Here is a 144,179-nt window from a genome sequence, read left to right on the forward strand (position 1 = left end):
TCCTTCAAGTCTTTCTATGGTGCACTCATCGTCACCATAAAGAGTCTGTCCACCTTGCTACTGACAATCCTCTCTCTTTCCACCTTTCCCAGCATTAGGCCCTTTTTCCAGAAAGCTGGGTCTTCACTTAAAGCAGCGGTTCTCAACCTTTGTGTGACGGCGACCCCCGTCACACGGACGCGCCGCCCCCTGAGGGGAAAAAATGGTGGATCGCGTTGTTTGACGACCCCCGTAAAATGGTCGTTCGACCCCAAATGGGGTCGCGACCCATAGGTTGAGAACTGCTGACTTAAAGTATCCAAAGTAGGATAATTTGAGTCTGGACATTTGTGCCTTGAGAGAGAACCACTGGTGGGTACTTTAGTCTGTGAAATTGTCTTGGTATAGTTACCTATGAATAATAATAATTTATTAAATATATATGAAACCCAACCCCCAGCAACTCTGGGTGATTTACAGTTCTTGAACAACATTTCAAAACAAAGAGCTATACAAAAACACAACAATAGTATAAAACAAAACAACAAGGGCAAAGAAAATAAATCCAGAGGGGAATAGAAAAGAAGAAAGGAGGGTCAATGATCCTCTCTAAAAGTCTGGGGGAATTCAGGGATCAAATGAAATTGATTAAGTCATGTATTTTGAATATACAGATAGTTCTCGACTTATGATCACAATTGGGCCAAAATTTCCGTGGCTAAGAAAGAAAGATATTAAAGAGTTTTGCCCCATTTTAAACATTTCTTGTTAAGTTAGTAGCATGGTTGTTAAGAGAATCTGGCTTCCCTGTTGACTTTGCTTGTCAGAAGATCACAAAAGGTGATCACGTGACTCTGAGATATTGCAACCCTCATGCATGCCAGTTGGTAAGGCTCCTGTCCTCACCCCAACTCCTGCCAACCTAAAAGCATGCAAATAAAGAGGTACCACTTCTGTGGGAAACTAACAGCCCTCTGTGATGTCATGCTAGTCACATGACCACGAAAATGTCTTCAGACAGTGCTGGCTCAATGGCCTTTAAATGGACATGAAACACCGACCCCTATATCAACAATGACTAGCAGAGTAAAATCCTGGGGGACTTCTTGTTCCCAACTTATGACTGAGTCAGCCTTAAGTCATCCTTATCTATATCAGTATTAAAATAGTATTTCCCCCTTTTTCTTACACCATCCAAGTCAGCCTCAAAGCGTATAAAATCTGTTGGGCTTTGTCACCTGTTACCTTGGAGAGCAGTTAGATAACTTCAATGACTCCAAACAAAGATAGCAGCGATAGGAATCAGTGAGGGAAGCAAGAGATGTCATGCTTGTGTAGTTTTCTCTTGACTTAAAGATAGGCAGATAGCATTCCAGCTGAGCAGAGTGAAGACCCAGATAAATTTTGTTTCATAACTGAAAGCACATACAGGCTTCTGGGACCAACGGAAGGGGAACAGAAATTGTAGAACCTTGTAGAAGTTTGAGCCTTGTGCAATTTGTTCTTATGCAAGTTTGCTAAGAGATTATTTCATTGCTGTGGTTGCAAGGGAGTGCAACTTAGGCATATTTGGAAAAAGTAAAAATGGGGACTGAACTTTAGCTTTCTTATATTGGGAGGTATTCTCAAATGGCAAGACCGTATCCAAACCTATTTTTTTTTCTATCTGCGTGCTCTTTGTAGCTCATAATTCCCTTTTTATGAATTTGTTGCATCCTATATACTATATGTATTATTCCTTCTGATCACCTAACCTCTGCTAGTAAGATAGATAGATACACAAATACACATAACTTACATGAAATACAGATTTTAAAGTTCTGGATTTAATTCCTATTGCATTTGGAGAATGCACTAGGAAGAACGTTCAATATAAACAGTCAATGGGTTCTCCTTTCCACCTTCCAAAAAGGCAATGCATACATAATAGGCGTCATCTGGCCATTTTCCTCTTCATTCAGTTCTAGCTGGAATTTTGGTTGTAAATCATTGCAGTTGTAAGTTGAGTCACCATGTGACTGGACTCAATTTTACAACAATTTTTTCCAATGGTCATTAAGTGAGATAACAAGTGATTCATGCAGTCATAAGTCCGAATCCAGCTTGTCTAATGTGTTTTTTGCCAAAAAGTGGCAAAAAAATAACAAAAGGTGATATGACTGCAGGATTCTGCACCTGATTGAAAATGAGTGCCAGTTGACAAGCCCCTAAAATGCAGAGGTGATACAGTAGCCTTAACTTTGGGGACTGAGTTTTTTGAGTCTGTCCTAACTCCAAATGGTTGTTAAGTTACTGGTTGTAAGTTGAAAACTAGCTGGTACCTCATTTCTTCTTAGTTCTTTGTTGTATACTCTGAGAATGTTACTGAAGGATGAAATGAATGCTGTTTAAATAATTAACATTTAATGTTAAATTTTTGAACATTATATGGGTAGTCCTTGACTTATGAACATAATGGAGGCTGCCCATCATGTAAGTCATATGATCAACTCAATTTTAGGATTTTTTTGGGGGGGTAGTCATTAAGTGAATGCTACAGCCATTGAGCAAACCAATGGTTCACAATGGGCATGGTTTTGCTGAAAACTGGAAGTAAACTAACCCCAATTGTATTTCTTTGGTCATGTAATTGCGGAGGGCAATCATTGAAACTCCAAATCTGGTCATAAGTAGCCTGCACATAGGCACATCCTAACTTCAGGTGACCAGTCCTTAACTTGAGGTTTACCCTGTTCTTGGATTTAAGGAAAATAATAAATCTAGATTCCTATAGATTTCACTCTTAATTGTGCCACGATAGGGGTGGCTTCATATTACTTTTTAAAATTTGTCTGCTTAAAAAGCCTTTTTGATGGCAGCTTATGTAGTTATATGTTCCTGGCATTGGAGTAATTTACGTTGAGCCACCCACATAGTTAAACATTGGGACATGGTGGTTTTCCTTTCATTATATCAAATCATGTAAAGAAATTAGGAATCAAGGCTGCTGAAGTCATGCCGGGGTCTGCACAAGTAGTGATTTCCCGCTATTATTTAGAGGTCATGAGTTATACAAAAAGACTATGCCAACTGATGTACCAAGTAACAATTAAAACAAATGCTATAGAAACTGACAAGACTTTAGGCATTGCTAAAGCATAAAACAACAATTCTTACTGAGGGGCATTGTGTTACTTTTTTAAGTTAAGACTTTGCTAGCTGTACCACTAGATGGCAGACTGACCCAGATTCAGGATACTTCTTTCTTCTATAGAGGAGCATATGGTAAGAAATCAACTTCTTTTATCTATTATTCTCAGTTTTCTAATATTGCAATCTGCATTTTTATTTAAATAAACTGTAATCCTAAGGGGCTTTTTTCATCCCACCTGTGTGAACCACTCCTGAACACAAGGGTTTGCTCCATGCCTGCCAGTACTAGTTTAAGTAGGCAGAGTCATTACTGGGCACTTAAAAGATTCCAAGCAAAGCCCCCATATTAGCATGTAGTTATATAAGTGTATATAGTAAAAAAAAATGTGCAAAAACTGTTAGAGGACTTCTGGGAATATGTAATTTGATTTCTTGTCATCACTGAAAAATGTGTGGTTTTCATCCTCGGTGTGCATTTATAAAGCCATAGGATAACAACTGTATAATTTAATTAGTTTAGGTAGCTTAATTTTTAGATGTCACTGATCCAATTTTTCATTTATCTTGTACAACAAATAAAACAATCATCTCTACTTCTACAGATAATACCATGCAAGTTTGGTCAACAGTAAATTCTGCTTTTTCACAGTGTTTGTTTCAAGGGTAAAGGCACACATAACAATTGCAGACAAGAAGCCCTCATTCCAAAATGAAAAGATATGGGACAAAACAGAAACCATGGAGTTGGTATGTATACTTTGTAATTTAGCATACTTGGGGGTAACGTACATGTGGCTTCAGAGCCACCTTTGTTGGGCTGAAAAGGATGCTTCAGTGACAGTCTTGACATGGTCAGAGATATGGTCAGAGCTGTCTATGCTGCTGCTTCTGGCACAGCTGATGTAGTTTTCAAATAAGGTATTGATAGCTATTTACTATATTTCATTCATATCCAGGGGTCTTCAAACTTGGCCTGGCTGAGGAATTCTGGGAGTTGAAGTCCACAAGTCATAAAAGGGCCAAGTTTGAAGACTCCTGGATATATCCTCCATGAACTAGAGAAGTGATAGACAATTTTTGCTATCCGTTTGTTCTGGCTTCAACTCCCAAAAACCCAGACCTCAGTCAGTGGAAAGGAATGATAGCAGTTGTAATTTAAAACATCTGAATGATACCAATTGCCAATCCTTGGTTCAAGTCAAGTGATTCAATCATTGGATGTGCCTTGGTTGTTGTTTTTTTAAAATGTTTCGAGCTATTGAAACTTTTATAAGTGCCTTGAGTTGATTCTTAAAGATGTCCACTTACATTTATATAAAAACAACTGCTATTTAAACCTTAGCAGCTGAATTTCTTTCATTCTTTTTTTATAGTTAGGCACTTTTCAGAAATGCTATATATTGTAGTGTGAGCCGTGAAATATAGAAGGGTGTGTCTCCTTATTTTTGGAAGGCTTGTGTGGTATGTTTGTGAAAATATAAAAGTCTGGCTCTGTATCTGAGCTTTACTTATCAAAAACCAATCTGTTTTTAAAATGTCATCTTATTTTTATTAGTAGAGTCTGATTATCCAAAATATCTAATCACATAAGCCTGGCCTTTTAAGTGCTTTGAATAATTCCAGAAGTTTCTTTTCATTCTTGAAAGGAATTTTAGTCTGCATGTGTTCAGTAAAGTACTCTAAATTTGTAGTCTAAAAGGAGCCAATGCTTGTATGGAAAGATGACTCATTGATGTAACCCAAGCTGCCACAAAATGCTCCACTAACTCCTGACCACTCCAAATTATCCATGGCTAGAAATATAACTGAAAACAGTTCAAAAGAGTCATTTCAATTTCTGACTATTCCAGAAGTATTTCAAACTCAAAGCAATGTATTCTGAACTTGTATTGTTTTGCACAACCTAACATCCAGTCTCCTGCGGACCATGGATTCCACACTCCTTACAGTATCGCATTTGTGCGTGCTTTTTGCATTTTGAGTTGGCCTTAGTTGGGACAATTTTTCTATTAAAAATCTATATAACTGTCTGAAAAATAAAGGAGTAGGGTTGCTGTCCAAGGAACAGAGTCATCCTTTTCTCTCCCTTTCTATCAGCTTTTTTTTTCTGTTTTTCCCTCTTGACATCATAAATACCAAGATTGCTATTGGCAGTAGCTCAGCCAATGTGTGTTCCAGAAGGTTTTTGAAGTCAGGGGGAACAAAGCATGCCAGCTGTGGGTCAGCAAGTTTGCCCACTCTTATATTACATTGAAAGATATAATATTCCTTTGTCATGGCATGTATCCTTACTTAAGTGGCTTTGGCTGATTTGAAAGAAAAGAAATGTAGACCCTGATAAATATGTAGAGGAGAGAGCAGGAAATAACCTATCAAATAGATTGAGAAATTGAAAAGAATATTCTGGAACCAGGCAGTGGCAAGCCACTTCCATGTAATTGCCAAGAAAATAACAGGAATTGATCTTGACCCCTAAGATGCTTTACCTTGAAAGGTATGAGCAGACTGACTTAGTTCAACATCTAATGGGAAGTCAGTATGTTAGTTTCCCAGACAAGGATTTAAAGGAACTTCATCCTTCCCAGAAACTGTCTTGGAAAAAAAATAAAAATATATTTTCCCCACAAGCTTAATCAGATAGTAGAAATATAATGAACTGTCTGTCAATTCCGATTGTTGACATATAGTATGAAATATAATTGACCTTTCTTGAATGATGAAAATGGACATCCCAGTCCCTCTGGCTGGAGTCTTGTGCTTTTTTATTTTTAAATCTGAACATGTACACAGGTGTCTTTCTTTGCTGCTGAAATGAGACAGGATATTCTTTGTAACCTCGTCTAAAATTACTATTTACGGTGAAGTGCCTAAGATTCCTTTTGTCCTACTTATAGTATTTTCAAATGAGTCATTGGAGCTAACACTCATGTTGGAAGACTAATTCAAAAATATGTCTTTGCTAATTTTATAACGAGTACTATCTGGAAAAAAGATTAATAAGGTACTGGATTGAGAAGCTACCAGTTTAATAAGTAGCTTAATAGGCAACTAATGGCAGGTATTCATATGCTGTACATGGAAGATTTGTCTAAGTAGCAACTTTGGAAGCAACTGCAAACTCTGAAAGCCTTATTTGCTTGCATCTTTCTTCTACTTCAAAGAAACACACACAAGAGAGAGACACACAGAGAGACAAAAATAATGACTATGGGAAATACCATGGTATAATAGCTGTTTGCTTGGTAAGTATGAAAAAGTTTCTTTGAGCCTGTGTGCCCATTACATGTGATTTTGAATTTTTTCTTTCTTTAATGCAAAACTTTACACACTCATTGGACCATGAACAAATGATATTTGTTGAGCCTGCAAAACATGCTAGGCTAAAATGTAGTTGGCTAGAATATTTAATAGCCAATCGAACATGTCTAAAGGTAATTTGGGAAAATTTGAAAAAAAATAATGAGAAGAAGAGCTACATTTTACATTTAATTTCTCTCTTCTTGCTCTCTTTTTCGATGGTCTTAGAGCAAAAACAAAATACATGTTTGCAATCTGAGGAACACACATTGGATAGGTAAGCATGACTTACAATAGATCAGGAAGGAAATGTTAATACACTTCAGAAATAACCTTCAAGCTAAAAAAATGCTACCTTAGGTATTACTTTGACCTTCGGCTACAGCTTTTAAGATTTCCAGGTGAGAGCAGTGATTTTCTATCAAGCTATATTCATAGATTTTCCAGCTTCATATATTGTGCACATTCATTTTAGATACTCAGGCAAGAACTATGGTTTTATTCTATAAGTTGTATATTTACATTATTGGTAAGAAATATATGTTATAGTTAATAATCTTCGCTCCTGGTAGCTGTAGGGATATATCTGAGGGAAAGATACATGCTTAGATTTTTGTGTGTGATCTGCTAAACAAATTTGCTTTTAACAGGGTATAACAGTATCTCAGCGAACTCATTGCTTGCAGGCATTATAATATTGTTTTGTGTTAATTGGTTTTCCAAAATGGCAATTAATATAACTGAAGATCAGGGTTGTTCTATTTCAAAGAAATAGAGGTGGTAAGGTGAGGCTGTAGAGGCACCAAGGTAAGGAGTATGGTGTTCAAGCACCATCAATGTACTTTGCTCTTTATCTGTATGCTGTGCTTTACAAATAACAGGCTTGATAGATCCTTCTTCAAGAGGCTTGCAGTCTAAAAATAGACGCAAGGAAAGCTGAAGAAAAGGAGGGGAACAGAAGCAGGAGTAAATGGAAAAATGTGTAATTACTTTAGATAGCACCATCTTAAATCTACTTAGGGTCTAGCGCGAAGAGGCTGCTCCAAATACTTTTTTAGGAAAAAAAAAAAATGAGCTCAGGTTTTAATGTTTAACATGCGATTACCTTGTAGAGAGCAGATGTGTGTTGGCAATGCTGGAATAGGCCCACATTGAGATGGCTGTGGTACAGAAAAATGAAGGAACTGCTCCCACTGAAAGACATGATTAGGCTGTGATTTTTGTGGAACTGCCAGAACAAGGAAAACTCTTTCAGGTAAATGTGCTTGTTTTTACTTGTGGGGAATCTAAACTTGAGCTGTACTACTCACGTTTGCTTGCGTGTGAGCACAGCTCTGCACACAGTCGGGGCTCTGTCACGTTAGGGCCTTGGATCAGGTGGAGAGGGTGCTGATACGAGGGCATTTCAGAAATAAACCTCCATTTGGTTATCAATGACAGACACTCACAGACATTGAAAGTTTTATACATTAGAAAACTACAGCATTACATTACTTTTTGACATAATCGCCATTCAAATTAAGGCACTTGTTATAACGTCTTGCAAGGTTTGAAATTCCTTAGTGGGCCATGGGGGGGGAGGGTGATCAAAAACATCCCAACTGAATTGCTTCAAAAGTTCTTGAGTGCGTCTAGCAGTGTGCGGGTGAGCATTATCGTGAACCAACACCACACTGGAAATGGTGCCATAGAAAATCCCGCCAAATGTGAAGATGCCAAAGGAGTACCTCTAATGAAGTTCATGGAGTGTGGTTCAACCATCAATTCAGAAGTCTACTGTGAAACGTTACGAAAACTCAGATGAGCCATCCCTAACAAGCGTCAGGGCATGCTGACAGATGGGACCTGCAGCATGCCTCTTCTGCCAGATCTGATTTGAGGGGCAGATATAATAGGGAAGAGGCTGTCTCTCAGATAACCTGGCCCCAGGCCATGAAGGGCTTTAAAGGTCAAAACCAGCACCTTGAATTGGTCCTGGAATGCAAACAGGCAACTAATTCATCTTGTGGAGCAGAGAAGTAACATGCTGTGCTAGAGGCACACATAACTCACTGCGCCACTGCATTCTGCACCAGCTGAAGCTTCTGGATACTGTACTCTTCAAGGGTAACCCTATGTACAGCACATTACAGTAATCCAACTGGATGGTGATTAGGGAATGACTGACTGAATAGAGCCCCCAAATCTAGAAATGGATGCAACTGGTGCACAAGATAAAGCTGTGCAAAGGTCCTCCTTTGTAGCTTTTACGAAAATACTGTTAATTTAACTATGGTTTCTTTGGCACATTTTTTTTGTGTTTATGTAACATATTTGAACCATAAACTAATCATATGAATTGGGTTTGCATAATATGTTAGTTTAAAATATGAGTGCATACTTCCTGATTCAGTGGCTATGTTAACTCATTATGGTTATTCATCATTAACTGAAGTATGATTTACTGAATTAACTCACCTGGCTTGAAGAATAAATTGAGCCACAAATTTGTATGTTATATAACAGGGCTTTTCAACCTTTTCACCCATTGTACCACTTTTAGGATATGGCAATATCCGAGTACCACCAGTCGCCTAGCAAGGTGTCAAAAACTTGATGACCAAAAAAAAAAAAAAAGGAAAAAAGTGATAAAGTACACGTAGTCCTCGACTTACAACAGTTTGCTTAGTGACTGTTCGAAGTTACAATAGCACTGAAAAAGTGCCCCCCAAGCCACAGCCGAGCAAGACACCTGCCAGCCCGCCCAGTGGGCTCTTCCTCCTGTCCGAGGTTTTCATTGTTGTGAGCATTTCTGTTGAGGATTGGCAGCGGGAGTGGAGTGGGGGGTGTTTGGTTTTTATTCCCCCCCTCTGCTGGGTGGTTGCAGCAGGTTTTGGTCACTTCACATAACCCTGGGACACTGACCGTCATAAATATGAATCAGTTGCCAAGCATCTGAATGTAAATCACAAGACCCTGGAGATGCTGCAACATTCCAGCTGATCGGCGCTTCTTCTGGGCTCAGCAGAAGCGCCAGGATCAGTGCAGAGCTCCAGCTGGAGCCTGGCTCTGATCCTGGCGCTTTCACTGAGCCCTGACAGCCCTGCAGCCCCAGCCATCTCTCGCTCAGGCTTGTGCAATGCTGCCACGGGTTCAGCTCATTCCCCTCCCCCACTACCATTTTTCTAGGGTGCTCACGTACTACCTGCAAGGTGCCAATGTACCACAGGTGGTACCCATACCACTGGTTGAAAAGCCCTGTTATATAAGATAGATAATAAATTTTAGAAATTGATGAATACATAAGCTTGCTTTTTAAAAATTTGCATATTAAAGTTCCTTTCAGAGACCAAGCTGGGGAGGCAATAATTCTATGAGATGATAGTTGCTTGTTTTAATAACAAGGTTCATCAAATCAGGATTCCCAGAAAAAAATATTACTGCATCTTTTTCCAAATCCCATTGGCTCTTTAGCACTTAGGAATGTCAGAGATGAAAAGGAAAGAGGATGATAATGTAAATGAAGTTTCAAAAGATAGTCCAGGGGGAAAATAGTAGAAATCACACTTAATTTTATTTATCTGTCATTGTGGCTTTTCTTATCAGAGTTCTGTGAAGGATCACTGTGGGATGCCTAAACAGATAGTCAGTCAGTCAGTCAGTCAGTCAGATATAGCTAGATAGAAAGACAGACAGACAGAAAAACAGAATAGTCATAGAATCTTCTGAATGGCCTGAAACCAGGGATGTGTTCCCAATTTGTTAATAAGGGGGTCTCTAATAATAGATGGAAGAGGAAAGAGTAAAAATAGTATTTACTTGATATTCTAGGAAAACAAACACATACTTTTTCTTATTTTTTCTGGAATCAAATTAGTGGAGAGAAATGATAGTGATTAATAATGCTACATAAAGAATGTGTATCTGCTTTGGGTCTTCTTCATGTACCCTCCTATCTGGTATACGTTACATATGTAGAATCAAGCTGCAGTTTCATTTATTAATTCAATTTCAATGGGTGCCATTCAAGATGCAGCTCAGCAGAGTGTATACAATTAAAAGCAACAAATGATAACCAATAAAATAAGTTATGCTAAAACATGTTGCACTGGAGGCAGTTCAAAGTAGCAGCATAATCAGAACGGGTTCACAAAAATCTTCCAGTTCCTGGAAGAAGAGCCAAATTTTCATAACTTTTCAGAAAGTAGGCAGACTTGGGGTCATCAGGATTTTTGGGGGATGGTAATGATGGATTTCATACAGCAAGTATGGCAACAGAGAAGACACACCTCCTGGATCCAGTTGATACCATTTGAGAGTTGGTACCTGGAACATGCCAACCCCACAACAAGATTTTATCTTGTTTAATCACTGAGAGTTCTTTGGGATCAGAGTGCTCTACAAATGTAATTAATAAATAAACAAATTGCACTGATGACTTTTTCAAAGAAAAGCTATTTTAATATTGCACCAATTTTCCAGAGGAAGATGTTTGGTTTCAGTTTATATGTTCTCTTGTCCAGCTTTCCCGATCATCTTTTCCCTTCCTAACCGTAAAAAAAATAGCAATGAAAACAATTATTTATTTTTAAATATACATCCTTTCCTGTTCAGTATAGTGCCAGTGTTGGTGCCTCTGGCCTACTTGTTTCCTGCTGCCAAAAATGGCCCACATTCTTTGGGTTTCAAATTCAGCACTCAAATAACTTTTATGCCTCTGTTCAGAATCCTCAAACCCGAGCCTCGGTTTTTGTAAACAAGCCTGCGAAACTGCATCACTGATCTTGGATTCTTTCCAGGTTACACTTTGTACTCTAATAATTCATTCCTGCAGCACCTAGATCTGTGAGAGCTCACATTTTCTGTGAGCGCTTGGAGAAGGGTTTCCGAATAATAAAGCCAGAAGACATGGCTTTTAGCAAAGATTATGAAATGTATAACATGAAGGGTCTAATGGAAAAATGAGGCCAACCTCATACTAAATAGAATTCGTTCCCAATAGCCCCAGAATAGAATTAGTCTAATGCCTACAAGTGTGTATTATATGTTATCTTGCTACTGACCTTGCTTTTCTGTAGTAGGTCATCCATTGCCAAAGTCATATTTATTCAGTTGCTTGAAAAATCTGAGATAGGGCAGAGGTAAATTATGCAATTGGCAGAGCTGCAGCTTTGTGATGAAACATATTGTACTAAATTGGTCTAGGGCAATGTGAAAGTCTTGGTCATATCTTTCGCTCCTCATTGCTATCAAGTGCAGTAGACTTTCTCCTTCTCTTATCTCATGTCAATTGGAAAACAAATTGGTTGATTACTGGATGTAAAATCCTTCTATTGATGAAGTTGATTAACTACCGTGTTTCCCCAAAATTAAAACCTTATATTTTTTTTGCCTCCAAAAGAGGCACTAGGCCTTAATTTCGGAGAATGTCATAACTTAGGACCACCACAGCCAGGCGTTCCACACCCCAACACCTGTTGTGCCACTGCTTGACTTCTTCTACGGTCACTTGATGCCACTTGCAGCCGGACGCCATGTTGTGCATTGCGCTGTTGCCGTTCTTTCCGGCAGGACACCGCATGGTGCTTTGTGCCATTTCTGCTGCTCACGGCAGGATGCTGCATGGCTCTTTGGGCCGTTTCCGCAGCAGAAATGGCCCAAAGTACCACACGGCCTCTTGCCGCAAGTAACAGGAGTGGCTCGAAGCGCATGAGCAACAGAAGTGGCCTGAAGCGAGCGAGCAAGGGAAGTAGCCTGAAGCACTGCGCAAGCAATGGAAGCTGTTCGAAGCACTGCACAAGCAGTGGAAGTGGCCCGAAGTGCCATGCAGTATCCTACTAGAAGGAGCGGCAATGGCACAATGCACCACATGGTGACCAGCCACAAGTGGCGGCAAGCAGCCACAGAAGTAGTGGCGCGATAGGTGCTGGGGTGTGGGAGGCCTGGCAGTGGTAGTCCTACCAGTAGGGTAAGCGGGTGTAGGGTGTATGGGGCAGCTTCACCCCCTCTGCTCCCGCCCTTGAGGTTTAGGGGTGTGCCTCGCCCCAAAACTAGGCATAGTTTTAGAGTATTAGGCCCACCCCCAAAAATCAAACTAGGGCTTACTATTGGGCTCAGTCTAACTTTCGGAGAAACATGGTATGTAGGTGTAGTTGTCAGGACTGGTAAAGCAGAAGCTGGACAGTCTAAAGTATTTCTTAAGCAGAAAATTCCTGAATTTGAACAGAAATAAAAGTATAGTTTATAGCAGAGGTCTCCAGCCTTTCCAGGCTTGGGGCCCAGAGAGAAGGAGAGCATCTTCTAAATTGGTCTGCGCATGTGCACATCCAAATGGGGCCACGCACACCAGCATGGCACTAGCGGCCTCATTCGTGCATGCACAAATTGGTCACGCGCACCTGCCCAGCCCTAGCAGCCCCATTTGCGCATGTGCAAATGGGCTGCGCACATCTGCCCAGCGCTAGCCCCATTCGCGCCCACATACATGCACAAACGGGGCCAAGGGTGCTAGCATGAATGTGGAGGAATATGCACGTACGCGTCAGTGCACCGGCCAGCCATTGCCGCAGCATGCTAGCCAAGGGGCCACAGCCCATAGATTGGGGACCCCTGGTTTATAGTACAATAGGTCAACAGACCACCTCTGTGATACAGGATAGACCCAAATATCATAGCTCCCACCAGAGTAAATCATGTCTTAGAAAGAATAGCAGGTATAAGTCTGGATATTATTAGACAATAACATTTTCCAGCAGTTGAAATTGATTTCTCAGTTTTCCGTACCTGGGGAAGTGGGAATGAAGCTTTTCATCTGTGAATTGGACCAAGTTGCTGTCAATAATGAAGCTTAGAGAGACCAAAGGATCAGATTGGAAAAAATATTGAAGTTTTATCAGTAATCTAAAGTAAAACATGATGTTGCATATCCATTCAAATAGGGCGTTCAGGGAAACTATATGTATAAAAAGAAAATAGAAGAGAACCATATCAGAGAGAAAAATTCAGAGCTTATTGCAATTGTCCAGGTATTTCCAATTAAAATTCATTCAAGGAGCTAAAAGGATTAGGATTTAAGCCTCAGTGATAAAAAAAAAGAGGCTTTACTCTGTGCATGGATTTTGGTCTTCAAACTCTAAGATACAGTTCTGTTGTTAACTACAAGAGTCTGGAACTAAGCCCTAGAGTAGATCAAGTTTTAATTGCATACTGTACTATTCTGCCAATTTTATAAGATAGTCTATTTGAAAATCTTCATTATTTGTAAAAAAATAAAGAGTATAATTGTGTCAGAATTCACATACAGGCTTGGTAATGAATTACAGGTCTCCATACATTGACTCCATAGTTCAGCTCTCAGCCTGCTACAGTGCAAATTAGGATTCTAGGCTGCTTCTCCTACCCTTCAGATTTAATAAATAATTGGAAAGGTCATATGGTGACATTTGGCAATTGAGACACACTATAAACCTCTCTCTTCCCACATAGCAAAGTGGTCCAAAAATGTTACCATCCAGTTCTACAAAGTGGAGAAATCTAGTAGGGAGCCATACGTGAACGCCAACACTATGAGCATGGTCAGCAGTGTCCTTGTAGGAGAGCTGGTACAGTCCTGTTGATCCTTCAGGGGAGACTATGTAATATCTTGGAATATTTGGAGGTCCCTAGAACAGGGAAAAGCTGGAAAGCATTTGGCAGCAGGCATGAGTGGTGGTGATGAACAGCCTGAAATGATGATACCTGACCTGAGACATTAACTTATTATAAGCAACTTCAGAAATCAGATTATGTGTCTGGCCGGCAGCTCATATAGCAATGAAAGAATTGCTTTATGGTGACATTTCTCCTGTTTGTTTCCCTATCTGACTGTGGAAAGTAAGCAGATGATAGATGGAGGGTTATATCCTATAGATGAAACTGAGCTTGCCCAAAATATGCTATGAACTGTCGGCCTCTGTCAGAAATAAAATAAGCTGTTCTGGGGCAGAAAAGAGCCGCACAAGAACAAATGAAAAGGCCCATTTTAGAGAAGAAATCAACTTTCAAAGGATAGCATTCAAGTCTTTGATATACTGTAGGTCACTTCTGTTTAAAGCTAAGGAAACTGTATCCTAAAGCCTCTTTGGGTACTAGAGAGGATGGAACAGATGGTTGGTGGTCTGAAGGCTTGGCACAGTGACAAATGTTGCCAGGAAAAAAACTTAGTTTTGACATCTGCTCTTATGAAAACCCACCCAAACTAGTTTGGGTGGACAATCATGTCCAGCTGACTGCTGTTATGGCAGAGCTGCCACACTTTTTCCCATAAACAAGAAAGGACATATAACTGGTGGCTGTGGAGGGCAAAAGGAAGGGAAAAAGTTTCTTGAGGGTCATTCATCCAAGCCCAGATATATGGGTTCTGCTGTTGCTGAACATGGATTCCTTTCTGGCCCCTAGGGCTGTCAGTTATGAAAGGCGGGATTTATTTATTTTATTTAAAACATTTTTGTAGCTGCCCACCTTTTAACCAACTCTGGGTGGCTCCCAAAGACCTAAAAAGGTGTAAATTCACATTAAAACTATAAAACCAAACCAATTAAAACAAGAAAAAACTGGTGCCAAATCAAAGTTCTAAAGTGCTGGTCTTCTCCCAGTGCTTGGGGGGGAAAGACCAGATCTTCAAAGCTTTATGGAAAGCCAATAGGGTAGAGGCCTGCCGAACAACGAGGCAGAATGTTTTATAGTGTAGGGGTTTTCACGGAAAAGGCATACATCAGATGGCAATATTTAGAGGCAGGGACTAGGACTAAAGGCAAAGATTTCCTAGTACAGAATGATGATTGGAGCAAGGACATTGAAAGTATTTTGACTTACAATGTAAAACATCAATATCCTTATTCTGTGATTTACCAAGGTAAATGACAGCCCCACTAGGCAGACCAGATCAGGAAATCAACCTCACGAAGGCTAAAACTACTTTCATTGAAATTTGGTATAATAATAGACTCTTGCAGATCTGATCGTGTTCTACCCCATCCTCCTTATAGTTCAGTGAATTAGGGAAGTATTTGCCTGAGCTGCTTCAGAATGCTATCTTACTGAGGACCTTAAAAAGCTCACCTCTTTTGCCTCAGTAAATGTTTCTGATTATCTTCAGTGTTATCTTTCTTACTCTCTACATTAAGAGAAGAGAGGAGATAGTGCCAATCCTAAAAAAAATCTTTGCTGATCAAAAGCTCTTTATAAAAAAATAACTTTGGTTGTTTCAATAGGGAGGAGTTGCCCAGAAAGAAAATAAGAGGCTGTCTTCAAATTATAGAAGCACAGTTATAAGAGCTGGTTGTCACACTGACAAGGAGGCTAATAGTTATTTGTAAACAATCCCCAGATACAAACAAGTTAATCTTATCAAAAAAGATAAGACTCTTCATTTATAGACAAAGTCTTTACTCTCTCTCTCTCTCTCTCTCTCTCTCTCTCTCTCTCTCTCTCTCTCTCTCTCTCTCTCTCCCCCCTTCCCTCCCTCCCTCCCCCCCTCTCTCTTATTTGAAAATAGAATTGGCATCAGAACTTTTTTGTTGCTGCTTTAATTTAATAATCAGTGAACAGTTGTCCTTGGGATTAGCCGCTTCTAATCCAGGCAGTTAATGAGAAATTTCATGACAGTATGTAGTCAGAGAAAAAGAGAAGGGGAAAAACAGAGGGAAGATGCAAAGAACAGTATTTAGATTATAGAAGGCATTTTTTTGCATGCTCATATTTTTTTAGATTTTTTAAAATTCTGCCTTTATTATATTTGTAAATAAATCAAGGTGGTGAACATACTCAATACTCCTTCTTCCTACTTTTATCCCACAACAATTACAACCCTGTGAGGTGAGTTGGGCTGAGAGTAACTGGCCCAAAGTCACCCAGTCAGTTTTCATGCCTAAACTGGGACTAGAACTCACAGTCTCCTAGTCTCTAGCCTGGTGTTTTAGTAATCTGGGATTTGGATTTGTTCCTTGCTGATTTGAGAATGTGTCAGTTGTATTTTCCTTCTCATTCAATTCATGGGACCCTAGCTGGGATTATGAGTTACAGGAAGGCACCAAGCTGGAAAAGGCTGTCATCAATGTCTAGATTAAAGAACCATTATGAGGCAGCACCTGTTTGTATCCTAACTGAATTCAGTCCTTCTTTCAGTATTCCAGTTGGGGCTGGCAGTTGCTCTAGGGATTAAATTATTTAAAGCCTTCAGCTGGCCAACATAGGCAAGCAATAGCTTGTAAAATACTTAATCTATTTTTTTTTAAAACTCTTTGCAGGTTGGCTTTACATAGACTGTAAAACTATATGCAACTGTCAGCTGCTGCTGCTTTTCTTTGTGGATACTTGAAATGTAGATTCCTTAAACAATTCTCTTTGCCTCTTTTTAGAATAAAAATAAAATAGAGTAATTGCTTCTTAGAAGCCATCTAAATATATTTTTACAAAGCAAAATCTTGGGAATGTTTTCCCAGTGCATTGCTTTCATCACTGTTCCACTTACAGGTGCTGACATTTGGTAGTGTTGCTGAAAAAGAGCAAAGAATACAAAAATAAATATCTCTTACACTGTATAGTCTGGATGTGCTTATGGAAAACTTTATTTTAATATTGTAACATATTGCACTAGCAATATAGGCTCTACTATATAGGCAAACAGAATACGTTTAATTAATACGTTTAATTAAAGTTTGACTTTGTATAAAATACAGTATATCTATTTCTGGGATTGGGGATAGAGAAAGGCTAATTCACTACATTAAACAGGGCAAATGCATGTGCTAATGTTGCACATGCTTTGAACATTATTCAGAACATGTATTTTAGAGCGCAGAAGAATGCAAACAGCATCACTCTAAACCCAGATTGAGAAAAAATAGCTGTTTTGATGAACTGCATTAACACATGACTGCTTTAACAAGTTGCTTTAAATTAAAATACATTTCTTTTTACATTTTTAAACATTTGACTCCTTATAAACAAATAATCATTTTAGGCTGGCAGACACTTGTAGACACAGTATAAATTAGACAATTTGCAATCTGTACTCTTTGAGAAACAGGAAAAAATAGATGTCAATAGATGGGCAGCTTATTGTATTTTTAAATTATGGAAAAACCATTGCCATTGGAAAAAAGATAAATAGTAATTTTAAAGAAAGAACTCTAGGCATATTTATAATGATCAGAATAAACTAAACATGACTAAGTAAAAAAATAATTAACAGAAAAAAGATTCACATAATAATGCTGTATAATTGATGATATAAACTCAGTCCTTAATGCTATAATGAACTCTAGACTGTCTAGTTTCATCTTATCATTTCTAGAACACAACTACTTTTGAAAAATAAGAGAACAAACTCTAATACTGGAGTCATTTCTTAAAATAAGAAATATTTGAACTTGTTCCCTTATAAAAAAATATTGTTTCAATATTTTCTTGTAAAAGAACTAGGTAAAATACCTAGCATATATCCATGTTATATATCAAAGTGACATATTGTTTGAAATGTTGGATGATGTGAAATGGGAGCTGCAACTCAAGTCTCCCTTCAACCAATCTTCTACTTTTAGCCCAATCTGCTTCTATCAGCCCTCTCAGGTAAATAAGACAAGAAATAGGAGTAGATGAACTAATTCCACTTTAGTGTAAGGCTACATTAACAAAATCTTGCAAGTCTGAAGGCCCAACCTTCCTGCTACCACTTTTAAGTGCTTTATCCATTACCGTGAGTCCTTCCTAGGTTTCTTTCTCTGCCTGCTAAGCCACTGGGGGCTCGGGCCTCTCTTGTCTGATTGTTTCCTAGGCCGCATCTCTTCCACTTTTTCCCCAAGGTCATCTATGCATTCCATTAGAATGTCACAGGGAGCTTTTGTTAAAAAAAAATGGAAGAGGGACTACTATGTTCACAGTTCTTTACTGGTTCATAAAAATGTAAACTTAAGAAATAATAATCACATCTGGACTAAGAACAGGCAAACCTTTGGGTTGAATGGCCACACTGGGTATAGTGAGGGAACACACTGCAGGCGCTGCCTCAAAATGGCTGTCATGTGGGGGGTTTTCTGGTTCTCAAAATAACTGCCCTGATGAGCAATGCCAGTCACAAAATACCCGTTAATCAAATGGCAAACCAGGTTTCTTACTTTCTCTTCCATATTTTCCTTCCTTCCTTCTTAGCAAGGCACCGAGTTACAGAAACTAGCCCGTATATCTGTGGACTTCCAGAAGTATTCTTGTAATTAAACATGGTATTAGAAGCTGGTTCTTTGCTTTGCAGCAGACTAGGTGCCCAGTAAAGAAAAAAAAATGAGGAAGATCAGGAAGCCAGGCAGTTGCTGAGAAAGACATTAGTAGGCACATTGACATGCACTGATGCTGTGACAGAAAAGTATCCATTTAGCTGTAATTCAACTACACCCTGAAAATAAAGTCAATATTGAATAAACCAAAATAGTAGATCCATACAATTATTTAAAAGCTTGCTTATAAAAACAACACACCAGAAATATAGGATGGAAACCTAAGATGCAAGAGACAGTCTACATTCCACTGTTTATTTACAACGATAACTTGCTCCATTTGTTAGAAGTCTGCGTCCCTCAAAACTGAGGGCTCCTCTGTGTTGTTATAGGAAGTCCTCATTTAGGAACTACTCATTTAGTGACAGTTTTGCAGTGACAGAAAATAAATTTACAACCAATCCTTGCATTTATGACCTTTATGACAGGAAAGCTGAAATAAGATTATAAGCAAAGTCGCAGTTTCACTTAGCGGTCAATTTGCTTAAGTTGCTGGTTCTAATTGTGGTTGCTAAATGAGGACTACCTATATACATAAACAGTATCAGGTCATCTGGTACAGAGAGGTAGAATCTATTTACTAGATCTTTTTTATATAAGAAATTTGATATGCATTATTTATAGCTAGAGTTAATGATGCATTTTTCAAATTTGCCAAGCTATTCTGTAACAGCATTTTAAACTATATTTTTTGTTGTGTGTTAAATAGTTAAAGGAAATATTATATAATAATTTGCATACATGACAGACTTGTTAAGAACGATATAGGCATTGTGCTTAAAACCATGTTAAATTCTCCTGACTCAGCTGCTTAAATATGTGAATATATAGTAATATGTCTGATGGCTCATTAGCCAGGAATCCTCATTTTTTCTTAATTCCCATGCTCAATTGCTTCATTTTCAAACTTCCTATGATTCTAATCTATGTCTCTTTTCCTTCTCCTTCTTCCTTGCATTGTTTTTTGTTTAAGTCACAAATATTTGTGATAATCGATAAGTTTGTAACTTTCTTTTTAGCCTATTGTTTCTTAAATGGAAGGAGATTTGCTGACATATTCTCTTACTGTATGCTTAGGAAGATAGGGAGCCATTTTGGAAAAGAGCACCATAATCTATAGCATTCCTCTATACAAATACAGCTTTCTTATCTTCAAGGATTGAGGAGAACATAATGATTTAGTGTCATATAGATAGGTTGGACTTTGGTTCATCTGCTCTAGTGTGACAGTATACTGGAGTTCAACAGCATATACTATACAAAGCTAGTCTTATAAACCATAAGTATAGATTATTATAACAACCTAGAAAAAAGCTTTGCTGCTTGGGGAATTCTGGGGGTTGAAGTCCATACCTCTTCAAATTGCCAAGATTGAGAGAAACAGATCTAAAATAGTACTAGTTACTAATTGTCTCCTAGGATTCAGGCAAGATTTTTTTTTTTAAAAAAAAAAAATCTGTTTGGAGTTGCTAGGAATTGAATCTGGAGCCTTGTGCATGTACATTACCCTTGAGTTCTGATGCTCCCTCTGTCTTATTTCCAGCTTACTTAAGTGGGACGTTATCAGAGGTTCTCAATTATATCTCAAAGAAACTCAAAACATATCTATGGGAATTCAGTTTATTTTATATAGTGACTTTCCTGTAATATATTAATGGAAACTACTATAACAATGCTCATCTTTGATTTTGGTATAGCTGTTTCCTATTCATGGGAAAAATCTTTTGTATTTTCTTAACTATTTATAGGACTCCTTCATATTTTCTGCTTGTTATAAGAAGCATTTGAAATAAATGTTCACCTCTTAAAGCAGCAAAGCTTATCTATACTTGAGCTAAGCTCCTAGACATGAACACTATTTATGGATCAGCAACTGAGTTTACAAACTGGGTGTAGATGTGTGTCAGTTTGAAATACATACTTAGATTCAAGATACTAAAAGCAGCAATTTCTACTATTGAAAGTTATTATTTATAAGCATTTATACCCAGTTCTTCAGCCTGGAAGATTTCTTGACATGTTTATAGAAAATTAAAAACTAAACAATCTCTACTTTCAGGCCTGCAATCCAAATAATGCAATCTGAAAAGAAAGTGGATGGGAAAAAGAAACGAAAACAAAGTAAGTGTGTCCATGTACCCATTCTTAATGTTTTATGCCTCTTATAATGGAAAGCAATAATGGTAAGCAATAAAATGTGAACTATGCACGGTAATCATTAATACTGTCAACCCAGCACCATCATCTTAGCAACTGAACTTTTGCTTTAACTCAAAAAAGCACTTGATCTTAGTATAACCTTGATGATAATAAATAGAGTTGTTTGTTATCTATCTCTTAGGTAAAGGAAAGCAAATTAAATTTGGTAATGACTGCAGAGTATTTTTTTTTCTCACTGTGCTTTTGATGTACATTTTAAACTGTTATCTGAGCCTGTTTATATGACACAAGCAGTCTAGTGATTGTTCCTTTCAGAGCATTTAATCCTTCCAGTCACCAAAAAGAAGATTAAAAAGCTGTCATTTTTCTTCCTAATATTATTGTGCCTGAAAGGGTAAAAATTCATAGTGACATTGTTGGGGTCAGCACTGCTATGGACATGGCTGAGGATGCTGAACCCATTCCCATCTGTTCCTACTTCTTTACATCCTCTCATGTAATCACGGGGAAGAAATGAAAACAGAAAAGGTCAGAGTGGTTGGATGACATAAGAAGAGTTTTATATATATATATATTTATTTTGTGGTCACAGACCAAAATGCAAGTGCAACAAAAGAAAACACAAGAAAAATATGATCACAAACAATTAACGCCAGAAGCCTTGGCTAAAGGGAATTACAACGTTCTCCTCTAATAGTTACAGCTCTTAAAAGAAATTTAGAAACCTGAGAAGAAATATAGGAGGAGCCATCCCCTAGACAATATAAAACCAAATTACTAACATTAGAACCAGAGGGATCAATTCCAAGGAGAAGCAATAATTTAATTCTGGCTGTATTATACATAGGGCAGTATAATAAGACATGCTCCACAGTTTCAATTTCAGCCCTATCACAGGGACATAAGAAGAGTTAATTGATTAGGGAGAATCAATTTAGGTCAAATAAGACTGGGTCCGTGATTAAATATAAAACCCTATATTAATTGGCTGGATTTGGATATTGTCTCACCATTCTTGTCAACCCCCCCTCCCACCATGATGCAACTGTGTTGTAAAAACAGGACCTTTTCATGTACCCAATAGATCGCATAATGCATTTAAAGTACATGGATCAGTTGAATTGCTCCTAAACTTATTTTATATCTTTGTGAAGGATCATGTGCTGGCAAACACGTCTGCATGAGGACAAAATCTGGACAGAGATGCTTCTTTTGCCTCTATACGGCCCCTGAGGGAGTAGGTGAGTAGCCAGAGCATGTATCAGTGACAGGGTTATATAACATAACGTCACAACTCTCACACATATTCTCTAAACATGTAAAAGGATCATTTGAATTTCCTCATTCCTGGACTGAAGTATGCTTGGATTTCTTGGAGAATTTTGGTCAATAAAATATTAGACGAATGAAATCTCTTATTCAATTGCCAAACTAAGATCTAGCTATACCTATTCTCTTGGGAACTGTTTGAAGAACATTCATTTAAAAGCATACTTAATACATTAATTTCTCAGTTGTGTTGCCTAATTTGGTCTAGGTGATTACTTCTTGTTTCCATCTTTTTTAAAAAAGAACTGTGGCACAGTTTTATAGTGAAAATAGTTGTTTCAGAAGGGTCACATTCTTTCTGTGGTAGCTCATGTTATTTCAGCATGTTATGGAAAATTTTGCTATGAGAGAAAATTACAGTCATTCTAACATTTTAAATATGTAGTATGAAATGTTAAGATGGTTATGAAATCTGTCAAACTTTGTTTTTCCATTCTCCCTACATACACACCTTTGTACAGACATCAGTTTAAAACCATCTCTCTTTAATATTCATTTTTCTGTTCCTCATTCTATATCAATGATTCCGAAAGAAATGGCAACAATGTAGGCTTAGTTTAGATTAAAATATCTTTGGAAGCAAAAACAATTTTTGTTATGTCTGGCATTATAACATTGTTGGCCATGATGAAAACCACATGATACTTAAGCACTGAATTCTATTATTGTTAGAATATTAATCTTCTGATAAAGGCCTACGTAGCCAGGACATGTTCTCAGTATGTATTTATTTCTGCCCAGGCTGCTCTGCTTTTCATTCTCCTCCTCTATTTCAGTCTTTACTTACAAAATATTTGTATTGCATAAGTCTGCAATAAAGTGCAAAACATTTTTTCCTGTGCAATAGCAGGGAGGAGAGTTTGCAGGATGTATTAGACATATTCTCTGCATAATTTCCACTTTTCAGCCCAGCTCTAACTCTTGGTACTTAAATGCCATGATTTTAGGAACTTGAGGTAGATAAATGAGAGTTCTATCAGGGACCTGTTTGGATTGTTGGCTTTGATTCCAATATTTTATATGCATCATCATGACAGTGGATCTCAGTATACTTTTAGGTGTTGCAGTCTTGGGGCCAAGCGGAATAGCAGCCAGAATTTCAGATTCAGAAATTAATTTCTATTTATACTTAGTGTTATCAAAATGAGAAAACTAAGTTAGAAAAGTAATTTAGGAATATTTATAACCACCAGTAAGATCTTGAAATTGATGAAGATCAATTTCTATTAATGAAAATGCATGAACTTTTTTGTAAGCAATGGAAGCTTTTTATGTTACTATGTTTTGGGTAATGCAATAAAAGATAAATATTACTATGAATATTTTGAAACAAAATCTTGAAGTTAACAGAGATAAATTAAATCATATTTTAATACCATATTTGCATTTTAGTTACCTTTGGGAGTATTGGGAATTTTATTTAAGATGGTTTTCTTATTATTTTGTAAAAATGCTCTGGACTGTTTTGAATAATAATCAGTCTATGCTACAACCATGGGCTTCCTGTTGGTCTCACATCCAAGTTCTACCCAAGTCAGATTCTGATTCATTTTCCCAAATAAGTTAAGGTTGGCTAAGCAATGCCCCTTGTTAGTGAATGAATAATTGGATCAAAAAAGCAATTTTTATACATGCCACAATACTGAATCATCTTCCAATTAATTGACATCTGCTGCATTTCACCTGTGATAATTTATTTTTAAAGTCCAACCGATGTATTAAAAGTTCAACCTTTTTTTTTTTTTTTTAAAAAAAGAGTGGATATTACGTGAAAGTTTGCATTTTAACACTATTTGGTTTGGTGCTCAATTTGACTTGACCCAGATTTTCAGTAGATGACAAAATACTTCTGAAAAGTGCAATTCTTCCAAAACAAGCATATTGATTACAATAAGAAGAATTACTGTACTACTTGGAGTTGCTGATTTTATATATATATATATATAAATATATATATTTGAAATTACAAATATTTTAATAACCTACTGTATTAAGGGATAAATAAAATAATTGTATCTCAAATTAATTATATGAATTTATTTTTATTCTAAAAGTGGTCTTAATAGACTATACACACTCTTATACTGTATACAAACACAATCTACACAAACATTTAAATTAGCTAAAAATATGTGTATCAAAATCTCTAATATTCAATAGAAGACTGCATACAGGTTATCAAGCACTTGTATACCATTTTACGGATGTACTGCTATTAGTTTTGTGATTATATTTTTTCTAGTAAGATCACTATTAACAGTGGAGATAGTGTTTCTTTATTTTATGAAAAATATTAATCTGCTGACAGTTTTGCTTACCCATGGAATAATATTTAGATAATTTAGGTTTAGAATATAGGTATAATGGCTAGTGAACATAATGAAATTCATAAGATGGGGATTATCTCATAATATTTTATTTAAAAATACTTAGAGTAAAAACTACAGCGAGATATTTATCATGTTTATAAATAGCAATGTTTTTCTTTGAGGTATTTACTAAGTATTTTTCCTTGTTACTAAACACATGATTAAGACATGCTATGCATACTTATTTGAGACCACAATGAGCATAATAACATTTACTTCTAAATAGACATACATAATTGGGCTGTAGTAACTATAATTTTAAACAGGCTTATTATCCCAAACTTGTTAGAGGTAGTCCTCAGGTTACAACAACTGATTCAGTGATTATTCAGAATTACAATAGCTCTAAACAAGGAGGACTTATGACCAATCCTTGGAGTTCTGGTTGTTACAGTATCCCTGCAGTTACCTGATTGTGACTTGGGCACTTGGGTGACAATTTCTGTTGTTCCCTGCCAGCTTCCCACCAGCAAAGTCAATGAGGAATCTGGCAGGAAGTTGGAAGATACTCCTGCTCCAACTTCGCCCACCTAGTCTGCATAGTATCTGTGTACAGCACTCCCACCATCCACAGCATCCACGGACATCCATGTACTTAGAGTGCCTGCCTGTGGCACTCTCAACTTCATGACATCTGCATATTTGCCCATGCTCTGGAGCACCTGCCCACAGTGCACCCCCACCCTCACAGCACCCAGGAACACTCTGGAGCACCTGCCCATAGCATCCCCTGCATCATCTGAACACCCACCTGCACTTCAGAGTGCCTGCCTGCAGCACACCCTGCTTCACCATGGTAGCACAGTAGTTGGAATACAGTATTGCAGACTAATTCTGCCGACTACCAGCGGTTCGATTTTCACCAGCTCAAGGTTGACTCAGCCTTCTATCCTTCCGAGGTCGGTAAAATGCGGACCCAGATTGTTGGGGGCAAAATGCTGACTCTGTAAATTGCTTAGAGAGAGCTGTAAAGCAGTATATAAGTCTAAGTGCTATTGTTATTGCTATCACCTAGGTACCCACATGCACTCTGGACTGCCTGTCCATGTTCCTCCCTACAGCACCTATGCACCCACCCTGGCTGACCTGCTTCCCTGGGATTGCTGCCTCTTCCAGCTTAACAACGTGGATGCTCTGCATGTTATGATGGCAAATCTATGGAATGTAAACTTTGGAAGATGCAAACAATTCTTTTGAACTTTTTTTGCAAACATGCCAGTGTTAAGTTATCACAAGGTCATTCCAAATACGTCAGTGTGGTCTGTCACCAGTTCTGTAAACTGCATATTTAACCTCTGGCAAAAGGAGGAGATCCAGAGATTGACAAGACTTCTCTCAAGCAGTCTCTTTATGCAGATTAGTCACTTTACTGAAGAGCTCCAGGAATTGAAGAAGCAGAAATGACACCTAAAGCATTGGTGGAAGAAGTAAAGAAAAAAGAACATTTTCAAATGAGAGGTGTGTAGAGATGGTGAGGGAGAAAGAGGCAAAAAAGATAAATTAGGGGGAAAATGCATCATGACACTGTGATACATACTTGTTCCTTTTTGTACATGTGTGGTGAGTCACTCACAAGTACGTATTATACATAATTTCCATCACAACATCACAGTGTATTTTTCATTACTCTGTTGAAGACTTTGGAATCTGCAGATGTCTTTGGACTGCATACATACAAGTACAAGCTCGTGTTTGAGCTGACATTATAGCAATAAGGGAGGCAAAGTATCAGTGAACTGTCAGCAGTCTTATTGAGGATGGCAAATTCCCTGTTAGGAAGGGATGAACAGATAATTCTCCTACCTGGTTGGTTTTTTTTTTTTTGCATTGTACTGGTCAGGTCATTCAGGTTTGAGAAGGTCTTGGCTCTTCCTGGGCAGATTCTGATGTAGTGGCTGGACCAAAGTCTAGTTATGTTATCTGCAGCTCCTTTCAGCTAGTATGTTTTGAGGAAGTGAACAGGGTGCTACTCTGTCTCAAGACTTCTGCCATTTGTCGGCTTGATCTAAACCTCTCTTGATATTTTGTGGGTCAAGGTATGTGTGATGAATCTAGAAGGTTTTCACTTGGGTAGAGGGATGCTGGCAGTCTTATTTATTTATTTATTTATTTTTAAAATTTATATGCTGCCCAATCCCTAGGGACTCAGGGTGGCATACAAAATTAAAACAATAAATATAACAATAAAACAGTAAAATAAGTGCATTCATACAGCATGTCCCAATCGTATCCCAGCCCCCCTGGGGACATCAACCCCAGGCCTGCCGGAACAGGAGAGTTTTAATGGCTTTCTTAAAGGCCGGCAAGGTGGGAGCAGTTTGAATCTCGGGGGAAAGTTGACTCCACCAGGTTGGAGCCACCACAGAAAAGGCCCTTCCCCGAGGGCCCGCCAGCCGACATTGTCTGACCGACGGGACCTGAAGGAGGCCCAATCTGTGGGACCTCACTGGTCTCTGGGAACTATGCGGCAGTATGCGGTCCTGTAAGTAACCTGGTCCTAAGCCATGAAGGGCTTTAAAGGTGATAACCAACACCTTGAATTGCGTCCAGAAACCCACAGGAAGCCAGTGCAGCTCGCGGAGGATAGTCTGCAAAATCTCTTGAAGGAGATTTTGCAGACTACCTCCTTAAGAGGCTCTAGACGTAGCCCTTTTTGAGAACTATTATCCAGTTTCAATCTTTCTTTGTGGGAAAGGGTGTTGAGGCATAAACAGTGATTCAGATGCAGAATACCCTAGAGGAAGCAGATTATAGCAATAGGAATATCATTTAGGCTTATATTAAATAGAAATGGCCATCCAGGAAATTTTCCACTGTCAAAAGAGGATAAAAAATTGGGAAAGCTAGTGGATATGGAAGTCAAGGTGAGTAGCTACATACTGCCCCGTGGCTCTTTTCAGCACTTCCTAGGTGGTTTACAATACAGAAGTATCATTTGCACATTGCCCCCAACAATCTGATTCCTCGTTTTACCAACCTCCGAAGAATGGAACGCTAAGTCAACCTTGAGCCTTGCCAGGATCGAACTCCAGGCTGTGGGCAGAATTTGCCAGCAACAGTGCACTTAAGCACTGTGCCATTGGGGTTCTTTTTATGTGGACCATTTTATTTGTACCTTCTGGATTCAGTTCTAGTCATAGGACAGAGAGCACTGGCATCAACTAACTCAGTTTGTGTCAATTCAGCAACAAGGCAGGGTGTCCTGTTACCTGAATTAGAAGAGCTCATGTCTCCTGATTTCCCATGTACGGCACTGGTGAGTCCTGCCATGACATAGGCAATCTCTTGGCTTCTTCTCTCTCTTTGGACCAGTGTTAAACCTCTGTAAACAATGATTAGGTTTACTATGAACTAGAGTTTTTACCATATAGACAGAACATGGTGAAACAAACTGTTTTTACTCTTTTTATATTGTTTTTTTTTAATGTTTGTAAGCTGCCTAGACTCACTGAAAGTGAGTGGGTAGCCATATAAATTCTATGGGCAGCCATATAAATTCTGTAACAATCAAACAAACAAACTGGCTTCAGGTTGGCAAAGGAATGTGACAAGGCTGCATACGCTCTTATTTATTCAACCTATATGTGGAATATATATTAAGAAAAGCTGCATCGGAAGAAACAGGAGGAAGAAACACCTGTGGTATGCTAATAACACTATTCTAATAACTGAAAATGCAAAAGATCCGAAAGCCCTGATACTAAAAGTCAAAGAGCACAGTAAAAATATCAGACTAAAATTAAATAGAAGGAAGACCAAACTAATGACAACAGGTAGAACAACCAGCCCTAGAGCTGGCAATGAAAATAGAAAAGTCAATGGTTTCTGCCTTTTAGGATCAACTAAAAGGATCAAACAATCAAGAAACACAGATAGTCACAGATAGCACTTGGTAGAGCAGCCATGAAGGCCTTAGAGGAGACATTCAGATGCTATGATGTCTCTATACTTACAAAGGTCAGAATCGTGGAAGCTATGATATTCCTTGTGACAAAAGAAGCAAAAGTTAGACTACAAAGAAGCAAGATAGTACATCCTTGGGAGACTTGAAAGAACAGGTTAGGGATAGGTTGTCATAGAGAAAATCTTATGTAGTTGCTGGGAGTCAAAAATGACTTGGTGGCTCACCATAAACGAACTTTGGTTCCTTCATCCATGTAACAAACAACACAGAGAAGATTAAGAGTGCAGTTCTAAATACACTTACTACAAAGTAAACTCTATTATTGAAATGTACTAATGGGTGGCCATACAGTATGTAGGAGTGTATTGTAGTAGATCTACAATACTGTGCATATTTACCTGCTGAACACAGTGAGACATTCTATCAACTGAACACTAAAAGAGGCAGATTTTTTTTTCCACTTTTCTCTATTCAATTAACTCCAGTATATGTACTGAGACTTGAAAAAGATAAGCAGGTGGGGAAAGAAGGGGGCAGGTCAGGAGACAACAAATGTGGGATACTTTTTACATTGAGAAGAATCTTCCATCTGTTCTTGCCATATCCGATTACTAGACACAGTGGTTAGATTCTGAATTTTGATAGGATAAAAATTAAAATGCAAAACAAAGACCGCCTGTTAGTTCAGGTGTTTTGTGTTCTTATTATAGAATGTTCAGGGGGGGGGGGAATACAGAAGGAGAGCAAAAAGCACTTTCTTCATTTCCACATATTAATTGCTGTTTCCACACTTTTCCATCTTGGCTGTCATACTTTCTACACCGACAATTAGCACTTTGGAGGGAGTCTAAGTGGGAAATAATAGCGTTTAAGCTTCACTAATTTCCCCTTTGCAGTTGGCTGTTAATTTATTTACTTCTATAATTATGGCCCCATTACGCCAGAGTCAAGATTAAAGAACTTTCCCTGTGAAAAACAACAACAGCCCTACTTCAATTCGCTGCTCTTCTAACTCTGTCTTACCACACCGAGATTACCAGTGCTTTCTTCTAAAAGGACTAATAACTTATTCTGACATGTGAAATTAGTGACACATCTATACTGGAAATCTGCAAATTGCATATTGGTGGTGTGCTAATGAATTGTGTTATGCTAGTTTTTAAAGCAAACTAGCACTTCTGCGTATCAATGCTTGTTACTCTCTAAAAGTCTGCAATGGTAAGTCACCTCCACTGAAACTGTATGGGTCCTTTTTGGTAATAGTTATTCAGTTTGCGTCATAAATTAATATTATTTGGCAGACTGCATTTCTGTTTTTATTCCAAAATTATTCTTGTGACTTGATATTTTTAAAAGCAATTTAATGTGTTATAAGAATCGTTCTATGAGGCAAGCCTTCAACTTATTTTAAGTTACACCACTATTTATTCAGTATTTTCAGCAATGGATTCTGGTCCTATGTAAATTCTAGCTAAGTTTTATTGTTAAATTTAACAATAGCTCAAAAGAACAAGTTGATACAGTTCCACTGTGTGAACAGTTGTCTGTTTCTGCTCCTACTTGCTAACAGTGAAATGTAATAATGAAGATGATAATAATAATTGCTGGAAAACACATGGTTCTGGAGGACTCTTTTCTCCTTTCCCAAGGGGCCGAGTAATCCTCCAGTCTGAATTTCATATATTAATCTTTAAGCACCCCTACCATATGCTTATATATTAGCATAAAAGTATCCAATACAGGCGGTCCTTGAGTTACAACCATTCTTTTAGTGACCATTTGAGAAATGAAAAGTGAAAAAAGTGACCTACAGCAAGTCCTCACATGACTGTTGCAACAGCCCCATAGCTTTAGCAATAGCACTTAGACTTATATACCGCTTCAAAGCAGTGGTCAACTTTCCCGTCTCTGTGGACCGGTGGCAATGAGGGAGAGGGGATAGTTTCACATGTGCATACAACGCTTGTGCAAATATAGCTTTGTGCATTCACCTGCCACTTGTGTGGCCTGGTTTTCAACGGGCTGTGGCATAGCACTGGGCAGTGGATCGGGGATCGGGGATTCTTGTTTTAAAAGACTCTCTGGGGGGGGGGTTATATATTGTCCCCAACAATCTGGGTCCTCATTTTACTGACCTCAGAAGAATGACAAGCTGTGTCAACCTTGAGAATCATCAGGATCAAACTCCAGGTTGTGGGCAGAGTTTGCCTGCAATACTGCACTTTAAATACTGAGCCACCAAGGCTCCCACAGTCACATGATCAAAATTTGAGCGTTTTGCAACTGGCATGTATTTATGAGCATATAAATAATAAATCCTGGGATCATTTGATTGCCATTTGTGACCTCCTCAACTGGCTTCTGACAAGCAAAGGCAATGGGGACACCAGATTCACTTAATGACCACATGATTCACTTAACAACTGCAGCGATTTGCTTAAAAATCATGGCAAAAAAGCTTGTAGAATCAGGTGGCAAGTCCTTTAACAACCACCCTGCTTAGCAATGGAAATTCTGGTGCCAGTCATGGTTGTAAGTCCAGGACTACCTCTATATAAGATTATTGGACACTCGCATGCCAATATATTAAAATATGACATGTGATATTGTTTTAAGACCAGTGGAACAATAAAAATAGTAGCTTTCCCAGCTGTGGAAGCATCCCAAAGATGTGTTAAAGCAAAACAGTGATAGAAATGAGCAGGTGTTTATCACTTTGCTTTATGTCCATAAAGTTGTGCAGTTACAGTCATTTATCTTTCGTTGTACTTTACAAACTAACCTATAGGAAAAATCTGTAGCCTTTGAACTGTTTTGATTCTGTAAAAGGCATACTGTGCTGGTGAAAAGCAGGATTACATTATAATGGATGGGGTGGGGTGGGGTGGGGGAAGACGGCACCAGTTTTACATTTCAAGGAAATATTCTATGTTACTATCCAATGAATGTAAATAATGTGACCCCGCTCAGAAGGAATGCTAAGCTACAAGGTGGTCTCTTTGTGTTTGACTTAATGTGAATTTCACCCATTATGATTTAGCATTATGTACTAGTAGGGTTTGCATATTTTCCTTCTGTCTGGAGGAGTTACAGCATAAATGGGGAATGACGTTATGTCATTTCATTATTAATTTTTCAGTCTTACCCTCTCAAAAAGGGAGTCATTAACAATGGTATTTGTAAGCTCTGGCTGGCTTATATTACAGAGGCCTGGCTATAACAATATCAACAGTGTAAGACTGTGGTATAGCATCCACTCAACTTTTGTTTTCCTATCTGAAAAGAAACAAATTTTTAAAAAGTTAATTCAAGGAATTTGAAATTTCTTGTGAAGCAGTAAATGTTACACTATGACTGTTCGTTTTTTCCCCATTGTTTTTGTTTTAAAAATAAAGAAACAAATTGCTTCCAGTGGCTTATTTTCAGTTCTAATGGATGAAAAACATACCTCAAGAGCTATTTTCTGACTTAGTGAATATTTACCAAGCTTCCTGCCAGCCTATAAATGTACAAACATGAACTTGGTTACTCATTAGCTTTCTTGAGAAAGTAAAGCATAATAATCATGTAGAAAACTGGTTACGTATGTAGTTTTAACTGAATGTGGACAACAAAGGGATCTTTATAGATTAAAACTGTTTCTTCAGAACTGCCTAAGTTGATGTGAATTTTTATAGTGGCTAACTTGTTTACTGGAGTATCTCTCTCTCTCTCTGGGCAACAGCTTAGCAAGATTAAGGTCCATTGAATAAAAATGTATGCCTGCTTTTTAAGAAGATGTAGTTGTCCTAGGAAGTGGTTATGGATAACAGAAGCAGATTGATGCAATGCCATGCTTTCAGCAGCAGTTAATGGACTCTTCTCTCCAAGAAGGATTCATGCTTCTGGAGTACTATGCAATTTAAAAGAGTGCAGATGGCACAATCCTTTCTGGTATGCTTAAAGATGATCTACCTTCTCTGTTTTATACTTTCTCCACTTGGGGCCTGTAAAAAGCTTAGTAAGTCTACTATTCTGGAATAGACAGCATGATTAGCAAATTGTCCTCACATACTTTTAGCAGGAAAGATGTCACATATTTTTGGTGTTGTTATTATAGCTAATGTACCATATAGTCTCTTATTTTTAAGGATGCATTGAATGAATGGAGAAGTAACTATTTACTTTAAACTCTCATCAGTGAGTATTATTCAATAGCACAGAAGGGGAGGTTTAAAACAGAAAATATGAGGCAATATGCATGCATATATGACTGTCATAAACAATATAACTTAGAGGAATTTCAACGCAGAAATGGAGTGAGTGCTCCAAATTTGGTAAAGTAAGAAGCCTTGACTGACAGAATGGGTGTGTGAATTCTTTTGTAAATTGTAATATTTGCATATGACTGAGGAACATTAATGGTGGCAGTTAGGGTACTTATGTTAGCCCCAATGAAAAGAAAATAATACTGTACTATAAGGTTTTTATTCTTATCCAGGAAAACTTTGTATGTTATTTTCTTAACCTGACTTCAGTAGAATCAATCCAAATCCAATTTTTAAATGCTCTCTTGTGTACATATTTTGTAGTTTCTTAGGTATAAGACTTTGATTGATATTTATCTATTAAATCTAGAATCTTGAGAGTCTGAATGTGTAATATATGAATTCTTGTGCCTTTTTACTGCATAGGAATCCTCAAACTGGATGAAATGGAATCTTTTGTTTGGTAATATGTATGGTGGTTGATATATAGTGATTGATATATGGGCATTTAGAGTCTTTATTCTTATTGGCAGAGTCTGTAGTAATTATTTATTCACTGTAGTGCAAAGACAACTGAGTACTCATATACTGACATCTATGAAAATTACTTTGCTCTTTACTGTACAATTGAACTCTCCTATAGTGGAAGTAAGTAAGATGAGATGATTCTTAATTGCGGCCATATTTTTCAGGCCACTACTTGAAATATGGCTACATTTGCTAATACAATCTTGAACCTAGAATGAATTAGTTTGGCCATGGAAATCTGAATATGAAGTTGTATTAATTTATCTTAAGATATAAAAAGGTCCATATATGAGGACAAGGACCGAAGTTTCTATTACTTCAGCTCTAGATTAGAGGGCAGGGCTTTAGTTTGTAAGGCTGCCTTCTAGGATGGCTAAAGATAAACATCAAAATGAGAGCATAAAGGCTTGTAGAATTTAGAAATCTGAAGTTGATCTAAACACAGAAACTGGCTGTTTTTAAAGCATTTGTTAATATTCCTAGTGAAATAAGAGTAAAAAAGCTGTTGTATTTGGTTTGATGCTCCATGTTTATCATCCTTGATCTGAATTCTGGCCTGGATCTGAATTCTGGCCTGGAGAAGAGAATCCATACTAATAGTTTAATTTCTATGTTCTTTACCTAAGATTGTCTAATTGTTCAATTGAAGAGCCAAATCTTGTGACTGGAAGCTTATTGTACTTAATAGTAAAAGATAATAATCCAGGTTCTAGTCTTCACTTTGTTTTCAAAAGCTTCAGTGCAAAGTGCCAAGCTTAGGACAATCAGGCTGCCTCAGACAATTACCTTATAAATTTAGACTGGACAGTTTGTCCTTTGATATTCTAAGAACATTTCTTGAGGTTTTTTTTTGGAGAGAGGGTTATAAAATTTATAATTTCAGTTTTTTAAAAAGTTAATTTCTAACAATGAGTTCTCGCTAAAAGTCCTGTTGCACTGAATGTTCTTTTTAATCCTACTGAGATCTCCAATGGAATCAATATACTATACTATAATTTCTATTTTATCATTTATTAAATTGGGAGATATTCCTTTTTATTTAAATCATCCACTATATAATTAATATCGAAATTACACCTTAGAGGAATAGGATGTAGCCTATTGATTAGAACAGTTGACAGAATAGCTGATTAACACTGATTGGATTTTCTATCTTATTCATTTATTTTATGATTCTTTCTATGTTGTTTTATTATAAAGATGGAGTCAGATGGTGGCAAAATTGAATAAAATAAATATTATGCTGCATTAAATTTCATTTGCAGACTGGCATTTACATAAAATTGTGAAAGTGAACAAGCGTTGATTGATGAAGAAGACCTTTAACTTCTGACATAGTATTTGCCAGGAACTGGAGTTAAAAGTTTGCAAATACTACAAATACTGTATAAACTTCTTGGGACATGGCACAAACTAGGCCCCAATATGAAGTCAGCCTGTTTGTCTGATAAATGTTGTTCCTAGCCATTTTTACAATGTCAAAGTACACTTTTGGCATAGATTTTGTCCATTATAATTAGGAAGCTTAGGAGTTGATCATTTGCTGGGAGAAATTTGTTATGTTACTTGTTGATGAAAATAATAATAGCCCTAAATCAATATTTAGGAATTTCAGTTGACTCATCAATGTAAATAAACAATGAATCAGGACTCCAAACAGCATGATTTTTGAACAAATAAAGAAGTATGCCATGCCCTCTTGGGACATTCTCCAGTTAAAGTTGATGGATGAATTTAGCTTGTACCAAATTGCCCATGCCCTCATCATTCATCCATAGATAACTCAGGTAAATAGGCCTCCTAAGAGGCTGCTGGGAAGTGTCATTCATTACTAGGCAGCTCAGTGTTCAAAGGTTGTACAACAGATCTCCAGAAAATAGCTAAATATTTTGCTTTTCCCTTAGTTTTTCAGTTACTGCCAAGCTTCTTTGGCAGTGTCTGTTTTTTACTAATAGGAGGGGCTTAATTTTTCCCCCTGGAGGTTTATTGTCATGTAGGAAGTGTGAAGGAGATTTTATTTGTGAATAAAATAAATGATATGTAGCAAGTATGGCTTTCCTAGCTTGTATGGCTTCATGATGAAACTAGAGTTCAGAATATATAAAATTAAAAGGCTGCTTCTAGGGAGATCTGTAGTATACATTCCTAAGGGTCATGTTTAGCTTAAAATGTCATAATCTCTGAAAACATTTTTTCATTATTCGGCAGAAAGAAGAAACATCTTATGAATCCGAGTCCTTTGTGGCTACGGTAACCTTGGGAAGAGGCCTTTACATTTGCATCTCATTAACCATCTTTTGTATCTATATTTCATAAATATAAATCTGCATGTAACATAGGTCTATGAGGAATTAACAAATCGAGTGATGAGTCTTGGTTCCAAACTCTAGTTCCAAACTGGACTCAAGTGATCGTTATCTAGGCAACTATTGATGGTGGCTTTCTGGAGAAATAAAAGTGGTAGCTATTAAACCATGCTTCTTTTTTGTTTGTGCCCAATGTGGATAATGATTATTAATGGAAGCATTTAAGATGTAAATAGTTAATTTAGTGATGGTCTCTGAAAGGCAAAGCTAGAAAAATTGCAGTAAATGTACTTGAAAGAACCCCCCCACACACACCCTTTTGGGCTTAGTTTTTTAGTTTGATATATTGTGCACATACAACCTATGAAAAGAACAGGTGGCACCATGATTGTACTTGTTTTTGGACCATCATTATCCAGTACTTTTAGTCAGTTGGTCATCATGGCCAGAAATAGACAAAGGCTTCATTTTCATGTGGATACTCCGTGCAAAGGAGAGGAAATTCTAGTTGCGAAACAAATTGCTTATTAAAGTTTAATTATTAAAAATGTTTCTCAAGCAAATGAGAAGCAGGCTACTTATTACAAGCAGATTGAAGTGAAAACAGCTTTGAGCTCTTTCAGAGATCTACTTGCAAATCCGCCTAGCGGTTAAGTGGACTTGGCTTTTGGCTGCAATCCTAAATCCCCTTTAAAGGCAGCAGGGCCCTTTGCTCGTCCCGCCTGAAGGTCGGTCTCGGTGCTTGGGAAGGAAGGGCGATTTCTTTCTTCCTCTTTCCCTCCCTCGACACCAGTTTATTGGGCTCTTCTGCCAGAGTCGTACGGCACAAGCGAGGGCAAAAGATGCTCACCCAGAGAAGTAGGCGGGTTTCGGATGGCGAAATCCAGATAGCAGACGGCCGGTAACCAGCCGGGGGCGCTACAGCTGCGGAAAAGGGCGGGCCGCTTGCGCTCGCCGGGAGATCCCCGCAGGCTGGAAACGGAACTGAGACATGTCGGAGCGGCGTTGAAGAAGCTGCCTCGGCTTCGCAGCCCCGGGAGTAGAGTGGGCGGCTCAGGGCTACGACGGAGGAGCCAGCTGCGCTCGTTCCCGCAGGCCCCGCCGCCAAAGAAGCGGGAAGAGAACAGCCGCCGAAGTGGGCGGTGGCAGCAAAGGAAGTGGCGGCGGCGGCAGGCTGGATCCCTCCCCGGGAAGATGAGGCAGAGGCCCGGGGAGCTGAGCGGGCTGAGGTGGGGCGCTTTCCTCACAGCCGCCAGGACAAGATGGCAGCGGCTGAGGAGGCGGCGGCAGCAGCAGCAGCACCAGAAGCAACAGCAGCCCGGGGTTGAGTCGGGCCTGGGAGGCGCCTCCTTGTAGTAGCTCTCTGGTCATGCCGAGGGCTGAGGTGGCGGCGGCGGTGGCGGCGGCGGTGGCTGCGGAGAGTCCAGCGCTGCCTGATCTGTGAAGGTAAGAGCCGGGGAAAGCGAGAGAGCGAGCGAGTCGGGCTGTTTGTTTTTTTTTTCTTCCCTGGGGGGGGGGCGGGAAGGGCGAAGCCTCTGGGGCTCATCCTACCCACCGCTGATCTTCGGGGTCGAAAGTGGTGGGTATGGGAACGCGGCTGAGGCAATTCTCCTCCTGCCCTTAACTTTTAGCTCTTCCTGGGGTTTTTGCTTTGCTCCTTTTCGCGGCCCAGCGCGCTCGAAATGAAGCTGTCCCTGTAGAGGGGATTTGGTTCGAGCAAAGTCGGGGATCGGGCTTGGCGTTTCCCAGAAAGAGAGCAAAAACTGCCCTTAAGCAGGTGGGTGTGGAAGGAAAGCCCTCCGCGAAAGGGCGAGCACAGGAGGAGGTTTTTAGCCCCCCCGGAGACTTCGGTTGCTCGGCTCTTAATCGCCGCTGGGGTTTAGTTTAGGAAAGAGATTAGAGCGCGGACCCGGGTCCCAACTAAACTCCGTGCCTCGATCCTGGGAAGAGGGCTTGCAACGATACTTTTAAAAACTTTGCCTTGGCAGAGTTTAGTTGCAAATTTTCCGTTCTTCCCGGTAGCGTCGATGTCTGAACAAGGGTGCCTTTTTGCCACATGTGGGCAAAAGATATTAAAAATCTCCCTCCCCCCCCTTTTTTTAAAAAAAAACATTATTTACAGAGAGAGTGTAAAGTATAAACGAGCTTTCTTGGCGCCGGCGTATATAAGAGCACCTAGTTTACTATTATAAATAGTTCAGCTCGTTTCTCGTTTTGCTTCCGTTCTCGCTTTCTGTGCAGGTTTTTTTTTTCCCCCTTTTTAATTTGGGAACTAGAAATTTCCCTTTCGTGCGTGCGCCTGTCTCTGCCCCCACCCTGCTCACCCTTTCGTGCCGTTTCGCTCGCTTAGTTTTACACTGGCCAAACAGGCTAATCGTTAGGATAGCTGCGTATGAAAGAAGAAATGTGACACGACTGCTCCTCTGGCAACTTGTTAGAGCAGCAGGAAGGCGTGGTCGCCGTCTACTCTTGTTACAAGGAATTATTCTTGCCTCGCTTCGGGACTCGGAGGTAACTAGCAACAATGGTTTGGGGAAAGTAATGACTATTTTCATGCCGGGGGAACAGTCTCACTCAGAATGGTATGTGGAGTGCTGTAATCACGTCATAAAGGCAATCGTTCAAAGATAGTTGGGCTTTAGAGTCGGTGTTAAATTTAATATTACCTTAGACCTTAATAGAGGTCTTTTAAATGTTGAATTTAGAGATTGCATTTTCCTTTATAAATCTTTTTTCACCACAACTAAACAAAAACCCGGTGAGAATTGTTTAATATTTGGAGTTGTAGGCTTTATTATAATAAAGTTTGTTATAATAGTTGGCTGCAAACATCAAGTCTTATTTGTGTTGTGCTTTTGTTTTTAGTCATTTTTATTAAGCAAGTGTTTATTTTATGATGTTCTGTGTCAAAAAGTGCTTGTAATAAAGCAACTTTATTTTAAAGCAGTTGCTATCCCAATTGATGACTTGTAACATATTTAGGAAGAGTATTATACTGAGGTAATGAAAGTTATTTTTCATCTAAAGATATACTTATCTGAATTTAATTGAGACTGGTTTTTTTGTGTGTGCTATATATTCTAAACACTGAATTCTCTTCGCCAGCAGTATTGGTGTCTTATTCGCATGTGCCTTGTGAAACCAGATACTTGGATATGCATGTAGCTAATTTTGTAAATGCACTTATATTAAGCCATGACTACGCACTAAGTGCTGTATAAATGGTACTTGAAATCATTGGCTCTTTGTTTGGTGGCATTAACATATTTATTTTTAAAAAACAACAAAGGATAGTAATCTTAGCTGTCTTATTGTATGAATTAGGTAGTCTGTTGGAATGCTGTATTTGAAAGTTAAATTAAATCTTACTCTTTTTATATTCTCACCTTAGAAGGCAATTTACAAAACTCTTGCTCAGCTTCCTCCATGTATGGTAACTAGAAATTGAATATAACTACAGTTAATACAATTCACTAACTCTAAAGGTTGCTATGGTGGTTTTTGTATCATGTACAGGTTAATGCTAAATTTAAAAACTTGGAGATATTTTACAATTGAATAGTATTAAAGAAGAATTAAGCTATGATATCACTATAGAATTGCTAAGAGGCTAATTTTAATAAATGTGTCATCAAGAACATAGATTAAGTAGCATGTAATCAGGTCAGGGCTTTATTTATTCATTCACTCATTTTGCTGCCCATTCCTGAAGGCTCTGAGTGGCTAATAAAGTCAACTTATAGAAAAATGAAAATAATGATTCAACCTTTCCAAATGCATAAAAAAATAAAAAGGGCAAAAAATAAAACAAACAAAACACCATGTGACTGTGAACCCCACCTTCAATTACAACACCACCTCCTCTTATGCAAGACAGAACAGGTAGGCCTTCACAATTTTCCTAAAGCCCAAGCAGAATGCTGTGAAGAATTGATTTGTGAAGTAGTTTGATTCTTTAATAAAAAAAATTTATGGGAGAAAATATTCCATTGGTTATTTATTAAACTTTTATCTTTAATATAATAAAGTTTTGTAATATAAGTATGCATTTGTACATAATCTATATTGTAGATAAGAAATATAGCTTTTGTGTTAAATCATCAGTCATTTTAATTATGGTTTGTTTAAGCCAAGCAAGTGGCCCACATGTTGCATTAAACTATACAGTACAAACTAAAAGGCAAGATGCACAGAAAAGGTCAAAGCAGACAGTCTACATTAGGGCTGTTGGAAACCATTTATAATCTGGCAAGTTTTGTCTTAGCGAGATGGCATGAATAGTTATTTTAGGATAATTAATTTATCAGAAGTCCCATTGAGTTTAATGGAGCTTATTTCCAAGTAATGGATAATTAATTAATTGCAACTAGTTTTTATTTTTAAAGCTTATCAAGGTAAGGATTTTTTTTCTAGAGAAAAACACATATTTTTAGTACTTTAAAGACTTTTGTCATGAAATATATCCTCTAACACAGTGTTTCCCAAACTTGACAATTTTAAGGCATGAGGACTTCAACTCCCAGAATTCCACAGCCAGCGTTGCTGGAATTCTGGGAGTTGAAGTCCACATGCCTTAAAATTGTCAAGTTTGGGAAACACTGCTCTAACACATTGATAGCAATTGACATGAAACAGCAATGTTCATGAAACAGCAAGGAAAGTCTGAAGCATTCATGTACAGTACATCAATATTTTTCAAAGGCTGTTAGCATACACAAAAGTAGAGATTACAACATGTTTACGTCATGACCATTTTGGCACAAAATATATAGATAGTAGCATGGATTTTAGGATAACTAAGTTAAATAGTATTTTATTTTACACTATGACTTGCATTTTAAAAAAATACACAAGTCGAGCGAAACCATGCATCATTCACTTTCAATTTTTGACATCATTCCAATTGTCTAGTGATGAAAATCACACGTTTTGTGGAAAAGCTTGTATCTAAATATAGCAATACCAAGACAAAAGTTTATCTAGTAGTTTCTTTATACCAGAACGAGATTATGTATCTGATGAAATTATCAGCATGTTAGAGAAGTAAAGACTGACAGTTAGAGAGGTAAAATACAATTATTGCATGCATCTTTCCTTTGTGATTTCTTAAAAACCAAGTAGTCTGAAGAAAGAGAAAGGATGAAAGGTTGTGTAATCCATTACTTATAATGAAATTTCCCTTTTTTTGGCGGCGCTTTCATGAGTTAGGTTCAGATTTGTAATTTAGGGACCTCTCATCCAGTGGTGGGATTCAGATCTGTGAACAACCGGTTCTCTGTGTGGATGCCGCTTCCGGAAGTCCATTCTAGGCCTGGACAACAAAAAATTAGCTAACGGTTCTGCTGAAGTGGTGAGAACTGACGGAATCTCACCACTGCTCTCATCCTCGTGCTTTCACAAAGAATTTCCTTTCTCAAAAATGTAGTTGTTGACGAAAGGCTCTAAGACACCTATATTATCTAATCTTTCACATCCAAGACATTATAGTCTGCTAAGATTCTTATTACTTATTAAATCTTTGCAAATCAAGAGGGGGTCAAGCTATTCTCCAAAGCATCTGAAAGCAGGAAGCAGTGGACGGAAACTAATGAAGGAGAGAACCAATCGAGAACTATGGAGAAATTTCCTGACAAGTTACAATTAATCAATGGAGCAACTTGCCTCCAGAAGTTGTGGGAGCTCCAACACTGGAAGTTTTTAAGAAGAGATTCGACAACCATTTGTCTAAAATGGTATAGAGTTTCCTGCTTGAGCAAGGGGTTGGACTAGAAGACCTCCAAGATCCTTTCCAACTCTGTTATTCTATTAAATCAACATTGTAAACAAGATAGTCAAATGTATTAGCTTACTGGCCAGCCCATGTATATATAGTATAGAATTCCTTATTTATGCCTTGGTAAAGACATATTACGTTCCCATAATCATGGGTTTATGTGTCAGGATGGCCAAAACAGTTATTTGTCAAAAATTAGTTTATTATCATTTTTATCCTACTTTTATAAGGCAACAAACTTATGCAATACTTCCTCCTGCTATTTTTCCCACAACAACCCTCTGAAGTGGGTTGGGCGGGGAGAGAGTGACTGACCCAAAGTCACCCAGCTGCCTTTCATGCCTTATTTAGAAAAGTATTGACTTTGGCTTAGTGTGTTCTATGGATTCAACCAATAACTATATTACAGAAACCAATACAGAGTTCTATATTACAGAAACCAATACAATTCATGCTATAGTCATTATGCTTGTTCTATGTTGATTTTTAAAAAAAAATAAATGTGCATTTTTTTTTCTTCTGCAATGTGGATAGCTACCTCCTAAGGATATTAGGAGATAATCCAGGCAGTTCTGTTTAGGCTTTTGCATCTTAACTTACGGATATTGCTGCTTTTACTGGCTGTATTTATTAATTTTTAGTAGAATAGAATAGAGCTGGAAAGGACCTTGGAGATCTTCTAGTCCAGCCCCCTGCTCAAGCAGGAGGACCTATACCATCTCAGACAAGTGACTGTCTAGCCTCTTCTTAAAACTCTCCTGTGATGGAGCGCCCACGATTTCTGGAGACAAGCTATTCCACTGGTTAATTGTCCTCACTGCCAGGAAGTTTCTCCTTAATTCCAGGTTTTATTCTTTTATTGTAATAGTTTTATTTTTTTAATTACTGCAAGCTATCCGGAGTAGTATGATTGGATTAGTTTAGAAATCATGTAAAATTTTAAAAAATCCTTTCCCCATGTATTGTTATTATTCTTCAAGCAATAGTTGGCATTGTGATTCTGGTTGATGTAATTTAAAATAACATTAACTCATTATGCTCAAGCATCACATGTTTAGCTTACTTTTATAAATACTTGACTTTTAGAACTCGGGGATAATTTGTAAATTGGATTTTAGAATTATTTTTTATTTTAAAATACAGTTAACATTTTCTATGACAATTATACAATCTTTTTTTTATTTTATAGATTCCATATTTAAAGAATATGGTGTTAAATGCATGAATTTATATTTTTTGGAATGAAATAGGGTATTTTGGTTGACAGTTGTTTGCATAATTGTAATTGTATATTTTTTCCACAATCAAAATAGATTATAAAACCTGCTGTAGTAAGAGTCTGATCTTGAACATGAAATATTTCCTCTTTTTGTATTAGAATTAATATAGTAGGAGTATTACAGGCAAATGTACAAGCTTTTTAGTTTAGTTATTGAGCTTCTGGAAAATTGCAGTAATTGGTATGTCATGTCTGCCAAACTGAAATAAGGTTTGTGTCCTCATCATAATGAAAATTGCCAAATCAATTTTTAGTACAAAGCTGTCAAAAGGCTTAAGACTGAGTTGTTTGTGGAAAGGAAAATATATCTTTGAGACCCTGTCGTATCAGCATTGAGTCAATAAGTAGTTAATGGAAGAAATCTCTTTATTGTGGCTTGACAGCATTGTACCAGTGTGTTGCAGTGAAAACAGGCCTTTTGACAAAGGATCACATGTTCCACTGTAAATATCACATGTGTTTCGGTGCTTTTACATCATGTTGCAGTTAATGTAGGATTATAATTTGGCTGTGTTGTGTTGTTTTACCTGATCATCTTGATTTGTCTCTCCATCTTCAGAAGCACTGTAAAATGCTGTCCTAATAGTAACAGTTTTTTCTGATTGTTTAACCTATGTAATATATGCCTTTCGGCAAGATAAAGTGGAAAAAAATTAGGCAGATGTTTTCAACTGCTAGAAATATAGGTTCTGTGCCAAAGATGCAAATACAAAAGTTGTAATATGTTTCAAAGAAATCAAATATCTAATAGAAGAATGGCTAAATGTTTTAAAAAGTAATTTTAAAAATTGGGTAGTCCCGGAAGATTAGTATCTGATCCAATTTGATTTGATCATGAATATATGCTTTAACCAGTTGTATTATTAATAGAATGTTGTGCTTATGGCACAGTAGTTTAGACATGCCTATTCTAGTTTGTTTATTTTCATAAATCTACAACAGACATCTATGTAAATACCTTCCTTCTGATTGTTGGCTTGCCCAATGTAGTAGACATTTTTGTGTATTGGTATATGAGTTGGTGACATGTTCTTCTGCATGAATTGATTGGAATGTATGTGCTTTAGCATGCCTTGAACCTCTTTCCCTGAAGCAAAAGTGGAGGCATGAATAGCACGCCTAGACTAGAGTTGTTTCTGAAGAATCTTGTTTTTCTTACTCATCTGTAGAAAAAAAAAATGTTAACAAGCTACATCTTTTGCTTTGCTCCAAATATGTCTTTTTAACCGATTAAGACAGAATAGGCAACCTTTGGGAGCAGCAACTGTAACATTCTTGTGGGGGAGGGAAGAAGAATGGCTGGGATTATAGGGATGATGTCATAAAGTGGAAGAAAGACAGCCCAGTTTTAAGAGATGTTTGAATGTTGGCTTAAGTTATCTTTTACTTTGGTTATGCACATTTAAAAAAACGAAGACTTGCATACAGTTTTCCCATTGATTTTAAAGTGAAAATCAGAAATTATATCACCATTTGGTAATTTCAGTGACACATTAATGAGGTTTTCAGGATATTGCAGCAGAAAGAGTGAGGTGGGACCATGTCTGAATCACTCCTGGATTACCGTAGGTTTATTTAAGAAAGCTTGGTTCTGAATATTTTTTAAGAGCCTGATAACAGCTCTTATCTACAAACTGTTAAAAGTCTCTCCCTGAATCTGCTGAGGATGCAGTAAACTAATGCTGGTTTGGTTATTTTGTAGACAAGCCTTTTCTGTGTTTAAGCATAAGCATACATATACCAGAACATGGATCCCTGTTTTGCTTTGTTTCTCAAAATCCTTCTCTGGATTGGAGAATTCTATAAAAGCCAAACTAAGCATTATACAAGAGGCATATCTAACAGTGTCCTAACAATACATAGACAACAGATGACACATTGCATTGGAAATTAAAAAAAAAATTGCAGGAGGACTATTGAACTCTTTTTTCTTCAGTTATTTTTCCATTTAGAATTGTTCCTCCAAGTTCTCTTTATTGTGTAAACAGTGGGGAAATATCAAACAGAAGAAACAGGGAAAAGAGTTAAGCAACTTCTCAACTTATACTAGTTTCCTGCTTCTGCTGCTGGTCTTTTGTGACTGTTTTTCTTTTAATTCCATCTGGGCACACACTTACTCAGCTCCCATGTAATATCTACTTAGGCCTTGGTAAGGGAAGAGAAAAAAGGTGCCTGGAAACAAAAACATAGCAACCTACTTGTAGTACAGCCAGTGTAGGTGAGATTTTTATTGAAAGTTGCCATGGCTACACTTACATCAACATGGGTGGATCTATAGCCATGATTTTATGGCCTTGGCTTTTGCTGTCTAGGAACACTGCTGTGTCTGTTCTCCAGATTGCTGCCCTTTCCCCTCCCATTTGAGACAGTGGATGGGCATAGGATTGGTCGACTTTCCCAGTGGGTAAGATTTGATATTAAGAGGAGGAAAACCTAACATTGGGTTATCCCGCTAGTTTTTTTGAGGATGGCTCCTCTAATGTTAAAAGGAGACAAACTAAAATGAGTATTGATGAAGACTAGATAATATTGAACAGGTCCACACACCAAATTAGAGCTGTTCTCATTTTATTCCCTTCCATTTGCTTCTACAGTATATATTTCCTCTCATTGCTCATAATTTGGTGGAAGAGATTAAAGGAAAATAAAACCCTCTCTTAGGAAAAAAACAGAAAGAGGCAAATATCTCTCTGTCAGTGCTTGCATGTCTTGCTGTCAGTTTTTAAGCTAGCAGAATATGCAACATTTGGAATGCTCTGAATGAAAATGCATCTATTGAAATGTACTACAATGTACAGTTTCACTAGATCCCTACATGTACTAAAATCACAGCTATATGGCAATGGGGATCTGTTTTTAAGAGTAGAAAGATTGCCTGTGTGATGACAAGGGAATTGAACCCTCTGGTTCCTGTTCTTCTCCTTGCAACTTCTTGCAAACTACACAGATTTCTCCCAATTTAAGTTTATCTGTATCTGAATTTGGCTGTGGAGCATTCTTTAGCTGTTGGTATATTCTGTTGCCACTACGCACTTTTCTTCTGACTTCCGATTGCCTTAATAAGTGATTGAGGTAGTCTGGATTTAAACTTGGACATGCTGTCATCATGCATAGTTTCAGTTTGTGTATCAGTTTTGCTTGGTTTCAATTGCAGCATGTCAAAAACTTGCAGACCAGAGAATATGTATTTGAATTTGACTGGAAGAAAGAAATGTAAAATAACAATTCTTAGGCAAAGATATTTGAGTATAAAAATATGTGGTCTCTAAGGTTACCTTATGCAGAGGCAGGCTATTTATTTATTTAGATCTCTCTTGTTGACTCAAATAGTAGTAGCCCTTCACTATTTCAAGCAAAAACTATTCATCCCTAGCTCTTTAGTTTGAGCTTTTGAGATACTTTACCAATTTATACACCATTCAAAGTTGTACAACAGGTGGGCAGCATATACATGTAATAAATAAAAATAAATATGCCTTGATTTAAAAGAGATTAAAATCATTCTCTACTGTGTGCTCTTTCACTGGATATCTATAAATATATTCCTAAGAAACAATAGGCCTATTCCATTCCAAACACAAATATGAATTGTCCTATGTAATATGAGGGGTTTTTTTCATGTAAAAGTGAAATGTGTATTATGTAATGGCTTTTTTGTTACTTTTGAGAGTCATCTGCCTTATAAATTGAGATCTGCTAAACCAACTTGCTACCTAGGGCAGGAATCCTAATATCATTCCAGACCAACTTTTGCTTGAAAATTTCCAGTGATGGAAACCCCACAGTGACAAGAGATACAGTGTTCTAATGTTTAAAACAGTGGTACAGAAATTGGTTAATTATCCCCAAGGGAATAATTTGGACATATCCTGGGGGTAATGGAGCAATTCGAAATTGTTTGTGAGTGAAGGATCCAGTTTGGGGCTGCTGCTGTCAAAACTTTTGTGTAAAACAAAAGTGTTTTTTTATGGGGGAAGGGATATTATTTGAGATGGAGAAAAGAAGAAATTGGGTGAAATATTAATACTGTAGCTCTCTTGATCAGGAAAATTGTTCCTTATTTCATTTTTTAATTTCTCTCTGTAAAGCTTCTACCCATTAGTACTTGTCTTAACTGTGGTAATATTTTATTTTTGACTGACTTATTTATACAACAGCTGAAAAAGTATTACTGTCCACAATCACCATCCATAAACTGGAAACAGGCAAACCTGGGCCTGGAATCACATCTTTAGAAATTTGTGAAAGGCCAGCAGGGTCAGGGCCATCCTCTAGAGCAGACATGTCAAACTCGTGATGTCATGTGACATCGTGCGACGTCTCGGGACTGTTTTGCCATTGCCAGCAATGGGGTGGATGTGACTTCTGCATGACGTGTCTGGCCCATGAGCCGGCAGTTTGACACTCCTGCTCTAGAGGGAGAATGTTTTATAGGATGGGCACTATGGCAGAAAAGACACACCTCTTGAGCCCTGTCAGTTGGCATTCTTTAACTAGCAGGACCCAAAGCATGCTCATCCTGCCTGACTACTACTGGCTGATGCTTAATCTGAGGTCTACTACCTGGCTTCTACCTGCACATCTGTTTCCCCCCTAAACTACAAACCCTACATTGCTTGTCACTGAACTGCATTTGTTGGATAAGGCCCAATGTTCAAGTCTGTCTGTTGTTTTGAATTTTAAATCTGTCTTCTGAAGTGTTACAATTCCCATCTCCTCCAGCATTTGGTTGTTGGCAAATTTGATGAACATTCCTTCTATCCCCTCATCTAAGCCACTGAAAGTGGGAAAGCGCACTGGACAGATCCCTGAGGTAACCCAGCACATGGCTTCTTTCATGTTGACACAAACTCATTAAGGACTGAGTGTTAGCTAAACGTGCTCAACCATCTACAAATCTATCTGAAAATCTATATCATTTTGTTCCATTTTATCAAGAAGGTTATTGTCAACCTCATTAAACAACTTACTGAGATACACCGGTTTCTTAATTGCTTTGTTAAAAAAAGGAAAAGATTTGTCTGGGCACAACTGTTCCTATCAAATTCATCCTGGCTTCTAGTAATCTAGTTTTCTTTTCTGAGTCTTTCAAACTGACTGCTTGTTGATCTTTTCTAGAATTCCCCTATGTACTGATGACAGGATAACTGGTCTTGTTTTTTTCTCCTGGTTCTCAAAATTTTGGACAATGTTTTTGAGATCACATCTGCCAGGCCCTTTAGCACTCTGGGATAGAATCCATCTGGGCTCACTTGAGCAAATGTATTCAAGGCAGATAGGAGATTGCATACCAGGTCTTTACCTCTCTTAATCTGCATTTCTTTTCTACACTTCCTCTCCCCCCATAGTATTGCTTTGACAGATTAAATCATTCCCCCCCCCCAGTTATTGGCTTTATTTAATTTACATGGCCAGTTTTCCCTTTGTAAAAAGACATGCAAAGTAGAAGTTAAGCAGCTTAGCCTCTTTTATGTTGCCTGACAGCAACTGATCACCTTCTCTAATCAGTGACCTGACTGCTTCCTCTTTCTCTCCTTCTGCATATACCCACAGGACCTTTATTTGTTACATTAGCATTCATTTCTAGCCTCTGATGATTTTGATTTTGTGTTTTTCTGGTGCCATCCTTAGAGATTCAGAGTATTCTCTGATACTGATATTTTTTTCTGTTTTCATTTCTTAAGCTGGTTCTTTTTCTTTTGCAACTTATCAGCTTATTTTCTTCAGGTTATCTGTAGTCTTAATATTTTCATTGGATGCCTCCCATTTTATTTTCTGTATTTTTTGTGTTCAGGCTTTAAGTACAGTTTCTCATTTTTCAGAATTTCCCATTTTTCCTAAACATTTTTCCCCTATACTTTTCAGGTGCTTTCTGCAAGGTACTATGTTATAATATTGGCTGCTATAATTAAAAGAATTGGAAATGCCAGGATTGTTTTAAAAAGATCTTAAGTCAAGTGGCTGGTATAGTAATTGTCTTCTGTGTGTACAATATATCATATGTCTGAATTTAAAATACTTAATACAGTTTTTCAAAAACTCCACAACATTTTATAAAGTTAAAAATAAATTCCACTTTGCAAAACAAGGGGGGGGAATGACAGATGTAGAAAACGAATTATAGTGTGGAGATATGGAAGATTTTGTAGGGTTATGCAATGAAGTTAATTAGAAAAGGAAGTATTTCTTCCTACATCACATAATTAGCTTATGTAATTTGTTATGCTAGGCCTTTGCTATATGAATTTAACAGAGATTAAGTTTCACAATGTCATGGAAGATGTGATTTAGAAAAGTAATGAACTAGGAAAATGCTTTTAAAAGCCTTTTGTGAGTTCCCGCCATTTTTTTCTCTCCCAGTTATTTACATCTCTAGCTAGATTTATTGTCTGTAATAGCTGTATACAATAGCTGTTATATTTAATATACTTTCAAATATTAATTTCTCTAGATCAGTGGTTCTCAACCTTCCTAATGCTGCGACCCTTTAATACAGTTCCTCATGTTGTGGTGACCCCCAACCCCCCCCATCCAGCTGGACGGGAAGGGGGGGCAGGAAGGCCGCTCTTCCGGCTCCGCCCAGCCTGGTTGGAGAAGCACCATTCTTCTCCCTCTTTCTCTCTTTCTTTCTCTTTCCTCGCTCTCTTTCTCTCTTTCCTCTCTCTTTCTCTTTCCTCTCTTTCTCTTTCTCTCTTTCCTCTCTCTTTTCCTCTGTTTCTCTCTCTTTCCTCTCTCTCTTTCTGTCTCTTACGGCAGCATTGTTGGGGGTCCCCCCCCGGCCCGGCTGCCCCCTGCTGTGTCCTCAACTGAACGGGCGGGGAGGGGGAGCAGGATGGGAGGCAGCGGCTCCAGCGGCGGCACGGCAGCATTGTCGGGGTTCCTCACCGCCGCCCCCGCCACGTCCTCAGGTGGAGAGGGGAGCAGGACAGGAGGCAGCGGCTGCTGCGGTGGCGGTGGCACGGCAGCATCGAGGGTCCCCGCCACCCCTGGCCCAGCCGCCACCCCCGTCAGGATTCCACGCTGCCCAGCCTCATCCTCCATTGATGGAGCCGTGATGGGGGCTGGTGCTGCGCAGCCCCTGCCAGCCCCTCTGCTTCCCCAGGTGCCCCTGTTGCCCCAGCGCCTGCGCGAGCCGCCTTGGGGACAGCAGAAGGAAGAAGGGGAGGAAGAGGAGGGCAAGGAAGCCGCTGCCAGCGCCGGGCCCCAGGAGGCGGCTCTCCTCTCCTACCTTTGCTGCATCTCCTTCTTCCTTCCTGGCAGCCTGGACTCTGGTGCGCCTTCCCAGCCAGCGGGTCCAATGGTTGGACTGGCTGGGGATCGCAGGGGCTGGTCTCCCTTGAGCCACGGCTTGCAGGAGGGCTGGCCCACTCAGCGGAGCCTCCAGCAGGCCGCTCCCAGCAGGGATCCCAGGGCTTCCTCAGGCAGCTCCAAAGCCACGAGGCCCTGGCCGCGCTTCTCCCAGGGGGTGGGGCACCCGGGCGCAGGGCCAATCAGGAGCCCTGCAGGAGGTAAGTCCGCCTGAGAGAGAGAGAAGGGAAGCGAAAGAGCCTCTCTGTCTCTCTCTCTCTTGCAAATGGTGGAGGAGGCCATGTGGAGACGGATGCGGAGCGGTGTCTCGGTTCCTAAGACCATTGGAAATATGTGTTTTCCAATAGTCTTAGGCGACCCCTGTGAAAGGATCGTTCAACCCCCAAAGGGGTTGCGACCCACAGGTTGAGAACCACTGCCCTAAATAGTCACTTAAGATCATGTTGTAAAAATACACAATTTTTCACTGTGATTTTCACTGTGCTTTAATGAAAGTAATAATGAAAATAAAATCTGCTAGGCTTATCATTTCTCTATTTTGTATTCCTAGAACTCCCAAAGACACCTCTGGAAAGATGTATTTTGGTTCCTCCCAAAGCAAGGATGGGTCTCAAAGGATGCCCCCCCCAATTTATGGCTTCTGACTGCACAAAGTTGCTCACCCTTTTATCTTTAGAATATAAGAAAAGATCTATTACATTGCCTCTAGGTGCAAGAAAAAACTATGCTTCCTACAGTATATATCTTAAACAGCAGCTTGTATCAAACTTCAAACCTTTTATTTATCTTACCTTGACTATCTGTACTCTATTATGTTTTGTATTGTGTGGCAAATAAATATGGATGATGGATACTGAGTAATTTGTGTACCTGAAAAAAATGTTACAATTCTGTTTTTGAGTAGTGCATGTATGGTTTATGCTCACTTTAAAACAACTGTATATTAAAGATACCAAGATTGGGAAAACAGTATTCTTGGGATTCCCCCCCCCCCCAATAATGATTCAAAGGCTAAAAGAGGCAAAAGTTATGATTTTCTTCCTATTATTTTTCTAAAACATTCAAGCACATCCCTCCAATTTTTAATATTTTGGTCCATATTTTAATTCTTTGGTCCATCACATTGCTAGTCAAATTGAAGTGTTTATTGTTGAACGTGACTAGCAAAAAGATACTAAGCTTCAGTCAGCTTATAAATATCAGTAGTGAAGCAACACTACTTTAGTAATTTTGCCTAAATTGCATTAGTTCAGAACCACTTTATGTCTCAAGTGGTTATAATCAGCTATTATTTTTGGAAGAAGAGAAAACTTATTAACCTTTAAGGAAAGTAATATAATATATTATGAGTGGGAATCAGTTGGCAGTAGTCAAATTAATGCCACCAGACTGTTCTGCTTAAAGGGAAAAAAAAAACAATCTTGGGTAACCTCTAAGTCATGTGCTTGGAGCTCATATCTAAGGTAAAGTAACCACGAAAAAGATAAAACTGTTGTAAATTAGTGTGTAAATGCATAAATTTGCAGTTGTGATTTAATATGAAGATACCACACTGTGGTTTTTTCTCTGTGGTTTTGGCTTTTTAGAAGCTTGGGGAATTAAAAAGAAGCAAGATTAATTTTTGCTTGATGGCCCTAGAATATTGTTTTGAGTAATTGATTTTGGTATGTTGTATAAATCTAGCCATTTCAATGTATTGAATAAACTCTGGTTTACAGTACTCTAAACCTAGCCAACAGCATTATGGTTAATATATTTATACAGATAGTTAGTTTGTATGTATCTACCACTAGATAGAAACCAACAAAATACTTTCTCAAGTACAATCCAAATGGACAGTGTTTTTTTTAATTATAGTTTGCTAGTATGAAGGAGTAGACTTCCACAGTAGCCATGCAGCCTTGGAAACAAACATGACTTCTTAATGAGTTGCAATAGTATTGGGTTTACCATTCCATATTACTTTGAAGCACATCTTTCATATCACATTCAAAATATTTCACAGCCCTCAAAGCAATGTTTAAATCATATTCAGAAGGTTGAAGGTTCACATGGTAAACTATTGAACTAAAAGTAATGGCTCCAGCATCATAACTTTAATTTAAATAAGGATATTTTAGTGAACGAAACAAGAAAATAATCTTCAAAAAGAGCTCTTTTGTTCCCTGTTATTTATTTCTCCACATAATCATCACCATTCAATTTTTTGCCAATGATGGGCAAATTTCTTACAGTTGTCATGAAAGAACTCCAACCTTTCTCTCTTCATTCAGGTCTTGACAGTCCTCTCCACCTCTTCCTTTGAGCCAGAGATGTCCACAAAGGTATTCCTTCAGGGTGGGGAAAAAGTAAAAGTTACACGGCATCATGTCTGGACTGCATGGCAGATGGAATAAGATGGTGCGATCCACATTCATAATTGCATCTTGGGAGGCTTATGAGATGTGAACTTAGCATTCTCATGTTGCAGCAACAATTCATTCTTGTGCTTCTGAATTCTGCTTAATTGCTTCAAAGTGGCATAAGTAGAAAAGATATCAGGGCATGGTTGAACAGGTAAAGTGTAGAGTTCTTTTGTGATGACTTTAAGACACTTAATTCATTTTTGATAGAATGTGTGTCGGTAGCAAATGGTGGTGATTATACAGAGAAGTAAATACAGGGAACGGGGGAATGCTCATTTCAAGGATTATTTTCCTGTTTCATTTATTAAACTGTTCCTATTTAAACTAAAGTTATTGAGGTAGATATATTACTTTTCATTTAACCCTCATACTTGTTCCACTATTACATGGAGGAACTTCTGTCTTTCATTTCGGAATTTAACTAAGGCTTATAGATTGGCAGTCTAACGTTAATAATGCCAAAATTAAAATGAGTTTAAATCAGTATTTAGCAGCTAGAGGGTAAGCAAGGAGAATTTCCAAGGTATAGTTTAGTTCTAAAGTTCACAACTATTTGTATATTCTATAACCATGTTTGGTATATTTATAGTTAAATTATGGCTATATTTTCTAATTTTCTTCTAATAGTTCAGATTATCAGTTTCAGTTTACTTAAGCAGAAAATGCATGGTATCATTTGTCAATATATAGCTCCATTTCTCTCTAATTGAGCAGGCCAGCAACCCCTGGTTAATTGTTAACGTGACTGCATCACTTAGCCTGAAAAGTGAAGCAATGATCTTAAGGTGGTTATCAGTTCTATATTTGGACCACATTTGACTATGATTGGTTAGGAAAATAGCTTAATATGTTGAACAGGCATTAGGTGAAAGATATGGAATTACGAGTAAATATTTTATATGTGCATTTATAGTCATAGCAATAGCAAGATGATCACTACTCGGAGCTATGTGTGCTGCATGGGCTGTTCTACATCTACTAAGCTAGTATTCTATTTTCAGCCATGGTGGTAAAAGCTGATGTGATGTTAATATAAATTCCAGCTTTTGCATATGAAGTGGTTGTATCAAGCTGACTTTTGCCTATAATAGTAACATTTCTTGAAGAACAGCTCTTGCTTTGTAGTTGAATATGGTTTCTATATTGTTGTGCTACTGTAATATTAGAAATCGATATTCCCTATTCAGAAATTTAAGTTAGGTTTGATTCAAGTCAATGTAGGGATTAAAGAAATAACTCAAAAATTTAATTAGTTGACTCTCTCATCAACTCATCAATTTTGATAGAGCTTGAAGCCTTATGGCAGTGTTTCTCAACTTTGGGAACCTTAAGCTGTGTGGATATGCTGGCTAGTTGAAGTCTACACAACTTAAAGTTTCTAAGGTTTAGAAATTCTGCCTTAAGATAATGTCATTCCATTGAGACATTTTGGCAAACTACATTGATTTCGTTATTACTCATGAGATCAGAAGATTGGTAGGTCGTTTATATTAACCATCTTTACAGATAATTAGTTATTCCTTCAAATCTCATTTTTTTTTCCTTTGGCAAAATTCATTTTATTAAAATTTCATATCTGAGAAGGTGGATATCTGTTCACTATAGTGAATTGTCTCCTATATTGATAATGGACCTGCTTTTTGTTTTTTGTTTTTTTAAAAATCCTTTAACTTGCTTATTGTTAACAAAGCAGTTCTTTTTTTTTAATTAACTCAAAAGCACACCCATTCAACAATGTAAAAACAAAGAAAATGAGATATCAATCAGGTTGCTAGATTCCTTACTTGTTAGATGGGCAAACTGTGGACAATGAATTCATATTCTAGCATTGTGACTTTTCAGAATAAAAATTGATAATAAAAATCTTGAAATAATAATAATTATTTATTACATTTATATGCCACCTGACTCCTAGTGATTTTGGGCAACTCACAATAATCAAAGAAATTACAATAAATCAAATTAATTTTTTAAAAAGATGGAAAGTGCAGAAGAAGATGGAATGAAGCAAGGGGTCTCAGTCTCCATTCCTAAAGACCTGGGTGAAGAACCATGACTTCATTGCTATTCTGAACAACAGCAGAGTTGGAGGACCTCATTCTGGAGGGTAGGCACATTTTTGTAGATGTGCTTCTGGGGTCCTGAAATATGAGATTGTAATCAAAGGAACCCAGAGCATGCCAACCTTGCAAGATTGAAGTGGTTGGCCAGATAGTATGGGAGACAGGCCCTAAGCCATGTAGGACTTGATAGGGGACAACCAGGGACAACCAGGTCTTTGAATTTCATTCAGAAGAAAACTGACTAATTTTTAAAGAAAATCCAAAGCTATTTGGAACAAGAATTTGATTGTAAAATCATTTCATTGCTATTTTTTTTGTGTGGATAATAGTTATTTAAAAGGTGTAATCTTGTTCTGTCTTTCTTCCAGAAGTTTGAAACTGCATACCTAGGAGTATATGCAAGTATTTGTATCCATGCACTGTTGACTTTCAGATCTCTTAAAACTTTTGCAATAAAACAGCAACTTAGCCTCATTTGTCTTCATTCTTCCCTTTCTCTGTATGTATCTTTTAAAGGGCTGTTCTCTGAAAAGGTGCTCTGGGTAGCAGCACACACTTATGGGAAAGTAAAGCTTTCCCCCTCCAGTATCCTTATAGCAATAGAACAAAGTGTGTAACTTTCTTTTTTTATTGTTTTTTTCTTTTTTTTCTTTATTCTTTTCTATACTTTTTTTTTAATTGAAAGTTTTTAAATTTTACAAAACAAATCCCTTCCCCAAATCCCCACCCTCCCGTACCCTCCCCCATCTTCCCCAAACCTCCCATACCCTCCCTCAATCTTCCCAGAGCTGAGTACAGGCTTAATTAAAATTTTCAAAGAAAATAAAAAATAGAAAAAAAACTTAAAACACATATAAATCCTAAACAAATCTAAATACCTTAAATTAAACAAATTATCTTCTCTAAAACATAATAGTTGCAAACATTAAACACACATTATAATATACTTTAAACATTTTCTAGTATTGTACTTATATTATTATCCATCATTCTATATAGAATCCCCAAAACACAAATTTAAACATTACTTTCTTTAAATATCCATACCTACAATATAAGATCTAATCTCCCTCTTTCTTTACTCTAGAGCACAAAAATAAGCATATAAACATTCATTATACCATTAAGACTGGATACTCTTTTGAATAGTTAAACTAAATACTTATATTTAAAGTTTAAATATAAAGTGTGTAACTTTCATGAAGCACTGAAGTCACTTGGTATCTCTGTTTAGCACACAAGCTCTGCTATGTACCTAAAAGTCAGAGATAATCCTCCCAGTTTACCATCGAAAATGTAAAATTTAATCTTTGAAAATAATTTTACTACAAACAAAGAAAGCTTGCAGGACCATTCAATTCATACAATATGCTTGTATTGTTCATACACATTGCTACAGACCAAGAAATATAAAGAAGGTGTTTGGCTGAAAGTTGATACTCCTTTGTACTATCTTTATATTAAATGTTTTATATTAACATTATAAAAATAAAGTCAGGAACCATTTTTACTTTCTTGTTGAGAAATTAGATAAATATTATATAAATTTGTAGTTCTTAAAATGATAAATATCCTTTAAATTCTTCTGTATATTCTCATAAAAGACTATTGGAAAAAGAACTTTGAAGGCCAAAAAGAAGCCAATTTAAGAATCTGAGTTGGATGATGCATGTTTAAGGCTATCTGTATAGAATCATAAGTTGAGAAGAATCAAAAGAGTTTATTTCTGTGCTGATAAAGCCACATAGTTTAATCACTGATTAATTTCCATTATTGATTTACTCTGGAAAAACAAAGCTGATTTTGTATACATTAGTCACAATGGAAGATATTGGCAAAAACTTAAATCTTTTAAAACTTTGCTATTAGCACTGTGCTGTAACTTTGAAAGTTACTTTTACTTAAAGGTAGCTGAGTGGTAAACATTCAAAATCTCTTTTGGTACATAGTATATTTTCTTTAAAAGAGAAAATTTGTCCATTTTTAATGTATAAACCATGTAAAATATATAGCAGGTTCAGTATTTAATGTATAAAATGGCTTGGATTTTTGATTAACTATTTTTAGAGACTTACAGATAAATAAATATATGAGGGGAGGGAAGCAACAGAGTATCTTAATATGTTCTCTCTTTTTCAGGTATGGCCTCACAAGTCTTGGTCTATCCATCATATATTTATCAAACTCAGCCAAGTGCCTTTTCTAATGTGAAGAAACTGAAAGTGGAGCCAAGCAGTTGTGTGTGTCATGAAAGAGCCTACCCACAGCTCTATTTGAATGGTAATAATTTTGGAATCACTCAGCCTCCTAGTAGGGTTGGTGCTTTCTTGCAGGCTACAAATATATTTGACAGACCTCAAAGAGAGACTTTTTTGTTGCAGACCAGCACTGTTGATTTAAAAACTATTGCAGGTGCTACAAAAATCTTAGCAGTGCAGGCACAACAACCTCAAGTGGAAGCACCTTGGCCTGGGACCCAGGAAAGTGAGTTGAACATCTTGGACCGTCCCCAGCAATGTGGATTGAAGCGTAAGAGTGAAGAGTTAGAAAATCAGAGTGGCGCAATGCAGATTGTTGATGAACTGCCTATATTGCCTGCTATGTTGCAAACAAACTTGGGAAACCCAATGACAGTTATGACAACTGCTGCAGCTTCAAAACCAAACGGTACCAGTGGTGATGGAGATTATCAGTTAGTGCAGCATGAGGTATTATGTTCTGTGAAAAATACTTACGAGGTTCTTGATTTCCTTGGGCGAGGGACTTTTGGCCAAGTTGTAAAGTGCTGGAAAAGAGGGACAAATGAAATAGTGGCAATCAAAATCCTGAAGAACCACCCATCTTATGCACGTCAAGGACAAATAGAAGTGAGCATATTAGGAAGATTAAGTACAGAGAATGCTGATGAGTTTAATTTTGTGAAAGCCTATGAGTGCTTTCAACATCATAACCATACTTGCTTAGTTTTTGAGATGTTGGAACAGAATTTGTATGATTTTCTGAAACAAAACAAATTTAGCCCTCTTCAGCTAAGGGTAATTCGGCCTATTCTGCAACAGGTGGCCACTGCACTGAAAAAACTAAAAAGTCTTGGTTTAATACATGCTGACCTCAAACCAGAAAATATTATGTTGGTGGATCCAGCACGGCAGCCTTACCGAGTTAAGGTAATTGACTTTGGATCTGCTAGTCATGTATCAAAGACAGTCTGTTCAACGTACTTGCAATCTCGCTATTACAGGTATGTACCTACTATCTTATAACTGAAAGTTTTGAGTTTTCTGCAGTGACTTATGTAACTAAATTAGTTTATTTTTCAGAGTCCAAAATGCATAAAGTTTGGTAAGAATACTTGTTTAAATAGCTTCTTCCAGTATTTGATTAATTAAGTAGAACTTTATGGTTTTGTTATGCATACAGATCCTGAGAAGCACATAATTAGAATAATTATTAGATATTAGACTGGATAATTAAAGATGTATTAGCTTCTCTGACTATGTTTTTTCACTTCCAGTGTTGAGAGTATTGTCCACTAGGAAATCTGTAAAACTAAAAATGCTTTATATTATCTTCACTGTCAGCTCCAGGCAGCTTAGATAATAGAGATGGCAGATCATGAAGTGATAGTTGGCAGCTAGCCTTGATGAGTCTGCTTATACACCATGTAAAAACTTGACATTACATTGAATGAACAGCATGAATACTGTGTGAAAAAACGCTATGTACAAGTGGAAACAATTAAGTCTGTATTCTGAGATCATCTGATTGGGGAAATAAAGCACACTCAGGACTGATCAACACATTGTTTGCAGATATCAAAATAGTTTCTAATTTGTTCTGAGATTTTGGGAAAGTTTCCAGAATAGCCAACAAAGGTATTTTGTTCAGGTATGTATATGAAGAGCATTTTGGGACCGATTTTTTTTTTCTTGGATAAATCAGCCTGGATTTATCTGCCTGTATTTCACATTGTTCATTGAGCTAACAGGTAGTAGTCTATAACTTCTTCACCCCTTTTTATATAATGCCAAAGTTCCTTTGATTAAAAATCAATGACTTGGTTGTCCACCATTTCCAACCAGGGAAAAAAATAAATAAAACTGCAATGTAAACTTTTATAAAAGAAGTCAGATTTCATTCACCAAATATAATACACATATGTATGACATAGTCTTGCTCAGTTTGCTTCAACATACCCCTCTTATAACCCTCATAACTCTGAGACAAAAACTGTCTCTCCTGTAATCATCTATTCCTTCTGGAATCCTAATACAAAAAAGCAGAAATTATAATGATTTTAATTCCCTAACCATCCTCTGTTATGATTTATTAATCAATGGGACTCAATAGGAAAGTGGTAACTTCATCTGTAAATGGTACCAGGTCATAGAGAAATGTAGTCAGGCAGAAATTGAAGATCAGGAATGGGACAAGCAAGAGAAAAAGTCTGATACAAATATAGCTCCAGCATTGCTCTATTCTGAAGTTGAAGGTTTTTCTGTTTATAAATGCAGGATCTTCTCTTGGCTCCAGCTGCTCCTTAAATGGTTGGAAAGACTATACAGTGATCCAAATTCCAAAGAGAAAAGGTAATTAAGAGATTGTATGGGTGTGTAGATTGCACCTGTTGATATCCCCTTCAAAAAGTCTCATTTAAGAAGGTGTCAACAAGTGTGTATGTGTACCAATACATGCTCTGAATTACTTTTTCTCCTTTGGAGTCTGGATCACTGTGTCATGGTTCCGACAGACAGAGACAAATAAAGCAGAACTCCGAGGCTTGGAAATTCCTCAAAGAACATGTTTATTAGTTACAAAGTATTGGCACATCAAAAGTGAAACCAGGTCTGAAGACACACATAACAGTTTGCCAATGCGGTTAAGAAATACCACCTCTAAAGCTATGCAAGCAACTACATTCCCCAATACATCTTCTTGGTAGGCTTTTCATGAAATGCCCAGCGAGCAGTCTCAGGAGCAGCTGATGATCTTGGTTCCCATGGGACAAAAGATTATTTTGACTAGCGAAGCACCTGGCAATCCCCTCTCCCCCTTTTCTTTGTGTCAACTGAAAATGAATAGGGAAAAGGGCCAGAGCCATGCTCATTTTCAAAGTTGACAGTCGGCTCCCCATCAGAAAGAAAGAGTCTCCAGCAGGGAAAAGAAAAAGCAGGTTAAACACTCACTCAAGGTTTGTGAGGTATTTATCGTAAAACTTCTTTATCAATCTATCCGCTTTCACATTTGTACATTTCACCTGTGTAGCTTCTGAAAGGGGGTAACCTTTCCACTGAACAAGATATTGTAACTTTCTCTTGTACAACCTAGAATCAAGAATACATTTTATTTCATAATGTATCCCTCCACCACCGTTGGCTTCTTTGGGACAGGTCTCAAAGAGGATTCCGACATAGGTTTCAATAGACTGCAATGAAACACAAGGTAAACTTTCCCCAACAATTGTGGTAGTTTCAATTCCACTGTGACAGGGTTAATGATTTTAGTGATAGGAGAAGGACCAAGGAATTTTGGCCCCAGTTTTCTACTGGGTAATTTTGATCTTAAATATTTCATTGAAAGATAAACTAATTGTCCAATGTGAAAAGGTTTCATTTGTCAGCTTGCTATTTGTAAACCTTGGTAGCTTTGGTCAATACCTTATTCACCCAAACCCCCTGAAAGGATGTCACCCATTGGTCCAGAGTCTGGGAAGTAGGAGGCTCCTGTGGATACTCAGGCATGGGCACAAAGTCTCAACCCGTTACTATTTTAAATGGGGTGAGTCCAGTGCTACTGTGTACCGTATTGTTGTAGACTACCTCTGCGAAAGGCAGGAGGTCAGCCCAATTGGACTGCTGGTAATTTACACAGCACCTGAGGTACTGTTCCACCATTGCATTAGCTTTCTCAGCAGCTCCATTAGTATTTGGATGAAAAGCTGATGATAACCCCTGGGAGGACCCAGTCATTTTAACAACTTCCTCCAAAATTTTGCAGTAAACTGGACCCCTCTGTCAGAAATAATCTGCTTTGGGACACCATGGAGTCGGTATATGTGCTTCAAAAATAATTTGGTTAGCTTCTGAGCAGAGGGAAGTCCCAAGCAAGCGATGAAATATGCCTGTTTGGAAAATAGATCAATCACAGTCCATATTAAAGTGTTCCCTTTGCTCTCAGGTAATTCCACTATAAAATCCATGGCTATCTCCTCCCAAGATTGAGAGGGATCTAGTGGTTTTCCAGAATGCCTCTTCCTGGCAGCACAAGTGGCACAACTCTTAACATAACTCTCAATATCCTTCTTCATTTTTGGCCGCCAGAATTGCCTCCACACCAGATGCAATGTCTTTAAAAAAAAAAACCCAAAGTGACCCACTTGCTTAGCATCATGACTCCATGAGGCCATCTGGGAAGTATAACTTAGAACCCTTCCAAGCTAGCCCTCCCCTTAATATAGATTTGTTATCTTTAAACCAGGCATCAGTCTCTAACTTCTCCTTTAATTCCTTTAGTGAGCGATCAGCAGGACCAGCAGGGGGGGCTCTGGGTGTGTGATCTGGTTGTTATTTGAGAAGCATATTGTGGTGAAGGAATAATGGAATTAATAACTTCCTCTCGGTTGCTCTTGAACTGGGGCATTCTAGACAAGGCATCAGCCAAAAAGTTCTTACCTCCAGGAAAATATTTTAAAGTGAAATTAAAACGGTTGAAGTACTGAGCCCACCGAACTTGCTTGGGGTATAATTTACGGGGGTTCTTGAGAGCCTCCAATTTTTTGTGATAAATCCATACCTCAAAAGGTATTTCTCCCCCTTTCAAGAAATGATTCCATGTCAGCAAAGCCCAACAAACTGCAAAAGCCTCTTTCTCCCAAACAGTCCATCTCCTCTTAGTATCAATTACTTTTCAGGAAGTGTAAGCACAAGGTTGTAACTCCCCTCTGTGATTTTTTTGTAGGAGAGCCCCCATGGCCACGTCACTTGCATCAGCTTGAATGATGAATTGTCCGGGGTCAGGGTGTTTAAGAACTGGTTCAGCTGAAAAGAGTCTCTTTAGTCTTTCAAATGCTGCCTGGCACACTAATGACTATTGCAATGGCTGACAAGGTCGGGGGGGGGGTTCCCTCTTTTGCCTGCTTTGAGTAAATCAGTGATTGATTTACACCCAAACTTTGAAGCTGCTTGCGGGTGCGTGGGGGGTTGACATTCCAATACTGCTGTAACTTTGGCAGGGTCCATCTCTACCCCCTCATTCAAAATCCCATAATCTAAGGAGGTATGGTGAAATTCACATTTTGACAGCTTTGCATACAGTTTGGCTTTCAACAGTCTCTTTAATACCTCACAGACCATTTTGTTGTGTTCATCCATGGTTTCAGAGTAAATAAGGATGTCATCAAGATAAACCAAAACCCTCTTGTATAAATGATCATGGAGCACTTGATTTATCAATTGCATAAACACAGCGGGGGGGAGCTGCAGACCAAAAGGCATCACTTTAAATTGGAAACTCCCAATGGATAATTAAAGGCTGTTTTCCACTCGTCCCCCTTCTTGATCCGGATCCGGTAATAAGCCTCTCTTAAATCCAGCTTGATAAAGATTTTTCCTTTAGCCGGGTGGGCTAACATGTCCTTCATCAGGGGAGGGAGTATGTATTTTCCATGCTGACAGCATTGAGGGATTTAAAATCCACTCATAATCTAAGAAAGCCATCTTTCTTTTCCTTGAAAAGCACAGGAGCAGCCACGGGTGATTTAGCAGGCTAAATAAAACCCCTAGCTAAGTTTTTATCAATGTACCCTCAGTTCTTTCATCTCTTTAGGTGTCATAGAGTACATCCTTGGTTTAGGGAGTTTGGCACCGGGCAGAATTTCAACAGCATAGTCCGTAGCCCAGCGTGGGAGGAGGACATCACATTCCTTCTCACAAAATGCTTCTGCCAAATCATGGTATTCAATGGAGAGAAGTTGACTCCCCGGCAGCTTTTCGACCACAGTCTTTAGGGTTTCACGGGGCTCCCCTTGCATCTTGCAGATGGCCAGTGTCTTTGTTTTATTGTCAGTGTCAGGTAGGAGGGGTCCTGTCCCCAGTCCGCATTCCCTCCTCCCACCAGATGTTCGGACACCATTTATCCAGCCATGCTAGCCCAAAAATTACTGCTTCGGTCATCTTCAGAACCACCACAAAACGGATGATTTCCCAATGCCGACTCATTTCCAAATGCACAGATTCAGTTAGGTGTATGGCAGGGGCACTTCTGATGAGGGACCTGTCGGCCTACTCAAACCTCATGGGTAGGGGCAATAGCTTGGTTCAGATTCCCAGTTTGAGCACAGTGGGCAAATTAATTAAGCACCGACTGCAACCCGAGTCTATTAGGACCTTCAAACTCATGTGAGCCCATTTTGGGCACTATCAGCCTGGCGGGAATGGCAAAAGAAGGAATGGGCTGACTCACCATGAGGTCATCCTTGTCTTCCTCGTCCCTGTCATACGATGCTGGCATCTGTGGCTCAGATTGGGGTTTGGCTTCGAGTTTGGGAGGTGAGGCTTCGACACCTAGGCCTTGACGTGCCCAATTGGTTTTCTTTCTTCCCCCCTCTGGGAACTCTTCACGGTTTCGCGGCTGTGACTGGCACACTCCTGGATTGAGGGTGAGAAGCTGGGCATTCCACAGCACGGTCACCCATCTGACTGCATCGGTAGCGCTTAATTGGAGCCCTGGCTGGTGCTTGGGAGACGTTGACCTCTGCAGACACTGGCCATAGAGGCATTTTTCTTGGACACATGGTGGCTTGGGTTCAGTGGTCCTTGACTTTTGGGGGTGGTCCAGCTAGATGTCCAGCATCACTGCCATATGTTATCATTCAGACAACTGGTTAGGAAGACCTTGAATGATGCAGGCTTGGAGCAAGTTGTGATCCAACCCCTGTTTGAAGTAGTTGATCAGTGACCACTCAGGCCACTGCCCCAGCTGGTTAGCAACTCTCCTGAATTCAGGGACGTACTCATTTGCGGAATGACCTCTTTGTTTTAGGTGGTGGATTTCTTTCTCGGTCAGTAAGACTCGGGATTCATCTTCAATCTGACCCCTCAATCGCTCCATGAATAGATTAATGTGCAGTTCAGGAGCATCTTCATCATGGGGGTTGGTCATCTGGTTGGCTGCTTCTTCCTCTAAATTTGCTGCCACAAATCATAGCCCCATCCAGTTAGGCATAAGCATTAGTGATCTAAATGAGCCCACACCTGGTTTAAGAAGAAGGTCCGCTTCTCAAGATCCCCATCAAAGGTGGGCTTGATGGGAGGCGGCTTGAACCTCAGTGGAGCCGCCTGCACCTGCTGCTGGACTTGGGCTGCTTGCTGGGCTTGGGTGGCTTGCTGGTCCTGGGGATGTGGTCGAACCACTCTCCGGAGTTCTCTTGCCTTGATTCTGGGACTGGCATCCCAAGGTCGTGGCAACAAACTTGGCTGGGACACTAGGCTTGGTATTACAGCTGGTGGTGGGATGGGTGAAGCAGCACGGACTCTGGCAGTTGGGCTGGAGCTCCAGTGAGGGGGGGGAAGAGATGGGTAGTTCTTGGCATTTCCCCCCATGGCACCCATCTCCTAGGCAACAGGGATTGTATTCCTCACCTCCAGTCAGCTGAACTTCTCCTTCAACTGATCGAGTGAGGGACTGTGGACTGCAGACTGAACTTTCCACTCACCGGAGTTGTCCCATCGACCCCTTTCCTTTCTTGCCCTCCACAGATAAAGAATCCTGAGACCGCAGCAATAGGAGTTCCTCTCCAGCGATTATAGGAGTGCTTCTGTGCTGAGGGGCAACCTCGGCTTGGAAGAGATCTGCTAGAGCTGGAGCTCCTTCCTGCGATGCCAGCTTCCCAGGTTGGATCACCCTAGTCTTTAGCCGAGCTCCTGACAGTGATGCCTCCTCGATGGCTGGAGTGCCTGCCTGTGCTCTGACAGCCTGAGTCCTGTTGCGGCTAGCAGCGGTTTCAATTTTCTCCTCCATCTCAAGTCTTCGCCAAGTCTTTACCACTCTCCCAAAAATGAGTGGGAAAGCGGTCGAAGCCCAGCACTCTGAGAAAATGAAGTTTTAAGAGACTTGGTTTAATGTCATGCTTCCAACAGACAGAGACAAATAAACAGAACTCAGAGGCTTGGAAATTCCTCGAAAAACATGTTTATTAGTTACAAAGTATCGGCACATCAAAAGTAAAACCAATTCCCCAATACAAAGTTAAGAAATCCCACTTTTAAAGCTATGCAAGCAATTACGTTCCCCAATATATCTTCTTGGTTGGCTTTTCATGAAATGCCCAGCCAGCAGCCTCGGAAGCAGCTGATGACCTTGGTTCCCATAGGACAAAAGATTATTTTGACTAGTGAAGCACCTGGCAATCTCTCTTCCCCCCTTTCTATATGTCAACTGAAAATGAATAGGGAAAATGCCCATAGCCATGCTCATTTTCAAAGTTGATGCACTGTGCAGCTGATGGTTAACTGGATAGAGAGGTTATTATAAGGAAGGATTTGTATTTGAGTACATCTATTACTGCTGAGGAACTTACTTTCACACCCAGGTACCCTGAACTCCCAGCCTTCTGGTTCTGGATTTTCTTGGGAGACTTTTCTTGGGTCAGTTAGCTGTTTGGTTTTTGCATTACTGTATAGATGACAGTCATGATGGACCCTTCTCCATAAGTCTTATAAGTTGTTGATACTCTGCCTCTTTCTCTAAGGAAATTTTGGGGGATCTGACATAGGATGGACTCTTAAATATGTTTTTCTAAGGTTTGCAATAGTTTCTGAGTGATTGGATAGAGAAAATAATATATGAAAAAATATAGGTAGTTGTTGCTTAGTGATCATTCACACTTATAACAGTGATGAATAACTAACTTTGCAACCAATCCTCACATTTATGGCCTTTTCAGGTCTGTAAAGGAAAGTTACAGTAAATTCATAAGCACAATCATGATTTCACTTAGTTCTGTTTAACCACCAAGTTGCCCTTCACAATTTTGATTGCTAAATGGGGGGACTAACTGTAAAGAATCACATCCTGATACTTCCCCTTTTTAAACACATTACCTGTATCAGAATACTTTATTTGGTCACGTGCGATTAGATTCCCAAGGAATTTGTCTCCTATGTAGAAGTTCTCAGTGTACATGCAAAACAATGTACACCACCACCACCACCACCACCACCACCACCACCACCACCATCATCCCAATAAGATGGAGTAAAGAAAATAATAAGGATAAATGATAATAGTACAGTCATACAACTATGGTCATTCATTGAAATTTTTAGTGGTGGATTTACTATATTGTGGAGAGTGCATGTCTTTAACCGAGGAAAGACTATTGGCTTTCAGATAGTACTTCAGTTAGTAACAAATAGCTTTGAAGAAATGTCATTTGTATCAATGTATATAATTTCTAATATTGCATTATACAAATAATTCATTGACACATAAATGATGTAAAGCAGGGGTTACCATCCTGTGGGCCATGGCCTGCTGGCCACCGGACTGTGGAACAGGCTGGCCAGTGCATGCACATGTGTGCACACTCACCCCCACTCACACTAATGCCATTGCTGCAGTGAAAATGGCACCGCGTGGTGAAAATGGGCGGTGCTAGTGAGTGTCACGCGGGTGCTAGCACTGCCCCATTTGCATCACTCGTGCTTGTGGCCCAGTAAGCTCGTAAAATGCTTCCTCCTCCCTTTCCCTCTGGTCCGCCAACCGAGAAGGATTGGAGACCTCTGAGGTAAATCACAGTGGGAAAAAAGATAAATCCAGCCAATTTTGTATCATTAGAAATCTATCACTTATTACTATCAGATTCCATTGCCCAACAGTTCCTAAACTCTTTGCTATCACACCTCCTTTATTGTATATATGTATTGTATGTGTAATCTTACTGAATATTCCTCCCCTAGAAACCCAAATACCAACAATGAAAACAATACTATGGAAAAAGTGAATCTAAATGTTTTTTCATTACTACTCCTGGACTCTTGTCTACCTCTCCTAAAGGGAGGTATACCTTAGTTTGGGAAACCCTGCCATACTTTGAAAAAGTTTGAAAACCTCTAATTTATAGCAAATTATTTAGCTGAAATGTTATTTTTTTAAATATTCAATAGAAAAATAGCAAGACACTTCTTCTACAGCAGTGGTTCTCAACCTTTTTAATGCTGCGACCCCCACCCGGTCATAAGTCGAGGACTATTCAACTGGTGCAGCACTATTTGCAGAATGAGACTTTTGGCAGGCTCAGCAGGGCAGAGACAGCCTGGACAATTCCTATTGGCTTTTGAAAGCCAATAGAATTAGACTCTATTCAGGAGAGTCTATTCTATTGGCTTTCAAAAGCCAATAGAATAAAAGGGAGTAGCACAGCTAAGGAAAAGGGGAAAAAATGGCGGACTGCGTTGTTTGGCGACCCCCGTGAAATGGTCATTCGACCCCAAATGGGGTCCCAACCCATAGGTTGAGAACCACTGTTCTACAGCATGTATTATGTGTATATGTATTCTATATTTATCATCATGAAGTTTCTTCAAAATTTTAGTTTTTAAAAAATTTATTTTGTTATGTTGTGAACCACAACACATTATTTCAGTGGAGGTTTAAATTCAGTAATGTTTATATAACATGATTAAAATTATCAACATTGTATTGAAAATCTTTAAAATATTGAACAGAAAAAGAAAAAAAGGAAAGTAAAAAATGTCAGTGTTACAGGCATACAATTATTTTTTCATCCAACGTTGAGTATAGAGTAAGATAAAAAAGAAAGCACCACTGTAATTCACTTTAGACTACTAGTCATATGGTAATAGTTAAGAACTGATTATTCAATTATAAATTTAAGATAATACTTGTACTTTAAATTATAGTAACAATAGATTTTTAAGCTAAAGGGCTCTTTGGGTGTGGGTTTAATTGCTGTTTTGTGGGATTAAATCCTATAAATATGGAGAAAAAGCAATATGTGAAAGCATACATACTATTGTAACTGTAACTAGGAGTGAACTGTTTATATGTTGAAGCAGTATATGAAGAATTAATGATGGGAAGGGGAGTTTAAAATGGAGGAAGTTCATGAACTTGGGTATCTGTTGAGAACTAAACAGGAAATATTTTAGGTATCTCCTTTGAGTCTTGCTGTCAGAGAACAACTTCTAGAAGCTGATGCAAGCTGCAAAAATTATTTAAAACTCCTGCGTGACATTTCTTTTTGAAGAAGTGAACAGCAACAATGAGGCTAGTATTAGATTTTCCAGTTCAGGATTAGATGAAAAATGATATTATGAAGGTTGATTGATTACTTATTTTATTAGAGTGGCATTTATATACCTGGTGTAAAATAATTTTAAAATAAACCAGTAATAATTTTTGGCCCTTTGAATTGCTGTGTCATTTTGGACAAACATAAATATATTGATTTGAGAATGTTTTATGATTGGTCCCACAAATAAGATAAAATTAGATGTGGGCATTTGTTTAGACTTAATGACAAACTATAGATGTGAAATACTGTATGTATGATATTATGAATGAAAAAATACCTTTGTTTTTCACCTTTCATCTAAATCCTAGTGTTGCTATGATTCAGTTAACTTCCTTAAATGAACATTTCCTTTTGATTTAGTTGCTCAAGGACTATTCTGAAATACTTTATTTGGGCTTTGGAAATAAAAACAGAGTGCAGCCATTGATGAAAAAAGTGGTGCATGAGAACAGAACCAAGATTCCTCTGTAAACAACGTGAGCTGGAATGTTGCCTCAGATGTTATTCTATCACTTTGAACTGTGCATCACTGAAATGTTGTGGGGGATAGCTTAAAATAGGCAGGGGGTGGTAATCAGAAACTGTTGACTACTATAGATGGTGAGGCTGCTTCACCGCTGCAGTGAAATAAGCCAGAAGTATATGCAGTTAAGTGTGTTCATTTTGCTCAAGGTCAGTCTGCTCAAAGTCAGCTGCTATGTTTGTAAGTGTAGTTACTGTCAAGAAGGCCTCAGCTATTATGTGAGTAAAGGCAGTTTGTTAAGTTAGGCTGCATTTAATTGAAAAGCTTCATCTTACAAGAAGTTGGAGGAGGATGACCATGAAGGGGGGGGGGAGATGATCTGGCTCTACTTTTTTTTTTCTTATTCAAGGTTGAAAACATGATCTGGTTCAGCTGGATGGTGTAAATGTAAACAAACTGAAGAGGGTAACAATTAAATATGCTGCTGATTAACAGAGATTTTATTGTTTTGGCATTTGGGTTTTCTCAAGTAGCTTACCTAAACAGATACATTTTTATTTTTATTTTGAATAATAAAGTAGTGATATAATGGTCGAGGTGTTCAACCCAGGAGACCTAGCTTCAAGTCTACACTTGGGCATGGGAGCTCATTGTTTGACTTTGGGTCAGTCACACATTTTCAATCAAATCTGCCTCATTATGTTGTTGGGGAAAATTTAAGGAGCAAATATTATGTGCCACTAAAGGCTTATGGAGGAAGACTGAAATAAAAATCTAATAAATATGAAAATAAGGCATTCCCATAGTTTTCTCATATGCATCTCTTGTTTTTGCTCTTGCTGTATATAGGATTTGATATTTTTTTTCTTTTAATCAAGACATCTTTAGGCTCATTTGCATAAATGTGTTCTTTTTTTTCTTCTTTTTTTCTGCTTTAAGTCAGTCTCTGATTATGTTATTACGCCTGGGCCTCCCAGCCTTTTGCAATATCAAAAGAGATAGAGCTAATCTAATTTTAAGGTGAAGGATGTTCCATAAAGTGGGCACCATAGCAGAAAAGGCATGTCTCCTGGGATTCGCCAAATGTAGGCCTATAGCCATTGGGACCTGTAGCATGCCATGTTTTGCCAGACCTAATGGGGCAAGCTGATACAAGGGAGACATCCCCAGATAGCCTACTCCCACGCCACAAAGGGCTTTTAAGATTAAAACCAGCACCTTGAATTGGACCTAGAAGCAAACTCACAGCTAGTGCAGCTTGCAGAGCAGAAGTGTAATATACTGTACACTGTGCATTGCTATGCTGATTTATTCTGCATTTCCAGGTACTATATAAAGTGCATAGTCCAATTTGGAGGTGACTAGAACATGAATGATTATAAGAAGGACCTGCCAATCTGGAACTGACACGGTGCACAATATGAAGCTGTGCAAAGGACTTCTTACTGGAAATGCCACCTGTTCATTTAGCAGGAGTCATGATCCTACAAGGACTCCTGGATTGTACAGCCATATCCAACGTCAAAGGTGGCGTGGTCCTGGAACCAGTGGGCCCCCAAAACGAAAGTTTTGCCTGGGTTTAACTGAAGTTTCTTGCTCCCCATCCAGACCTTCACAGCTTCCAGACACCAGAATAGGATATTTATGGCATTGCTTAATTCACCGGGGTGGAGATATAGAATTTGGTATCATCACCATACTGATGATGGTATACTCATAGTGAACCAGTTACACCTGACTGGACTTTCAAATAAATGGGTGTTTGAGTAGAGCACCTAAACCAAGAGTAAGAGTCTGGGTTCTATAGTTAAGCTGGACAGTTTCATCCACAGAATTTTTCTATGTATAGAATCGCAAGCCGCATTAAGATCTATAAATGCAGTAAACAGGTTTTTGCAATTTGTTAATTGTTTTGTTAAGAGATGGTGTAAAGTAAAACAATTGTCTATTGTGGAAGCTCCGGTCTGAATCCAGCTTGTTCCTCTACCAAGAGATTTCTTTCCATTACCCAGTTCTGTATTTTGTTCAGCAGATGTTTTGTATACATTTTAGCCACAATTCTAATAAGGCTTATAGTTTTTTGAATCAGCTTTGTCCCCCTTTTTATATAGGGGCACTATACTGGCAACTTCCCAACCGACTGGAATGCAACCTGGACAGCCTTGCTAATAATAGAGCACACCAATCAATGAGCCTTAAAGAGCTCTGGAAGTAGAAAATCTTCTCAAGGCATCTTATTAGATTTTAGACATTGAAAGATAAATATGATTTCTGATACTTCAGAGGTTAAAATGTCAGTATGTTTGTATGAGAGGCTTTTGTTAAGATTAGAAAATAGATTTGCATAAAAATCCTTCAAAATTGAGGCTGGAATAGGAATATCAAATTGGAATTTACTTCCTTCAATAAACATGATACAGCATTCCAGAAGAAAATTGAAATTGTCCCTTTTGCTGAAACTTCCAGATCTGATCTAATTCTACAGGTTTTTTTTTAAAAACCTAACAGTTTACAATCATTCCTAATTTTTCCTGAGTGAGAACTTAGCATGTATCTCTATTGAACTTAATTCTGTTATTTTCTTCCAGTTTTAATAACTATCAAAAAAACCTATTCTGTCTTCTATTTTGTTAGTTTTCCAATAGTTACATGACATTCTAAAGAAAAACAAAAGGAGGTTTACTCTGAAAAGATTTGTTTTTACAATTGTGCACTAATTTTGAGTGATTAGTTTTAGGGAAAATTCACTCAAAATAGGAGATGAGTAGCTCTGTCTTTTTTCATTATTGATTATACTTTTCCCATTTGCACTAAGCAGATAGTACTTACTCTTTAATCTAGCTTTTATTTTGAACATGTAAGAAAAATCTTTATTTTTTTGCTTTAGATTTTCTGACACCATCTTTATAAATACAATTTATCTGTCTGTAGTTTTCCTTTCCTGTGTTTATCTTTTTTTTAATTTTCAGATCTCTGCTAAATTTTTGTACATTGATTTCTTCTCCATTTTTCCTACCCCTTCTTGGAAATAATACCTTTAAGTATGTTTTTTGTGTGTATTTTTCAAGTGGTTGTTAGGTAACCATACCGACATTTTGTGTATGTACTTATGTAAATTCAAATGACAGTAATTAATAGAGTGAAATGCTTCTGCATATAAGATACTTTGATTTTTTTTAAACTACATATTTTATACAGATACTGGAAAATGAAAATAATATCAAAATTGAAGACTCGTAGTAGTTAAAGACTTTTATGCAAAGCATTAGTTTTGTGCTTGGGATATGTGTGGAGAATAGAAATGGTAATGTACCTCAGTCCTAGTCAATGCTGATAGAAAAGATGATAAAAATTGCAATCCAGCAGTATCTGGTTAGCTCTATGAGGAGGCTTCCACATCAAGGAGCGCACCTGAGGCTGGAACAATGCTAACACTGCAATCTAGTTGACAAATGCAAATTTCATGTGTTTCACAACTTGCAGTAGCAGAAGACATGAAAATGCACACACATACGCATAGTCAATGCTTTTTTTCTTTAAAAAAAAAAAAGGTGCCGGAACTCACACACGTTATACAACCCGCCTTGCCTACCCTACAAGGTTCAATCCAAAAAAGGTGCCGGAACTCTGTTCTGGGTGTTCTATGAGAAAAAAAGCCCTGCGCATAGTATATATTTACTTATTTTTATTTAAGCTGTATCTTGAACCTTTAAGACCTAATGAATTTACAATTTACATAAAACCTATTTCTCTTCAGCTTACTGCTTATACTGTTTGTTTCTATTTTATGTGAAATATTGCTGATCTTTTATGTAACAAACCACTTGATTGGACTTTTATTAACCAATTAGTAACTTTTATAATTCTTATATATAATTTTTATAGAAATTAATCTTTCTGTAAGCTAGAAGCTAATTGTTCTTTTCTGTTTTGTATTAACACTTTCTTCTTTGCTTAGCAAGTTATTAAAATACTTATTCTTTCAGAAAAGCCATTACATATTATAATAAGTGTATATTTGAATCTGGAATATTGATGTAGAATTTTGATTCAATCTTGGGGTATAAATACCTGTTGAAATATAGACAAGCCAGAGTTCATGCATTGCATATAAATGTTAAGTTAAATGCAGGAGAGCTAGTTCTGTAGCTTTTATCGTATCACATCATACCAGTTGTATGAGGCAGCATATAAATTTAATAAATAAATAAAGTAATAAAAATGTTACCACGAGACACCAACTAGAAGGATTTGACCAGAATATATTCTTGGCAAGTTGATATAGTACACTAAGCCATTGTTTGCTTAATTGTCATTGAATAAATACAGTTCATTAGATTAAAGAAACTGGTTTACAAGCCCATTCAATACCTTATTAAGACATATGAACCCAGCCATTGCTAAATGATACGCTAAGGAGTTATATGCTCTCAGCTAATTTAGCTAAGATACTTTTTTCAAAGTTAAAGAGATTGCTTAGCTTGTTGGCTTTAGAAGATCACCAGTGGTGGCAATTAGAATAAGTGAAAATGTACATTAGATAACTTGAAAGAGAGTCAGCATTCTTAAATGTAAGTGGACCCATAGGAAAAATTAATGGAAGGAATATTATATGCCCCAAACAATAACCAAGATAACCTTATCCGTTATTTTAAAAGATTTCAGTTGACTTTACTTAAGGAACAAAATAATTTAAGCAACACCTTCTTGTACATTATTTATATTGAAAGGATAAATCCTTTTACTAGTGAATCTGAAATTTTCAAGGTGGGGACTAATTATCAAGTCCTCTAGGGTTATGGATCTTGAACAAAGTCTGTTCCAGGCCTGCACAACATACGGCCCATGGGCAACATGTGGCCCACCAAACTGCCCTGTGCAGCCCACCAGTATTTTTTAAAAACTCAATAAATTCACCACCAGATGTCGCCACCATCAGGAAGGATCTGCTCCTGCTGCCCAAAAGAAACCCTGCCAAGCGCCTCCAATGCCTCCAGGCCTCATCGACATCATCAGCTCCAGTGTTGCCAGCGCTCCACTAGTCACCAAACAGCTGATCGACATGCCAGGTATTATTTTGTGGCCTGTGATTATTTCAAATTTATCAGTGTGGCCCTTTTTCCTCCACAAGTTGTGCAGGCCTGAATCTATTCAGTCCCCAATCTATATTCGCTGGTAAAATGCCCAAAGTGAAGTAGTACAACCAGCTCTTGGGATGGTGTGAGAGAGTCCATATAGTAACGAGAACTGGTAATCTCTATAGTAACCCTAGAAAGGCAGTGTTTAGTCTGTATCAGTTCATAGGGCTGACATGTCTAACTGATTCAAGGCATTTCCCCCTCTCTTTCTGTCTCAAAATAGATCTACCAGAATTCCACATATTATTTATACAGTATGGAGGTTTTAGGACCCTATATTGGCTAGGACAGTGGTTCTCAACCTTTTTAATGCCACGACCCCCAACCGGTTGTAAGTCGAGGACTACTCAACCGGTCGTAAGTTGAGGACTACTCAACTGGTGCAGCACCATTTGCAGAATGGGACTTTTGGCGGGCTCAGCAGGGCAGAGACAGCCTGGACAATTCCTATTGGCTTTTGAAAGCCAATAGAATTAGACTCTGTTCAAGAGAGCCTATTCTATTGGCTTTCAAAAGCCAATAGAATAAAAGGGAGTAGCACAGCTAAGGAAAAGGGGAAAAAAATGGCAGACTGCGTTGTTTGGCGACCCCCGTGAAATGGTCGTTCAACCCCAAATGGGGTCCCGACCCACAGGTTGAGAACCACTGGACTAGGATCAAATGAGCATAATCTATGATTGTATCAGCAACATACTCAGACACCCTCAGAAATTTTCATAGCAATAAACCAACATCAACTAGTTCCATTAGCTTTTGTCCCCCCGCCCCCCATCTTGTACATTAGAATAGGAAATTATGATTTAAATTTTACAAATAAGCTATCACAGAACAGAATTACCTCAGTTGGGCCTTCCAGTCTAAGGAGGGTTCATAGGAAAAAAATGTGTCCCCAAAAGGAGCTTTCTATCTAAAACTAAGGTAATTTCACTCTCATAAGATGTAAGGAATCATTGTTCCTACTGAAATTTAACTATAATATTTGGTGATTATAAACTCTAGACTTGCATGATATTTTATTAATCAATTTCTAAACGCTATCTCACCTTAGTGATGAGGCAGTTTACAAATAATTATATAATTTAAAACTCAGTAGATTGGATTTCATTTTATTAGATAAATTTGAGTTACATGACTCTTGAATATTGATGGAAACAATTTTAAGCTTGAATTTGCAGAGGCATAACGTATTTTAACAGATATGCATATTGAATAGGAAAAAAGCTTGATTGTTTTGTTCATGAAAGGTTGAATTAATACTATCTCAGTACTGGAGTTTAACCATCAATAGTGTACAGGTAGTTCTCGACTTAGAACAGTTTGCTTAGTGACCATTCGAAGTTACAATAGCACTGAAAAAAGTGACTTATCGTTTTTCACATCTACGATCATTGCAGCATCCCCATGGTCACGTGATCAAAATTCACACACTTGGCAACTGACTCACAGTTAAGACAGTTGCAGTGTCCCAGGGTCATGTGATCCCCTTTTGTGACATTCTGGCAAGCAAAGTCAGTGGGGAAGCCAGACTTGCTTAACATCCGTGTTACTAAGTTAATAGCTACAGTGATTCATTTAACAACTATGGCAAGATAGGCCGTAAAATAGGGCAAAATTGACTTAACAAGTGTCTTGCTTACTAACAGAAATTTTGGGCTTATTTGTAGTTGTAAGTCGAGGACTACTTGTATTAGTCCAAAAAAGAGGAAAAGCTTCCTTAGGGAAATATACTAATTATGTAGGTAAAATTATCCCTTATTAAAATTATATGTAAACATGAGCATCATTTAGTTGTATCTAAATATTTATTGAATAACATCATACATATTTACTGAAGTATATATTATCAATTTTAAAGGATGACAGATTATTCTGTTTCTCTACTAAATAAATACAGACATCAGAATGCATTTGTCTGAAATACAACATTTTGGCCAGCATGTTGGCTTCTACTCAATCTGTCACAAAAGTTTCTGATACGTTAGTTTATTATTTAGTTTAAAATAATAGCTGGAAAATGTTCTGTCATATATACGGACTTGATTAACAAGCCACAAACTAATATTTCGTACAATACATTACTGCAGTTTCTTGCAGAAAAAGCTAACAACTGCAAACACAACACCTGAAATGTAATTTTTAAAATCAGTTGGTAGAACACTACTTATTTTAAAAAAACTTTCCTTACATGAATGAATTCTAGGTACTCTTACCTGTCAACATATAAGGAGTGGTGCCATCACTTGAAAGCTCACATAAACTTTCCTAAATTTAGTGATTGAAAGTAATAATTACATATGGGCTTAAAACAAGATGGGAGGTTGACCTACAAGTTGTTAAAAGAAAATTAAAAGATACACAATCCAAGAAGCTTCGTTAAGTATACAAGGGACTAAGAAATGGGTCTATGACAATTCGCCACAGCCAGCTCATCCCAGCCAAATAGCCAATTTGCCACCACCAGCTTTTTGCGGTCCACTCACTGTAGGACAACTCGTCATGGCCAACTCACCGCAGGACAAGAGTTACACTAATATCAAAGAAATGGTGGAATGGAATTATTAAAGAAGGGATGCAAAAATAGGGGCAAAATGAAATGTGAATGACAAAATTTAAAATAATTTGTAATTTATTTTAAATAATTAAATTGAATTGTTAAATTGCCCCGCAGCAAGTTGTCCCACAGAGAGTTGGCCATTGCAAGTTGTCCTGCGACGGGTTGGCTGTTGTGAGTTGTCTGCGGCAAGTTGGCCATGGCAAGTGAGCCACGGCGAGTTGGCTGTGGTGAGTTGTCCCTTTCTGCTAAGAAACAGTGACAAAAGATCTGCCCAAATGTGCCTTCTTTCAAAAAGATCAGCAATTATGAAAGTAGAAGATACTTATTCATACATACTGGTAATTGGAATGCATCAAAGCGTTGCCACTTAGTTTATAAATTAGACTTCCCAAATTGTTAAAAATGTGTGGTCTTATATAGTCATACTAAAGTCCTCTTGTGATTAGATGTTATTATTTTATGTGAATTATGTCTGTATGATCATCAAAAAGCATTTGCTTCTGAAAATATAATCTGAGCCTCGCATGTATGATTAACATACCAATGTGAACATTATTGGGAAAATATACATTCATGCTAATTAGAGGCTGCAGGAGAAATCCCTGATTTATATTGGGTATTCGAAAGGGGACCTTCTTATACATTGCTTCCATCTCTACAGAGTATATTTTCTTGAGGGTTGTCTTTTATTTCCCATTCTACTACTATTAGAAAACCTGTGAATTCAAATCCATAGATCAGTGATTTTATTACTTGTGTTTTACCCTATTTACCCTTAGTGTTTTTGTTTTATACACGTTAAATTAAAAATCACCCAAGTGCTCCATTTGAATAGAATAGAAATAAAACTAGTCCTCATTTAGTGACAGTTCACAGGTACAACTGTGATGTAAAAATAACTTTGTGACCTTTGCAGGTCTGTAAAGCAAAGAAAACTAAGTAAGATCACAAGCACAGTCACTATTTGGCTTAACAACTAACTTGCTAGTTATAATTGTGGTAGCTAAGCAAGGATTATCTGTAAGTATATTTTAATCCCCCAAGTTAAAGAAGTGTTAGTCTAAGTCTGGATATAAAAGAATGGTTTGAAGTAATTGGAGTTAGCTGGTTTATGTTAAGTTACTTTAGCAAATAACAAGTGAACTATTGTGTGAATGATAATGCATCTATAATTATTACCAATTTCTTCAAAAAAGAATAGGTAAATAGCAACTGGAATATTTAGAAGAAGCTAGTTCAGTTTTAGTCCACTTGTGATTCTGCCCTTTTGTTACCTGCCATTCAGTTTGCTCATTTATGACACTTGATAGCAAAATGTGTCACCTGAAACAAGAGATATAAATTGATTTACATTATTGACAAAGTAAGTTTGTGCACTATTGCTTCTTTTAACACAATATCTCCTTGTGCAAATTCTGTGGAAATGTAGTACTTCTAGTAGAACTCAATAAAAAGGTGTAGATTTTGACTCTTTCCAGGAATAGGATGAAAAGACAAAGGAAGCTTTATTATAAAAGATAATGTGCATCATACACAGGTAGTCCTTGTGTTATGACAGCAGTCGGGATTGGGATTGCTGTTGCTAAATGATGCCATAAAGCATAATGTCACATGACACATTGCTTATAGCGGCAATCAAGACAGTTGGGGGAATGTAAGTTGAGACAAGTGGGCCGTTAAAGCAGGAAACGGGAGGGAGTCCCAGGTAAAGAGTGTAGAGGTGCTACAGGAGGGTGGAGAAGAATCTGGAAAACCTGATGCAAATTGCATATGAATAAGGGAAGGGAGATGTTGTAGATGGAGGCAAATTCAGGGAGGAGGCAGGCGCCGTGTGTGTGTGTGTGTGTGTGTGTGTGTGTGTGTGTGTGTGTGTGTTTAAGCAAAGAGGAAAAGGAGGATGCAGCTCATGTGTATAAGCAAGAAAAGAGGGAAGCAGGAGATGGCATATGAGAATGTAGAAAGGCATGGGGGAGATGTATCTAACTGATTTACAACTTTTCCTGCTATATCCCATTGCCTTTGCTTGTTGAAAGTTAGCAGGGAAGGTCACAAATGGCAATCACATGACTATGAGACATTGTAGCTGTAAGTGTGAGCTGGTTGCCAAGTGCCTGAATTTTTTTCATGTGATTGTAGGGTGCTGTAACAGCTGGAACTTCGAGGACCAGTTTATTAGTCCCATGATCCAGTGCCATCATAACTTTGAATAAGTGAGGGCTACCTCTATATACGTTTGGCACCATTGCAGGGTGAGGGATGGATGGACAGATGGAATAAATGAATGAATACTAACAGGTTCAGCTCAGTCTTTATACCCTTTCTTTTTCCCTCCTTCCCTCCCTAGAGAGGACAGTTTCCAAGTAATTTACACTTGGAAGTTTGCAGGTACATATGCTATTAATTTTGGGAAGTAAGTATTTTGGAGTCACAGATAGCCTATCCGTGACCTATAAACATGTTATTTGTAATTGCTAGGAACTATGTTTCCATTAATCATACATGGTTGTGTGAAAATACATATTTTATAGAGATTGTTGAAAAACAAGTATGAATATGTGATTATATTATGATTATATTTGGGATATTGGGTACAATTGTGGGCACCATACTCCAGAAGGGATATTACACAGCTAGAAAGGTACAGAAAGCGGTAAGTCAGATGATCACCTCCAATAGAAAGAATGATTTCAGTCTTTAATAAATCTGTCTATTCATTGGTGTGAAGCATGAACCAGTATAAAATGTGAAATATGTTAATTTGTTTAAAAGATAAAGTAGGAAGTTATAAGAAATACATTAAATCATCATGTAAAAGAAATGAATAGGGTAATTTTATATTAATGGATGAATCTACCCAGAATATTAAAAACATTCCAGAGTGATGACATAGGGATATTTGTCATCCTCAGAAATATTTTTTTTCTTGCTCCATAAAGATTAGACTAAAAATAGCAATTCCATCATTTCAGATATAGTTACATGGTTTAAATTCAAAGTAAAAGAACCAACCACAACAAAGACCTTATGCTGCTACCATTTTTGGCTTTTCATAAGAAATTTCTTCACCATGAGTGTCACACCACATTAGGATGTGAAGCATACCTTTTAAATATTTAGGAGTTCTCTTTTTCAAGATGGCATGAGTTAAAGTTTCTGAGTTAGCAGCTGTCTTTGGTTTTCCTTTTGCAAACATTTTGAAGAGTCATTTTGATTTGCGTGGCACCCCACTGGAATGTCACCCAGGCATTTTTGAAAATCCAGGTATTGTTTCTGTACTGTAATAAATATCCAGAGAAAGTAATGAATGGGGTAGATTAATAAATAAAAATCCAGATATAAGCTGAATTCTTCATAGGCTTTTATTGCAGAAAAGAGAAGATTATTACTATGCTTACATACTAACTATCAACTAAGAAAAGCATAGCCCAAACACTGAATTCCTCAAATAGTTTATCAGGAAGCAAGATAACATTCAGTAAACAATTTCAGGGTCATGTAAACTGAATTAAACTGAAAAAGGAGGAGGAAGGCAAAATGTAAAGTTCTTTATGTTGCAGGAATTGAAAGTCTTGATATTTCAATATTATATGTATGTTTTTATTATTATTTATATATAAAACTAATGCAATGAGCCATTGTGCCACTTCTGTTTTCAGAGCACCAGAAATCATATTGGGTTTGCCATTCTGTGAAGCCATAGACATGTGGTCCTTGGGCTGTGTGATTGCTGAACTTTTCCTTGGATGGCCACTATATCCAGGAGCCCTTGAATATGATCAGGTAAAAGATACTGCACTGGTGCTATAAGAATACTTTTTTAAATTGTTTAAAACTGTAATTCAATCAGTAGGGAATTTAAATTTCATTACTGTGATAAGATTTTTATTGTGTGAAGTATAAACATATTATGGTAACTGAGTTAAATGTACATCCAGTCAGTAGTAAGGCTGTTCCTGTGAATTTCAAGTACAGGTAGTTCTTGGGTTATGACCATTCATTCAGCAACCATTCAAAATTACAAGTGTTGAATGAAGAGAACTTAAGATATTTCCTTGGAGTTGTAGCATCTCTGCAGTCACATAATCATGAAACCAATGTTACCTGCCAGTTTCACTCAAGCAAAGTCTGTGGGGAAATTGGCAGGAATTAAGGTCCTTGCTTAATAAATGGGGCCCTCATTTAACAGAGGCAGCCAGGACTGGAATATAGTTAGACTGAATTCAGTAAAAGAGTTTTCAGTTATACAGTTTTCTGGATGAACTATATAAATGTACAGGTGAATAATATAATTTGAAAAGCAAAACTATAACAAATAGTTAACTGTATAACTGTACATATAAATGCATAAGGAAAAAACAGTGCTAGTTTATATCATATGTACATCTTCATATCATTCTAGGCTTGCAAGGATAGAAAGATCTGTAGCTCTGTATTTTTAGTATGTCAGTAATATTATTCATTATTATTTAGTCAATTTATATAGCCACCTACTTCACAAAAAATGACTCTGGGGAACTTACAAGAATAGCAGTTAAAACATATCATAATATAAAAACATCAAACATTTATTTAAACCATTTATACAGCCACCCATTTTATAACCAACTCTGGGTGGCTCCCAATCACAACTTAAAACAACAAACAAAACCATATTAAAACTAAACACATTAAAAAAAAAAAAAACCAAACCTGGCACCAAGTCAAACTCCTGATGTGCAAGTATCTAATCTTATCCCAGTGCTTGGAGAAAAAGTCAGGTCTTCAAAGCTTTACAGATTACCTAGGAGCGTAGAGGCAGAATATTTCATAGGGATCAGCATTTTGATTTGCGCCAGAAGATGGTGCAGGTCACGCAACATAGGTGTAATATGGGCAAATCTCCCCCCCCCATTATTGTCACATTGCTTTATTCTGGATCAGTTGAAGTAGAAATTCTACGTGGCAGCTCCCTATAGAGTGCATTTCAGTAATCCAAACAAGAGGTGATCAAAGCATGACTAACCATGAGCAAGGCTTCCAGGTCCAGAAAAGGACACTTTTGGTGCACTAAATGAATATGTCCAATGCCCTCTTAATCAGGACTGCCAACTGCTCTTTGAGCAGGAGCTGTGACTGCAGCAGGACCCCCATCCAGAGTCACAGATGAAGTATCATAACCACTCCATCTTGCCAGGTTGAGGCAAAGCCAGTTCTTCTCCATCCAGACCCTTACAGCCTGCAGGCATTTGGCTAGCACTGCAGAGCATCATTTGGCTAGCTGGCAATAGAGATATCACCAACATATTGATACCAAACCCCATATCAATGGATGAGATCCCTTAGAGCAGGCATGTCAAACTCGTGACATCACGTGACGTATCCCGACTTTTTCCCCATTGCTGGCAATGGGGTGGGCACGGTTTCAGTGTGACGCATGCGGCCTGTGGGCCGGCAGTTTGACATGCCTTCCCTAGAGGTTTTATGTAGATGTTAAAAAGGGGTGAAAGATATTGCAGAGGCCTATGGCTTGACATCTCCTCTCCTAACTGCACTGACTAGAACCACCTATGGAAGAAGGAGAACCACTGTAACAACCATTGCCAACTCCCGAAGCCAGTCCAGAACACTACTATGGTCAATGATATCAAAAGCTTCTAAGAGGTCTAGAAGGACCAGAATGGTCACACAATCTCCATCCTGAGTCCTCCAAAGGTCATTGGATGTGACCAATGTCATTTCAGTGCTGTGCCCTGGTCTGAACCCATCCAGGGCCCTTTGTAGTGTGTGACAGCCACCCTCTCACCAACCTTCCCTAAAAAGGGAAGAGTGGAGACTGGATGAAAGTTGTCCAAAATTGTGGGGTTCATAGATGGCCTCTTGAGAAGAAGGTGCACCACCACCTCCTTCAGGGCAGGTGATACCACTCCCTTCTGGTAAGGAGGCATTAATCACTGCCTGGACTCAACAACATGCCGCCTCTCAGGTGTGTCATGGATCTAGAACAAAGGTGACTGAGCTCACAATCCCAAGGACCCTATCACCTTCCTCGAGCAACTGACTCCTCCTCCTCCCAGATAACAAGGCTCAGACATGTCACTCTCACTTCTGAAAGTCTGTCAGATTTGAGATATTTCAATATATGCTTGTTCAGAAGGTATTTAGCTAAAATAATCCTGGATATTGCCTCTGTTTAAATGGAATATTAAGGTCTGTTTAAATGCAACATTCAAATATTCTATTATAGCCTGTTCTTGAGCTATTGTGATATTGTCAAGAGTGAAAATCTATAATTATATTAAGTACAGTGAAGTGCTTGTTTAGGTTCTAAAATTGATAGATGTGTATGTATTGGTGAAAAAAGTACTGTGATAATTTTCTCTATAGATTCGCTACATTTCACAAACACAAGGATTGCCTGCGGAGCAATTGTTGAACCTTGGAACGAAGACCACACGATTTTTCTGTAGAGAAAAAGATGCGCCATATTCTGGTTGGAGATTAAAGGTAGTGATAGTCCTCATGAGGACAAGTTCCTGTGTTCTATGCTTTTGGCTATGTATTTTGGAGATAATTTACTGAGCCATACAAGAGATACTTTGTCACTATTCTCTCTGAAATGTCTTCCCTTTCTGAATAATGATTTGGAAAACACAATTTTGCTGTGGATTGTTTGATTTGTTTCCCAACAATGAACATTGGGATTCAAGCAGAAATAATGTTCAGTTGAGTTTATTTACAATAGCAATTGGATGCTGCTTTAGTGCCATTATTTGGTTCAAAATATCCTGGACACTGCATAACAATATAACTTGTACTTGGAAAGAAAATTATTTTTCAAACAACATAAAGGCTTCGAGGCTTATAAAAGCAGCAAATTATCAAGAAAATGTAAGTTTTATATGGGTGTATAAAGAGGGATTCCTTTAAATTCTGAAGCAGACTTTGTTCCAAGGACTCTGCTTCACTAACTAACCTCCAGAATTGACTACTACAATGCACTCTACATGTTGCTGCCTTTGAAGACAATCTGAAGCTACATTGGTGCAAAATGTACTGGCTTGTTTATTGACCAGTAAAATACACCTCCAATTTTGTGTTTGCTGCAGTGGTTTCTGGTAAGCTTCTAAATATAAATCAAAGTGCTAATGTTAACTTATGAAGCCCAGATGCTTCCAGTATTGCATACTTCAGTTAGGAGTGACCTGTCTAATTTGCATCTCCCAAAAACCAGAATATTGAAGGTTTGTCTCACTCGTCTCTATCTCTATTAAATGTCTTTTCCTCTGGAAGTTCAATTGGTATCCACCTGGATGGACTTAGAAGAGTAGTTAAAAATGGAGCTTTTTGGAGTATCTTTTCGAATGGGAATGCCAGGTGGACTGTTGATTTTGTACTGTGATGGTATCTTTTTGTTACAACTGTTAATTTTATATTATGAATTCTGTGCATTTTATTTATTTAAATGATTGATTGTTTTTATAGATTTTATAAACTTCTGGAATCTTAGGTAGAGTCATCAATACAAGGTTTTTCATTCTTCTAAATAAAATTTTCCATTGTGAAAAGCTTTTTCGATGTCATATATGTCCATTTATTATGAAGGAGACTGGGATAGGTTTGATTTACTCATATTATGAAAGAAATAACACTAGGAATTTGCATACTATGGAGTTAACACCCAAGTGAAATATAGAATGCAGCATTCAAAAATCCATTATGCTTTGTAATAAATTTAGCATAAATCTAGAGCTATAAAACAGTGTTTCCCAAACTTGACAATTTTAAGGCATGTGGACTTCAACTCCCAGAATTCCACAGCCAGCAATGCTGGCTGTGGAATTCTGGGAGTTGAAGTCCACATGCCTTAAAATTGTCAAGTTTGGGAAACACTGCTATAAAAGATCCAGATTAGGGCCAGTTCTCTACTTGTTTGAATTTGCTGTAACTAAATTCTGCCTATAGCTTACTCTGGAATGCATTACAACAGATATTTTCCCTACCTTTCTACTTTTCCAGAGATAGAATTTCCTATTATTCTACCCTAAACCAGATAAAAAAATGATGGAGAAACAGTACTTGGTACCTTTGTTGTGAGACAGATTTATTGCAACCCCCTCAAAAAGAAGTATTCAATTTCTAACCTAAAAATACAACCCTCCCCAAATATACAAAATATAAAAGTTTTGTCCTGTATCCACCGGAATAATATAACTAATAAACCTTCTATTAGGAAAACTTACAAATAGAGGTAATCCTCAACTTAAAACTATAGTTGGGAAATATTTCTGGTCCTGATTATATGACATTTTTTGCAGCAATCATTAAATGAATCATCACAGTCATTAGCTAATTTGAGTTTCTTAAGCAAATGTGTCATAAATGTAAATCCTTTTTTTTAATGGCCATTTTTTTGCCAGAGAGTGGCAAAAATGCCAGAAATTGGCAAAAAAAATGGTAGGTCGTGGATATGTGACCATAGGATGCTGCAACCAGTCGTAAAGATGAGTCCATTGCCAGGCACCCAAAATGTAGTTACATGCTAGCTGGGCTGTTGTGGCATGACATTTTACGATGGCCAGAAGTGCTTTACGTGCTATAAAGCACTCAATCTGAGTCTGTCATAATTTCAAACAGTTATTAACTGACTGCTCATAAGTTGAGAATGACCTGCAAAATAATACTTGTCGCAGTGAATATTAATTTATCACATTTTCCAGGGATTCTAGTTATCCTTGGTTTACAGCCTCTTTGCAAGGGAAGTCATTTATATTCTCATTTTATAGGAATACTACTGAAACTTCGAATTAATCTGCCTATGTAAATTCAAGCAAAATCCAAACATAGATGTCAAACATGATTACATATGCCAAATGCAGTTACCTATATACATACATACGACATTCTTAAATACTGCATTTTCCTGATAGCATTTAGATTGGTGTTTTAAATTTGTTATGATTATAGCAGTGCAAGATCCAGGAAAGTTTCTGAAAATTCCAAGAAAAAATATTGACAAGGTAACCAGGAATAATTTTTATGTTTTTCTAAACAAAAGAGTTGTGTGGTATTGTATAATTTAAACACAACACTCTTTGTATTTGGAAATGTCCATATATTTTGAAAAAGTAAAAAGAAAGCATAGTAATCTCTACTGTTCAGTTTTCTGCACTGAACACTAGTATATTAAGAATAATATATGCATCTTTCCCCTACCTTCACATTTCTGAAGACACTGGAAGAACATGAAGGTGAAACAGGTATGAAATCCAAAGAAGCCCGGAAATACATTTTCAACTGTTTGGATGATATAGTGCATGTGAGTACATGTGTATACATTTGAAATATTTTGTATTAAGAGCCTTTTGCCTCCAATTTATTTTGTAGTAAATATTGTCTGTTCACTTTTTAAAGTTCTCCCCTGTTTTATCTGGAGTTTTGCTTACAGGGAGCACTTTGAATTGCATGATATCCAGATTTCTGTATTCATCTGCATGTTCTATCACTGCATGTGAAATTAATGGATTTTTACTTTTTTAAGTAATTCAGTTTGCCTCTTGCCTCAATCCCATCCCATATTGTTAATAATGTATAAAAATTCCATGCCTCCAAGAATTTTGAAAATCTAGATATTAAAAAGTACGTCCTTGCCATGTTTAGTGTCCTTTGCTTTGTAGTGTGAATGGTCCTTTGTTATAATACTATTAAACTAATACAGTAACCAGTGGAGTTGGTCTTTGATCTGGCACTTGAAATACACTTGTTCTGTTTAAACCTGTGATACTTTCAAGCTATTTCCTTATTAGCAGTTCCTATATTTCTTTGACTACTGCTATTTATCACTCTTCTGAACAACACAGTAGGCTATACTACATCCTGTAGTATAACATTATTGAACTTGATCCAGGTCACTGTATTGAAGTCTGAAAGCCTCCAGAGCATACACTCTTCCCAGTCTACTTCCCAAGGTGTTGTTCAAGGGAGTAAAAATGGGGAGACCTTAAATTTCTAGACAAAAAGTGAGATATAAGTGCTGTAATGTAATGTAGAATGAAATCTTTCTGGATTTAATTCAGATTTATAGAACTTGCTATTGTTGAAGTTATAGTTCTGTTGTATGATGCTGTTTTACTAATATTTATTTGGAAAACAACATGAAGCAAACTTTTGCATTTAATTATTCAATGCTAGGTGAACATGGTGATGGATCTAGATGGAAGTGATCTTTTGGCAGAGAAAGCAGACAGAAGAGAGTTCGTCAGTCTTTTAAAGAAAATGCTGTTGATTGATGCTAACTTGAGAATCACTCCGGTTGACACACTGAGCCATCCTTTTGTTACCATGAAGCACCTCCTAGATTTTCCTCACAGCAACCAGTATGTCCTATAAAACACTTTTTATAATGATTCTGGTTGAGCCTTTTTCACTGGTGAAACATGATGTGTTATGTATGATCTGTGGTGTTGGGTTCTGGAAAACCTCCCGACCATGGTCTCTTCAGTACATGAATGTTCATTTCATGATGATGTAGTTGAGGCAGCATGTTACAGGCAGTTTTCACATGGCTAATACATGCCTGAAGGTTAGAAGTGTTTTTTACAGTTTTCAGCAAAAGGCAGCATCTGACTGGCCATGTTTGGGCCTGGTTAGTACTAAAGGGGGAAGCCTCCAAGGAATTTTAGAACTAATTGAGAAGTTTAAAAAAAAAGATATCTGACAAGGTGGCAGTGGTAACCTGTTGGTGTCCATGAAATCACCAGGAATACAAATGAAACTTTACTCAATTGATTGTGTATTTTGTACAATCGCGCATAATCAAAATTGCCTTAATAATGTTCTCATTTATAATGCAGATGTAATCTGTTGGCATAATGTAAAATACTAGTATAGGGAGAAGTCATAATTTTCTAACAGTGTAGAAGTGGTAAAGCAAGATGCTCTGGCTTTTAAACATAAAATCTAATTGCTGGGGTATAGTCAGCGAGTATCACAATGAGTACACATTTTAGCTACTTTTAAAACTCCAACTCTAGGATATGGAGTACTTCAATCTTTCTGACAATTCCTTTTTTCTTCTCTCATCAACAGTGTGAAATCGTATTTTCATATCATGGATGTTTGCAAGTACCGGTCAAATTCATATGAGATGAGTAATTGCAATAAAACAATACATTTGGGACCAGTTGCTGCGAGCAACACATTAGGTCTGATGCCTAATTTTACCAAGATTGGTGCAGTACAGAACCAGGTAGGTATTTCTAATTTGACAAAAGCTTTCTTTCTCCCCTTATCTCTATCTGAGATTTTAGAATGGTGCAAGTTTGTAATAGAATCATCAAAGTAGTAGAAAAAGAGAGACTTTCAATAAGAAAGATATGAATCTGCATGTTCAGTGCACGGTTGGATGGTGTGGGTATATATATTGGGTATTTTATGCAATTTAACTTGGTTATGCTTTGAATTGAACAGTAAATTAAACGTTAGAAAAATCAGCACTTCATCTGATGTAAGCTCTTACCCACAGACAGTATCCTGATAAATACGTTAGTATCGTCATTCATTTACATGTGAAATATTAGCTATGTTTGAGATACATAGGAAACAGGAAATGCAAATCCTTCATTATTCCCATGCTTATTTGTATAACCTTAAATAGAATGTTCACATTTCCTCCTTAGAGATAGCTACGTGACAGTTTTCATAGTAATCATGCAGGTTTCCCCTTGGGTGAAGATGTGGAAGGCTATGTCGTTATAAGAAGTACTGAGAGGCTGCTTGCAGCCATAAACATTATTATTTGCCATTCCTGAAGTTCCTTGGACTTTTGCATGATTGAAAGTATAAATAGTTAAGAATCCACAAGGGATTACATTTCAGCATTTATCCTTCTTCTGTCTTTGGCTTCTTACTTGATCCCTTCTCAAGAAGGAGGAGGGCTGCACTAATGGATCTTCATTTAACTCTAATCTGAAGTAATAACTAGGTTCAGTAATTTCATTTGTTCTCTAGAACAGGAGTTTTCAAACCTTTTGAGACTGTATAAAAAATTCAAAAAAACCCTCTCCTTCTCCCTCCCCCCAGCAAGAAGTAAAACTGCAAAGAGAGAATTGGCAATAAAAAGAAACTTGTGCTGTTGTAATGTATTTATGCATATGTAGATGTTAAAATGGTTTGAATTCCACAAAAATGAATGTCCTAATTACTGTCCCGAAAAGTTGTTCCAGTATAAAAACTGAACTGTTTATTCTGTATGCAAAATTATCTTTTCCATTTATCTGGAAGGTTAATGTTTTAACCAAAGAAATGCATGTTTAATGATAGAGGTGTAAGTACCAGTACCAGTACACATTATTGATAATTGGGAACAGGAACCAGGGCACTGAGCAATACGATCCTAAGGTGACACACCATATGACAGCACCAATCTACAACTCCAGTTGTAGGTGAATCCTAGGCAGTTGCAGCATCCCACAGTCACCTGCCAACTTCCCCATTGATTTTGCTTTTTGGAAGCTGGCCGTGAATGTCACAAATGGTGATTGTGGGACACCACGACATCTAATTGCAAATTGAGTATGAAGCATCTGAATCACAATCACAATGACCATGGGAGCGCTGAAACAGCTGCAACTACTTGGACCCCTTTTAAGTCTGCCTTGTTTTTAACACCGTTGTAACTCTGAGCTGTCATTGAACGAGTGGACATTAAGCGAGGACAACCTATAACTTTTTTCCTGAAAAAATTGCTATGGATGATCTTGGCTGCATTTGAATGTGAGTGGGGGAGTAGAGCCCGCCAAAATTCTTTTTGAACCCTCAGGTTCTGGAACAACACTAGTCTAGAACTTCCCTTGGAAAACATTTTACCAAAACCAAGCCAAACGGAATTGAAGCTGTACACTCTAAAACAGTGTTTCTCAACCTTGACAATTTTAAGGCATGTGGACTTCAACTCCCAGAATTCCACAGCCAGCAATTGTCAAGGTTGAGAAACACTGCTCTAAAATGTTTTATTTTAGTGCCCTCCTGTGGTCAAATGCTATTTTTGCTTGTTTGTGCTAAGTATCAAATTGAATTTCATGTATGGTGTTTGTTTCTCATTACCTAGTAAGAACATTATATAATCCTAAAGTCATCATGGTAAACCAAACGTAAACTTAATTTATATGACTTAGGCTTTTCTTTTATTTTACTGTACATTTTAGCTGTACATTTTAGCTTAGCCTTAAAAATGTAACTGTACATTTTAGCTTAGCCTTAAAAATGTAACAGCCTGTTTGCTGATTTATAATATACTTATTGTTTCAGACATTAGCTGCAACAGCCCATACGGTTATGCATCCTGGAATACCCTTACAGGCAGGAACTGCTCAGTTTGGTTGCAGTGATGCTTTTCATCAAACATTGATTATATGCCCCCCTGCTATCCAAGGTTTGACCTAATTTTTAATTTTTTAAAAAATAATTTAAATAATTTTACCATTGAAATACACTGACATCTGCTCTCACCTGTAGGAGCATCTTGCTCTTTTTTTGGGTGGGGGAGGAAGAGAGACGATATTTCTGGTCACTGCAATACAGCGTGGTTTGGGGTGGGAAGATTTAGTTTATTGGAGTAGCAGGTTTTTCTAGGTCTGGAAGTTAGGTGACTTCAGTCCAGTCATTCCCTCTCAACCCCACCAACCTCAATGGGTTGTTGTTGTGAGGAAAAGTGGAAGAGAGAGCAAAACATATATGCTGGTTTGAAATCCTAAATGAAAAGCAGGATAAGAACCCAATAGGTGAATTACACCAGCTCTTCCCTTAAAAGCCTGTTCAGTAGAACTGGTAACACAGGATAAGGGACGGGGAAGGTCTAATGAAGGAGAGGGAATAGGAATAAATGCCCCCTTCCCTTTTATCAGCAGATGCATCTGCTGTCTTCTGCAAATGTAACAAGCCCTGCATTCCTGGAAAGTCACTTATAATCTAAGCTTCTCATGGCTGTGATTATAAACTCTGTGAAATCACTTACCGTATTTTCCAGCGCATAGGATGACTCGGCGTATAAGACGACCCCCAACTTTGGCGCCGAGTTGCATGCCTAGAAAGTCGTCTTATACGCCGGAAACTACCATAATTTTCGGCGTATAAGACGACTCGGCATATAAGATGAGCCCCGACTTCGGCGTCGATTTGAATGCTTTAGAAAGTCATCTTATACGCCGGAAAATACGGTAATTGCTTTCTTTTAATGGTTCTAGCTTTGTTTCTGGGGGGGGGGGAAAGGATGACGTTCTTTCAAAACAGCTTCAGATTCAATATTTCTGTTAATGCTTTTTACATAGTGTGCACTCATATATGTGATCAGTGTTATAAGAAAATCTGGTGGTATCAAGTTCCTCCTCTAAATTTAAAAATAAGATTTCATTAACACCAGTAAAAAGCGTTTTTATTGGTCATTTAAATACATTTATGTGCACTGGAGGAATCAAAACTTCAATACTACTTGTCATTTCAGCTAAGCTGATTGAACCCTTTGACTATTGTATTTCATATCTTTTTTTTAAAATAATGAGCTATAAAACTTACTGAAAGAAGCCCTTTGGGAAATAGGTGAAATGTGCTCTCTGATCACAGAGAAATGCACAAGATGATGATAATGATGACAATGCATGATGATGCCACAGCCGATTGGAATTTGAAGGGTGTGTCTTGTTTGACACTCAGTGGGTTGCTCATGAATTTAAATTGATTGTGCACCTGTTGGTACTTGTATATGCATGACAGAGGTTGTTAGGCCATATTTTATGAGAATCTTGATCTTTTTGACTTCCCTGTCGAAGTATCACTTATGCATTTTTAACACTGACGCTCAGGACTGTGGTGCTAAAGTGGTACAGACTTGGTGGATAATTTAATTACTGCTACATTAAGTAGTATTGCTGTCTGCTAGAACTTGCGGCTATGTATTTGCTGGCTGCTTAATCCCAGAATTAAAGAGAGTATCACTGATGAGTGAATGGTTTATTTGATACAGCAAGCACTGTTCTATAATTTGCAGCCTTATATCACTTTCTGGTGCTAGGTGTTAAGCTCTGCTTCAGTTTAGTATTTCAGGATTGCTTAATTTGCATTTTAGGCATGGTATATGTTACTGATGCTTCCGTCTGATTAAACCAACACAGAGACATGTAACCTCTTAGTGGCTGCTTATTTTTTGACAAACGATGCATCCTGGAAACTATGATTTTCCTTGTTTAGTTAAGACAGTTCAGCATCCTCAGAGGAGAGATGGATGACATGCAGCAATGTTCTTGATTGCTAAATTATGATTCGGTAATAAGGTTGGAGCCAAATAAAATGCACTGAGAGAACAGAGCATACATGATTCCCAATCCAATATGGCTTCTTTATAAGTTAGGAAGCAATTTCTGAGTAAATGTCTTTTTCTTCTCTCTGTTTCTTGCTATCGTTCTATTTCTCAGACTACTCATAGCCAAACTAAGGGGGTGGAAAATCTGCCTCTGATTTGAATATGTCTTAAAAAGTAGATGCAGATAGGCCTTGACTTAACAGCTGTTTGCTTAATGGTGGTTCAAATTTATGATGTCCTTGGAAAGGATTCTTTATGGCAGGGCTGTCAAACTCGCAATATCACGTGACGTATCGTGACTTTTTTGCCATTGCTGGCAATGGGGTGAGTGTGGTTTTGCTATGATGCATCCGGCCTGCGGGCCGGCAGTTTGACACCCCTGCTTTATGGCCCGTAAAGCACTTTTGACTGTTGCCAAATGTTGCATATATAGGTCCAGTGATCATGCAGAATCTGGTTGTTTGGTAACCTGTTCACACAACCAGTTGCCAAATGCCCTGTGATCATGTGATCACCATTTGCAATCTTCTTTGTCAATTTCTCCAGAAAGTCAAGATTGCAATCCTGTGCCGCCTGCTGAGAGAACTCCAGGTCATATCTGGGGCCTGATTGAAACAATTATCTGTTGAAGAATTTCAGCTCCGGGCCTTATTGGATGGATAAATCTGTGTGAATGTATCTCTCCATTCAAGGCTGAAAATTCTTCTTGGATTTCGGCAGGGAGGATTTTCAGCCCCTGAGTGGAGAGATATTCTCACACAGCCTGAGCCAGGCTTTCCAGGGTCTCCCCTACCCCACTGAGGTATCCTGTGCTACTTACCTGGAACTCCATCCATTTAACAACCTGCAAGATTGCTGAACCACAACCAAGAGTGCCGAGATTATGGCAGTAATATGATGTTTCACTTAACAACCACTTTGTTCAGTGACCGAGATTCTAATCCCAATAGTGATCATAAGTCAAGGACAACCTATATAGTTTACATTTGGGAGAGGATGAGGGAAGAAAAAGTTCTTCCTTCAGAGTTGATTCCAGTCAGCGTTGATGTGTAGAAAATCTATGTCTTGATCCTTGTTCTGTGAAGTGCCTCAGGATTTGATTTTCTTTCCACTCCTATTGAATATCTGTATAATGCTATTGGGTAAGGTCATCTGTTGTCAGGGAGTTAAGTATAATTAGAATGCTAAAGATACCCAGGTATATATTTCAACCCCTGGGCGAAAAAGTGATGCTGTTGAGGTTCTGTCCTAATGTCTGTAAGCTGTGGGGGACTAGATGGAGATGAACAGGTTTGGTTCAACCCAAGGTAGGGCTGGGAGCCTTAAGGCACTCCGAATCAGGAGACTTTCTGTCTTTATTTTGGATGGGATTGCACTTCACCAAGCAGCGTAATTTGAGGTCTCCTTGGATTCATGACTCCTGCCTGAAGACAACCTTGGCTCTTCAAAGGGTCTCTCAACAAATCCACTTTGTCGACCAGTTTTGTCTATTTCTTTATTGGGAGGCCTTGTTCACAGTCACTTATGCCGTGGTCACCTCCTGTTTCCTTATTTCAATGAACTTTACATGGTGCTATCCTTGAAGGCCAGTCAGCAGCCAGGCTGGTCCAGAATGTAGTAGTGCAGGTAGTTATTCCTACATAATAAGCTGCATTGTTTTACACTTGGTTTCCCGGTGCAGTTCAAGGTGCTGCTTATCACTTTTAAAGCCATTCCTGGTCAGGCCTGTTTATTTGCAGGATGGCTTGTCTCCAGTTATTTATGCCTGTCTGATAAGTTCTGAAAGGATTGGCATGCTCTTTCATCACTTAAGCCAGTGGCCCCCAACTTTTGGGGCACCAGGGACCAGTTCCATGGAGAGAGGTTTTCCCGTGGACCAGAGGGAGCGTGGTTTCGCGTGCTGCGCTTATTTGTGCGGACCAGTTTCTGGCATGCCATGGACCGGTGCCGGTCCACAGATGGGGTTGGGGACCCTTGACTTAAGCAATATCATCTTGGGTGATTGAGGATTTCTGCCTTCTCTGTCCTTGCATTTGCCTTATGGAACAGGAATCACCCCAAGATCTAGACGGCTCAGTGCCTGCCTGTCTTTTGCAAGACTTTGAAGATCTGTTTTTTTCCACCAGGCATTGGACCAGGAGATCTTGTGACCTTATCTTGCTTGATTCTTTTTATTTTTTCAAGTGCTTCTGACACAGTATGTTTATTGTTTTGTATTATATATTATTTTGTAATTGCCATTTGTTGTTTTTCATTGTGTTCATGCCCTGAGTCACACGTTAAGTGGGCAGCTCTATAAATTAAATTCTAATCTCATATAAACATTAATTTCATTTCCTTATTATTTTGTATCATTATTAAGCATTATTTTTGTCTGAATTAGGGATTCCTGCTAATCATGGGAAACTCAATGGGTACTCTGTGAGAGTAGATAATGCAGTGCCATTGGTAACACAGGCCCCAACCTTACTCCAAATAAGAGGAGTCCTCTCTCAGGTATGTCAGTTAGTATTCTACTACAGATTTTGCATTTTCAAAACTGCACATATTACTTGATACTGTTTAATTTTTTAAGTAACATCATGTCCATTTGTTCTGCACATAGAAAATGAAATTATTTTTTTTCACATGCACATTAAAAAAAACCGAAACAGCATCTTACCAGAGACTTTAGAAACTTTCAATCATTTTACTCCCAATAGTGCTACGGTCCAATTTTATATCGTTTTTGTGTTTATAACAGACGTGGTCTAATAGAAGTCAGCAACTATTGTTTCCTACATGGCAACACATACCTCCTGTGGCTCCTGCTACAACACTTGCTTCTGATTCTGTGGCTGGCCCACAGAGGCTTGGAGAATGGGGGTATGTTGAAATCATATGCTTTGTTTTATGTAATTGTTGTTTAAAGACACCATATTTGAATAATGCTTTGTTTTCTCTGTCCTACCAGGAAGATGATTCCTCATGGTAACCATTACAACTCAATGATGACTCAGCCACTCTTAACAAATCAGATAACTTTATCTGCTCCTCAGCCAATCAGCGTGGGCATTGCACACGTAGTTTGGCCTCAACCCACACCTACCAAAAGAAATAAAGCGAGGTTAGTATTGAATACGATTTGTGGTTAGTTTAGATGTTACCATGTTTTCAGAATCCCTTTAAAAAGGGGGCAGTATAATAAAAATAGTACGTGCTTGTCAAGTTGTTGATATACCGTAGCTAAACGTTTGTTTAGAACTTTGGTGGCTTTAAAAATTAAATATTATATTACAATACAATTTTCTTCAGAACGTATAGATCAGACATGTCAAACTCACGACGTTATGTGACGTCGCACAATGTATCGGGATGGTTTTGCCATTGCTGGCAATGGGGTGGGTGCGGCTTCCGGATGACGCGTCTGGGGCAGTTTGACACCCCTGGTATAGATTAAAACCAAGGGAAGCAACCCAACCTCTTCCCCCACCCCCAGAATGTGTAGAATTTTGTTGCCCTCTGATGTTATCTTTCCTTATGACAGTAGTGGCTTCAATTGTGTTTAGGGCAGAAATATACCTTGGGTTATTTTCTGGTAGCCCTAGTTAGTTGTTCCTAAATTTATGTGCATGAGGATTTATCAATTTTGAACAGTTGAAACTAGCATTATAATAATAGTCATAATATGGCTTAGAATAGTATTAAGAATAGTCTTTCTTTTGCTGGCAGCAAGAAACACTGTAAGTGCTCTGTGGAGAAAATATACCCCATCACTACAGAAGTTATTTACAAAGGTATGGGACATTTCAGTAATGGAGAAACCTAAGACCGGGAAGGACAGTTACAGTGGTGAACTATGTTAAGTAATCCCCGATTCATGTCCATTGAAGTCATTGAATATCGTTCCTGATGATTTCAGTGGGTTTTGAATCTGATACCAAAATGTCTATGGTGTCCAAGCCAGCATTTCTTCATTCCTTCTTTCCTTTTTTTAAAAAACAACAAAAGTACCTTCAGTGTATTGTTCTGCATTTCATGATAGACTCAACTCCGAACCTTGCATTCCAGCATATGAACAACCCTGCTTGTGATACACAATAGTTATCCAAAAGGTTTTCCATTATTATTCTGGAAAACGACATTTTCCATGATACCCGTATGTTCATTGTTTTTATGTTTCATATGTTGGTTTATATTCATTGATGTTTCAAAGTTTTATGTTGTAGCTTACATTAATTTGGCTAAGGTAAATAAAATTAGTACATTTATTCTGCAAAAACATTCTTACAAAGGGTCTAAATTAATGTCTTCTTCACAGGAATAATGCATTACAAAATACCAATATCCAAAATTCGGCATTTGTATCTCCAAAGATTATTAATATGAAGGCTGATGAAAAACTAAGTTTGGTAGAAACGCAGGACAATCATAATTCAAAGAGGCAGGAAAACAGCTATTGTGTACCATCTGTCAGGCAGGATCCTGACCCATCTGTTTCAAACAAGCAGCGCCAGGCTATCATCATTGCAGATTCCCCAAGTCCAGTAACCAGTGTGATTACCATCAGCAGTGACACAGATGAAGATGAAGCGATGCAGAGGCATTCAGTTGCAGAGTAAGTAGGTGCTCCTGTTGCACTCTAACTTGTTGCACTTATATTGCACTTATAATTTGTGGGTGCTAGTGCTCGTAAGGTGAAGATCGTAAATCTTGCATTAGTACATGGTTCCACTTTTTAAAAAAAAATTAGGAGTCAAATGGATTTTTTCTGAATGTTATGTACCAGTGATGGTGAACTTTTTAGAGACCGAGTGCCCAAACTGCAACCCAAAACCCACTTATTTATCACAAAGTGCCAGGGCTGCATCAGCATTGTGGTGCCCTCAGGGGAGGCGGGGGGTGTGGCCCACTGGGTGGGCGTGGCTGCAGTGGTCACGGCAGACTGGGTGAGTGTGGCCGGGACCAATCCCTCACCATCTCCAGGGCATCCCAGGGGGGGGGGGAACGCTGCTTGCTCGCTCACTTCCTGTCCCGTCGCTTCCAAATGCCATGTCCTCGCTACTCTGGTAAACTCTGCTGGGGCAACGGCGTGTGTGCCCACAGAGAGGGCTCTGAGTGCCGCCTCTGGCACGTGTGCCATAGGTTCGCCACCACTGTTATATACAATAGATCATTTGAATCAGCTTTTGTTACAGCTTTTTGAACTGAAGTTTTCATTTGTAAACTAGAAGGACTCCGTACTGCATACGACAAAGAAAAATGAGCTCATGTCTGTGTGCATGTTCAGTGATAGGCATTGAAAAACATTCCACAAAGAGCATATACCGGTATGCACAGCATGACATTGCCAAGCATGTATAGCTACAGGTTTCCTGAGTGACCCTTCTCCCACAGCTGCAAACATTTGTGGGAGATGAAACCACTAAAAAAGAAGCCTGGGATGCTGATGAAGGAAGACAAAAGTAAATCTGACCAAGCACTGGTACAAGGTGAAGTCCCAGTCTTAGGAAATGGTCAGAAACGAGATGAACTGTTGCTACTTTTCTTTTCCTCTTGTGTTAGTAGTCTGTCGTCCAGCTTATTAGGGAAGAGATGGTCAGTACATCTGCCTGGCTACTGTGACCTATCCATAACATTTTGCTGCTGAAGTAACTTAGATTTGCCAACTTAGATTTCCTTTGATTCTTCGTGGAAAAAGTCTTTTGTGGTAATTGAGAAAACTATTTGTACTATGTTATCTGGGACTTCTGGTCTGTGAATTCTAATGAGGGTTATAATAATAAGAGCAAGATGCATGAGGACTGAATATTAGTAGGTATGGCATGAGTTATGTCCCTCTTTTTTTTTTTCAGATGCAAAGGAAGTCTTGATTGCGAAGCTTGCCAGAGTACACTAAATATTGACCGTGTGTGTTCATTAAGTAGTCCTGACAGCACTTTGAGCACAAGCTCTTCTGGACAGTCAAGTCCATCCCCTTGTAAAAGACCTAACAGGTAGGAATTGTAAATAATTATACCAGTGAATCACATACAGTACTAACTTTCCAATCCTGGCCTAATGAGGCATGGGAGGCATAGTTCTGTGTCTTTGCAAACACCTTTTGCTGCTATTTTCTCCTTTTGTGTCAACTTAAAACCAAGATGAATTTACACCTAATTTGCTGTTACATATGAACAGGAACTAGAGTTAATACTTTCAAATAAGGCAAGATTTATTTGAAAATGGGTAACTGTAATCTCTGGTTTTTATGTAACAGCCTCTGCTTGTTTTCCCACTTCAAAGAAAGATAGATTGAAGAATGTTGTTCATATGTATTGTGCTTTATTTACCCAAAACCTTTCTTGCAACTTTTTGTAGGAACTTTATGTAAGATCTAATGTTCCTGATGTTTAAGAATCAATTCAGCAAAGCTATAACTATGAAAACAACAACAACCCATTGTTTAAAACAGTGGTTCTCAACCTTTCTAATGCCGCGACCCCATAATACAGTTCCCCATGTTGTGGTGACCCCCAACCACTTATACATCACCGGGTGCCAGGGGCATGGCCAAAGAAAAGGGGGAAAAAATGGTGGACAGCCTTGTTTGGCGACCCCCGTGAAATGGTTGTTCGACCCCAAATGGGGTCCCGACCCACAGGTTGAGAACCACTGGTTTAAAACTTAGAAGCTAACAAAGTTCTTGTGGCTTTGAATTCAGTAGCTATGAATCAACCTTATTCCATATTCTATATATTATTATATTTTGAATAGTTCAACAGAGAGGATAAATATGAGCAGTTTGGTTCAGTTGTGAGATTTTTGGAGGTCTGATCATTTAAAGACATAAAATTATCATGCTACTCTGATAATTGCCGTAACAACTAGGTTACTCTAATTAAAAAAAAGATATCAGTATTACTAAAGCTGAGGCAAATGTTTGACAATTTTTTGTTGAAAAAAAGAAAAGAAAAAATCATAACAATTGTTATGTTAAGTTAAGACCATTACCATATTTTTCAATCCTCTTAGCAGCATTGATGGGCTACAATATATATGTCACTTTTTAAAAAAATCATCTTTTTTCTCCTAGTAACAACCAATTAGATTTGGTTATATGGGAACATCATTTAATGTAAATGAAATTTGCAGTTGCTAGGAAGAAAAGCTATTTTGAACAGTTAATGGCTCTGGTGCTGTGACTGATAAGGATTGAAAAGAACTGCTACAGTACTGCTTTAATAGTGAGGGATGGCATGCATTTAGGGCAGGGGTGTGAAACTGCTGGCCTGCGGGCCGGATGCGTCATGCCAAAACCGCGCCCATCCCATTGCCAGCAATGGAAAAAAAGTCGCAACGTCACGTGATGTTGCGAGTTTGACACCCCTGATCTAGGGTTTGCTGAAGACTTTCCCAAGCAAAGTCTACCTTTTCACTGGAGAGTGTGATTGGTAATCCTGCTAAATTAGGCCAGCACTCAGTAAAATTAAATTTCTGAATTTGCTTAGAATTATCCCTTTTCATAAGTGATGACTGAAAACATTTATTTTTTGGGGGGGTACTGACCTAATGTCTTTGGATTTTGAAGATGCTGAAATGTTTCTCAGTAGTTCATACTGCAAAAATTATCTTAAAAATTACATGTGAAAGTTGAGATTGTTAATTTCAGTCTCAGTTCCTTTCTGAAGCTTCAAAATATTAAATATGAATGAATTTCTGGTATTCAGTTTAATAGCTTTTGAGTATCTCTCTGGATGTATACTGCTAAAGGTAGAAACCCTATATAACTGATAGGTTCTTAGTGGTGTTTTACTGTATATTATAGCATTTCAGATGATGAACAGGAAAGTGGCTGTGATACTGTGGATGGTTCCCCCAGCTCTGACTCTTCAGGTCATGACAGCCCATTTCTAGCAAATCGTTTTTCAGAAGCATCCAATAAAAAAACAGAAACCAGAGCCTCTGCTAACCTGGAAGCCAAACCAACTGTGTGCGCTGTGGTTGTGCCACCAATAAGGATACAGAACAGGTTAAACATAGACGGGCCAATGACGAACTCAGGTACTTTTGGGGGAGAGGATGAGGTTATTTTTCTTGGTCAGTCTGTAATACTGATTGTTTCCAAATGTTGGTGAATTAAGATTTGCTTGTGTAGTTGGTTGTTCTCATCTTCTTCATTGCACCCAAATCCTCTAAAAGGTATTTCTGGAAAATTAGGGTTCCTATTTGCATGAAGGTTTTCAGGCAAGGGGCATGTAATCATGTGTAAGTTTATGCCATTAAAAAATGTTAGGAAGTACAGGAAAAAAAATTCTGCAGGGTGGACCTGATATGCCATATTCACTAATTGCTTCATCGTTGACTGTTTTTCTTTGAGAGGTTTTACTGGCACAAAAACAGCAGGAAAGAGAGAAGATTTACAGCCTAGACTTACAAACACACTTATGACTGGAATTTCCATTGTAAGTTGTTGCTGTCTTGAGTCAGATTTTACAACAACTCTTACAGTGAACATTAAACAAATCACTGCACTAGTTAAATGAATCATTTGGTTATTAAAGAAATCCAGGTTCACCAATGGATGTTTTTTGCTTGACAATAGCAAAAAATAAAAATTGCAAATCACGATCATGTGATCACAGGATGCTGCAACTGGTGCTAAATACAAGTGCCTGAATTGCAATCACATACTGCAAGGGGTGGTGTGATGGTTGTAAGTGCACATATGGGTCATAAGCCACTTTTTCCAAGGCTGTTGTAACTTTGAACAGTTATTAAATGGTTGATAGTTGAGGACTACCTGTACAATGTGTGCATGACTTTCCACTCATTCAGATTTTATGTAGTAATTAAGCCAATTAATGTGTACATAATCCGTCCTCACCCACCCATCCCCAAATAATAATCAGGGTTCATGAGGTCTTCATCCCAAAACCTCCACAGACTTTTTCAGGTAATGTTTAATATCAACAATGAATATAAAGGTGGGTTTTTTTTACTCATATAACAAACACAAGTTTAGAACTAACCCTGTTTACATTTTCTTAGTAAATACCTGCCAACCGCTGGTAAAACGTCGATCTGCTCGTGTAAAAACCAACCATTCTTCTGGCTTGGGTAATCGTCAGCGAAAATTTATGTCAGCATTCCATCAGCAGCATTCAAACCTTGGTCAAGTATGTGTGAGAGTATTATATTGCAAATACAATTTTCTAACTCATTCAGGCTGCTCATTTTAATCTAAAATTGTTTGCCGCTGTTGTAATTATTTCATTGATGTAAATTCTTATAAGTCAAGAGCAACGTCAATACAATGTATTTTCTGTGACTGCTTCTAGTTCTTGAATATTTGCCTTTTACCAGTTATGACATATGCTGCACAAAATTGTATCTACAGGGCAAGATATGTTGTGCTCAAGACTTGAAGACTTCTTAATTTAGCTCTATATGAGCTGCTGTTTCAGTTTAATTAGATGCATCTAATTAACTGCATAGCTATCTGAATGGAATTAACTGATTGTAGGAAAGATATTGTGTTTGTGCATGCGCTGGAAAAATATTTTTTTCCTTTCATAACATTAGAAATTGGAATAACCTAATTAAACATACCAGCAATACACTCAAAGTAAATGGGAAAATGCTACTATCCAATGCCTTGGATCTGCATTTGGACATATTTGGGAACTTGAAATGGGTATTAAACAAAAAACATTTTTACATCTTCACATTTGAGATGGTATCTGTTAGTAAGAAAAGGAAGAAACATACTTCCTTTGAGGCTGCATTAGTAGGACTGAGAGAAAGGATTAATTTCTCTTTTAAAATTAACTACTATTTCTCTTCAACCTCCTTGAATAGGTTCAGCCATTTGGATCTGGATCTCAGGAGTGGAATGGAAACTGTGGTCATTGGCGGCAGCAGACATTCATCCCAAATAATGTTGCTGGTCATGCATTCTCTCTTCCACATGGAAGTCCCACTCATACTTCAGTTCATGCACAGTTGGCGGGAAATACACATCTTGGAGGACAGCCTGCAATTCTACCTTACCCATCATCTGCCTCCCTCAGTACTGCTGCCCCCGTGGCCCACATTTTTGCATCACCATGTACCTCAAGACCAATATTACATCATCCTAATTACAGTATTTCTCATCACGGTGGCATAGTTCATCAGGTCCCAGTGGGCATAAATCCCCGACTACTGCCTTCCCCAAACATTCAACAGACTCGATATAAACCAATTTTCCCACCACATTCTTACATTGCATCACCTGCTTATACAGGATTTCCACTGAGTCCAACAAAACTCAGCCAATATCCATTTATGTGAGACTCAAATTACAGTATGCTGACAAAGCTCAGATATATATATATATATATATATATATATATATATATACATAGATATATATGGGGATATGTGATTTGAGAGGAAAACATGGTATTTAATAAATATTAGCCATGGCACAAGAAAATTATTTTTTTTAAATCATGTTAGACTTGGGTGCAATTTAAATAACCTTGAGCTTTAACTCACTTTTAATGTGTGTTTTGCACATTTGGTATAAATTTGTCTTTAGTCATGTTACCTTCTTACAAAATAGCTCCAAACAGGTGACTTAAAGGAGTAAAAATGCAGTTTTGCTCCTACTATTTTTTATACAATTGCCTTCTGATCTAGTGCGAGGCACTTCTACATTTGGGAAGCCATTTGAGTGTACAGGTTTAGAGCAACAGATGCACACGTCATCGGTATCATGTATGAGTAACTTGTTTGTATTATATATATTGATGTTCTGTGTTGAATCACATACCTAAAAAGGTTGAACTGTTCTCCACATTGCATGTGTCCCTTGCATGGGCAAAAATGCAGTTGCCTAGAAAACTGCTCTTAAATGTTGGTGTCCTGATAAACTCAGCTGCATTGTAAACGGTTCCCACATAGTGCCTTAAATATTCAAGGTTGTTAATGTCACTGCGTTATAAATGTTGAGGACTGCAGCACTTAACATTCAGATTTGTTGATTCTTTGATAGATTAATGCACGCTCACTATTTTCTTTTCTGTTTTGCGTGGTATGATTTTAGTACTGGGTGAGATTTCTTTTTTGGAAGGCAGCATGCGTTGCTGTTAAACGAATTCCGCTGTCTGATAGTTTTCCTTAAAATAAGCTTCAAGAAAAGCATTTTGTAATGTTTAGGAAAAGTTGATTCATTAGCTTGTTGAATTAAAAAACGGTGTTTTATACTGTGGTGGAACTGCAATACAATCTAAAGTAGTTTATTTTCAAAGTGTTTTATATCCAACTGGATTTAATAACCTGTTTAAAGGTATAGTAGGAATTACCTGGGTAGATAGTGAAAGAAAATAAAAGCAAAATGCTTGTTGATTCATACTGTGGTTTCATCTTAGCTTGAGCAAACCATGCAGTATTTAATAAATAGTAGCAGAATATTTACTGTTGAAGCTTGAAATGATGTGAGTACTTTTGTGCAATTTTTCATTTATGCATGGGAGAGGTTTTAGCTTTTTTACATTATGGTATTTGTTCTAAAGTTTGGGGATTATTTTCTTATTTAAATACATTCCATCAGGGACAACAGATGACATGCATTTTCCCTAAGTAGTCAATCTCTGTGTTTATTTTGTTCAAATGAAATTGCTTTTGCAGCACCAAAGACTTAATCATCCATTTTCTATAAAAGGTAGCTACTTTTTTCATAGACCTCAAATATACTGTAGTGCTATGGTGGATTTAAAAGAAGATACTAAAGTGAGGCTGTGATCTAGCTTGTGAGGCAAATAATAAATTGCATCATTTATCTTGAATGTATCATAGATAAGCTGCTATATAATGATTGCCACTTCAAATAGCTGTGAAATTAGGTGATTTAACTAGTTTTTAGCCTTCTAATTTCTGTATAAGTCTAATGACATGAAATGGAAGTAGAGGGTTGGTTTTGTTTTGTTTCCTTTCATGTTTGGAGTGTTGTAACTACTATATTGTAAATGATGGAAAACAATTTGCATATGTTACTTTAAGTGTGTTATTTGCATCAGTATTTTATCTCTATTAACTATCATTGCATATAAGTGACTGTATTCATGTAATATAATTTTTATGTGTTCATATTGACATTGTGCAGACGCTTAAACTACTTACTTACCTTTTTAAATAAATGTTCCTGGAATACGGTTCTTGCAGCATAGACTGGAATAGGTGTGGAAAGAGTTTCTTTCAAGCACAATCCTAAGCATGTTTATTTAAAAACAATCCCACTGACTTTAGTGGGGCTTGCTTCTAGGAAAGTGTGCGTAAGATTGAAGCCTGAGTAGTCTAGTGGTTGAAAGAGTTTTTTTTTCTTTGTTCCATTAACACAAGCAGTGTTTTATTTAATGAATGTCTAAGTGAAACAAATGTGCCTGCATCTGAAATATAGCAGTATTAGTTCATTAAAAAAACACAAGACCAGCAGTACATTGTAATGACCGAACATGGTAATAAATTCTCTCTTTCCCATTATGCTTGAGCTACAAACAGAGAGACACAGCACTGCAGGGCCAGTGGGGCAGTTTTGCCACCTGCCTTGTCGGGCAAAAGCACTTTTGAAATACTAAAAAGATTAAAAACCAGTTTGTGGAATTGAAAGAATTGCTACTGAAAGAAAAAAATTTCAGTAGGCCCATATTAGTCATGGAGTGTACCCAAAGAAGTACCATAAATGCCGGCGTACAAGGCGACCCGGCGTATAAGATGACCCCCGTCTTTATAGCTGGGCCGCATTCCTAGAACGTCGTCTTATACGCCGGAAACTACCAGTATTTCCGGTGTATAAAACGACTCGGCGTATAAGACGACCCCCGTCTTTGGCGCCGATTTCAGCGCTCGCGGAAGTCGCCTTATACGCCGGCATTTACGGTATGCTGGATTTCAGCTTCAGTGATTTCTCACAAATAATTGTATGCATTTTGTATAAACAGACTTCTCTTTCTGTATGTATTTCTCTTAACACAAGAGTAACCGGATCTCTTGGAGAGCTTTGGCATTTTCTGAAACTTATATAGAGGAAATCCAGAAAAATCACCAAGTAGATTTGTCATTTTTTTTAATATTTATGGTTCCGTAAATTCCTGTCTTTTCTTAAGTTCCCAGTTTTGGGAATGGGGTTTCTTAGAGTGCTGTTTCCATTGCTGGCATTGGACTCACCGAGATCCACAAAAAACACAAGGTAACTTACTTTTCCACAACAATTGAAAGGAGGAAAACATTCTCCTTAAAAACTGGATCATCCTCTCTCTGAAGTATTTACTTTGCTTTTCAGTTGCGTTCAGGATATAAAGCTAATAATGTACATGGAACAATATGCCAGGTTAAACACTAACATCAGTATACTCCAGAGGAAGCCTGTGGCTCCTTGTGTACTGTAAAAAAAATATTTTTAACTTTTCAGAAATGAAAAATAGGATCTACCACAACCAACACTAAAAATAATGTACAGCCAGCTCTTTAGAGATTTGCAAAGAAGGATCAGATCGTATGCCGTCTCTCAGGCTGTAATCCATGATTTTCACTCCCGAGCAGTCAAGTGGACTCTGGTTGGCTGTTGACTATAGCTTGGCTACTTGGTGGCTATAGCTAATGCTTTTTAAATAAAACACTGCACGATAAATTGTGTACTATTTTTAATTTGGAGAGTAATTTTTATATTAATTCCTTGTATTCAGTTTTTAACTTTAATTCAGGGTGTGTTATTGATCAAATATACTACTGTATTTACTAATTATTTTGCTTTATTTTTTAAAAAAATACTCTGTACTTAATTGCTAAATTTAACTTGATTTTTCTTAAAGCTAAAATTCACACTGCAAAACATACATTTGTTTTAGGACTGAGTATATAGGTTTGGTTGTTAAGTTTGAACTATTATTGCTTAATAATGATTTGGAGACTTGTGGCTTTTTTGTTCCTGATTTTTGTGCTACACTAGTTTGTCATGTAGCAATTGCACTGTGCAATATTACAATAAGAGGACTGGGAAAATTTTTATGGATATAATGTTTCCTACAGTTTGCGATAGTATTTCTCTCTAGTTCTCAGCGATTTAAATGTGACCAAGCCTTCTGTACTTTGTCACAAAAAGCGGGTTTTCCAGGTGACTATTTTGGTGAGTGTCAAAATAAGAATTTATGGTGTAATACTGTCAAGATTCACTTTGAATTAAAATATATATTGCAGCAATTGCTCTTGTTGCCTTTTATTTTTTTTTATATATATATATATATACATATATATATGTTAAAAAGATCTACATTTGTCAGTGTATATTCAACTCATAAAGACCTAGGCTCCTATGTTTAGAAGGGGAAGATCAAATCTTCAATATTATTTCTTTGTTTATCAAATTTAAGTACCACTCATCTCCTTCTCAATATTTGGATTATGTGCTGATAGGAAAAGTTGCAAAGTGGAGGGAAATTATTTGTGTTGACCTTTTCAGTCAGAGTGATAGAGGAAAACAAATATAAGAATATTTAATGAACATAAAGTCATTAAATTTTATGGGAAAATGTACATGCCATTCCTATGTATAAAACTTTGTTCTAAAAACATGGGAATTCCACATAAAAGTAACTTATTAAATAATGAGAGAGCTGAAGCTATTAATTTAAGAGAAGAAGACAAGGGGAAGGAAAAGAAATACATGTGATATTTTTGTGATGAATGTTGCACTATTATATGCACTTAACTTGAGATAGTAGAAAATCTGCCTTGTATGCACAATGCCCAGAGTTTTTCAGGCTGTGACTGTAATCTGTTTCTAGCATAACACTTGGAGACAAGAGAAATAGGCAGAAAATTTTAAAAAAAGATATAGCTAGTTTAGGAGTATCCGACTTCAAAATTATGGATATAGCTGAGGAAACAAACCTTATAGGTGAAACAATATTCTAAATAAACCCTTGTGCATTTTCAAGCAGTGGTGAGTTAGCTATCCTATTTGTTCATAGTTTTCCTTCTATTGTACTCTATAAGAAAAACAATTTCCTCTTGATGATTCTGGATATATTTTGCTGCATAGATGTTAGGCTCTGATTTATGATTGCCATTGAGTTTCCTGTAAATTGTACAAGTGAAAAACAATGTATTGATAGACAGGACTATATTATGTATTAGTGTTAGCACTTTCCCCTTGACACTTTGTTCTATGCTGTCAACTACACACAGAATTAATTTCTGGTACAAACTCTGTGTTTAATTTATAACAGTAACACAGACACATGTTGCAGACTTAAAACTTTCTGCTATAAATGCCTAGAACAGGGGTTCCCAACCCTCGGGCTATGGCCCACTACCAGGCCCTGGCTTATTTGCAACCGGACTGCATGAGCAGCAGGCCAGCATGCGTGCAAATGTGCACGCAGCTCAACTTGTGCAAAATGAACTGTGTGCATGGGCACCGGCCCACCACTCCTGCAAGTTGAACGTGCTTGTGCGCCAGCCCGCTGTGCACACAGCCTGGTTCCCATCTCTCCTTCCCCACTGGGCTGCCAGGCTACAAAGGTTGGGTATTGCTGGCCTAGAAAACACAAGAGCTTACTTTTCCTGACAGACAAATCACAGGTTCAGGAAGAATTCAAGAGCAGTCAGTATCCATTTTACAGTCCAGCCAGTTAATCCAACACAGCAACACAGTTTTTAGGGGGGGACAGTGAAGTTTTATTTGCCCCAAAGAGCTGTTCAGACAATTTTTTTTTTATTATAGTTCTCCCTGCTAAGGGACTTCCAAGGTCCCTTCCAACTTTATTATGATTATGATTATTATAACTTTCAAGTTGGTGGGTTGATTTTCTTGCTCTATCCTTTGTCATTTGTGATTTGTTGCAGGGTTCAGGATCTTACCTAATTCGGTTTCTGGATCAGCTAACCAAACTGGCATCATATATCCTCAAGTGTCTCTTTCACTGGGTCATACTGATACTTAGCCTGGTCAAACACTTCAGCTTCTGAATCTGAAAACTCAGTCTGATCCCTAAGTTATCTTCAGGTTTCATCTACTTCTTGATGTTATGCTGTTTTGTGTACATATGGCATAGAAAGAAATAATCAAGAATAAAATTCTTTTATATTTAATTACATAATCCCATCAATGTTTTACATATATAAAACTATTAATTTCATTGCCAGATTACCCAAAATGTTTTCTCATATGAATGTTATTATATTTATTTTTGCAGAAATAAAACCCTATAGCAAATTTGTACATAACGGTAGTATTTCAAAGAACAAATAGTGTTAATAGTGGGGGATAAATACAGTTAATTATGGAGAATAGTTTGAGTTCTTTCAAATCTGGTTGAAGATAACAGATTGTTTTTAAAACAACATACAAAAGGAAGTTACTTACTATTAAGAATGCATTTTTAATGGTTGACATTGGTTGATAGAGCTATACTAGCTCCATATCATTCCTATTTCCGTATAGAAGTTTCAAACATCTTGTGGAAGGTTTACCCATTTATAGTAAAGCATGTGATTAGAAAATGACTGTGCAACAGCATTATTCTATGCCTATGTTTTGTTTCAAACTTGATTTCAGCTTGGTTGAATACAGTTTGTTGAACAGGATGAAATACTTTTGATCATTCTATTTAGTGGTTTGTGTAATTTCTGTAAAGAGGATTGCATGTGAATTTTACATACATTGCATGTGCAGCATGGCCTGAAATGTCTTATGGAGCTGCTAACCCTGATTGTATTTTTCCAACCATCCTGAAAATAACTTTGATAGGGAGCATTACTGTGTGGGTTGAACTCAACCTATTTCACAAAAGCCATATGTTCTTGTAGGCAGAGTCCTGAATCACAGATTTTTCAATGGATTTTTCAATATTTTCAGCATCCGGTTCCTCTAGGCATATCTCAAAAATAAACCCTAATTGAATGCTGAGAATCTTTAAAGGTGGAGGAGCCTGTCATCCTTGTCAGAACTGCCAGTGGTATTTGGTGAAAATGTATGTTTTTAAATCATCAGAATCTTAGGGTAAATGCTTTCAGATGATCTTATGTTCTCTTTTCCAGAGCAGTAGATACAGTGGTTTCTGTGTATCCATATATTAATTAGCTGTTTCACATTCTGGAAATATTTTGTTTACCAATGAACTTTTTTTGCTGCAAATGTATAATTTAAAAAAAACTAAATCTGAAAAAAATGCTTCATTCATTATTGGATAGAGCAAGAAGACATCAGCACTTAGGAGATTTTAAACTCCTTTGACTTTCTGCATTTCTCCATATCTGCCTTTACAGATATAGGCAAGTTTCAAGCATATTCTATAAAATGTATACATGCTTGCTTTTCTGCCTAAGTAAAAATATTCTACCCCTGCAAAATAGGAAAAATGAATATGCTTTATGTTCAGTACAAAGCCATTGGCTCCCCAGTGGTCATAGTCTCTAGCTGTTGCTCCTGAATGCCAGGTTGGCCTGCAAAAAGGCCTTTCTCATCCAAGATTTAATCAGGAATGACAGGGCTGACTTAGCATGTATAATTTCAACTTGGATTAGCATGAGAGGGTTCTTCCCATGAAGATGTGCCCAGACAAGTATGGTATTAATTGCAACTATAGGGTGGGGTGATTTTTATTACAAAGGAGACTTATGACTTCTAGAGACAGATCTATGACAATTCACCATGTCCAACTCACTGTGGCCAACTCATGAGACAACTTGCTCTGGCCAACTGCAGCACAACTCATTGCAGTTCAAAGCTGTATTAATCATTTCATTCAATTACTTTTAGAATAGAATAGAAATAGACTAGACTAGACTAGAATAGAATAGAATAGAACAGAACAGAACAGAACCTTGGAGGTCTTCTAGTCCAGCCCCCTGCTCAAGCAGGCGAACTTATACCATTTCAAACAAGTGACTGTCCAGTCTCTTAAAAACCTCCAGTGATGGAGCGCCCATGATTTCTGAAGACAAGCTGTTCCACTAGTTAATTGTCCTCACTGTCAGAAGTTTCTCCTTAATTCCAGGTTGCTTCTGTCTTTGATCAGTTTCCAACCATTGTTTCTTGTCCTGCCCTCTGGTGCTTTGGTGAATAATGTGACTCCCTCTTTGTGGCAGCCCCTCAAATACTGGAATACTGCTATCATGTCTCTCCTATTTCTTCTTTTCTTTAGACTAGCCAAACCCAAATCCTGCAGCCATTCTTCATATGTTTTAGTCTCCAGGCCTTTGATCATCTTAGTTGGTCTTCTCTGAACTTTTTCCAAGGTTTCAACATCTTTTTTGTAGTATAGTGACCAAAATTGGTTGCAGTATTCCAGGTGTGGTCCCACTAGGGTTTTATAAAGCGGTACTAATACTTTGTGGGATCTTGATTCTATGCCAATTCTTTGCGTAACCAAACCAAACCAATCTGTTTATACAACCGAGAATTATATTAGCTTTTTTGGCTGTTGATGCACATTGCTGGCTCATAGTCAAGTGATCGTCCAATAGGATTCCAAGGTCCCTCTCACATTACTGTTTTTGAGCCAGGTCTCGCCTTGTACGTTTGATTTTTCCTGCCTAAATGTAAAACTTTGCTTTTCTCCACATTGAAGCTCATTTTGTTGGACAGGGCCCATTGTTCAAGTTTGTCAAGATCTTTTTGAATCCTGAGCTTATCTTCTGGGGTGTTGGCTATTCCTCCCAGTTTAATGTCATCTGCAAGTTTGATGAGTTCCCCTTCTATTCCCTCATCTAAGTAATTGATGAAGCTATTGAAGAGTACTGGGCTTAAGACAGAGCCTTGTGGTACTCCACTGCTTACTTCTCTCCTTGTGGATGTAGTGCCATTGAAGACTACTCGTTGAGTACGGTTTGTTAGCCAGCTACAAATCCATCTGGTGGTGATGTTGTCTATTCAAGCTTTTTCTAGCTTACCAAGCAGAAGATTGTGGTCTTTGTCGAATGCCTTACTGAAGTCAAAGCATACTATGTCCATAGCATTTCGTTGGTCTACTAATTTGGTCACTTTATCAAAGAATGAAATAAGATTGGTTTGGTTTGGTTTTTAACAAACCCGTGCTGGCTACCAGTTATAACTTTGTTTGCTTCTAGTTGGTTCTCAATGGAACTGCATCTATATGGAGGGAAGTGTGTAGTGGGGTGCCCCAGGGCTCTGTTCTGGGCCCAGTGCTCTTCAACATCTTCATCAACGATTTGGACGAAGGGATAGATGGGGAACTCATCAAATTTGCCGACGACAGCAAGCTGGCAGGAATAGCCAACACTCCAGAAGACAGGCTTAAGATACAGAAGGATCTGGACAGACTTGAACACTGGGCACTAACTAACAAAATGAAATTCAATGGTGAAAAAAGCAAGGTTCTACATTTAGGCAAGAAAAACCAAATGCACAAGTACAGCATAGGTGGCACCATGCTCAATAGTAGTAACTGAGAGAGGGACCTCGGAGTCCTAGTAGACAATCACCTAAATATGAGCCAGCAGTGTGCTGCGGCTGCCAAAAAGGCCAACACAGTGCTAGGCTGCATTAACAGAGGGATAGAATCAAGATCACGTGAAGGATTAATACCACTCTTCAATGCCTTGGTAAGGCCACACTTGGAATACTGCATCCAGTTTTGGTCACCACGATGTAAAAAAGATGTTGAGACTCTAGAAAGAGTACAGAGAAGAGCAACAAAGATGATTAGGGGACTGGAGGCTAAAACATATAAGGAACGGTTGCTAGAATTGGGTATGTCTAGTTTAACGAAGAGAAGGACAAGGGGGGACATCATAGCAGTATTCCAATATCTCAGGGGCTGCCATAAAGAAGAGGGAATCAAGCTATTTTCCAAAGCACCTGAAGGCAGGACAAGAAGCAATGGATGGAAACTAATCAAGGAGAGAAGCAACCTAGAACTATGGAGAAACTTCCTGACAGTGAGAACAATTAATCAGTGGAACAACCTGCCTCCAGAAGCAGTAAATGCTCCAACACTGGAAGTTTTTAAGAAGAGACTGGACAGCCATTTGTTCGAAATGGTATAGGTTTCCTGCCTGAGCAGGGGGTTGGACTAGATGACCTCCAAGGTCCCTTCCAACTTTACTATTATTATTATTAGTTGTTTGCAGATCTGTTTTTTGATTATCTTTTCCAAGATCTTCCCAAGGATTGATAATTAATGATTGTCATCAAAATTATTATAACTCTCATATTTCTGGATTGATTTCATTATTATTGGCCATGGTTCCGTTGAAATTGATTTAACTTTTGTATTTGTTGAATTGTCTGGCGAAGTGTCCTACACAAGTTGGCCATGGTGAGTTGTCCATTCAGTCTAGAGGCACTGCTTTGTGAATAATTGGATGTGAGATCCTAGATGTGAAACTGAACTTTAGAAACGTGTGGGACCTCTGCTACTATACCAGTCTTCCTGCCTAGTCAAGCTGTTTTATGTTGCAGGGTAGCAATGGAATCTCCTACCCTCGTATGACTGCAAAATTTCAACCCACTTTTCCTGGACATGGAGTTTGCAGCAGCTTGGGAATTTATGGCCACCATGACAACCATCAGCCTGGCCCAAATAATCATTTTGTGCAAATAGTGATCACACATGAGATCTTGTGTTTGTCTCAGAGGATTGTATGATCTGCATATTTAAGATATTAACATCAGTCTCTTGTTATGGTCTGATTACTCTTTAATTTATTTTGAGCTTTCCAGCACTGGTCTGCATTGCAGTGCAATAGGACCTCTTTAACTGGTCCTCCCTCAACCCTGATGGACACAACTGGGTTTCAGAGTCAGCTTGGGAAATTCCGTAGGTTCTGATACACATTTTGATTGAGGCCTTCAGTCACCATTTGGAATGAAAAAGTGGCAATGCCTTTTAAATTAGGTTGTCTGGAAGATGAAATAACAAAAAGAATGCCTGAGAAGAAAGATGCTTGCAACTTTGATGCAGCTTTTTCCTGGAGGACAATAGTATAACTTGGCTATGTCAATCAATATTCAAGAAATATATGAGAAAAAGATTACTGAGCAGGCACCTTTCCAAGAGATCCAGTATCAAATAACTGATGAAACCTACAGATGTTTTGATTAAATCTGCAGCAGCCATCATATTTGGTATCCCAAGCTATATTTCAGATGATAGTACAGATAAAAGTTTTTGAAAGTCAGGAGTAATAAAATGTAATGAAATAAATATGGCACAATTGGGGGATGGACCTATAGGTTTTGTATTCTTTCTGTGCCTAAAGGTGAATAAAAGCTAAACAGCCTAGACATCTGTGTCCCCATAATCATCTCTTCCACAGCTGATAAGGCTTACCTCATATTCAACTCTGTTGGGGTTAAAGACTTCATCATCATTTTGACACAATTCAGTGGCAGCATCAAGCTAGATGAAATCTGCTAGGCTTTGCCACCTTTGAGAGATATCAGATGACATTCTTCAAAACCTGGAAACATTGCTAAATATAGGATGCACTAATTCTGTACTCCAAATTTCTTGTATATTCAAATTTATAATTTTTTATAATAGTATATTGTCAGTTTACTTAAGGTCTTCAGGCTTTTCAGAGTTTCAGAGGCAGCAAGAGCACTATTACATAAAGCAATGTACATGCCAAGGGTTTTACTTGTATTTTCATCTAGTCTTTCTAGGAAATTGTATTCTAAAAAAAAAGCTGAAATATTTTAAATGTATCACTACCTAATAGTTGATTAAGCATAATGATTCCATTATGAGCAGATATCCTCACTCCACAAAATATTATCAGCCATCTTAAAATAAGAATTGGCCCATGTTCGTATTTTTCTTTAAAGGAAAAATCAAGTTTAAACATTCTACTCAAGAAGACATAAATATGCCTTCATTGCTGAAAATACAACCAAATTCTGACTACAGTTAGAACCAAGAACTGGCCAAGATGGCAAGGTGCTAAATAATATCCCTCAAACTGGATTCACTGTGAGGTTGACAGCTAAATAATGGTATTATTTAAAATGAGAAAAATTAAAAGTATTACCGTAAAAATGACATAACTTTAATAAGGAGATACTGAATAATTTTATCTGCTACCTTAATTTGTTTAAAATATTTATGTGAAAGCTATGTACTGCTTTCAAAATATCAATGTTGTTGCAAAATTTATTTTTACATTACTTCTTTCCCGCATTTAAGGATATTTTCATCCCTCAAAAAACATTCTCTTCTGGGTGATATTATTTGCGGTGCTCTTAACCATTAAATTGGATCTATGATTTTTACCTCACTGCAAAGTTTACAAAGGAGAATTCAATAATTTTCCAGGTTCTTCTCCTTTTCCTAATACATACGTTTCATTTTTAAAAACCCACGTCTAAAGCATGGAAGGTTGTTCCAAAAGGCAGGACTCCCAAGTCTAGGAGGAACCCCCAAGTTGTTTGCCAGCTCTGTCCAGGGAACTATTACCTCATTGAAGGTAAAATACAACACATTGCCAGATCTTTGGCGAAACCCCAAAGCTACTGTGTCTTACTACGGTTGATTCAGAGCTGGCTGAATGGCACTGCCTGCCCAACCAGGGGAAGAAATACAAGACAGGGTTATCATCAAGATACAGGTGATAATGCACCCTGTGCCAGTAAATGACCTTACCTAGCGATTTCTTCTATAAATTAAAGAGGAGTGGCAAGAGGCAATAGACTTTTTCCATCTCAATATTGCTGAGGTGTAGAGGAAGAGTAAAATCACTGCAAAACAGTGCCCCACATTCTCAACCTCCAAAACCAGTCCAGAAAGGAATTATGGTTCATGGTACTGAATGCTGCCAAGAGGTCCAGGAGGTCCAGATGGGTTGCCCCACCCGCCATCCCAAGCCATCCAGAGCCTATCCCCGTGTGATCACACTTTCTCAGTACTGGAACCTGACCTGAACCCTGACTGGAAAGAGTCCAGAGAATCTGCTTCTTCTTGGGACCTTCTGAAGAATAACTTCTCTAGAAACAGATTGAAAACTGGAAAAAAGTTATCAAACACTGTCTGATCCAAGGACAGTCTCTTGAGATGTATAGTTATATTCTTCAAGGCAAGTCGCATTATCCTCTTCCACAATGAGGCATTAATCATCACTTGGAGCCAATCAAATGTTAACTCCCAGGAGTCTAACCAGGAGGGATATCAGTCCAGAACATAGGTGGCTAACTCACACCAATGATCCTCAGGAGTGACTAATTTAAACTCTTTCCAGATCTCAGACATTCTCAGGCACTTCCAAAGAACTTGCCCAGCTTGAATCTAATTCCAAGTGAAGTCAAGCCACTTCATTTGATAGATGCCAAGAATATTCCACATAGCAGTTCTTCAAAGTGACTCTCTTACCCAGAAGGGACCTGGTTAATTGAAACAGTGCTGCTGGCCAGTTGTCTGCAGATACAGTAACAGTGAAGATGTAAGCTTGCTTTGCTGCTCTTAACATAGAGTAAGTACTAATAAAGATCTACTGATACCCAAATTACGTCGTCCTTCACATATACTCAGTGGTGCTCTAGGCATCTCTTGCTTCATCTCTTGAAGCTGCTAGGTAAACTCTATAAGATTCACGAACACAGAATTCCATAGAGGCACAATCTGGTTCAAGGCCCTATCGCATGCTCATTCCAAGCTGCAGCCATGGCCTCAGACATGTTGAATGCACTAGAGCAGGGGTATCAAACCGGCAGGCCACGCTCATCCCGGCTCCACAAGGCAAAAAAGTCTCACGGCACGATATGTCACCTGATGCAATTGAGTTTGATACCCATGTGGTAGAGCTTCAAGAAAAAGACAAGTTCTCTCTGAAACTGGACTAGGTCTATTAGTCACGTGGAGTGGGACAATTAAATAGGTCACACCTCCCTGCAATGGGGGGGGGCAGCCATAGAGAACTCCAGGATCAAAAGACCAGGATCTCTCCATGTTAAAAGGATTAATATTAATATCACCCAATCCCAGATCATCATACCACAGCCCCAAGACCAGAACCAAATCTAATGTGTGATCTGTGAATTGGATCCTTAACAAGTTGGACCATTCCATGGTTATCACAATGGCCATGAACACCTAATCTTCTAAGACCACCACATATTCTTGGATGTCAATGGCCACTCCCCATCCCTCACCTGGAATTGTGGCTAGTGCTATATACCTGAAACCCAGGAAACACCATCTCCCTCCATGTCTACCAAGTTTCAGTGATGCAAATCAGATCAGTCCTCTCATTCATGATTATGTTGTGAATGAAATAAATTTTATACATGTCAGTCTAGTATTAAGAAACAGCAACCAGAGTCTGAAGCTACGAGGAGCCAGAGACCAGGTGCTGGAGCTGGAGCTTAGTACAAGAGGCTGGAACACAGTATTGGTCCTACACACGGAGGCTGCCTTCCCTGTAGGTGGTCTTCCCTCTCACATCTAATTTCCTCCCACTCCCCAACCAAGATAATCCATCGAGACACAGATAAGCTCGAACCAGGTTAGGAGGGCTTTGATTAAACATTTGGCAATCACCCCATCCCATATCACCCAACAAACCAACAAGCCACACTTCACTCCCACTATTTTCCTATACTTCTGCCTCCTCATTAGCCTTGTCTCATCCATGCTATACGAAAAACTTCATAATGAACAGGTGTAATTAGTGGAATTCCCTACACCCTTTCCTGTATATCACTTGAAAGCAGTAGTCAACCCACTCACTATAGAAAATATGCATTTATAGAATATCTATATAATAATCTTTGCTTGTCATCCTAAGTGTAAGTCTGAAAAGGGATGCTTAGTAGAATTATGAGACAAATAGTGGATATAAAAAAGCTAAAATATTGAAAAATGAGAATGAGAGCAATATATTATATACTGTGTATGTAGAGAAAAAAACAATTGCAAGGAATCTAGTAAAAGATAAAATTACTTGGTGAAGTTTTAAAAAGGCCGAGAAAAAGAGCTGGGATTTTTCATGTAAATAAACATTCATCTTGTAGTTGGGGAAGAGGGCTAAACAAGGAGCTTCCAGCAGAGTAAGGATTATTAAAAATAAGCATGATGAAATTTGGGATGAAATTGAAATGAAGCAGTGCTGAAAATATTTTTGAAGTTTGACAATCATTTGAATGACAATCATTTGAAGAATAAAACTGAAAGTAATAATGAAAAGGAAATCATGAACACCACGGGAATTTTTAAAAATGAAGATTGCGGGCACAGTTGATTTAACTGGACATACATAAAGATATGGACATGGCTTGCTTGTGAAGTAATTATGTAACTTGTTTATATGTGAAGTTTGCAAATGCATCTGACAATTAGAACGAACACAAAAATCAGGAAAGTTTGATGAATGCTTCTGGGAACATGTCTCTGACTGAAAGGGTACAAATAAGTGACAGTAAGAAAAAAATTGGGACGTTCAATGATGGGAAAGAATTTATAGATCAGGTTTTACTTTTCAACAGGTCATTGAAAAAATAAGTATGAATGTTTGATAGAAAATGTACTATGTATTTGTTGAATTAGAAAAAGTGTAAGATTAAATTAAATTTATGCAAATATGAAGGTTGGTTGCTGTGAAAAAAAGTATATGATAGAAATTGAATACGAGAACATTTTAAATAGATAATGGAATTTAAGCATTAGAATAATCAAAACAGTTAGCAAATACTTCAATAAGCTATATGATATCTAGCAGTTTAGCAGTTTGATGTATTTGTTGAATACTTGTGTGGATATTACATGCCTGGGGGTTGGGGATGTAGATGCATATATAATTCTATATACAGACGTTGTTAAGATCTAAGATGTTGATTAAGAATTCAAATCATCTGTGGCAAATATTAGATTTTGTAGGAGTTGCATATGGAATGAACACTTGCAAGTTATACACTTGTGAATTTATGTACCTTGGTAGACTATTTTCAAAAATGGGGAAACAAGATGGAGAGACTTTAAGATGTGCAAATGCTGATTAATCCTAAATTAATGTGGTTTTATTACAGTAGCGATGGACCAGTAAAAGTATACGGAGATGGTTTGTCATCTTATGTTTTCATTTCTTTGGGTTACTATGTGTTACTCCTTTGCGTAACATTGCTTGATCCGAAAAGCAACAGCACGATCAGTTATGTATATAAATATGGCTTCTGTGAAGGATGCATTTTCTGAGACCTGTATGAACTCCAATAGGCCACACGGCACAATACTCATTTTTAAAAGTTGGAGCGACGAATGACAACCCTAACCAATGGGAGAAGGCGGCTTTAGCATGAAGGGCTTTAGCATGCCCAGCTTGCTTTTACGAATTCGCGGCTCGCGAGTGAGGAATCAGGGACGCGCCAGCCCCCCCCCCCCGGATCGAATAGGCCTCTGGGATCGCGCCGAGGTACCCGCTCCCGAAAGTTCTCCCCAGTGAGGCCTCGAGAGCCCAGAAGAGGTCCCCCTCGGCTTGGGAGCGCCGCCATCTCTTGCGACTCCGGAGCAAAGGAGGGGCGGAGGGTTGCTACGTGAGTCTTTTGTCGATGAAGCGCCGTTTTAGCGCCACTATCACAACTCCCGTCCGCTCGGCATTTGTTACCAGCCTGAGGCGTCCCTCCCGCGCCCAGAGTTAGGCGGGAAGGGCTTGGCAACGGTCGACTGCACCGGGAGGCTCTGGCAGCAGCCTCTCTACACCTGCTGCTGCTGTAAGGCAGCGACCCCTCGCCGCTTGCTCCTGCCTTGCCCTGTCTGGCCTGGCGGAGGCGCGCGGCTATGGGAACCCGCGCGCCGTGACAGGAGAACGGGCAGGCGCCGGACCCTCGACGGGAATGTGCAAGCCGAGCCGGCCCACCAATGGCTCTCGGGGACGATGCGGTGGCGCTGGCAGTAGGCGCTGCCCCGAAGTGTGAGCCTCCTGAATGCCTGCAGGGAGTCCTTGCAGCAGGCATCTCGAGGGCTTGGGCGGCCAGCGCTGGCTGTAGTCTCCTGATGCTCTCGCCGCTGCCGCCACCCCCGCCATGCCCTGAGCGGAGAAGCACCGAGCCCTCCCCGGCCGCCAGAGGATCCCTCTTTAAGGCTGTCATGCTCCTTGGCGTGCTTTTAGTCCTTTGCCAGCGGGTCCAGGCGGAGCGAGGTAAGAAACGCGCCTGCAGAGCCGAGTGGGTACATCACCGAGCGGGAGGCGGGCAGCAAGTCTTCAATGATGGATAGCTTAGTGGTGATGGTCGTTTGGCTACAAGCCGCTAGATGCAGTTATTGTCCGAGCACTTCCTCTTCTCGGAATATGCTGCCATTGTCTACTGAGTAACGGGGTTTGCATGAAGCTTTGCGCTGGATTGTAAGGATGATCGCATGTCTGCTATCAGATACTCCCTTTTTAGCATGGAAGGAGTCCTTGCCATGTAGCGCATAGGGGCCATGTTCTTCCATTTCCCGTCTGCTCGCTGTTACCTTCACAGAAGTTAACCCCTATCTGCATAATAGCTGCACTTTATTGCAAGATCCAAAACCTTATTTGTATGGTCACGGAGTACGTGTTTGGTTTTGGGAGAGCTCCGGAAGGCTTATAATATTTTAAAATCACATAGATTGGTGACCCTCTCTCTTTTTATGCATAATCTGACGTTACTTTTCAATAGGCGTTGGGATTGTGTTTGTAAAGTTACCGGCGGTGTGTAGGGAGTGCCCTGCGATCTCTCCTGGTTCTCTTCCTTATCTGTTTTATTTTGCAGAGAAAAAGGCTGAAAGAGAAGATTGTAATTGTTATTTGAATTTGTTTCTGTGGTTTGTTCTGTCAAAAGAGAGAAACATCCCTCTCTGTCTGTTATTTCCTGTGCAGGTTTGTGTTTCTAAAGTAGTAACTACGCAGAGATTGAAATCAGATGAATCACATATAATCACAGATTTGTATCATCGAAAAGGTAGCATAAGTATGCTTGGGTGATAAAATTACCATGAAATATTTCTGCAAAATAGTCATCTACTATGGTTGTAGTATAATGCAGCTCCCAAAGTGTGGAATCTGTAACAGTAGAATAAGGGCTTAAAAATATTTGATTGTATAAAAAAAGTCTGTAAATTTTAGTCCAGTTTAGGTAAAAAGACACCAAATTTTGGAAAAGTGTTAAACTTCTGTTCAGTTTCAAGAGCACCTAATCATGCTTAAGAGGGACTGCTATTGAAAAGAACTACTAAAAAGTATTGGAACTAGTTTCATAGGGATTACATTTTTATTCAAATCACTGTTATTAGTAATAATAGTTTCTTACTGATTGCTTCATGTTTTGCAAACTGTTCACTTTTCCACCTCTGTGTTTCTAATAGAGGTTGTAAGGAATTATAGAGTTAGAAATTGTTGATAAAGTTTGTGACTTTGTTTTATTTTCTTTTGTGGTTTTATTAATTGAAAATCTTTATTTCAAACAGACCATTGATATCTTTTGGATATGGTAGATGTTTTTGTACACTGACCATCTGCTTCAAGTTCATTGGACCATTTTGTGGCATGGCTTCCTTTGATTGTTTTGCTCATTGCCTCTCCAATGTAATAATATGGATTCTCATTTAAATTAAGTCAAAGAAAACTAACTCTACTTAAATCAGACAAAAATCACTGGGACAAGTCATTGTGCATAGTAGTCCCATTTTAATTTCTTGTTCTTATTCTCTTAGACTACATGACTTTTGATTAACTTTTATTTTTCTTAGGCTGCTATTTAATTAGCACACTGCTATTTATAACAATTAATTTTTTAAAAAAATTCCTAATGAAGTTCAAAAATGGTATTATATATTACCTTCAATATCATGGACCTAAATATTGGGTAGAAGATTATTTCCAATTTATGTGCTCATTTTCAGATCCAGTAAAGAAATCTTCTTATGAAAATTGCTTTGGTTCATAAATAGTTATAGTTATATAAACCTGTTTATATAATATATGTAAAGTAGACTTGCATTAGTTTGCATCAATATTTCTTTGTGTGCAATAACCAGTAATATCCAGAAGAGCTCCAGACCTTACTGTTACCTGGCTGGTATGTAATTAGTTTTAATAATATAATAGAATTGTGCAGATTGTTTACTAGGTCAGAGATAAGATAACGTATGTTAGAGTTTGCATGAAAAAGTAGATGTGAATTCCAGCTATCTTTCTCTGCATAAGTTACATGTGTGAAACCTCTGAGAATTTATGTTTAGATCTAGTAGCATCATATGTGTATTACTGTGATAGAGGGCCATATACATATGGTGACTGTGAGTTCCCATTCTGTTCTCTCCCTCTCTGTGTAATAGGTATATTATTTTTCATAATATTCACTTTGTACTTACGTATGATTTCATATGAGAGAATTAGAAATTAAAACTTGTTTAAGTATAAGTAATAGCACATGTTTAAAAAAGGTTACATATATCTTAGAAAATTTCAAAAGATGAATGAAATACATGTGTGGTATACTGCATAAAATTTTATATCTTTATATTAATGAAATGTCTTTACCTGGAAATACAGGTTAGTATTGTCTGGCTATTTGGCCTATTCTCATTATTTAAACTAGAAAACTAGTTTTATCAGATATTATTTCAATACAAGACGTAAAATAATTCTGCATATTCTTAGCCTTTTAAAATTTTATTTTCTTGTTGTTCAGTCGCTAAGTCATGTACACCTCTTTGTGCCCCATGGGCCATAGCACGTCAGGCCCCTCTTTCCTCCACTGTCTCGCAGAGTTGCCCAAATTCATGTTCATTGTGTTGACGACACTATCTAACCAGTTCAACCTCTGCCATCCCCTTCTCCTTTTGCCTTCAGTCTTTCACAACCTTTCCAGTGAGTCCTCTCTTCTCATTTGGTGGCCAAAGGATTTGAGCTTGAGCTTCAGTATCTGTCTTTCCAAAGGATAGTCAGGATTGATTTTTAATTTTAACTGTTCCTTATTCTTTTTGATTATGTTCTTTTCAACTATTATTTTCCCTGTATACACATTATACAATCAAATAAAACAATAATTTATTATATTATATTATAATTTTATAATAATAAAATAAATTTTTGTACCTCCTTTTAATAGTTTTCTTTTGTGTGCTTTATTTTTCTCAACCATAATTATTTTCATTTCATCACTTCAACAAATACTATTGGTTTATGTGTATTATATATCCAGTGTGTCATATTTTTCTCTCATTCTCATTTTTGCAGCAGCCATGCTCTATGTCAGTGGTTCTCAACCTGTGGGTCGGGACCCCATTTGGGGTCGAACGACCATTTCACGGGGATCGCCAAACAACGCAGTCCGCCATTTTTTTCCCCCTTTTCCTTAGCTGTGCTACTCGCTTTTATTCTATTGGCTTTTGAAAGCCAATAGAATAGACTCTCTTGAATAGAGTCTAATTCTATTGGCTTTCAAAAGCCAATAGGAATTGTCCAGGCTGTCTCTGCCCTGCTGAGCCCGCCAAAAGTCCCATTCTGCAAACGGTGCTGCACCAGTTGAATAGTTCTCGACTTACGACTGGTTGAGTAGTCCTCGACTTACGACCGGTTGGGGGGTCGCGGCATTAAAAAGGTTGAGAACCACTGGTCTATGTCTGTCTGTCCATCCGTCCGTCCGTCCATCCATCCATCCACCCACCCACCCACCATGAAGGGCCTTAAATGTGATTACCAGCTATTTCTCCTCTTGTATACAGCCTCTTTACTTTATAATACTACTAAGGGTAATTTTTTAATGCTTTCCATTAGTGTAACTTCACATAAATTGTGGTATTCTGAACAAAATTCTTACTCTGTTCTAAATGGATTTTACATCTTCCTATACAAGTAGTCCTTACTTAACAATGGTGATTGGGGATGGCAACTCTGTCACTAAGTAATACAGTCATAAGGTGCAACATCACATGACTTATTACTTTATTAATTGATCACAGCAGTTGCAGCAGTCCTAATTGTCGTTGTTAGGTGACTCCTATGTGGTTACAGAAGTCATGTGATCGTTGAACCTTCTACAGGCTGATCCTTCGATTTTACTTGTTGCAGTGAAGGTCACAGAATGGTGAAGATGTGACCATGGAATGCTGCAATGTCATAATTGTGAGCTGATTGCCAAGCGCAAACTCCGAGATGGCCACAACTATGAGAATCTGTTATAAGTTTCCCTCATTCATTGTTATAAGTTTGAATGGTTGCTGAATGAATGGTAATTCAATGAGGACTTCCTATATTCAAACTCTGTTCATTTTGTTTGGAGAGTAATCTGTTTTATAGTTTATCATATGGGAATCATCCTTTCTTTTCCTGCAGTTGTTTTACATTCTCTGTGATATTTCTCATTTCTGTCAAGTCCATTTTTTCCTCTAAATTGACTGTTGTCATTACTAAAAAGTCCCATTTGCCTTCATAATATACAGAATATAAGAGAGGGCCTCGCATGACTGCACGATGGGTAGAGGTGGGAGGACCTGGCAAAATACTTCTAAAACCACCGGTGATGCATGAAATGTATAGAATTTAGGTTTTTTCCCCCCTTCCAAATATACCTTTCAAAATTGTAGTCAGTGATTTATGCTTATTTGCTTAAGTGGGTTGAAACATTTGTTTCTGGAGAAAAGAATTTCTTTCTGTTTGAAGTAAATAAAAATGATAGATATATTGAACTGAATAGTCTCTTCCTGATCCCTAATTGTCTAAGCTTCTCTATGGATTGATACTGGTAATAAACATTTATTTTTGTTACAGTGCAAATATAGACCTGGGGAGAACCTTGAATTGTATCCAATGGTATCATTCTGCCAGCAAACTGAACTGTGCCAGCAGATGAGTTTCCCTTCCAATCTGCTCCAGGGGATCTGGGGACCCTCTAAAGCAGTTTCAAGGACACATAAATGAGGAGAGGAAGGAAAACTGTTATTGCTTGAAGCTTGTTGTGTAATATTGCAATGGCATTCTATCTAAGCTTCTCTTTTATCCAGAACTTCAACTTTCTTTTCATAAAAGTCATTTTAAACCTATTAGTTCATTGGGCTTTGTTGGAGACAGGATATTTTTTTTATAAAATTTGAAAAACCAGTATTATTTTGTTGACACTTTCAGACATGTATTGTAAACACTTCTAGTCTGCTCTAGAAATACAACTCAGGAAGTTAATTAAAATTTTTAGTTGCTTTATAATGTGCTAAGGAATACTTTGGTTTCTGGATCAATGTAATAGTTTTAATTTTCAATTTGCTTTATGCTAATAATTATTTAGTATTGCTATTCTTCAAATCAACACTATTTGAAAGATCTTTTTTTTTCACTATAACCACTTCCATTAACTTTCATTTCCTTATATGATGCATATATGCTTCTTACTATACTACAACAGAGACCATTCGCTTGAATTACAAATATTTTATTAGTTGCAGATTTACTTATTGGATGTTTGCTTGATTGCACTAGAAATCTTGTTTATCAGTTTGCAATATATAAATAGTAAATTGTTTGATTCAAGTTATTGCTTTGGTCACAAATGTCATAAGTTCCTGGTAGAGTATATGATTAGCAAACAGAATATCCTTGGTATTTTCAAGGTAGAATTCAGAGAAAAGTCCTGAAATGCTGTAAAGCTACTGCTAATCAGCATTTATAATGCAGAATTTAAATGGATGAATGGCCTGATTCATACATCAAATTATATTTATAATTTTAGTCCTTGTATCTCTCACTACAGCATCAGTTAATTCCCAGTACTACATCACAATTGTGCAGTAGTTCAGTATTTAAGAATTTGTCTTTTATTATATAATTTTGGAAAAGCCAGTACTATCAGTACTTTTATACCCACCAATATGAGTTAATTAGAATTCTGTTGCTTAGCAATGCTTGCTTTAATAAGAACATCTCCAGATGGTAAATTTAATTCATGTTGGCTGCAACCATATTTTACCCTTTGTGCAACTGTTTTGCAGTGGCACATTTAAAAGCAATAGTCCAAGATCTAGTTCACATGGAGCAGAAGGCTAGATAGATAGATGATATATATACATAGATGATAGATAAATAGATAGATGACAGATTTTATATATGTATATGTATATATATGTACCAATAATATCAGTAAAAACATGATTCCTGGGTATATTCATTTCACAAAGATTTAAACAAAACACGAGCACCAGGAAGAATTCAGTATTAGAAAAAATTTAATAAATACCGAGCTTTCGTTGGAAACAACCAACATCGTCAGGGTTGAGTGTTAGTCAATGTGAGAAACCTATATAGGATTAATCAGCGTTTGCATCCGACTCCTGGACCTCGTTACCGGTCCCAGCTGGTTGGGCTGTATTCTGAAAGTATCCACAGCACCAATATCCACCCTCTTCCTGCTTCCTTTTCTTGCACATACATCACTGCCCATCCCTTCATCTCAAGTTCTTAGGCTAAGCAGAACCTTCCCCCCCTTTTTTTGGGTAATCATTACCTCTGTGTCTCCCCCATTCCCCCTTACATTATTCTCCTCACCAGGGGTTCCTGAATACCGCTTGCTCATTCCTCCCTTTCTCCTGTTGCACATCTCATTCCAACTCCGTGTGTGTGTGTGTGTGTGTGTATGTGTGTGTGTGTATATATATATATATATATATATATATATATATATATATGCTCAAAAAAATAAAGGGAACGCAAACGTATAGGATCCTATACGTTTGTGTTCCCTTTATTTTTTTGAGCAGTATGTATATATATATATATTATATATATATATATATATTCTGAGGTTTTGCGGGTGTTTGTATGTAGGTCTTTGGTTATTCGGGTTTTCTCCTACGTAGAATTGGAAGTGTCTTGGCGACGTTTCGATGAAGTCTCATTCGTCATCTTCAGGCTGGTGCTTTCGGCTTCGTGCTTCCACATTGCTCCTGGAAGCACGAAGCCGAAAGCACCAGCCTGAAGATGACAAATGAGACTTCGTCGAAACGTCACCAAGACACTTCCAATTCTATGTGGGAGAAAACCCGAATAACCAAAGACCTACATACATATATATATATATATATATATATATATATATATATATATATATATATATATATATATATATATATATATGTTTTCTGAGGTTTTCGTGGGTGTTTGTATGTAGGTCTTTGGTTATTCGGGTTTTCTTTCATTGCTCCTCGAAGCACGAAGCTGAAAACACCAGCCTGAAGATGACGAATGGGACTTCATTGAAACGTCGCCAAGACACTTCCAATTTTACGCGGGAGAAAACCCAAATAATCAAAGACCTACACACACACACACACACACACACACACACATATATATAGAGAGAGAGAGAGGGAGGGAGGGAGGGAGGGGGGGGGAGAGGGAGGGGAGGGCAGAGGATTGCATTTTCCATACATCAATAAAAATAAAATATCAAAATATTATATTATAGTTTTTGGGAGTTGATAACTTTAAAAATATTAAACAGACTTCAGTAAGTAAAAAGACAGAGAAAATGTAACGGCAATCTTGCTAAGCAATGGAAAATATATTTATAGAAGAGTTGTATTTTTTTCCATACACTAAACATTGTTTATTCTATATGGGGAGAGAGCTATATTTCTCTAATCAGACCTTTTGGGGACTGCCTGAAGAAATTGAATAACAATTATTGCACACTATTTACTGTAGTTAAAAGAGAATCTTTTGGAAAGTGCTAAAACCTTTTGCTTCATTTTATGGGGAAGGTGCAGTGTTCTGAAAGATGGATAAAAGGGGCATACAATCTTTTAGCAATACTGTACTGCATAAGAGAGATACTATATAAGAGATCTCCTGAGATGAAATGCTGATTTCTTTCTGAACAATACCTGTTGCACAGAGTTTTGATAATCAAATTCTTGGAGAGAAGTAATCTGAGTAAAAGTAATTAGCACAGGGTGCTTCTATAACTACAGTCTCAGAGGAAACAATGAGAAATTACTAGGCAGATGCTGTGTAATTTTTCTGGATAAACATTAGTGAAATCGGGTTCTTAGTTTTTTGGAAGTAAATCATGAGATGGAGCAGAATGCAGAAAGCTAGACAGTAAAACTACAACTAATAGATGGTTTTCAGTTTACCTAAAGGATAGAGGTCTGTTTAATGGTACAAGGTCAGTGGGGTTTGATATTTGGAATTTACAAGCATTTACTGGAAATGCTTCTAAGTTCTGAAGTAGTTCAGTTAGAACATGCTGTTTTTATTCTTCAAATTTGAATATTTGCCAGGTTCATTTCTTGACTTAAATCATCTCATCTGCTTTAAAATAAAATGATAACAACAAAATATATTAAAGAGCAACAGAAATTGACCAAAGTATGTGTTTATCATTCTAGCCTTTAAAGTAGGAGATTCTTGGTTTAATTTATTAATTACACAGCCCGCATGTTATTAATAAATGATTACATAGTCTATGAAGTCTTCATTGCCATTTGGGGCAATTGTTAGATAAGCTGTTTTGATACACTAGGAGGTATTTCAGATTTAAAGAGCAGATTTCTTTCCTCTTCTTCTTACGTAGAGTGAAACACTCTGTAGTGTGAGTAGACTTTTGCTTATGGAACATGATTTTCATCTCATTTATTCTCTGCACTGCTCTGTATATTTTTCTCAGATTGATTCTAGAGGGTTCTGCAATTCTCCAGAGCAGAAGTTAGAAGCTTTGATGCCCGTGGGGAGGGAATGGATGACTTAATTAGATACCCCATCTTCTTTTTGCTGATGAAAATTTTTCAATTTATAGGAGGACTTAATTAGATAGTATCTCAACTTTTATTTCCAGAGGGAATAGGCATTTGTGAAAGGACAAGCACTGAGTATTTGTATATACTATTATACTGCTTTTTTGGTGAACAAGCTTATCAAAAAAGAATATATGAACAAGTTTAGTGTGTATATGTATGTACACAGATGTAACAGTGTTAGGTTTTTGCTGCCAGATATGCGTGTGTCTTACAGCAGTGAGCAATACTTGATTCAGCTGAAAGAAATGCTCATTAAATCATTGGTACATGGATTGAAGAAAGTTCTGTGGATTGTTATGCACCATCTGTAATATATATTTGGATTGTGGGTATTTTGAATTAGGTTCCAAACAATGCTTTGGAAGGCACAGGAACATGATAGCATTTATCTATAATTCCTCAAAGCCGTTTTAAGGAAGGGAAAAACATGGCTGCTTGTTTGCTATGAAGCACTAGCATGGAACTGAATCTCAACTATGGATTAGCCCAGATATATAGATACAGAGGCAGTTTGCTGTAGCAGTTAAGGCATCAGGCTAAAAACTGGGAAATTGTGAGTTCTAGTCCAGCCTTAGGCACAAAGCCAGTGTGGGTGACCTTGGGCCCGGCACTTCCTTTGAGACCTGTGAACGAAGCAATGGCAAACTACTTCTGAAAGGGATTTGTTCAGGCAGTTTCTAAGAATCAGACACAATTGAAGAGAAGAAAAAAAAATAGGTATATAGTTTTTCTTTCACAATCATTTGTACTTTCTGTGCTGAAGTTTCATCATAGATAAGAAGATTTATGTAAAAACTGTAGCTTATATAAGTTATAACTAAAGCAGTATGGAATCTATAATATTCAGGGAATGATAGTTGCTCTGACTGTCAATTATGGAAAAATAATATTACCTCCCCTTTTTTTGGCAGTAGGATTTTAACAAGTATTTGGAGCCTGCCAAGATCATTACTTATGAAAACTACCAGATGATATTCTCAATAACAAAATCTTGTCTCATCTTTAGCTCATTTGGGGTTTTTATTTCTATGAATTTTTGCAGTAAATGAAGTTAGTGTATAGTTAAATGCTAAGGTAGCTTCTAATTGGATTTCAAAAGCAATGTTTAACTGGTCATTACTGTTTGAATTGCATAATTTTATTTCGAGATAATGCCAATTATGTGTTTGTTTAACGTTATTGCTGGAGAAATATATAAATCAGCAGCTTTTCACTAAACATTTATACTGGCTTATTTAAACTGTATGCAAGAAGAGGCAGATGAATAAAAATACACGTTTTGTAGCTATGAGAGATTTTACCCTTTAAATGTCTGGAAACTAATTTAATAGTACAACTGCTAGAAATACTGCTTTCGAATTGTGGTGGAGAAGACTCTTGAGAGTCCTTTGGACTGAAAGGAGATCAAATCAGTCAATCCTAAACATAATTAACCCTGACTGTTCTTTGGAAGGATAGATACTGAAACTGAAGCTCAAAAACTTTGGCCACAAAATGAGAAGAGATGGAAAGATCCTGAGATTGGGAAAAATTGAAAGCAAAAGGAGAAGGCAAAGGAATGGCAGAGGATGAGCTGGTTAGATAACGTCATTGATGCAATGAACATGAATTTGGGCAAACTCAGGGAGACAGTGCAGGACAGGGAGGCCTGACCTGGTATGGTCCATGGGGTTATGAAGAGTCAAACACAACTTAGCGACTGAACAACAGCAAAAGATAGAAATACTGCCTGTGGGGTAAAATTTTGTACCTCCAATTTAGATGAGTTTGCCCTTTTGTGCTATCATCAAGATTCTTCCATTTTTAAATTGACTTGGAAACACAAACCAACTGCATATTTCATGAATAGGTCATACACCATGACATTCATGCATGCTGATAATCTTGCACTCCTGTTTCTCAAGAATGCAAAACAATAATTCTTGTTGAAATAAGCAAGAGCTGCTTACTATTTGAAAAATAGCTTATATTTTTTTATGGAATGGAGAGTAGAGTCCAAAGACTATAGACTAGAATGGAGACTAGAATTTCTTTTTCCAGCTAAAGAGAACATCTGCTACATGCAGTCTTTCAATCCATTATATCTTTTAATTGGCTTATATTTCATGTTAAATGTGTACCACTTAACACTGCAGGCATATTTTTATGAAGTACTATTAAACAAATTACAATGGTTTGGGTTTGGCATTCAAATCATGTGTGGATGAGTAAAGAGATATTTTTGTTCTTGATGTATTGTTTTTGAGTACAAAATGTTCTTGCTTTTATTCCATACTTATCAAGGAAGGCTACCTTTTAAATAAATATTCTTCCTTGAATCCATTTATTTATCTAAGTACTCTGAGTCACATTTTTCAGTCAAACATGTTATAAAAGCATTATTGTTTCTTACTGCGAAACGTATTTTTGGAAGCTGGTCAGTCTCATGTTCCTCCTTTTTAAGAACCTACTTGGGTGTACAAATAAAAATGTCTTTAAATAGAATGTTCAGGACATTGATTTTTAAAAAGTTATATTCTATCAAGCTGGTGATCCACTGAAACTGTTCTGTACTTGCTTCTGACAACACCCTCTAAAGTTCAGTATTACTCTGTAGCATAAATTAAACAGGATCCTGGCACAGATATTTGTTCCACCAATTTCATTGGAAAATGGGAAGTTTCCACTGCAGAAGTCAGTTGATACGGGTTACTTCTAAGCAGACATATAAAATAAAGATGTCATTTATCTAAGATAGATAATATAGTAGATGATATTAATGCATGAGTGGTTTTAAGTTGAATTGTAAGTGGCAAGATGTGGCCTGTTTTGTTTTTTTCTGTAACGATTCAGGATTTTATATATCTTTTACTTGTTCTGAAAGTTTAGCAGTAATATCCAGTAAATTCTAATATGGTTATAAAATGACCATCTACTACATCTACATGTAGTACATCTCAAATGAAAATCTCAGGAACAATCAGAATATGAAACCACTTCTGAATGTTGCATTGCAAAGTATTACTATAAAACTGGAGAAAAGGAGAGTGAAAATGGTCAGGGACAAGCTCAGCTTCCTTAGAGGACAAATTACAAAATTTAGGGGTGGTATGTGTGTGTGTGTTTAATTAGGGAAAAATGCAGCTGAAATTTATAAAGATATACATGAGATGGACAAAGTAAGTTGTGAGAAGTGAAAGGGTCATCCAAAAGCAAACTGATGGAGAATTTAGACAATCAGTAAACAATACTTGTTTATGTACTACATGGATAATTTTGGAATTCTAAACAAGAAGGTGATAATAGCTGCCAACTATTTTCAACTAAGAGGACATAAAATGGTATATTGTGATATTTAATTCTGCCTCCATATACTGAACATCAGTTGCTGGGCAGCATTAGAGTCAGATTAATTCTATGAATACTGCCCTCAATATTCTGGTTGCATAAATAGAGATCTCTTGTACTTGGTATACATTTTATATTTAAGTTTTATATTTTTTTGGGCTTGGCTTGTGTTGAAAAATGCATGTTGCAGTTGATAATCTTTAGATAGCCTGATGCTTTCTAGTGCTACCCTTAAAAACTCTTCTGTCTTATTCTCCTTAGCGTATATTTTGATGATCAAAATAATCATCACCTGTGTGAGAGTTACAGATTGAGGATAACATGCTCTAAGTCTAAAACTTCCAATTACTAAGTGAACAGTAATAAACCATTTAATAGCATAATTGTTAAGATCTTTATAAATGTTGAATAAATTTTCATGGAAAATTGTGGATGAAATACTTATACTAAAGAGTTGTGTTGTTAGACTCTTGTAGGAATATAATATGTAAAGAGTAGCAAAACCAGCTCACTAGATATTACTGACATAATTTAACTTTGAAGTTGAATTTAGGGGCAAGTTATCAAAATGTAAAGGATGAATAGTTGTTAAAGTTATATAGAGTACATATTATGGAGAACTATCTTTTCAAGTGATCAGCTAATTGTACTTTTTTAAAAAAAAGTATGGCTTTTTGGAACATTGGATTTTTCTTAATTCTTAAACCATTTGTTAATTTCATAAACCTTAAATATATTTAAGTACAGTATTAAGAATAGGAAAGCCTGACATCCTTCTTTTAAATTATTGACATCTGAGGTGTGCATAGAGATTTTGCTGAATTAATTCATGCTTGAAGTGCTATTTCTGGCATGCAGCTATGGATATCTAACTTGCTGCAGTGATCATCCATTTGTGTTGCTTAAATATTTAATAGAACTCTGTATTATAGAATTTAAAAATGATAAAATATTTTACAAGACTATTTATATTGATAATTAAGTGAAATGTTTTCTACAATAAAATAATAAATATAATTATTGCAATTAACAGCAGCTAGCAAATTGGACTAATTGCATTTCTAGCTTAGAATTCTCATTCATCAGCTGGAGCATTATTTTTGTATGTATATTTAAGACAATGCTGTGTCATAAATGGGCCTCTTTGAGATGTGTTTTTTGCAAGGCACCTAAACTCTTCATTGCTAGAGTTTTTTTATTTCTTGATTTTATGAAGAGAACTAGATATTCTGTAATAATATGTTGTACTGAACATTATCTACACTACTTTTGTCCTTTTTGTTTTAGAAAGGATTCTCATATTTGAGTAATAATTATTATAAGAAAACTAGAAATTATCTATACAATGTCATTTCCCCCCCTTTTATATTGGGTCAATATAAAAGGGGGAAAATGGCAATTGCCATAGGTGTATACCACAGGCCATCCAACCAAACAGAGGAAATAGATGAACTTTTTACTAGTCAGCTAACTAAGGTATGTAGGAAGCACATCACAATAGTAATTTGGAACTTTAAATACTCTGACATTAACTGGGAGACAAACTCTGCACCAAGTGGAAGATCAAACAGATTCCTGACAAACCTAGCAGACAACTTTGTCTCCCAAAAAGTAGAGAAGGGAACTAGAGGATTAGCCATATTGGATCTAATCCTCACGAATAGAGATGAAATATAGAAGGTGTTGAAACCACAGGAACCTTGGGGGAAAGTGATCATGCAATATTGGAATTCAACATTCTGGAAGCACAAGCAATAGAACACAGTCAAACTAGAGTTTTGACTTTAAGAGAGCTAATTTCAATAAACTTAGAGAGATCTTGGGAAGAATTCCATGGATGAGAATCCTCAAGGGGAAAACAACTCAAGAAGCTTCAGAAATTTTGAAAAGTGAGATAATAAAAGCCCAGTCTAGCACAATACCAACAAAGAAGAAAAGTAACAGCTCTCAAAAGAAACCAGCATGGCTTCATAAAGAATTCTCTGATAAATTGAAAGATAAAAAGGACAAGTATAAAAAGTGGAAAGAAGGGCATATAACTAAAGCAGAATATCAGCAAATAGCCCATGCCTGCAAAGATGAAGTGAGGAAAGCTAAGGCTTAAAATGAACTAAGGCTTGCGACAAAAGTAAAAAATAACAAAAAAAGCTTCTTTCAACAAGTAAAAAACAAGAAAAAAGTTAAGGAAATGATTGGTCTATTAGTGGGGGAAAGTGGCAAGAAGGTGACAAGCAACAAGGAGAAAGCAGAGATATTTAACTTGTTTTTTGCATCTGTCTTTACACAAAGGGAAAAAATAGTACCATAAAAAACAGATTAGAAATACAAGTTAAGATAGGCAAGAAAATGGTAAGTGAGCACCTGTCCAGCCTAGACGAGTTCATATCACCAGGACCAGATGGATTACAACCCAAGGTTCTGAAGGAACTGGCAGATGTGATCTCAGAACCACTAAACTAAATCTTTCAGAGATCCTGGAGCACTGGGGAACTACCAGAGGACTGGAAAAGAGCTGATGTAGTTCCCGTTTTCAAAAAAGGGAAAAGAATAGATCCAGGAAACTACAGACCTATCATCCTGACCTCAAAACCTGGGAAGATTCTGGAAAAGATAATTAAACAACGAATCAGTGAACACCTAGAGGCAAACAAAGTCATTACTAAAAGCCAACATGGGTTTGTCAAAAACAGATCATGCCAGACAAATCTTATTGCATTCTTTGACCAAGTGACAAAATCAGTGGACCAGAAATGTTTTATAGATGGCACCTTGATCCACAAAAAATGTCTCTTATGTACCCTGACATACAACCCAAATGTTGGAGATGTGGCTATATGGATGCTTCTTATTATCATATTTGGTGGTCATGTAGAGAGATAAAAGCATTTTGGATTAAGATATGGTGGAATATCCAGAGAATTTTTAAAAGGAGTGTAAAATTTACTCCGCAATTATTCTTGCTGGGTATAGTTACAGATTGTGATACAAAGGAGGTTGTATTGATGTTAAATTTGATTACAGCCGCGAGGCTGTTAGTTGGACAATACTGGAAGAAGGAGTCTTTGCCTACATTGCAGGACTGGTTTCTTAAAGTAGCTTATTTGGCGGAAATGGCAAAGATTTCGGCTTTCCTAAAGCAACAAACGCAAGAGAAGTTTCTTGTCGTTTGGGATAAATGGATAAAATTTATACAATTTAGATTGGGTACAAAAAAATATTATATAGCTTTTTCATAATTTTTATCTTTATATATATAGAGATATATATACTTATATATATATTTTAATGTTACTTATAGATATTATATAAATTTTTTAACTTAATTTTCAATTAAGCCTATATTCTGCTCTGGGAAGCTCAGGGGGGGGAAGGGAGGGTTTATGGTGAGGGGTGGGGGATGGGGGTTTTTTATATGTAATGTTTAGTTTTTTTTTTTGTATATGTTGTTTTCGTTTTGTATTGTTTTTGTCTTTTTGTAAAATTTATAAAACTTTCAATAAAAAAAAAAAATCAGTGGACCAGAGGAATGCTGTGGATATAATTTACTTGGACTTCAGTAAGGGATTTGATAAAGTAGATCACAATTTATTACTTGATAAGATAGATGGATTCGTAGCTGGCTGACCGGCCGTACTCAGCATGTGGTCCTCAATGGAACTGCATCTATATGGAGGGAAGTGTGTAGTGGGGTGCCCAAGAGCTCTATTCTGGGCCCAGTGCTCTTCAACATCTTCATCAACGATTTGGACGAGGGGATAGATGGGGAATTCATCAAATTTGCAGACAACACCAAGCTGGCAGGACTAGCCAACACTCCAGAAGACAGGCTTAAGATACAGGAGGATCTGGACAGACTTGAACACTGGGCGCTATCTAACAAAATGAAATTCAATGGTGAAAAAAGTAAGGTTCTACATTTAGGCAAGAAAAACCAAATGTACAGATATAGTATAGGTGGTACTTTGCTCAATACTAGTAACTGTGAGAGGGATCTTGGAGTCCTGGTGGACAATCACTTAAATATGAGCCAGCAGTATGCTGCAGCTGCCGAAAAAGCCAACACAGTGCTAGGCTGCATTAACAGAGGGATAGAATCTGTCCGCGTATCCAAAGTCGTTCGTGACGTAAAGCAAAGAAGACCGGCACACGCTGACACCCACCAAGCTCTTTATTAAGCATGTGAGACAAAGTCAGCCCTGGGGCCTGATTCCCCTCCACCGCAATATATCGGCGTGCTCCACCCTGTAGCTCCGCCCCCCATCCCAAACCAGCATCCGTTTGAAATGGATATATGCTATGTCCGTTCCCTGCGCTGTCCCTTTTCCCGACGAAGCTCCGCCCCCACGCCCCGCTGTCCGTGCGCCCGGTCTGCGCCCCGGTTGCCCGCCGCTAAGCTCGCCCTGCTGGATTCCCTGGCGGCTGGGAGACAACCCCCGCCTCTCCCGCCGGGATGCATCCCCATTAGCACAAGGTGTTTCGCCCGTTGTTGGCCTTCCAGCGCCTCGCAAATGGCTCGTTGGAGCTCCCTCCGTTCTATCAGGTGCCGTTGACGTCTGTCGTGCTGTCCGTGGAGACGTTCGCGAGGGAGTTCGCCCGGGGCGGCGGTGGGGTGTGGCAGTGCACAGCTCAACTGTTTCTCGCCCCCGTGAGTTGACGTTCGTGCTCCCCCTGTCCCTGGTTGTATGGCAAGCCGTCGGGGCTTGACATGCGGCCCCCTCTACCACTCGTCCCCCTGGGGAGGAAAAGAAAGGGGTTGAGTACACAACATTACACTTGTTCCGCCCCGGCTTATCTGGGTGCCTCCGGTGGAATGTCCGAATCAGGTTGGGTGCCCTTATATCCTCCTCTCCCACCCAGGTCGCGTCTGATAGCGGGTCGCCCTTCCACCGAAGGAGGTATTGGGTTTTGCCATATCGCTTCCGTGAGTCTAGGACCTCCTGCACCTCGTAATGGGACCCGGATATCGGTCCTGGTACCCCGTCAGCATAGGGACTTCTATGTGTTGGTTTGAGTAGACTACTATGGAACACGGGGTGAACCTTGCCTAGAGAGGCGGGAAGCCGTAGCCGAACTGTAACTGGGTTAATCACTTTGAGGATCTGGAAAGGCCCTACATACTTCGGGCCTAGCTTCTTACATGGCACTTGCAGACGCAGATATTTGGTGGCTAAATACACCCAGTCTCCCACTTTGAACGGTTTATGCTCGGCCCGTTTTTTGTCGGCTTGGACCTTGGCAGCCGCTTCGGCCTTCCTTCGGGCTATCCTCACCCGGTCCCACAACTCTGGAAGTTTGGACGTCCATGTTTGAGGGGTCTGGCCGCTGGCCACCTCTGGTGACAATTCGGGCATGGGGTTAAACTCCATACCATACACTATTTTAAACGGGGTATACCCCGTACTGCTGTGGACGGTATTATTATATGCCACTTCAGCAAACGGCAATAAATCCACCCAATCCGTTTGCTGGAATGACACATAACTTCGGAGGTACCTTTCCACCATGGCGTTTGCCCTTTCCGCCGCCCCGTTAGTGCTCGGGTGATATGCTGAACTCAGCGCCTGTGAGGACCCTAGCGAACGAACGAACACCCTCCAGAATTCTGCGGTAAATTGCACCCCTCTATCTGACACTATTCTTCTAGGTACACCGTGAAGCCGATAGATGTGTTGAATAAACAACCGGGACAATCGTCGTGCTGATGGCAGGCCTCTGCAGGGGATGAAATGTGCCTGCTTGGAAAAGAGATCTACCACGGTCCATATCACACTGTAGCCCCGATTGCTGGGTAGTTCTACGATAAAATCCATGGCGATCTCTTCCCACGGCCGGGACGGATCGGCCACCGGTTGTAATAACCCCATAGGCTTCCCTACTCGGGGTTTTGCACTAGCGCACACGTGGCACCCTTTTACATATTGTTCCACATCTGCTTTTTGTTTGGGCCACCAGAATTGCCGCCGCACTAAGTGCAGGGTCTTTAAAAACCCAAAGTGGCCCGCTTGTTTAGCGTCGTGACACCTTCGAAGAACGGAGGGGCGTAGGCTCTCGGGCACATACATCCTATCCCCTTTCCACGCCACACCGTCCCGAGTAGTCAACCATTCGGAATGCTCATTTGCCCACGCATCAGACAGTAAGGCAGCCCTAATGTCCTCTACCCCGCTTACCAGAGACCTGTGAGTTACGGCCTCAACGGTCTCACGCCGATAAGGCGGCACCAGGGCCTGTATTACCTCCTCCCGTTTGCTACGGTACTGCGGCATCCGCGACAATGCGTCGGCCAAAAAGTTCTTTCCCCCCGGCACATACCTCAGTGTGAAGTTAAACCGGTTGAAGTATTGTGCCCATCGAACATGTTTGGGGGCCAGGCGTCTCGGGGTCTGTAGCGCCTCCAGATTCTTATGGTCTGTCCACACCTCAAAGGCCAGTTTGGCCCCTTCTAACAAATGCCGCCACGTTACCAGGGCCCAGCGTATCGCGAAGGCCTCCTTTTCCCAGACAGTCCAGCTACGTTCGGCCGTCGTAAATTTACGCGACGTATAGGCACATGGCTGCAATTCTCCCCCACTACCCTTCTGCAACAACACTGCCCCCACTGCGACATCGCTGGCGTCCACCTGGACCACAAAAGGGGCACTCTGGTCCGGGTGGCGTAACACGGGCTCCTTAGCAAATACTGTTTTCAGTGACTCAAACGCTTTCTGACAATTCACAGACCACTCTAGCCGTTGGCTCGGGCGGGGCCTTGCTGCGAGGTGTTTCGTCCGCAGTAGTTCCGTGAGAGGATGCACCACGGTTGCGAACGATGGAATGAACGGACGGTAGAAGTTTGCAAATCCGAGAAAACTTTGCAGCTGGCGTCTAGTTTGGGGTGCTTGCCATTCCTGTACGGCTCGCACCTTGCTCGGATCCATTTCCACCCCGCTCCCCGAGATGCGGTAGCCCAGGTAATCTAGTCGTTCCCGGTGAAATTCGCACTTCGATAATTTCACATAAAGTTGGGCCTCCAACAACTTCTGTAGTACTTGCCGTACCAGGCTGATATGCTCCTCCCGTGTTTCGGTATATATTAGAATGTCATCTAGGTACACGAGTACCCCGCGGTATAGGTGTTCATGCAACACCTGATTGATCAACTGCATGAATACCGCGGGGGCTCCTCGTAACCCGAACGGCATGACGCGAAACTGGAAACTACCTAACGGACAGTTAAACGCCGTTTTCCATTCGTCGCCAGCCTTAATTCGTACTCTATAGTACGCCTCCCGTAAATCTAATTTAGTGAATATGCGGCCCGTCCCCAAATGTGCCAATAGATCTTTCATTAGGGGCAGGGGGTATACATGCTCAACACATACCGCGTTCAACCCCCGAAAGTCGACACATAAGCGTAACGATCCATCCTTCTTTTCTTTAAAGAGGACGGGGGCCGCTATCCGGGACCTAGCAGGCTGAATAAACCCTCGCGCTAGGTTCTGGTCGATGTATCTACGGAGTTCCTGCACCTCCGGTGGTGTCATCGCGTACATCCGGGGTTTCGGGAGCTTAACCCCCGGCAATAGCTCTATAGCGCAATCCGTCGGCCGGTGAGGGGGCAGGTGATTACACTCCTCCTCACTGAAGACCGCCGCTAAATCCCTGTATTCCTCGGGATATGTTACCTCCCCCACCGTTTCCTGGAGTTGCGCCGCTACCCCCGGAAGCTTGGGAACCTGGCCCTCGCCACCACCATTCCCTGGCGTTGGACCTACCCCAAGACGCACTTTCCGGTACCCCCTTTCCCACCATATAGTTGGGGTCCATTTGTCCAACCAGGACAACCCCAAGATGACCGTCTTCGCCGTAATGGGAACCACAATGAATCGTAATACCTCCCAATGGTCTCCTAGGTCCATGCGTACCCGTTCCGTTACATGGGTCGCGGGGACCCCCCCCAACAATGACCCGTCCACTTGTTCGAACCGTATGGGTTGTGGTAATGGATATATCCGGAACCCACTGTCCACCGCTACCCTCCTACTCATCAGACAACGTGTACATCCGGTATCGATCAAGGCCTGACACGCCTTCCGTACACCCGTCACCGGACTCGTAAGGACTATAGGGAGGAGGAATGGGTTGATGGGATCACTCACCATTGGATCGGCCATTCCCTCGTCAGGGCTGTCCTCCTCGTCCCCCGTCTGGTAGCGTACCCCGGCTACGGGCACTGGCGTGACCGGGGCTCCTGGCTTCGCCCCTGGAACCGGCTGCTGGACAACCGCCCTTAAACTCTCTGTGGCTTTCTTCAGTGGTGTGGCTCTACCACCTGCTGCGGTCTTACGGGGGCTGGGTGCTGGACAGTCGGCTGCGCGGTGACCCGGCTGGTCGCAACGGAAGCACCGGAAACCCGCTGCTCCTGACGGTCCCGGTGGCTTTGGTGTTGGCCGCTGTTGGTCCTGGCCGCCCTCGCGAGGTCTATCCCCGGGACGCCGCAGCCGCGAAACATCCCCGTACCCTCGATACACTTCTTTCAGGCCTGCTTCAATCTCGATCACTACCCTGAACCAGTCTCTCAGTCTGTTGGGCACACCCCGATATACGCAGGCTTGCCGTAAGTCGTGGTCTAGGCCTGCTCTGAATTGATGTACCAACATCCGCTCCGGCCAAGAGGACTGCAACCGCCCGGCTAACTTCTGAAACTCCTGCACGTACTCGACGGCCGGACGTTTCCCTTGTTGGAGCGCCAGCAGGTCCGCCTCGGCCCTCTGTGCCCGAGTGGGGTCATCGAACCGCCCATGCAGAGCGTCCAGGAACAGCCCCGCACTCCCCAACTCCCGGGCATGGTCACTGTACAGGTCGGCCGCCCATGCGGCCGCCTCTCCGCGCAAGGCGGCAGTAATGGCGCCGACCATAGCCCATTGGGAGACATATAGCTGTGCGAACTGGTCCAGGTGGCTTATGGCCTGTCCCAGGAACATCGCCAATTGGTCAGGGTTACCGTCGAAGGTAACCGGAATAGGGGGAACCCCCCATAGATATCCTGGCCCCCACGGGCCCTGGGGTTGGCCTGGTACCACGTTTGGATGTCCGGCCGCGAAGTCCTGCCGTTCCCTCCCCCCTGTTGCGGTCAGGCCTCCTGCCACGTTCCTGGGCCCACCCGGCTGGGCTGGGTGTGGCTGACCCGCCGGCCCGCCCGAGGGGAGTCCCATAACGCCCAGGCCACCTGTGGGATTGGGCAACCGCAGCCGCGGACTACTCAGGCGGAATCTAGACGAGGGGGTGCGACCCGTAGCCTCCCCTTCCGACTGCCACGTATCGGCGGCGCCTTTGTAACTCGCTTCACCAAACCGGTGACGCAGGATATCCATGGTTTCCTGGCCCGGAGCCGTGGAGTAGCTCCAGTCTTCATCTTCCTCCACCGTGGCGCGTCTCTCCCGCCACCCCGAATGCCCGAGCTTCGGCTTTGGCGTTAGGAGCTGCTCGGGCTGTAGACCAGTCACCGCCGGGCTTTGCCACCACTCCTCCTGGGGCTTAGCGGCTCCTGCCTCTCCCACAGCGAGCTCCGATATTACAGACTGTAACAGTTTTGGCCGTACTACCGGCTGGGCCACCGCCGGCTCCGCCGCCGGGACAGCATCCACAACCCCGCCGGCCGCCACCTCTCCCTCGACCAAGGCAGCCCCCTGAGTCCCCTCCGCCATACCGTAGCCGTACACGGGAACCGTAGACTGGAGGGTTGGGGTGAGGGCTGACTTTATGTCCGCGTATCCAAAGTCGTTCGTGACGTAAAGCAAAGAAGACCGGCACACGCTGACACCCACCAAGCTCTTTATTAAGCATGTGAGACAAAGTCAGCCCTGGGGCCTGATTCCCCTCCACCGCAATATATCGGCGTGCTCCACCCTGTAGCTCCGCCCCCCATCCCAAACCAGCATCCGTTTGAAATGGATATATGCTATGTCCGTTCCCTGCGCTGTCCCTTTTCCCGACGAAGCTCCGCCCCCACGCCCCGCTGTCCGTGCGCCCGGTCTGCGCCCCTGTTGCCCGCCGCTAAGCTCGCCCTGCTGGATTCCCTGGCGGCTGGGAGACAACCCCCGCCTCTCCCGCCGGGATGCATCCCCATTAGCACAAGGTGTTTCGCCCGTTGTTGGCCTTCCAGCGCCTCGCAAATGGCTCGTTGGAGCTCCCTCCGTTCTATCAGGTGCCGTTGACGTCTGTCGTGCTGTCCGTGGAGACGTTCGCGAGGGAGTTCGCCCGGGGCGGCGGTGGGGTGTGGCAGTGCACAGCTCAACTGTTTCTCGCCCCCGTGAGTTGACGTTCGTGCTCCCCCTGTCCCTGGTTGTATGGCAAGCCGTCGGGGCTTGACAGAATCAAGATCACATGAAGTATTAATACCATTTTACAATGCCTTGGTAAGGCCACGCTTGGAATACTTCATCCAGTTTTGGTCACCATGATGTAAAAAAGATGTTGAGACTCTAGAAAGAGTACAGAGAAGAGCAACAAAGATGATTAGGGGACTGGAGGCCAAAACATATAAGGAATGGTTGCTGGAATTGGGTATGTCTAGTTTAATGAAGAGAAGGACGAGGGGGGACATGATAGCAGTGTTCCAATATCTCAGGGGCTGCTACAAAGAAGAGGGAGTCAAGCTATTCTCCAAAGCACCTGAAGGCAGGACAAGAAGCAACGGATGGAAACTAATCAAGGAGAGAAGCAACCTAGAACTAAGGAGAAACTTCCTGACAGTTGCAACAATTAACCAGTGGAATAACCTGCCTCCAGAAGCTGTGAATGCTCCAATACTGGAAGTTTTTAAGAAGAGACTGGACAGCCATTTGTCTGAAATGTATAGGGTTTCCTGCCTGAGCAGGGATTGAACTAGATGACCTCCAAGGTCCCTTCCAACATTATTATTATTATTATTATTATTATTATTATTATTATTATTATTATTATTATTATTATTATTACATCTATAGCAACTGCAAACCAGAGAAAATAAAAGATACCTTTGTATATATTTTAAGTCCTGAATTGTTTAGACAAATTTACATAAGCCAATCCACTGAGAAGCTCTGATAGCTTCAGCTTTATAGTTAGTCCTTGACTTATAATCACAGTTAAGCTCAGAATTTTGTTTGTAAGTTGTTGCATTTCTTAACCAGGTCACTATCTGAATGGATTCAATTTTATGACTGTTTTTACAATGGTCATTAAGTGAGTCACTGTGTTAAGCAAATCCAGCGTATCCCATGCCTGTTTCTTTCTGAAAATAGCAAAACAACAACAACCCCAAAACCCTTGCAAATCATGGTCATGTGATTGCAGGATGCTGCATCTGGTTGTAAATGTGAGCTGGTTGCCAAACATCTGAAAAGCAATCACATGACCTCAGATGGGTGCAGCAGTTGAGACTTTCAGGATGGGGTGTAAGTAACTTTTTTGAAGTTTGTTGTAACTTTGAACATTTGTTAAGTGACTGCTTGTTAAGCAAGAACTACTTTACCTTTATTTTAAAATATTTTAAAAATGATGCAATAATTATAAGAGCCCTCCAGGCATTCCTGAGCTTTAATTCTTTGAATCTCTAGCTGGACTTGATGGAATTTGTTAAATTGGATTAAGGTGGCATATTAGATGTTGTTATCCTCTAGACCTAGTGGCTTAGTGAAATGTCTATATCAGAATATAGTTTATTTATTGAAAATATTTTAGTTTTACTCCTAGTCAAAAAATCTCCATGGGTTAGCTTTAATTAATTTAATGAACTCAACTAGGCTGTTAGGCACATTGAGTTAGGCAGGATAAATGACAAGAAAGAAAGAAGAAAACAGGTAGCTTGTAATCCTATTGAACAGATGTTACGGGATAATAGCAGGCAAATTTAAGGAGCGCATTATTAAAAGGCTCAGATACCTATACACTAAGAATAAGGAGAGCAAAAAGGCAGAATTTGTAGTGATGGGAAGATACGATATTGCAGAAATTGCTTAAAGTTAATGGGATGACTCTCCTGATTGGAATACATGGAAGGATATAGGTGGTTAAAGCCTCCTAGATCCAATGAAAGAAGAAATGAACCTACATTATATGTAAAGAATAACCACATAACCACGTTTGTTCACCCAAATCTAATTAATTATGAGAAACTTGTGACTTATAGAGACGTTTTAAATACTGAAGGGATATTACAAAGTAAACAAAAGCTGGAAGAACAGGGCATTGAGCTATCAAGGTGCAAATGTAAATGAGATATGAGAAAAATGCCAAACTATATGATTTTTATAAAGACCAGACAGTGTTTGACCAGATACTATTGTCATCGGATGAAAAATTGATTAAGAAACTGTATAGCTTTTGTTAAATTTAAAAATGGAAGATGAACAAGTTAAAGAAACAATGATAACATGGGCAAAAAACTTTGGGCACAATATAGAGCTAGAAAAATGGCAAAATTTGTGGGAAAGAAACCAGAAAATAATAATGGCAGCTGCGTATAAAGAAAATCTATATAAAATATTTTATAGATGGCATTTACCATCTGCAAGGTTAGCAAAAATGTTTAAAAACATGTCTAGCAATTGTTGGAAATGTAGGCAAAAGCCAGGCATGTACTACCACCTTTGGTAGACATGTCCCAAAGCAAAAAGAACATGTATATTTAATGTTACATATATTAACAGCAGCGAGAATTACATTTGCACAGCATTGGAAAAATGAGGAAATACCAGCTGAAGAAGAGATAATTAAGAAAATTTTGGACTGTGCGGAAATGGACAGGCTTACATTGAAAATGAAAGGAAAAGAAGATACAGAATACTTTCAAACATGGGATACATTTTACCAATGGCTAGAAAAACGGAGTAGAGAATAGGAATTTAAGATGTATTATTAATTTAGATATGTGGACCCAGACAACACGTGGTTTACTAAGTACTAAAGATTTGTAATTAATAAAATATCTTAAAAAAAAATAACCACATCTATGGAAATTCCTGATCCAAGGATGAAAACTGCTGAAAGTGTCTGGGTAAATACCAAGGGAAAAAGAACCAAATACTGTATGTCACTGTTGTGGTTGTGTATTACAGGTCACCCAACCAAGCAGAAAATTTAGATGAAATATTTGCAAACCAGAAATATACCAGGCACCCAAGAAATATACTGTTGTGGAAATGAACATCAGCTGGAGATCAAATTCTCTAATAAGTTGGGAGATCCATTCGGTTTTTAAATGCCTTGCAGATAGCTTCATTATCCAAAAGGTGGAAAATGGAAGTAGAGGATCACTTCCATTGGACTTAATATAACTTATAGGGCTTAATATATTGGACTTAATATAACTTACAGGGAAGAAATGGTCAAAGAAAATTGAAGTGGTAGGAACATTGAGAGAATGACCATGTAATTCTGAAATTTACCATACTTCAAGCAGGGAATTATTATTGTTCAAGATTACAAGAGTGCAGCTAAGACCATGGCTCCCAAATTGTGCACCACATAGATCCAGGACATCACAGCAAACTCATAAGAGCAAAACAGGATATTTTACAATTTACTACATGGGTCCTAATTGTTCCTGGAGTACTGCAGTACACTTTTTGGGAACCCCTACGGTTGCCATGAAATTAATTATTGAGTTACTAAGTATGACGTGAACTTGGAACCACTGATCTAAAGGAGAAAATAGGAAGGGTTCCATGGATGAAAAAGTGGTTCAGGAGAGTTGGGAAATTCTGAAAAAATGAGATAATTAAGACTTAGGCACACACAGCACCAGAGAAAGGGGAGGGGAAGAGAGAGAAGGAGGGAGGAAAGACATCTGATGAAATTGACATGGTTACAACAAGATCTGTTAGAAAAACTGGCAAACCAGATAAATTTAAAAAAACGGAGCTTATAAAAAAAGCAGCATATCAGAAAATAGCTGAATCTGCACGGATAGGGTGGGCTTGTTATGAATGTCACAAATATCAAAAAACAGTT

The 144,179-nt window shown here is 38.6% G+C and overlaps 2 protein-coding genes and 1 long non-coding RNA gene across 15 annotated transcripts in view; 2 read left to right on the forward strand and 1 right to left on the reverse strand.

The window, feature by feature from the left end:
* Positions 1-10,718: 10,718 nt before the first annotated feature.
* On the reverse strand, positions 10,719-36,530 carry LOC120313733. Its single transcript, XR_005558241.1, has 5 exons — positions 36,392-36,530; positions 27,766-27,878; positions 13,171-13,339; positions 11,451-11,512; positions 10,719-10,934 (listed from the first exon to the last, which is right to left on the reverse strand). It is a non-coding gene; the product is annotated as an uncharacterized LOC120313733 (long non-coding RNA).
* Positions 36,504-105,372, forward strand: HIPK3 (homeodomain interacting protein kinase 3). 4 transcript variants are annotated; one of them, XM_039355928.1, is made up of 16 exons: positions 36,504-36,987; positions 56,509-57,610; positions 79,496-79,619; positions 82,203-82,322; positions 85,048-85,134; positions 86,007-86,191; positions 86,904-87,063; positions 89,124-89,247; positions 93,554-93,666; positions 93,914-94,035; positions 94,124-94,276; positions 95,471-95,767; positions 97,005-97,145; positions 98,957-99,192; positions 100,180-100,307; positions 100,990-105,372. In XM_039355928.1, the coding sequence occupies exons 2-16, from the start codon at positions 56,511-56,513 to the stop codon at positions 101,461-101,463; spliced, it is 3,564 nt and encodes a 1,187-aa protein (XP_039211862.1). In that variant the 5' UTR covers positions 36,504-36,987; positions 56,509-56,510; the 3' UTR covers positions 101,464-105,372. The 4 variants fall into 4 exon arrangements, with proteins under 4 accessions (XP_039211862.1, XP_039211865.1, XP_039211863.1 ...); XM_039355931.1 differs by lacking the exon at positions 36,504-36,987 and adding an exon at positions 38,030-38,123; XM_039355929.1 differs by lacking the exon at positions 36,504-36,987 and adding an exon at positions 54,284-54,413.
* A 12,208-nt stretch (positions 105,373-117,580) lies between these two features.
* KIAA1549L (KIAA1549 like) overlaps positions 117,581-144,179 on the forward strand; it is a 166,763-nt gene continuing 140,164 nt past the window's right edge. For 9 of the 10 annotated variants that reach the window (XR_005558245.1, XR_005558246.1, XR_005558247.1 and 6 more), the window contains exon 1: positions 117,581-118,263. Coding sequence is in view for 6 of the 10 variants with exons in the window: in XM_039355961.1 (XP_039211895.1) it covers positions 117,984-118,263 (280 nt within the window). In the remaining 4 variants the exon portion in view is untranslated. The other variant, XM_039355964.1, reaches the window with a different exon arrangement.

The sequence above is a fragment of the Crotalus tigris genome, unplaced genomic scaffold (assembly GCF_016545835.1).
Source record: "Crotalus tigris isolate CLP2741 ecotype Arizona unplaced genomic scaffold, ASM1654583v1 scf7180000018777.2418813, whole genome shotgun sequence".
NCBI classification, from domain to species: Eukaryota; Metazoa; Chordata; class Lepidosauria; order Squamata; family Viperidae; genus Crotalus; species Crotalus tigris.

Coding starts and splice junctions, on each gene's coding strand:
- HIPK3 (XM_039355928.1), top strand. CDS start 56,511: ATGGCCTCACAAGTCTTGGTCTATCCATCATATATTTATCAAACTCAG. Junction 82,323..85,047: donor ATTCTGGTTGGAGATTAAAG/GTAGTGATAGTC, acceptor ACATTTCTGAAG/ACACTGGAAGAACATGAAGG. Junction 94,036..94,123: donor CAGAGGCTTGGAGAATGGGG/GTATGTTGAAAT, acceptor CTGTCCTACCAG/GAAGATGATTCCTCATGGTA.